Genomic DNA, 120970 nt, shown 5'->3' with positions numbered 1-120970 from the left:
CTGGATTCACACCTATGCATTTTTAGCGCTTTTTGCATTTTGTAGATTTGCTCTACAGAACGTGTTCCATAGGAAATCATGTTAAATGGGCTGTAGTGCAAATCTGCAAAATGCAAAAAGCACAAAAAATGCATAGGTGTGAATCAAGCCTTATAGAGGGGTGATAACAAGACCAATTGCCTTGCTCAAGGAGAGAGCAGTGGTGATTGGTCTTCATTAATCACTTCAATACAGGGCATTTTCACCCCCTTCCTGCCCAGGCCAATTTTCAGCTTTCAGCGCTGTAACATTTTGAATGACAATTGCACGGTCGTGCAACACTGTACCCATATGACATTTTGATCGATTTTCCCCCCACAAATAGAGCTTTCTTTTGGTGGTATTTGATCACCTCAAACAAAGAGCGACACCTTTAAAAAAAAAAAAACACAATATTTTTTTACTTTTTGTTATATCATCCCAATTTAAAAAAAAAAAAAATTTCTTCCTCAGTTTAGACCGATAAGTAGTATTCTACATAATTTTGGTAAAAAAAAATTGCAATTTGTGTATATTGATTGGCATCAGAAATTGTGGGGCCCCTTACACAGCTTTAGGGCCCCCCCCCCCGAACTTGACCACCAACATTCCCCAGGGTCCAGCCCACTGGCCGTCCCACTGAATCTGCCCACTAGCCATCCCACCAAGTCCTTCAGTGCCTCAGCCCCCCCTCACGCCTGTACGCTCTCAGCCCTCACACCTGTACACTCTCAGCCCCCCCACATCTGTACACTCCTAGCACCACTCATGTCATATACACACAAGCATGTACACACACACACACACACACACACACACACAGGCATGTACACACACACACAGGCATGTACACACACAGGCATGTAAACACACATGTACACACACAGGCATGTACACACACAGACATGTACACACAGGCATGTACACATACAAAGGCATGTACTACACACACACAGACATGTACACACAGAGAAATGTACACACACATGCATGTAAACAGTTACACAAACAGACCTCCGACCCCCGCACAACAGCCCTTACTTATAAGGTGGTCCTAGTCCCAGCTCTTGTTTCCATATGCAGAGGGGTGCACATGCAGGAAGTGGCCAGAGGTGGCAGAAAAGCACCCAATGTCAGCTCATGACAGAGCAGCAGCCTTTTGACTCACACAAATACAGGAACCTTCACAGAGCTCCTCTGCACCCAACCCTGCCTTCTCATATCCCTGCCAGTTGGCCAGGCCCATCCAGATGCTGGGGTCCTTTACAAGTGTATGGGCTGTACCCCCCTGATGGCGGCTCTGTTGATTGGTTTGCGCAAAAGTTATATCATCTAAAAAATAAGTTATTGAAGTGATTAATGAAGACCAATCACCACTGCTCTCTCCTTGTGCAAGGCAATCGGTCTTGTTATCACCCCTCTATAAGGCTTGATTCACACCTATGCATTTTTTGTGCTTTTTGAATTTTTTTTTTTTTTTTTTTTTACTAGTAATGGTGGCGATCTGCGATTTTTGTCAGGACTGTCATATTGCGGTGGACATATCAGATGCTTTTGACACTATTTTGGGACCACGGACCACAGCGATCAGTGCTATAAAAATGCACTGATTACTGTGTAAATGTCACTGGCAAGGAAGGGATTAACACTAGGGAACGATCAAGTGGTTAATTGTGTTACCTAGGGAAAGATTCTAACTGTGGACGGAGGGGACTGACTGAGGGAGGTGACCAATCGGTGTCCCTATATACAAGGAACACATGATCAGTCTCCTCTCCCCTGACAGAACGTGGATCTGTGTGTTTACACATACAGATCACCTTTCCTGTTCTGTGATCGGCAATCGTGGGTGCCCGGCAGCCATTGTGGCCACCAGGCATGCGCATCGACTCCTGAGTGATGCGGTGGGAGCACCGGGAAGCCGAGGATGTCATATGACGGCTGCCCAGGGCAGCAGAGCCACCTTGCGCCCGTTATGTCTATACGCGGGATGGGAAGTGGTTAATGGAAACCAATGTCCTATAGCACAATCCATTGCAAATTATAGGCTGCTGTTTATTTTAATTACTGCAAGCATAATGATAGCTTCAAGTAAGCAAAGTGTAAGTGAGCTCAACTTCAACTACTTCAAGAAGAACAAGGCCCATCAAAAACATGAATGGCAGTGGCATTGTAATTAGTACTATTGTTAAGAGATGGATCAGAGTCATTGTATCTTATCTTGAATCCTCAGAGACCAAAAGCGCACTCCCGGCCATGGGAGGCCGAAAATTGTCCTGCCATGGGAGGCCGAAAATTGTCCTCAGAGACCATTAAAGCACTCCCGGCCCTGGTAGACTAAAAATGGTCCTAGCAGAGCTAAAACGCACTCCCGGCCCTGGTAGACAGAAAATGGTCCTAGCAGAGCTAAAACGCACTCCCAGACCTGGGAGGCCAAAAACGCACTCCCGGCCAAAGGAGACCAAAAATGGTTTTCGCAGCTCGAAAACACACACCCGGCCCTGGGAGTGTAGTGACCACCATTCATCTTTACATTAGTGTGAATCTAGTGATAGTTCAGTCAGTCTTTGTGGGCACAGTACATTTTGTTAATAAGCACCCTCCCCATCATGTCTGGGAGGACAAGGAGAGGCAGATGTTCCCATGGCACTGTGAGGGGGCCAGGAGCGTATGTGTCCACAGGCAAAGGTGGACATGGTCATTCCTCAGGCAGGGCATAATTTCCATTTTGTGATGTTGCCCGTGCTATCCAGCCACAGCATGCAGAGGAGGGGGGTGGACTGGCTTACTAAACCATGCTCATCCTCTGTCACCCAAGCAGAGACTATTGCGCAGTCCACTGCAGCTGCCTAGAGTAGCTAAACCTGCCCCCTTGTCCAAAGCTATTCCTGCCATAGCCCCAGCATCAGGCAGAGGTGTCAGCTGAGTTATTTGAACACAGCATCAGCCACTTTCACCTTGACGATGCACAGCCATTACTTGATTCAGATCATGGTTGAGGAAGGCAGGAACATGAGCCTACAGAGAGGGGAGAAAACTGGTACACAAATTGGCAGTCATGTTCCCCCAGCCACAGCGTATTGCCAAGTTGTCTCCAGTGGTAATGAGGATGGAGGAGATGATGATGAGGTCACTGACATGACTTGGGTGCCGGGTAGAGCAGAGGAGGAAAGTGAGAGTGAGGCACAACCCCAATGAGGCCACCATCATGGAAGAGTAGAGAGCAGCCACTCAATTCCATCATATTGTGTGGCTGTTATCTCTTGCCCCACTTCCAACACCTCAGCTGTCTGGGCTGTTTTTAGGACATGTGCAGCCGATCGCACTGTTGTATTTGCAAACTTTGTCTCAAGCACATCCAGCGTGGCAAAAACACCAACCATTTGGGTACCACATGCTTGGCAAGGGCACCTGAAAGCCACACAATTCTATTCCTCCTCCTTACTCACCTCAGTCTGGCCCTGCTTTACTTTATGACCTCTCAGCAGCCTCCACTGACAGGGATGATGGTATAACGCATGGTGTCCAAGGTCCTTACAGCTCATCTGCCAATAGCACACCAACAGCTTTAGACTATAGCTGGCAAATTTCTCTGCCCCATCTGCTGCAGCAGAAAAAAAATACAGACCCTGCCACACACATGCCCAGAATCGAAATGCAAGTTTGTCAAAGCTGCTGGCTCTACAACTTCTGCCTTTCCTTCTGGTGGATTCTGCCCCCTTCCGTGAAATTGCAGAATGTGCTGTACCACAATGGCAGGTTCCCAGTCGCTATTTCTTTTCATGTAAGGCCATTCAAGCTCTGTGCCATCACATGGAAGGTAATGTGGCATCGTTGGGCAAGGCAGTGAGCCACAAAGTCCATGTTACTGCTGTCACATGGTCCAGCAAGCATGGTCAGGGACAATATATTTTGTTCACATCACAGTGGGTAACTCTGCTTGCAAGAAGGATGCAGAACAGGGCTCAGTGCTGCAGCTTGTTGTGCCCCCACGTCTCCATACAGCTAGTGGTGATGATGCAAGATTTGTCAGCTCTATCCCCTCATCTTCCTCCATGCCCTCCTTAGCTGAATTGTCCTATGAACCACAAGTACCCTCTAAGCGTTCAAAGGGCTATTCAATGAGTCATGCAAAAAGTGCCATGCAGTGCTTCAGCTGGTGTATCAAGGGGACAGGAACCCCACCAGAGCAGAGATTCTTGCAGCTCTGCCGGGGCAGGCACAGAGGTGGTTCATGCCATGCCAGCTGGAGCCAGGGATGGTGTTGTGCAATAATAGCACAAACCTCCTCTCTGCCCTTAGACAGGGAAATTTGGCACATGTCCTCAATTTGGTGGTGCAGCGTTTCCTAAATGGGTATCCAGGGTTGGAAGATCTGCTAAAGCAGGTCAGAAGAGTCTGTAGCCATTTCAGGTGGTCATACACAGCCAGTGCTCAGTTGGCTGAAATTCAGTGGGAATTCCACCTGCCCATAAACCGCCTGATTTGGGACATGCCCACCAAGTGGAACTCGACCTTGGCAACTCTGCAGCGGCTGCACGCATGCAGAAGAGGGCCATCAACGAGTACCTGGGTGAGTATGGCACAGCGACAGGCTCAGGCCAATGTTTGGTCAGATTAGGCGACCCGTCAGATTTTGTGACGTTCTGTCGTGGCCATCTTGCTACACCCGGCACTTGTCCACAGTAAAAATATAGTTAGAATGCGGCAAGCGGATATCTTGTTACACCCACTGAAGTCTTGCATTTCACACTTATTTTTAACAGTAAACTCTGCTTATATAGTGAAATTCAGTATTTAAAAAATCTGTCAGACTGTTTTTTTTTATTATTTAATCTTTATTTGGTTTTACCATCTACAAAAAAAAGAACAGAACAAAGAAAAAAGAGAGTTCAGAAAGATACAACCCATATCCATCGACGATCACACCCCAGATGATGTCCTAGCGGACGAAGCTCGTCGGGAAGATGCCACTACTGCTCAGTTTTTATTGATAAGCGCTTGAATGACTACTTAAATGTGAGTTCATTACTTTATTTTAAATACATTTTATTTTAAATGGTATTATGCTATTCTGGCCATATCCTTCTATTCCATGTTGATTTCGGTTGCTGTCGGATATTTCTTCTCAATGATCATGACCATATGTGTCCAAGAATTGGAGAAAGGCTATCCTCAAGGTGTGACTCATTGATCAGCGATTTGAAAGTCAGTGCCCCAAATTGGAGCAATGAGCACTTGTGACCCCTTGAATATATGTTCAATTGGGTCAACATTATCTGGTAAGCCTACATCTTAAGGTGGTGGTATCAGCATTTGGGTGAAGCCTCTGGAAGAAGCACTTTTGGATGGTTCTTCAGATTTTTTTTTACCTTATATTTGGGACTTTACTTTATACACTATTGACTTTCTACATTGATTTTCACTTAATTTACTCACTTTAAGTATCATGTAAATTGTGTGCACCTGTTCAGTTGCATATAATGTTGTAGGGGGGGAACATATAAAAAAAATTTCCCTTCTTCTTTCGTTTTGTCACGTATATTTGGATTCACATATTTATATAGTATTATTTAGCGCTGCACTTTATATATTGTATTTACCATATCCATCTAGCACCCACCATTTCCCTGCTTATTCTCTCTCTCTCTCCATTACCTCTTCTCCCCCCCCCCCATCTGCCCTCTACCGTGTCTCTTATTTCAGATACTGCTGACCTCCCCCTTCATCCCCTCCACGAATTTCCCAGACAACTTAAAAGCCAGCCATCTTCCCCAGATCCCGCTATATCTTTCGACGTGTCCCTTGTCCCTGCCACTTAGGTATTCCATCTTACAAGTATAATCTACTCTTTCTAACCACTCTCTTATACTTGGTTTCCATCTTTTTGGTATTAGCCCTTTGTGGCGTTCAATAGAAATGTAATTAACGTTTTCTTGTATTGTTTTTTGTGTCATTTGTACCATGAAACAGACAGGTCCAGGGGTTATTTAAAACAGTCTCCCCCGTTATCTCTTCTATATATTCTTGAATTTCATGCCAATATTCTTTACTTTTGGGGAAACCCACCAGTAGGGATGAGCTTCGTGTTCGAGTCGAACGCATGTTCGACTCGAACATTGGTCGTTCGTGCGTTCGCCGAATTCCGAACGTTTGGGCCGTTCGCGGCAAAATTCGTGTGGCCCACAATGCACTGCGATGGCGCAATGCATTGCTGTCTCACGATTGGCCAAGCATGCACTGTGACCCCGCATGCTTGGCCAATCGCAGCGCCAGTAGCGGGAAGAGCAATGGTTGGCCACAGGCATCCTGCCTGTGGCCAATCATAGCTCAGACTGTGTAGTGCACGCCCCACACTATATAAAGCTGCCTTTCAGGCGGCCTCGTGTAGTGTTTGTTAGCATCTGAAGCAGTGGGTGTTCTGTGTACCTTCAACACAGTTACACACCAATCGTTTTTGGCTGATTTACTATTTTGCTCTTGTGTAGTGGTTACTGTCTGTGCCCTGACCGCAGTATACACCACTATATTCACCTCACCTATATAGCTAGTGATCTAGCTTTAATAATAGAGCTTGCAGTCAGTAGTGTTAGTGCGTGCTGTCTGCGTGCTCTGTACCCAGTACATACCACTATATACACCTACATAGCTGTTCTCTATTTGAGCCCGATTGTCATTTGCTGGAGTTATTGGAAGTTGTGTGTGCCTCCAGCACAGCACAGTATACATCTGTATATACCCCTTTAACTCTGCTGTTTTCTTGTTATTGTCTGCGTGCCCTGACCGCAGTATACACCGTGATATTCACCTCACCTCTATAGCTAGTGGTCCATCTTTAACAATAGAGCTTGCAGTCAGCAGTGTCACTCAGGAGATAGTGCGTGCTGTGTGCCTGCTCTGTACCCAGTACATACCGCTATTATCCACCTACATAGCTGTTCTGTATTTGGGCCCGATTGGCATCTGCTGGAGTTATTGGAAGTTGTGTGTGCTTCCAGCACAGCACAGTATACATCTGTATATACCCCTTTAACTCTGCTGTTCTATAAAAAAGGCATCTGCAGGAGTTAGTGGGTGTTGTGTGCCTCCAGCACAATATAAACTACCCAACTACTGTTTTACCCAACTCCCTTCAGGCCATTACCATGTCTGGAAGGCCAGCAAGGAGAGGCAGACAGGCGCGAGCCGATAAAAGAGGGCAAGCAGGCTCTGTGTCTAGAGACAACAGTGCTGGTCGGGGACGCGGTGCATTGTCATCAGCACGTGGCCATGGGACATGCTTGTCCTTCTTTTCTGCAGCTGGACATGTTGAACCGCAACATGCCAACGACTTGGTAGAGTGGATGACCAAGCCCTCTTCATCCTCCTCATCCTCTCTCACCCAGTCTCAGGGTAGTAGAAAAGCAGCTGCCAACACATCGTCGTCCCTCCTCTCAATGTCATCATCAGTGACTCCTTCCCTAGACCCACCACGTCCTCCTGAGGAGTCTCCTGAACTCTTTGAGCACAGTGTTGGGTACATGCTCCAGGAGGATGCCCAGTGTTTGGTGGGCTCTGATGATGACACTCAGCTAGAGGAAGGCAGTAGCGTGAGCACAGAGAGAGGGGATGCTCAAGAAGGACAGCAATCTGGCAGTAATGTTCCACAAGCTGCAGCATACTGCCAGGTTTGCTACAGCGATGAAGAGGGAGGGGATGATGAGGGCACTGACTCCACGTGGGTGCCTGGAAGGAGGGAGGAGGAGGAGGAGGAGGAGGAGGAGGCACATGTCCAACGAGGCAGGATGCCCTCCGGGGGCCAGCTTAGGGGCAGCACACCGACTGAATCACACCGCAGAGCTCCGCCTGCGCAGAGCGCTTCCTCTGCGCAGAGCGCTTCCTCTGCGCGTTATTCTAAAAGTTCTTTGGTGTGGGCCTTTTTTGAGACGAGTGCATCAGATCGCACCGCTGCTATTTGCAACATATGTCTCAAGCGTATCTCACGTGGCCAAAACATCAGCCGCTTGGGCACCACATGCTTGACCAGACATATGTTGACCTGCCATGCAGCTCGTTGGCAAGCATACCTCAAAGACCCACACCAAAGAACAAAGCGGACCTCTCCTTGCTCCTCATCAGCTGGCATCTCCAACCCCACTAGACCTTCAGTCCTCTCTGAAACCTGCTCTGAGAGGAATGAAGGTGTAGAATTAGGTGTGTCACAGCCAAGTGCTTCCGGGAACTCTGCTAGTGGTACATCCACGTCCGATTATAGCAGACAAATGTCCCTGCCCCAGCTGCTGGACCGGCGGAAGAAATTTACTCCCAGCCATCCACATGCCCAGCGGTTGAATGCTAGCTTGGCTAAATTGCTAGCACTTCAACTGCTGCCTTTTCAGTTGGTAGATTCGGCCCCCTTCCGTGAGTTTGTACAATGTGCGGTTCCTCAGTGGCAGGTCCCCAAACGCCACTTTTTCTCACGGAAGGCAATTCCGGCTCTCTACCGGCATGTGGAAGGCAATGTCCTTGCCTCGCTGGACAGGGCGGTCAGCGGTAAGGTGCATATTACCGCTGACTCATGGTCCAGCAGGCATGGACAGGGACGTTGCCTGTCTTTCACGGCCCATTGGGTCACTCTTCTGGCTGCTGGGAAGGATGCAGGACAAGGTGCAGTAGTATTGGAGGTTGTTCCGCCACCACGCCTCCAAAATGCTACTATTGGTTGTGACACACCTCTCTCCTCCACCCCCTCCTCTTCTTCTTCCTCCACGGCCTCTTCCAGTGCTCTGTCCTCAGAACCAGCGGTGCTCCGTAGGCGTTGCAGGGGCTACGCAAGTATGCAGGCAAAACGATGCCATGCCGTGCTTGCGCTGGTTTGTTTGGGGGACAGGAGCCACACTGGGGCGGATGTTTTGTCAGCTCTGCAGGGGCAGGCCGAGAGGTGGTTGACGCCACGCCAGCTTAAGCCAGGAACGGTGGTTTGCGACAATGGCACCAACCTCCTCTCCGCCCTCCGACAGGGACAACTGACCCATGTGCCCTGTGTAGCTCACGTCCTTAACCTGGTGGTGCAGCGGTTCTTGGGCAGGTACCCCGGCTTACAGGATGTCCTGAAACAGGCCAGGAGAGTCTGTGTGCATTTCCGCCGATCATTTAATGCCTGTGCTCGGCTGGCTGAGCTCCAAAAGGAGTTGAACCTGCCCAAGAACCGCCTTATATGTGACATGCCCACCAGATGGAACTCAACATTGGCCATGCTGCAGCGGCTGCACACGCAGCAGAGGGCCATCAATGAGTACCTGTGCGACTACGGCACCAGGACAGGGTCAGGAGAGCTTGGTTTTTTCTCACCACGCCAGTGGGGCATGATCAGGGATGCATGCACTGTCCTGTCACCGTTTGAGGAGGCCACAAGGATGGTGAGCAGTGACAGTGCATGCATCAGTGACACTATACCTCTTGTCCACCTCTTGGAGCATACGCTGCGTGGAATAATGGACAGGGCACTTGAGGCAGAACAGAGGCAGGAAGAGGAGGACTTCCTTGCCTCTCAAGGCCCCCTTTATCCAGACAGTGTTCCTGCTGTGCCACCCATCACACAGGAAGAGGGTGAGGAGGAGGAAGAGGAGGAGGAGGATGATTGTGTCAGCATGGAGGTGGAGGCTGGCACTCAGCATCAGCATCAGCAGCAGCAGTCTTATAGGGATGATTTACAGTCCCAAGAAACACGTGGACTTGTACGTGGCTGGGAGGAGGTAGCTGCGGATCATGTTGTCCTTAGTGACCCAGAGGACTCCGGACCGAATGCCTCAGCTAACCTACGCTGCATGGCCTCCCTGATCCTGCAAAGCCTGCGGAAGGATCCTCGTATTCTTCGGATCAAGGAGAGGGACCATTACTGGCTGGCCACTCTCCTTGATCCACGGTACAAGGGTAAGGTTGCCGACCTTATCTTGCCATCGCAGAGGGAGCAGAGGATGAGACATCTCCGGGAGGCCTTGCAGAAAGCTCTGTGCAACGCGTTCCCAGAGACTGGGAGGTCACAAACTCCTGGTCCTGGACAACGTGTTGCTGAGGCATCAGTCAGAAGGAGCGGTGGAGAAGGTGGCCGTCTGACTGATGCGTTCAGACAATTTTTTAGTCCGCAGCCCCAAGGTATGATTGGTTCCAGCACCCATCGCCAGCGTCTAATTTACATGGTGCAGGAATACCTAGGGGCAAGGTCAGACTTGGACACCTTTCCCACTGAAAATCCTCTGGCTTACTGGGTCTTGAGGATGGATCACTGGCCAGAGCTTGCACAGTATGCAATTGAGCTACTGGCCTGTCCTGCATCCAGCGTTCTTTCGGAACGCACCTTCAGTGCTGCTGGTGGCTTCGTTACCGATCACAGGGTGCGCCTGTCCACCGAATCAGTTGATCGACTGACCTTCATCAAGATGAATCAGTCTTGGATCACCCACAGCTACCAAGCACCTGAAGCTGATGTAACCGAATAATTTTTTTGAAATACCACATCCCTTCAAGACTGCCTATGCTGATGCTGAGTGACTGTCCTGTTATGTTGATTGTCTATCCTCTTCCTCCTCCGCTGATATGTTGGAAGAACATTTTTGGTTCTGGGTGATGCCAGCAGCCCAATTTTTCTGCCCCTGTTTAACAGGGGCGTTTAAGTACAATTTTTGATGCAATGCTTTGCAGCAGGGCTAATTCCTGCAAAAAAACTAGAGTGTATGGCAGAGGTTGCAGTGTGATGGCACCAGTGCCTAAGGCCCAATTTTTCTGCCCCTGTTTAACAGGGACATGTAATTACAATTCTTGATATAATATTTCACAGGAGGGCCCCTTCCTGTGCCCACCCAGAGTAACGGTGAGGACTTATAGTGTTGTGGCACCAGCACCACAACCACCAAAGGTCAATTTTTCTACCACTGTTCAACAATGGCATGTAATTACAATTCTTGATATAATCGTTCACAGCAGGGCGCTCCAGCGGCCACCAAGAGTCACTTTGAAGGCTTACAATGTTGTTGCAAAACCAACACCTTGTTCCGCCATTTCTGCAGAGCATATAGGGCAGGCCCCTACTTTCAAACATCCAATTTACAAACATCTCCTACTTGCAAACGGAAGGAGACAACAGCAAGTGAGATGAAAAAAGATGGACGACAAAACAAATTATACAGGGGTGATAACCCTTCCCTATGTTTTCCAAAAAGCTTAAAGATATTTTTTTTGACTGGAGCTACACTTTAAAAATGTACCGGTTGAAAATGACAAACAGATTCAACTTAACACAACAAACCTACACAGTCCCTGTCTTGTTTGCACCGCCTGTATACTGCTGTTCTGAGTATATAGGGCCTGGGGGCCACACGCATTTCCTTTTTTTAATATGGGTACGGGGTTCCCCTTAATATGCGTACAAGACCCAAATAGGCTGATAATGGGCAGGGAGGGCTACCCATGCCATTTTTCTGAATGATTTTCAACCATATTGCAGGAACCAGATATAACATTAAAACCGCAAGCAGTTTTAAATGGTGTTATTTCCGTTTAATGTCATTTTGTGCAGGGACTGTTCTAAACACGGGAAACACGTGGCACTTCACAGGCATACTATAGACACCCCCCAGGCACCATATTTAAAGGAATATTTCACTTTTTTTTTCACTTCAATCGTCATTAAAATCAGTGCTCCCGCCAAAACGGTAGTTTTTAAAACTTTTTTTTGTAGTGACCCATGTCCCCTGAGGCAGGAGGCAGATCGCCAAACCCTTTTTAGCACACTATCTTGCATATTAGCCGTTAAAATTAGCACTTTCCAATTCGAACGTTCGAGTCCCATAGACTTCAATGGGGTTCTAACGTTCGTGCCGAACGCGGGGGTCGTTCGCAAGTTCTGGTGCGAACCGAACCGGGGGGTGTTCGGCTCATCCCTACCCACCAGATATGTATCATTGTGCTGATTTGTTTACATTCCCTCCATCATTGTGGGAATTTATCTTGTTGATATTTATGGATCTTCTCTGATGCTAGGTACCATCTCACCAAGCACTTATAATTCGCTTCTATTGTATTTATATCTGTTGCATAATTATGTGCTGCTCCTATCATTCCCTCTATTTGCGTTTCCTCCAATTTTATGCCTATTTCCTGTTCCCATTTTACTATAAAGGGTTGTGGTCCTCGTCCCTCTAGCTCTCTCAGAATTTCATACACTTGGGATATCCCACGTTTTAACTGTGTTTTTATATTACAAAGTTTTTCTAATGGGTTTAACTCTTTTCCGTCCCTAATTGGTTGGAGTAGTGTACTTACAAAGTGTTTTAACTGTAAATATTCCCACTTGCTGATCTTCTGCCACCCATTTATAACCTTTAGTTCCTGGCGTGTCCTTATTCTGCCCTGTGCGATAACATCTTTTATTTGTACGTTTCCCATTTGACTACCAAAAATTGTCCCTTTCCCAGGGGTAAAAAATGTTGTACCTGTGAGTGAGCTTAAGGGTGAATTATATTTCCATTTTCCCTGGCGATATATTGAGTCCCATATTTTAAATACATTCCTAGTCAGTTCATGTGATTCTGTGTCTGTTATGAACTTCCGTGGTATCCAAATATTTGTTTGCAATAGTGTTGTGCTTAAAGTATCTTCCATCCTCGCCCACCTCTTTCCACTCTATACATTTGCCCATTCCACCATACGTGCTATTATAACTGCTTTGTCATATCTTTTTACATCAGGTGCTGCTGCTAAACCCCCATATTTTTTATTTCTACTAAGTAGTGCAAAATTTACTCTGGATTTTTTGTTTTGCCATATATATTTTAACATCATTGTTTTTATTATTCTAAAAAAAACTTTGTGGTATTGCAATCGGCAACATTTGGAAATTTCCTTAATCTCTGTTTTAATTTCATTGAGTAATGGGATGAAATGTGCCTGATATAGATTCTCTAAATTGGGTGTCAGTTTAATTCATAGGTATGTTAGTTCTTTTTTTGCCCACGTAAATGAGGATTCCCTTTGTAGTGCTTGTTCTTTTTTATCTACTCCTGTTTTGGATCAGACCAATTGTCTGGTGAGTATTTGCCCCCGTTCTGATTAAAGAAGAAACCACACTGGAGCTGTGCTCAAGGTATGTGTTGCTCCTTTATTTACTTCCAGATGCATGGGGTTTTATAGGCGAGCTACTAAGGCGGTGAGCATATGTATCATTAGCATAATGATATCTAGGTATTAGTAGTTTCTGATTGGTTATGTCCATGTAAGGTAAACTTCCTCCGAGGTCTGTACATCATCAGGGTGTAGTCCTGGGATGAGGCACCATGTTTGTTTCACATCCTTCATTTGATGGGAGGGGTTGTGTTGGAGAGGCTATGACACTGAAATCACCTGTTGCTGAAAGCTGGCTGATATGCAAGCTGAGCCAGGGATGTAAAAAGTTAATGATAATAGTCTGCTGCTATACTGAAACGTGATACCTCATATGGGCAGTCAGAAAAGCTGCTATTGTTCAGTTCTTAGTAGAGAATAAGAAAACACACATATATATATATATATATATATATATATATATATATATATATATATATATATATACACAGTGGCGACGCATCCATGAAGGGCGCATTGCATGAATCTATCTATGGTCGCTGCTGACACCCCCTATTCAGGTGCCAGGCCTATTTTCTGGCGCCAGGCATCTCAATTACAATGGTGGGGGTGTTTTTTGGAAGCATCTAATTAGAGCTATAGGCTCTAATAGGCACCCAAAAAGGTGCCCGCACGCAATGCTGTGCGTTTCCCTGTATGTTAGCAAAGCAAAGGAATTTGCTTTGCTAACACTGAATCCACCTCTCAGCCAATCAGGTTGCTGGGTCTGTTACCGGTCACCTGATTGGCTGAAACGTCAGGCGCTGTGATTGGACGCCTGAGAGAGGACGGAAGAAGACATGGAGGACGTGCAGTAGACCGCAGCTGACCCGCTCCGAGACAGGTAAGTGCCAGGCAGCATCTGATGGGATACACTAGCGGCATCTGATGGGGCACAGTAGCAGCAATTGATGGGCACACTGGTGGCATCTGATGGGGCATGGCGGCAATTGATGGGCACTCTGGCAGCATCTGGTGGGGCACAGTAGCAGTAATTGATGGGCACACTGGCAGAAATTGATGGGCACAGTTTAAGCAATTGATGAGCACAGTGGCTGCATTTGATGGGCAAAGAGGGTGCGTTTGATTGGCACAGTGGCTGCGTTTAATGGGCAGAGTAGCTGCGTTTGATGGCACAGTGGCTGCAATTGATGTTTTTTTTTTTTCAGTTTGTTTGTGCTCCCCAAACATTTTGAGCACCAGCCACCACTGTATATATACAAAAATATAGGCTTTGTGGTATAAAAAGAATGCATAGAAAATGGGCATTTTACCTGATCCATCACACTCCTATGTTTAATATTTCTGTTTTTATTGGGTTAGTCTTGAAGTTTGCGAGTTTCCCATATATTTTTAATTCTCTCATTACATTGGGCAGTGTAAACCTTGGTTTGGTTACATATAATAAGATGTTATCTGCATATGCCGCCACCTTATGTTCTTCTTCGCCCACTCTCACCCCTCCTATATCCACACTATTCAGTAATATCGCCAAAAGTGGTTCGAGTAATAACACATATAAGAGTGGTGAGAGCGTGCATCCCTGTCTTGTTCCGTTGCATATTTCAAAAGGCGGCGACAAACTTCCATTTACCTTTACCATAGCCATAAGGTGGTTATATATGTTAGGGCCGATAGATGGAACAAATAGTTCTATCCTTTCCCTCCTTAGGTATTATTGTAATATGAGCCAGCAGAGATTCTCTTCTCATTTGTTCGTTCTCCCCTATTTTATTCAAGTAAGCACATATTTTTGGCACTAATAGTTCTTTAAATTTTTTATAGTAATTAATCTTAACCTTCCTTTAAAGTGATTGGAAACCCTTACAACACACTTTGACCTACAGGTAAGCCTAGATTAAGGCTTACCTGTAGGTCCAAGAAATATCTCCTAAACCTATACGGTTTGGGAGATATTTGCCCGAAGACAGGCACCGCTGTCTATGGCGCATACCGCCGTAGACAGCGGCGCGCAGGCGCACTGAGTGCGGCATCGTCAACGACGAAGATGCCGCGTGTGTCGGCTCCTGTGCGCATGCGCGGGAGTGACGTCATCGCGGCTTCGCCGAATGACAGCGGCGGGGCTGCGAGACCCCACCGAGAAGATGGATGCGCCGGACTACAGGGGACAGCGGTGACTTCGCTGGCTCCTGTGTCAGGTAAGTGACACATGATGGACTACTATGCGATGCATAGTAGTCCATTATGCTTTACCTTTGCAGGGAATGAAAGAGGAAGTAAACCCATCAGGGTTTACTTCCTCTTTAATGTCCTTCTAATTTCCTCCTATGTGATTGGTTTGTCTAGACTCTAGAGCCTCTGAACTTTCTGCTGTAATTTTCGGTAAATTGGCGTTTGCTAGATATTCCTGTATTTTTAGTTTTCTTATTTCATCCTCCTTTCGTGTCTAACCACATATAATGCACTGTAATATGTTTGAAATGCATTTCCAATATCTGTTGTTTTATGTATCATCTCTCCTTAGGGCCGGTTCACACTGCGGGCGATGCGAGGCGACACGACTCGCCTCGCCGCAGTGTGACAAGTCGCCCCCGTTCTGTACAATGGAACCGTTCTGAGAGGAGCGACTCGAGTCGCTCCGACTCAGAAAAAAGGTTCCTGTACTACTTCTGGGCGACCTCGGGGCGACTTGCATTGACTTCTATACAGAAGTCATCTGCAAGTTGCCGCTGAGGTCGCGGCGAGGCAAGTCGGTGTCGCCTCGCCTCGCCTGCAGTGTGAACCGGCCCTTACTAATTTTTTATCTTTCTATATAATTTAAAGTTTTTTTTTTTTAATGTTTTAAGGTTTGTGAAAGTTATTTCCCAGGCTTGTTTCCCCATTTATATCCTTCCTTTTACACTATTTTATTGTTTCCTGTTCCATTAAATCCCTTAGTTGATCTATTTTTATAATTAGTTCCTATTGGAATTTGGTGTCTAATTTCATTTTATGCCTTTGTTCTAATTGATATAATACGTTTATTATTTTTGTTCTTATGTCTTGCTTTCTCCTTCTTTTTTCCTGCCCCAATAGAGATCAATTTCCCCCTGATATATACCTTATGGGCTTCCCATATTGTTGCCTTTGTTAGTTCTGGCGTCTGGTCATAAAATATTGTTCAATTTTGTTTATTATTATTTTCCCTACTTCCGTGTCTTCTATGAGGTCTTTATTTAGCCTCCATGAACCCATCTTACATTCTGTCTCATTAAACCTTATCTTCATCATTACCGGTGCATGATCTGAAATCACTGTTATTCCAATTGAGATTTCAACTACATACTCCAATACTCCACGAGCATATAGTCCAACCTGGAGTACGTGTCATGCACTGCCGAATGATATGTATAATCTTTTGTGCTTGGATGTTGTATTCTCCAAATATCAACAAGCTTATGATTGTGAATTTTTTTCTTAACCGATTTTAATTGTTTATTTTCCCTGTTCAGTGCACCAGATGTACTATCCAGTTTGTGGTCCATTGAGAAATTTAAATCCCCAGCCAGAATTAGGTAACCTTGTTTGAAATCCATTAAGGCATTCAGGATCCTGTTTAGGTATTTTTTTGGGTGTTTGTTGGGGCACTATATATTTGTCAATGTATACTTCATCCATTGTAGAACCCCCCTCAAAAAAAGAAAACGGCCCTCTGGGTCTATCTTCCTCTCTTCCAGGATGAAACTTTTTTCCTATTCCAATGGCTACTTCTTTTGTCCTTTTATTTGGAGAATCTCCATAAAACCATGTTGGGATGGCCTTCGAATATAATTTATTATTTGTATCCTGTGCTATATGTCTCTCTTGTAGGAATATTATTTCGGCAGAGTATCTTTCCAGTTCTCTTAACACTATATGTATCTTTTCTGGGGAGTTTAAGCCTCTTACATTATATGATACAAAATTCATAGCAATAATAGTTTTTTTCTTCTCATCTCTCTCCTCCTGCCCCCCTCCCCCATGAATAGAAGGGGAAGGTCGGGGTAACCCCTCCCAAGCAGCACCAGAAAGATGGCCAACACATGAAAATCCACAGATCATATCCCCCCCCCCCATTTCCCTACCCCCACCCCTTATTTGTTGATATTTTAACCTCATAGTCTTTGTGCAGAATTCTATTTCTTTCTAATTCTTTCTTTAGGGACTCCCTTGTCCCTTTGCTCTTTCGGGCCTGAGGTGGAATGCTATCTGGAGCTGTTGAATCAACCTCCCCTACTGTCGGAGAGGTGATTCAAGGGCCCGCTGAGTGTCCGAGTCTCTATCCCCTCCATGTATATAATTTCCTCCTTTCTTCTAGCCTCCCTCCCCCAGTCCAGACTCCACCATAATTTATTGAGTTCAGTTCATTGTTCTTGCTTTAGTTTTGTTTTTCTCAGGGATCGACTGCCACTGCTCTTCTCCCTGTGTAGTTCTTTCTTGTCTGAGGCCGCGTACACACGCGCGGACTGTTCGCCCAACTTTGTCCGCTGAACAGTGTTTGGGCGGACAGTCCGCTCGTGTGTGGGCTTTCAGCGGACAGTTTCAGCGGACAGTTGGACGGACAAGGTTTTTCGGAAATTCCGTAAAACTGTCCGCTGAAACCTTGTTTCAGCGAACAGTCCGCTCGTGTGTAGGCTTGTTCGTCAAACAAAGTTGCGCGCATGCTCAGAAAGGATTTTCACGCCGAAAGCTATAATGCAGTGTATAGGACGTCGTATTTTTCGTCCCGTCGTACGTGCCGTTCACGTCATCGCGCACGGTTTCAGCAAACTGTTCGTCCGTCGTGTGTGGCCATGTCCGTCCATGCTAAGTTTGAGCGGACTGTTTGCCGAAACTGTTGGACGGACAAAGTTGGGCGAACAGTCCGCGCGTGTGTACGCGGCCTTAGAGTTGTCTCCCTTAGACTGTCCAGTATTGGAATCTCCAATTTTTTTTACAAAAGTCAGCAGTTTTGCAGAACAACCATTTTTCCTGCCAACCAAACATGAGGGGAAGCCCCAATTATATTGGATGTCATGTTCCTGTAGTACCACCAGTAGGGGTTTTAAAGTCCTCTTTCTTCTTATGCCGCGTACACACGAGCGGACTTTTCAACATCCAAAGTCCGACGAAATGATTCCGTCAGACTATTCGATCGTGTGTGGGCTGCAACGGACTTTTGATTTGCAAAAGTCTGACGGACTTTAGAAAATGGAACATGCTTCAAATTTTTCCGACGGAACTCCGCCGGACCCAGTTCCTACCGAAAAATTTGCTCGTGTGTATGCTATTCCGACGGACTAAAACCAACGCTAGGGCAGCTATTGGCTACTGGCTATGAACTTCCTTATTCGAGTCCAGTCGTACGTCATCACGTTCGAATCCGTCTGAGTTTGGTGTGATTGTGTGTGGCCAAGTCCGCTCAGTCGAAAAGTCCGTCAGAACTCTGTCAGAACTCTGTCGGAACTCCGGCAGAACTCCTTCGGAAGTCTGTCGGACATAAGTCCTCTCGTGTGTACGGGGCTTTAGAGTTTCTTGTGAAAGGTCTTGGAAGATTTGTATATTTTCCTCAAATTTAATTGGTGACTTGCCGCTCATGTTTCTCCAGAGTTGTTTTTTTCCCTCCCAATTATCAAATCTGACTATATCTCTTGGACTTTCCATCGGGATTCCTTTCATACTTCCTTGTCTGTGGGCTCTTTTTTTCAATTTTTATTGGGTTTGTTGCCTCTTTACCGAGTAATGGGTTAAATATCTTCTTTAATTTTTCTGTTAAGTCTTCTGTCTGGATGGATTCGGGAAGGCCATGTATTCTTAGATTCTTCCTTCTATCTCTGTTCTCTTGGTCTTCTAACCTATAAGCCTGTTCCTGTTTTTTTTTTTTTTTAAGATTTTATTTCTCCCTTTAGTTCTTTTATTGTGATTGTGTGACAGTCTGTTGTTTTCTCCACTTCCTCTACTCGTGAGCATTTGTCCCAGGTTTTTGTGAAGTATCGCCATTTCTAATGGGGAATTTTACATTTTTTAAGGCCAAAAACAGTTTCCATATCTGTTGGCAGTTGAGCTTTCCTCTGTCATTCCTCATCTTTCCCTGCCTCCAGCTCTAACTCAGAGTCTTGTTCTATTCTAGATTCTGAAAGTGTACTTGTTTCTGAGGGTATTTTATTCTGGCCTTTTTTCTCTTTTTTTTTTTCTTAAGTCTGTTTGGCGGCCTTTAGTGATTTGTTGTTTTTCTGTTCTTTGCTTATCTCCATTCCCTCCTTGGATTACAAATTTATTCATATGACCTGGGCTGGGGCTTAGGCTAGGACTGGGTGATTTTGGAACCGCTCCTTCTCTCGCTCATATATTCCCCCTCATATTTTTCCTTGATATTTGTCCAATGGTATGACAGCATGAGGACAGGCAAGCAACATGGTGGTGGGGTGGTGAGTATTGTGGTCTATTTTTTACCAAGAAATCACCATAGGCCTTTGATCTCTAGAGTCTTAATCCTATTCCTCCCAGGGGCCAGTTCACGATGTCTAATGGGCCCACAAAACACACGGAAATTTCAGGGCTCATCAGGCACACAGGAGAGTACTAATTTAATCAGAGCAGGGATATTTAAAGCAATACAATTTCTTCAAGACACACCATGTAAACCTTGGTATGCTGTGTGTATAGAACCAACAGTCTATTCAGGAAAGTGCCTCCATATGTATCTGTATGTCACACATGCTATATGTGTAAGATGTAGATGTACAGGTTGTACTCACCACTCCCACTTTCTTCTGTATAGTTTAATTTCCTTTTATGTTTGGTTATTGCTCCGCCACCTCTCTAATTCCTCCATGATTAACAGTGGGAAAAAAACAGGAAAAGAGGGGGCAGGGGGGCACGCCTTTGGCCTGCAGGGTCTCCGTGAGGTGTTCTCCTCGCTCTCTCCGGTCGGTGGTCTCTATTCCACTATCTCCAAGCAGCCGAGTGTCCGATAACCTCTGCTCACTCCCTCCGATCACCTCCAATTCCTATTGGCTATCCACTCTCCAGCACTGCTCGCAGTGCTTCAGCCTAAGAGTAGGAGAGGAGCACCTCCACTCTACCTAAACCCTCGTCTCTACACTCTCCCCGGGCGATCTCTCTATTCTCCTCCGTCAGCGCACTGTAGCTCACGTTTCCGCAAGAGGGGAGTAGACTGTGCAAATGGGGCCAATGGAAAGAGGTCACCTCCTCCGTCTGTAACCCGTGCTCCACACTGGGACATCCACTCGCCCCAGGTCTGCAAAAAGTGCAACGTAGGCACAGAGTTTTTGGGTCAGGTCGGGAATGGGATAAGACTGGATGGGGCAAGGCCTGGGGAATCCATTGTTATTCCATCTAGAGGGGATAAAAGACCGAACGCTCCTACGGTGTGCTCTGAGCCAGCACCAATACTAGATGCCCTCCTAGCCATCAAACAGTTTTGATGTTGATTTTTCAAAGCAGCGGTGTTCTGTTAGATTAGCAAACCTGTGAGATCAGCAGGGTTGCTGCTGCTTTTAAAATTCAACATCTAAACAGTCAGATGGATTAATAAATAATGTATTTCACTATATAAGCTCAGTTTACTGTTAAAAATATGTGAAATTCATGCTGGGTGTTACAAGATGTCCACTTGCCGCCGCCTTACTGAATCCTTACTGTGGACGAGTGCGGGGTGTAGCAAGAGGGCAGCGACCAAACGCCACTTCCGTTACAAAATCAGATGGGTTGCGTAATCTGACGAAACATTGACTCAGCTTTTTTTTCCCCTACACCAATGGCTGTTCATAAAGTTCTATATCTCTGCACACCAATATCACACTAAAAATGGGCGCTATTCAAAGAATACTTTTATAGTGTGGGGTGGAACGAAGAGTCATGATGACTCTATCCAATCATGGCTCTGACGGTGCTCTATGCCCTGACTCGCTTTCATTGCTTCAGCCAATTAGGGCTGTACAGTGCATAGTGGCTATTCAGCGGGCCAAACGCCCCGATAATTTGGGCGAATCAACACCTCCTCAATGTCAGAGAAAAAGGTGATGGCAAAGCACATTTGACAGCTCTTGTGTACCATCAAATGAAGGAAAACCTGTCAAGTTATGAGACCCAGTGTATCATCCTGCTTTTTGACTAAAATCTGCTGAAACCTCTGTTGCATTATTGTCTCTTCTTTGTAATATCGTTTTTTTTTCCCTGTAAATATTTTATTTGCACCATATTTTTGAAAAGTTTTAAAACTGTCTCTAACACACCAACGCAAACTCAAAGAATCCCTGTCTCTTTTAGGCCCCCTTCACATGATAAGACCGCTCGGATCTGCATCCCACCAGAGGATGTGAGCGACCTCTCGTGCTGCAGCCGAGCTCCTTGTTCCTGCTTGATGGTTGACACATGCCACTGCCATGGCGTTGTCTGACTGGATCCTGATCGGACACCCTCATAGCCTCACTGACCATGTGGAGAGACATAGACTGATCACTCAAAGTTCGAGCACATTGATCAGTAACTTGAATTCCTTCCCCGACCAGAGGCCCTGGGTCGACTGTACCCCCAGCACGCCACCCCAGCCGATCAGGCTGGCATCCATTGTGATCACCGTCCAATGAAGAGGTGGGAACAATTTCCCAGACCGAAGGGCTGGAGATCTCAGCCACCAGAGAAGAAAGTCCCTGACTAACTGGCTCACCTGAATCTGCCGATCCAGGGATAACGGAAATTTGTCCAATTTGGACAGTATCTCCCTCTGCAAGACTCTGGTGTAAAATTGGAGGATACCATGAGGCCCAGAACTCGCATGCAGAAACACAACGACCACCTACGGTTCATCAACAACTTCACCGTGGCTCTGAGAGTCTGCAGTTTGTCTGAAAGGAGAAACACTCTCGCTTCCAGAGTCCAGCAGTAAGCCTAGGTACTTCAGGTGCCGAGTTGGCACTAGCACCAACTTCTTGAGGTTCAACACCCACCCAAACTCCTGTAGAGTTTGCATGGTGATCACCACATCCTCCTTTAATTCTGAGGCGGAAGCTGCTCTCAGAAGGAGGTTGTCTAGGTAACCCATGATTGCAATTCCACGTTGTCGCAACAACGCCAAAATTGGAGCCAATACTTTGATAAAGACTCGGGGTGCTGATGCCAGGCCAATGGGGAGAGCCACAAACTGGTAATGCTCTTCCCCCACTACAAATAGCAGAAACCTCTGATGCCTGAGGCATATCAGTATACGCAAGTATGCGTCCTGGATGTCCAGAGACGCCAGGGAGTCCCCCTGATGGAGTGCAGCAACTACGGAGCGAACTGATTCCATGCTGAACCTTTGTATTTTCACAAAGCAATTGCTTGCTTTTAGGTCCAGAATTGGACGAACCCCTTCCTTTTTGGGGACTACAAACAGATTGGAGTAGAATCCCAAAGCTGGAAAGGTTTCAGGAACAGGCACTATCACCCCGCATCTGAGCAGGTCCCTTACTGCCCCAAACAGGGCCTCCTGGCGAGCCGGGAGTAAAGGTATGCTGGAGGGAAAAAATCAGTTTGGTGGCCAAGAGAGAAACTATCTTGTAGCCCGATGAATCCAGTTTGTAGACCCATTGGGCAGACAGTCGAGAGGCCCACCGAGCTGCAAACTCCCAGAGGCAAACCTTTATGCTGTAGCGCTTTTGCTCGCAGGCTTGTGAGCCCAGGGATGCTTTTGTCCCTCAGCAGTCACCCTGTCGGACTGGGAGTGCTTACCTGACCTCATGGGCGGACGAAAAAGCCTCTTTTGAGCAGAAAAGGAGGGCCCTTGCCTGCGGAGTGGCTCCTTACCCTTCTTGGACTGTGGGAGCAACGTGCTCTTCCCACCTGTGACATTCTTAATAACGTCATCCAGCAAAGCACCAAATAGCCACTCTCCAAGGAAGGGCAAATTCGTCAGAGCTTAGATGCCTGGTCCGCAAACCAGCATTTCAGCCAGATCAGGCGCCGTAGCACCACTGCCGATACTGATGCTCTGGAGAGCAGGGGAAGTGTATCCAGGGCCACATTACAGACATACTTAAGGCCGTGCACCAACTGGTCTGCTAGTTCTACACAGACTGGAGGTGACTGGTGCTTCTCCAATTCACGGTGCAAGTTTTCCCACTCAGTAAGGGTCTGTGACAACAAAGCTGTGCTGTAGCGCTGACCCCACTACCGTAAACATGGACTGGGCCACTGCCTCGGCTCTCCCGTCATCAGGGTCCTTAAATGCAGGAGCCCCTTTTACCGGAATCATGGTTACTTTATTTAACCTGGATACTGTGAGGTCAACGACCGGGGGAGCCATCCATTTTTAAGGAGGCTCTCTTCAAAGGGGTAATGCACCGCCAACCTTTTTGGAACTGAAAAGGTCCGTTGTGGGCTTCCCCATTCCTTGTATATGAACTTATATTGATAAGTCAGATACAGAAACACCTAAGGTGTGCAGGCCGGTTTAAGGGACTGACACCTCAGCAGAGGATCCTGCTGCAACCTGTATTAGGGTATCCCGCCCAGCAGTGATGAGTGCTCCAACTAGCGCTTTTTCCTGCGCGGACACAGAATCATCCTCACTGTCCTGGTCAGCATCCTCTGACACATCAGAACAGGGGCCGCTAGTCACCGCGGGGGCCCCGAGCTCTGGGGATGTTTTTACCCCCTTGTGCCCGCACGCCACCGCTACCCTGGCAACAAACGTTTCAAGGCCTGCCAACAAAGCGTCCTATTTGCAGGCGATTGCAATTGCAGGGAGATCTGGGGAAGAAACGCCAGCTTCTAACGCCAATCTGCCACCTTTGGGGGACTTAAGACAAGGTGCTCAATCCCACCCTCCTAGTTGCTAACAGACAGAGGGGCCCCACCATCCTGAACGAGTGCTGCACCGTGCTGTCGCTGTGTCAGCCACAAATATCCAGGAGTAAAAGTCGCGCTGTTCTGAGGCACAGGAACCAGCGCTGGGGAGAAAAACCACGCTGAGGCTGCAAGAAAATGGCCACCGGCCATTCTTGCATAGTATATAAAAAAAAAAGACACTAGGAAAATGGCTGATGGCCATGCTGCTCACAGAGACTAACAGAAAATGCCAGTAGCACATGCAGAGCCCAGACACCAGCAGAGATAGATGACAGCACATAGACACAGACAACCAACGCAGCCCCCAGCTAAGGGTCAGAGCCCCCCGGAGGACCCCCAGCCCAGGTACATAGACCGCACCACAGCCCAGCCATGCAGCGTCCCCGGGACAAGGAGAGAGGAAAGGGAGAAGAGGGACCCCCTAATTCACCTCCCAGAGAATGCCCAGCTGCTCTGTCCTGCCGAGACAGGGAGAGCTGTACTTACCGTCCGGACGAGCTAGAGGCATCCCATCACAGACCCACACCCGAGCAGTATGGGGTGGCTGCTGGCCACGGCACACTGTGACAAAGACATCCGGTCATATGTGTTCCCCGGAGCATATAGCTCACCGGCCGCCCCTGGAGCCTGAGGGGCATGTTGAGGCCGACCCAGCGCGTAGCTAGGGCCCTACACATACTTGATGCCATGCTTTGGGACTCCAAGTCCAAGTCTTGAAAATTGCTGTTCGCAGACACTCTCCATCCAATCCGACAGAGATTGAGCTATTTTGCAAAGACGGGCAAAAACGTCACTAGAAACTATATGTGCAAACCTGGTAGAGACAGAACCAAAAAGACTTGCAGCTGTAATTACAGAGAAAGGTGGCTCTACGAAGTATTGACGCAGGTGGCTAAATACAAATGCACGCCACACTTTTCACATATTATAAAAATAATTTTAAACCAATTTATAATTTTCCTTCCATTTCACAATTATGCACCACTTTGGGGTTTATTTACTAAAAAGCTGGAGAGTGCAAAAGCAGGCTCACTTCTGCATAGAAACCAATCTTGGGAAAAACAAAAACAAAAAAAAAAGACCTGGAAGCTAATTGGTTTCTGTGCAGCACTGCATCAGATTTTGCACTCTACCGTTTTAGTAAGTCAACCCCTTGGCACACGTAGCTGTATCCTACTGTGTGGGGGCCAGCGTTTGTTTCCCAGACCCTGATGAATCCTTTGGGGATATGTCCAACGTGATGGGTGATGCCTAAACCTCCTAATAGGGCCATCATCATGGACAAGATAAAACATGGTTTCTTTGGGTATTTACACCAGCTCCTGGCTTTTACAAACACAATATGCAGTGCACATTATGCGGTTAGGGGAGAGAGATTTATCGTCCAAAAAAGGCTACTCAGAAGGCCACCTAACAATGAAGAGGTACTTCCACTCTTAAGGGCGAGTGAACATCTGTGAGTGAATGCGCCAGCCTGGATTTGAGGCATCCCAAAAAAATAAAAATAAAAAAAGAGACTGTGGCACATGCCACTAAACTCAAAACCAGGCAAACCACTCCACACATATTACATGCAAAACTAGTATTCATAAAACAGATAACAGCAGAAGGGAAAGAAAGGAGCCTTTATTGTATATTTATACACATGTGCAAATTACACAAGAAACCTGAGACCCTTAGGGGAGTCTTTAAGATATCACTCCACATAAGAATCAGACCAAAAAATTTATTATTTACAATTCATAAAAAGTTATTACAAATATAACGAATGTGTAGATACTACACAACAATGTCTAGCTTAAGATGCGCAATAGAATGAGCCTGTCGAGAGAATGAGATTCACTATTACAAAAGCAGAATATAAACTGGGCAAAGTGTTTGCTGCAGAAGGACTAAAATACTTTGTTTTATTAAAAATATAATTGTTTCCTTAAAAAAAAAAAAAAAAAAAACTCACATCTATAGCGGTTGGATGTACTTGGAAAAGCTACAGTGTCTTGAGAACACTACAGTCTCAATCAAGAGAATTATAAAACCATACTACAGACTGCTAAAACCATGTACACACAAAAACCTTGCATACAATTATTGAGCTATAGCAATGCAGTATGCTACTTTACTCCTCTCATATTATGCAACATTGCATAACGTCATATTTTATGAATAATGTTAAGATGTAATTTCGGGGGGTATAGTATGGGTTTTTGCAATGTGCACATATTCTCTTTGTTTTGTTTCTTTAGAGAGGTTAAAAGTACTAAGCATAGCACTTAATCCTGCCAGAAAGCAAGTGAGCTTCTACCATCCAGTAATGAGCTGAAGTAGCAATGCCTCTGCTGCACTGAAATCCCATGTAGTGGTATCAGCCCTTCAACATTATCCCCGTAGACTGGAAAACTCTGCAACAGCTAACAACACTACTTTGGTAATGTAGCAATGTGAATCCTATCTACTGTAACATTACAGTTCACATTTGTCAGTGCAAACAGGATATTAGAAACTCATTTTGTGGCAGATTAACATTTTCCTGTACCTGCAGTGATTTTAAAGGAACACATGGATATGTGCTTGTAATGCATATCCCCCCCCCCCCCCCCTCCAGAAATACACTTAAAAGTTCACAAGACAGGCCTTACCCTAAGGCAAATAATACACATAAAAATGGTCAATTTACCCAGAATTTTATACTGGGTATAAAAAGATCTTGAAACTAAAAACAGGTAGACTAACCCTTAAAGTAAAAAAGCCAAGTTTTGTAGATTGTGCAAAGTATAATAAAAATCCCAGTAGTATTGGCTGGGCTTCTTAGGCAAGGTTTACCTGATAAAAATGCAAGGCACTAAGGCAGTACACATTTTGTCATAAGGGAGCCATTGCATTATAGCACCCAAATTCATATATTAATACTCAAGTTCTGTGAGCCGAAAACGCAGAGTCCCCTCTTTTGACTTTTTTTTTTTTACACGCAAGGAATTAATGCCATCGACAAAAAGATACTAAAATGATTAACACTGTGGAGCTCCTTTATAAAAAAAAACGTAGGACAACAGAAGTAAAAACGCTGGTCATGACCACCAAAAAACTACTGTTCCTAAAATAAGCTTAAACATTTGGCTGCGATGTGCAGCACTTTTTTTTAAATAAATAAGTCCCAGTGTAGAATTTTGAGCTGTAACAGTAGTGCAATGTTCAGGTAAAAGGACGCACAGACTCATAACCATTAGTGGTTAGCTCTTTCACTAACAACATCCTGAAGACGTTTTAGCAAGGCGTCATCGTTTTCCTGGCACAGGCGTTTAGCAGGGGAATCGGAATCGCTGTCAATTGTTATTGCTCGTTTACGGCTCCTCTGGTCCTGTTTGATCATGCAGTTTATATCCATCAGGCTCTAAATTGAAAGAGGGTAACTGTCAGTCAAGAGACAAAGGAAGGAGAAAAAAAAAACACACGCAACACACAGCATGGCTTTTTATAGTGTATTCTACTTACAACCATATACTGCTCCTAAATAAAAGACTAAAATGATAAATTAGGAAAGAAAAGATGTAGCTGCAAAAAGATGCTTACTGCTTGAGACCATCATACACATTATGCTTTTATCAACTCTTCTATGGGCGCTTTCACACAGGCGGGGTCCACCAGTGGATCTGCCTGCTCAACTGGGAGGTCTGTTCACTGATACTTGCTGAGCAGGCGGATGACACAGCCCACTCTCAATGGGGAGATGGATGTAAACAAAACGCTGGTCCGTTTACATCTGACTGTCATTGGATAGATGGATCAGAAACAGATCCTCCATCAGTCTAGTTTATAGTGGACAGGATGTCACATACACACACTATACATATATATATATATATATATATATATATAAACTTTTTATAAATTCATCTTCAATCCAAAGGTACCAAACAGCCAATACATGGGAGCTTTCAAAAAGATGGTAGAAAGTGATCTGAAGAAGCTTGAGAAGAAAAATTAGGGAAAATAGAAATATATGGAAACTCCTAAAGGACATTGGGATGAAAAAAGGTGGTTATACACCCAGCAGACAAGGAGGGCAGATTGGTTAGATTAAATAAAAAAAGATGGAGGAAGAAATGGAAAATGTGCTTAGGAAAAAGCTGAGATGCTCCCGGTATGGGAGGGGTTCTTTAGGGAGGCAACTTCCTGTTTAGGGTGTGCCAGTGTCCAGCACCTGAGGGTGGACTATAACCCGCAAAGTAACTACTATGGCTCTGTGTCCCATTATGTATGATTAAAGAAATGCCTACTTTTTAGAGTAAGCAGGAAACAACTGAGGAGAGAATAATCCTTTAGGTCTAGGACCAGCAATAAAGGAGACCAAATTAGTTTTAATTATGCAATAGCACACATGTTACGTATGTTATTGAGTGTCCTTGCTGCTTACAGTATGTAGGCAGAACCACCAGACCACTTTTTGTAAAGATTAGGGAACACATTAACACAGGGCTTGACAAATTTGCTTGCAATCTAGGAGCCAGGTCGGTAACAGCGATCCGGACCTGTCCCTGGCCTGACATGGAGACGAGTGAGGGGAAGATAGCGTGCGCACCCCCCTCCCCGTCTCCAAGTCATTGCCCATAGCTCTTAGAGGGACATTTTATTTATTTCTTTTTCAAATGACAATTTTTTTTTTTATTGTTAATATGAGATCTGAGGTCTCTCTGACCCCAGATCTCATATTTAAGAGGACCTGTCGTGCTTTTTTCTATTACAAGGGATTTTTACATTCCTTGTAATAAGAATAAAAGTGACATAATTTTTTTTTTAAAAGAACAGTGAAAAAAATAAAAATAAAAGTTAAAATAAGAAAAAATGTTTTTTTTTTTAAACGCGCCCTGTCCCTCCCGCATATGAAAGCGGTGTTCAAACCACACATAGGAGGTATCGCCGTGATCGGTAGAGCGAGAGCAATAATTCTAGCCCTAGACCTCCTCTGTAACTCAAAACGTGCAACCTGTAGGATTGCCTATGGAGATTTTAAAGGGTAAAAGTTTGTCACCATTCCATGAGCGGGTGCCATTTTGAAGTGTGACATGTTGGGTATCAATTTACTCGGCGTAACATTATCTTTCACAATATAAAAAAAAAATTGGGCTAACTTTACTTTCGTCTTATTTTTTTATTAAATTATTTTTGCCAAAAAAAGTGTGCTTGTAAGTCCGCTGCGCAAATACGGTGTGACAGACAGTATTGCAACAACCACCATTTTATTCTCTAGGGTGTTAGAAAAAAAAATATATATAATGTTTAGGGGTTCTAAATAAAGGGAAGGAGATAGACAGGCAATAAAAAAAACAGGCGGGGGAAGCTCCATTAGCATTGCTGGTTGTCATACCAACGGCCACCACAAGAGGGCGCCAGATTCCAGAAGGAATCATAGGACCGCAGAATGCCTCAATTACCGGCCACCGGCGGAACAGCCCGACGCGATCACGCCGGGGGGCGTCCACGGAGACAGGATACCCTCAGCTGTGCTGCGCCAGGTCGCTAGTTCTAGTCACTAATGCGACCTGACGCCCGGGTTTTGTCGAGCCCTGCATTAACATATGAAAGGGTTTCCCAAAGGGACCCCATGGGATTCATTTTCTATGGAATAGATTTAATTAAAGACCATTGGAGGGGGTGTCAAAGAACAATACCAAATGAATATATAGATTAGGGTCTTTTTTAAGATATAGAGATTATATATATTACACATATACACTCCTCCCCCCCATTTAACTTTCTAAAACTGTTCAGGATTCTCTGGAATGCGGGGATAATTATAGGTCCCAGCATTCCTAGAGAAGTTTATTGCCATATATTTTCATAGGTATATTGAGCCAAATTAGTTCATTAAATTTGATACGGAATTTTGAAAATTCTTTTGATTCTAGTCTCATATTTCTTGTCCATTTCCCTTGAATGCATTTAATATATTGAACTTTTTAAATTTTACATATCTGAAGTGCATTGATATACAATATTGATTTGGACCACTAGGGGGCACAGGTGGTTTCCCCATGATACTCATCATATTTGCCTTATTGAATGAATACCTACTTATTAGAATGGACCTTAAGTGGTGGATTAGATGAGGCATTATTTGAGACCCCTTTCACACCGGGGGGTTGAAAGAAGCCTCATCTGCAATCCCAATGTGAAAGCCTGAGTGCTTTTACACTGAGGCGCTGCTCTGGCAGGGCATTTGCACTGCAAAGAAGCTGCTTGCAGGACTTTGACGCCCTACCAGCGCTAAAGTGCCCCAAAAAACGCCCCAATGTGAAAGGGGTCTAAGATAAGAACTCTCCCCCTTTTTAATTTTAATGTTATGCGGCTAAATTGAAAATAGCTGCGTTAGCACCTCCGCTTGCTATAAAAGACGTGGGGTGTACAAAGATGGCACCGCCTCAGCTGACGTCCTATGAGGAAACGCCTAAGGTGGAGCATGGTACGCATCACACCACTACCGGAACTTACGGTTTTTGCTCTATGGTCTGTGGCACACACGCCGGCCAGAACTAAGGATATTTTTACCTCTATGCAAGCTTGGGCAATTAAAGCCCCGCTTTTTAAATTAAACTTGATTAACCGGATTTACACTATGAGTACCTGTTTTTTTTTAAACCCAATTGCATGTGGATACCCCTTTGTATAACCACTTGCAGACCGGACCAATTTGCTGGTCAAAGACCAGACCACTTTTTGCGATTCGGCACCATGTCGATTTAACCGACAATTGCGCGGTCGTGCGACATGGCTCCCAAACAAAATTGACGTCCTTTTTTTCCCACAAATAGAGCTTTCTTTTGGTGGTATTTGATCACCCCTGCGGTTTTTATTTTTTGCGCTATAAACAAAAATAGAGCGACAATTTTGAAAAAAAAAACGCATTATTTTTTACTTTTTGTTATAATAAATATCCTCCAAAAATATATATAAAAAAAATTTTTTTCCCTCAGTTTAGGCCGATACGTATTCTTCTACATATTTTTGGTAAAAAAAATCGCAATAAACGATTGATTGGTTTGCGCAAAAGTTATAGCGTTTACAAAATAGGGATAGTTTTATAGCATTTTTATTAATAATTTTTTATTATTTTTTTTTTTACTAGTAATGTCAGCGATCAGCAATTTTTATTGTGACTGCGACATTGTGGGGGACCCATGGGACATTTTTGGGACCATTGTCATTTATACAGTAATCACTGCTATATAAATGCAGTGATTCCTGTGTAAATGACACTGGCAGTGAAGGGGTTAACCAGGGGGTGGCAGTGTAGGGGTTAAGTGTTCCTAGGGGTGTGTTACTAACTGTGGGGGGGTTGGGCTTTCATTTAGTGAACACTGATCTCTGTTCCAATCACATGGAGCAGAGATCAGCGTCACTAGTTGCTAGGCAGAATGGAGAAATGCTGTTTACATGGCATTTCCTCCATTCGGCCGCTCCGTGAGACGATCGCGGGGATGCCCGCGCGATCGAGTCCGCGGGTCCCGCGACCGGACTCACGGGGGTCCCGACCAGCACGGGAGCGCGCCGCCGGCGGCGCGCTCCCAATGGCAGGGCGGCATTGAATATTGGACGTACCTGTACACCAATATGCCTGCCCGTGCCATTCTGTCGACGTACATCGTCGTGTGCTGGTCGGGAAGTGGTTAAACAATGCTACAGAGGACACAGTCATACTGATCACCGGGACATCAAGACCGGAGCCCAATTTGATTATATCCCTTTCCCCCCTGCAGGGGTACAGAGATCTGGTGAGTGCATAATCAAGAGGGGAGCACGAAAGTCGCCTTATTTGAAGCTGCGATAAAGTGTCACTTTGGTAACCTGCACAAGTCACGTTATTTTTATTTTCACACAATATCCCCAATCCACCATCACTTATAGGCTTGGCATAGGAGATTTGGGATATACACATATGCCATTGCTATTTACATTGGTCACTATACTGGCAGTTTGATAGGGATTATTTTTTTTCACCTTAACTGGAAGGCAACACCACTTTCCCTTTTTGTTTAAATTACATCACCAATCTTGTCTCCAAATATAACTACTTTGCACGTTTTGTTGTTTTATAAAGAAAAACATTTTTCTTTATGTCAGTTAAATATTTTTTCTCTAGTGGTCTGTCCAGGACAGCACTAGAGAGATAGGCTCCACCTCCAGAGGCAGGAAACACAAACCAGATCTTTAAAGGGCGGTCTCCGTCCCTTCCCCTTCAGTCTTTGTGTTTCCTCCACCGGAGGAGGAGGCTGGATCAGGAGCTCCCCTTCCCCTGACGGTGGGATAGCCCATAAGAGACGGGGAAGGTGTTCGGATTACCTGTTGGTAAACGGACGTTTTTGAAGTCCTCCGGTCGGGTTGACTGCAGCTTCGAACCGGCGTTCTCCTTCTGAAGCCCGGGGAGGGCGTTCGTTTCCCCACCTGACAATAGGTTCAAAATTGGGCGCGAAGTCAGGTGGGGGGCGGGCACAGGCTTCGAGTTCCGGCCTGTGCGTCACAGGAGGAGGATAGAGGACTTCCGGCAATCCACTACCGGTTCCGGGTCGCGCGGCGAGCGTGGACGTTCGGGACCTTGGCGGCTATTTTAAAAAGCCGCAGCCACGAGGCGTTCGCGCTGCATCGCTTTATCGCCATTACGAAGGGAAGCCTCCAGGCGGTTAGGCGTGTGCTTCAAGCGTTCGTGCTGCATCGCTTTATCGCCATTACGAAGGGAAGCCTCCAGGCGTGTTCCGATCGAAATGGATGCAGTGGAGCCGAACCAGCTCAGGTAGGCAAACACAGAGGTGTCTTGTACCTACAGGGCTGGGAGAGAGGGGGGGGGGGGGGAGTAATGGACTAATCAATGCATAGGCATTTTGAAATGGTCCAGGTGTATTTTTCCTCCCTCCCTCTCTCAAACAGGATCCGGACTAAAGAGTTTTGCGAATCCTGTTAGCGGTTGGTGGGGTGCACATAGGTGTTTGGTGAAGGCGTCCTAAAGGTTTCGCTGACGTTGGCTTGTCTGTTTTTTTCCCTTCCTTCTTCTCTTCTTCTCTTGCCTTAGGCTCTGCCCAAAAAACCAGAGAGGTCAGGGGGGAAGAAGAGATGTCCTTCATGTATGAATAAATTAAAAGAAGGATGGTCTAAGCCCCTTTGTAAACCATGCATAGACAAATTGGTCTATAAGGAAGCTACGGGAGCTTGTAAGGATTTGATTTCTGGAGTACAGAAAGAAATGGAGTCCATCAAAGCAATGTTAGCGAACCTTGAAACCCCAAAACCAGCCGCAGTTCCCTCTGCTTCCACCCCAGTAGTAGGTGACGAATCGGAGGAGGAGGAACTTGATTCTCTGGATGGCCTAAGTGAGGCGGCATCATCCAGAGATGTTCCTGTTCAAGGGTCAAGCTCTCCCAGATACAGGCTCTCACTCGAGGAGGTTGATGCCTTACTGGGGGTAATTTATGAGACGCTGGAAATCCGAGAGGAGCCAGTCTCCCTGTCCTTGCATGACCGGATGTATCAGACCCTAAAAACTGATTCAGTTAGGGTCTTTCCGGTTCATAGCACACTGATAGACTCAATCAAAAAAGAGTGGGAGGAGCCAGAGAAAAAGTTATTTTTCCCTAAAAGCATGAAGCGGAGATTCCCCTTCAGCGAGGACCCCTCTTGTGTTTGGAATAAAGTGCCCAAGGTAGACGCAGCTTTTTCCCAGTGTGCAAAGTCAACAGATCTCGCCTTTGAAGACATGGGTGTTCTAAAGGAACCCATGGATAAAAGGATGGAGGTACTATTAAAGAGGTCATGGGAAGTAACCATGAATAACTTAAAACCTGCAATGGCCACGACAATAGTGGCTCGCAACTTGGAGGTCTGGCTGGAACAATTACAAGGCCACTTGGAAGGGGGGACCTCCAGAAAGGAAATTCTGGATTCCCTTCCTATGCTACATAAAGCAGCAGGCTATATAGCAGATGCCTCTGCGGAGTCTGTTAAATTGTCAGCCAGGACCGCTGCCCTCGTAAATTCATCACGCAGGGCACTTTGGCTGAAGTCTTGGTCGGGAGACTCGGCCTCAAAAGTGAGGTTATGTGGCATCCCCTTTGAGGGAGACCTTCTGTTCGGGCAGGACCTTGAGAAAGTCCTGGACCGTACTGCGGACAAGAAGAAGGCTTTTCCTGTCAAATCTAAGAAGACTACAGGTAAACGCTTTTTTCGTCCTCAAAGGCAGGGACAGTCACAAGGACAGACCTCTAAGGAGTCAACCCCTAAGAAACAGTGGATGGGAGGAAAACAGAAAAGCAATCTCTTTTCCTCTTCTAAAAAAAACACTAAATCCCAGTGACGCGGTTCCTGTGGGGGGGAGACTGGGGCAGTTCCTCCCACAGTGGGAATACGCTACCCCAAATCCTTTTATCCTGAGGATCATCAGGGAGGGTTACAAAATACAGTTCAGACACGTCCCACCTGCAAGGATGTGTCTGACCAAACCTCCCAAAGACCCCCAGAAAGCGTCAGCTTTGCTGTCGCAAATTGGCGATTTAATAAATCAGAGGGTTCTAGTGCCAGTTCCGCCACAGGAAATAAATCACGGTTTCTATTCACACGTGTTTGTAGTAAGGAAACCGTCAGGCAAATTCCGGTTGATCTTGAATCTGAAGTTACTGAACAAGTGGGTAACTTACAGGAAATTCCGGATGGAAACAATTTTTACAGTGAGATCAGTACTCCCTCCAAATTGTTTCATGGCCTCTCTCGATCTAAGGGACGCGTATCTTCACATCCCGATTCGAGAAGACTCTCAAAAGTATTTGAGGATAGCGATTCTTTGGGGAAGTCAGATTCGATACCTCCAATTCAGGGCCCTGCCATTCGGTCTGTCTTCTTCCCCCAGGATTTTCACCAAGGTCCTGGCAGAAGCATTGGCTCCCCTAAGACTGAAAGGGATCGCTGTCATACCGTACTTGGACGACCTTTTATTCTTTGCCCCCTCAAAACTCCAACTGCAGGGAGATCTGAGGGTAGCTATCTCTTGCCTAAAAAGGCTGGGGTGGTTGATAAACCAAGAGAAGTCACACCTGATACCAACACAGGCCTTACAGTATCTAGGTTTTCTGGTGGATTCAGTGTCACAGAAAGTCTTCCTCACAGAGGAAAAAGTGATAAAGGTGAAAGAGATGGTAACCTTCTTGCAGTCCAATCAGACAATTTCCATCAGGTCAGCTATGGCAGGGTTGGGCCTATTGGTGGCAACAATCCCTGAAGTTCCTTGGGCAAGAGCTCATTTCAGGTGTCTCCAGGCCAATATTCTGAGCAGCTGGGACGGGACACAAGAGTCCCTGGACGGGATTATCCATCTATCCTCAAAGACCAAAAGGTCTCTTTGGTGGTGGAAGAGAGAAGAGAACCTAGTACGGGGTCTTTGGTGGTCTCCTCCAGTGTCTGTTCGCATCACCACGGATGCCAGTGCTTGGGGCTGGGGGGCCCACTTGGGGTCGAAGGTAGCCCAAGGATGCTGGGGGAAGACACAGTCCCAGAGGTCAGCCAATTGGAGGGAGTTGCAGGCAGTCTGGGAAGCCTTAAGAGTGTTCGCCAGGGATCTGAAGGACCACCATGTACAGGTCCTCTCGGACAGTATAGTGGCGGTTTCCTACCTAAACAAGCAGGGAGGAACAAGATGCCCGTCCTTGATCAAGCTAACAAGTACGATCATGCATTGGGCAGAAGAAAACCTAAAATCGGTTTCAGCGGTCCATCTAAAAGGGGTGGACAACCACCTGGCGGACTTTCTGAGTCGACACCGGGTGTAGGAATCAGAATGGTCACTAAACAGGGAGATTTTTCCAGATGTTAGTGCGCAAATGGGGTCTTCCGGAAGTGGACTTGTTCGCCAGGAAAGCGAACACCCAGGTCCCAGTATACTTCTCCCTAGAGAGGGAGGCAGGGGCAAAAGGGATAGACGCTTTGGCACAAAGCTGGGCTTTTCACATTTGCTACGCCTTCCCCCCATTCAAGCTAATTCCTCTAGTCCTGAGGAAATTTTTGCAGGAACAGACCACATTGATACTAGTGGTTCCGTATTGGCCGAAGAGACCATGGTTCTCGGTGCTGCTGGGCCTGACAGACGAACCTCCCCTCATACTGCCCGAGAGAGAGGATCTGCTGTCTCAGGGTCCAGTTCTGTTACAAGAATTACAGACCCTAAAATTATCGGCCTGGCGTCTGAAGAGAGTCTCTTGAAGTCTAAGGGACTCTCAGATAGGGTAATTAAAACACTTCTTTCTAGTAGGAAGAAGGTAACCCAAGCAATTTATGTTAAGTACTGGAAAGTTTTTTGTTCATGGTTGGACACTAAAAAGGTGTCTATAAGTATCCCGACAGTCTTGGAATTTTTACAAGACGGTGTGGATAAGGGACTGGCCATTAGTACCTTAAAGGTACAAATTGCGGCCCTGTCTGTTTTTTTGGATCAACCTCTGGCGATAGACCCGCTAGTTAGCAGGTTCTTTAAGGGGTTGACCAGGATTAAACCTGTTCCTTTCAAAATTTTACCCAAATTGGACCTGTCAATTGTGTTACAGGGATGGGTAAAAAAAAGTCTCTGGAAGAAGAACCTTCCCTGAGATGGATCACGCTTAAAACGGTGTTCCTAGTGGCTATTTCCACAGCCAGACGCATTAGCGAGCTTCAGGCACTTTCGATGAAAGAGCCGTTGTTACAAATTTTTGAGGATATGCTGGTGTTGCGCATGGACCCTGGGTTTTTACCCAAAGTAGTGACAAAATTCCACAGAACACAGGAAATTATTTTGCCTTCGTTCTGTGGGTCTCCCACTAATCCTAAGGAGGTAGAGTTCAGCCAACTGGATGTGAGAGCCTGTGTCTTACAATATCTGGAGATGTCAAAAAACATTAGAAAATCAGATGCATTATTTGTTTTACATGCGGGTAAAAAATTGGGGTCACAAGCTTCAAAAAATACAATTGCAAGGTGGATCAAACAAGCTATTGTAGAAGCCTACAAAGGAATGAAAATGGAATGTCCTTTTTCCCCCATGGCTCACTCCACACGGGCGCTATCGACCTCATGGGCAGAGCGAGCTGGAGCAACACCAGAACAAATTTGTCGAGCAGCAACTTGGTCAAGCTACTCGACGTTTATGAAGCATTACAGATTGGACCTTATCTCAGCGCAAGACCAGGCGTTTGGGAGAAAGGTCCTTCAAGCGGTAGTCCCCCCCTAATCTGGTAAGTTCTCGTTGATCCTCTCTAGTGCTGTCCTGGACAGACGACTAGAGACAACGAGTTAGACTTACCGGTAACTCTGTTTCTAGGAGTCGTCCAGGACAGCATGGATTCCCTCCCTATATGCTGTTATAATGCTGGACAAGTGTTTTTGTCGTTACAGAAGCCGTTTCCGGGGAAGTTCTCGTTTACAAGACTGAAGGGAAAGGGACGGAGACCGCCCTTTAAAGATCTGGTTTGTGTTTCCTGCCTCTGGAGGTGGAGCCTATCTCTCTAGTGCTGTCCTGGACGACTCCTAGAAACAGAGTTACCGGTAAGTCTAACTCTCGTTTTTACCCACCAAAATGTTTTTTCATCAAGTTGTGACATTTAATCACAATGAGTTTTTGATTTGATCTCGCACAGTTCAGACTGTGAAATATTCACTACATGGACTTCCATGATCGCTTGAGTGATGTGTCCTTTTAACTGCTTTTAATATAGAGTGATGTTTTGCAAACTATATTAAATTTGTATAGAATTTGGAATCTAGGACCATGATGCCTGAAGCTTACTAATAACTGTCTCCTGTATGACTAGTGTACATTGAAGTCATGGTATCTAAACGGTCTTTTAATTTAGTATTTTTAAACATTTGTAAAGTTACAAAAATTACCTCCCCTTTTAGATTCCTATTTTGTAGAACAACTTACTTTAGATGGACTTCCATTGAACTTGTAGAGCAGAGCAGTGCGGGGGGTCAGGCAACCAGTGATCTTGTGCGGGGACACATAAATGGAGTGCTGCTGGGAGACACGGCGAGGAGAGACAGGTCGCTGTTTGATGCTCGGGAATGGAGACAGAGGAGGAGCCACAACCTAAAAAAATAAATAAAAATACTACTTACAGTAGACATTGAAGGTGGCAAATAAGAGTAAGAGTTTATGAACAAAATGGGCTTAAGAATTTATAAGATTTATAAGATTAATTGTATATAAATTAACTGAGCTTTTTTTCTTGCTTCACATGTACACTTGGCATTTTGCAAAATTTTAATTCTGATGATTTACCGAAACTTACGATGTTTAAAGAACCTGCGACAAGAGGTTCCTGGAATTCGGTCTGTGGCTTTTTTTTTTTTTTTTTTTTTTTGAGGGGGCACATCAAACCACCAAAATAAACATGTTTATAACTATTTGATGAACTATCACAAGAATTAACTCTATGCTTACTGTAATTACTTATGATCAATTTTATACCTTGACACATATCAATCTGTATAATTAATCTGAGAAGATGGCGAAATAAACATAACAGGTTACTCATTGTTGAAAAATCCCATAACACATAGCAGGAATATTTCCACAATAAAGCCTATTGCGTGCTCTTCAAATTTAACCACTTACCACTCACCTACTGGGCACTTTTACCCCCTATCTGCCCAGGTCAATTTTCAGCTCTGTCGCACTTTGCATGACAAGTGCGTTGCACCCAAACAAAATCTTTTTTTTTTTGGGAGACCGAGCTTTCTTTTGGTGCCATTTAATCACCACTGGGTTTTTTGTTTTGTTTTTAGCAAAAAAAAAAAAGTTCTAGTTTGTGTTATATTTGGTAAAGTAATTTTTCTCCTTCACTGATGAGGTGGCACTGCATTGATAAATCAGAGCCTTGATTATCTGTGAGGAAATACCGTATATACTCGAGTATAGGCCGACCCGAGTATAAGCCGAGGCCCCCAATTTACCCCCAAAAAACTGGGAAACCTATTGACTCGTGTATAAGCCGAGGGTGAGATATGCCTGTCCATCCCTGTGTGTCCGTCCATCCCTGTGTGTCCGTCCATCCCTGTGTGTGTGTCCATCCATCCATCCCTGTGTGTGTGTGTGTGCGTCCATCCATCCCTGTGTGTGTGTGTGTGTCCATCCATCCATCCATCCCTGTGTGTGTGTGTGTCCATCCATCCATCCATCCCTGTGTGTGTGTGTGTGTGTCCATCCATCCATCCCTCCCTGTGTGTGTGTGTGTCCATGTGTGTGTCCGTGTGTGTGTGTGTGTGTGTGTGTGTGTGTGTGTGTGTGTGTGTGTGTGTCCGTGCAGCCTTGTGTGTCCCAAGCCTCCGTCCGGTCCCGTCCCGAGCCTCCGTGTCTTCCGTCCCGAGCCTCCGTGTCGTCCCGTCCCGAGCCTCCGTGTCGTCCCGTCCCGAGCCTCCGTGTCGTCCCGTCCCGAGCCTCCGTGTCGTCCCATGCCAGGATCGCCGCTCTTCGTCGGCGCCCTGGCGGCCATTCCCCTGTTCAAAAGCCGCGCCTCCCGCCTCCGCCTGTGATAGGCGGAACACTCAATTTCCCAGCAGTCTGTGTTCCGCCTATCACAGACATCGTCTCATCCTCGTCCGTAGTACGAGGATGAGCCGATGTCCGTGATAGGCGGAACACTGACTGCTGGGAAATTGAGTGTTCCGCCTATCACAGGCGGAGGCGGAGGCGCGGCTTTTGAAAGGTAGAATGGCCGCTGTCTGTCTGCTCGACACGCTGTTCGGGCAGTCAGACAGCGGTGACTCGAGTATAAGCCGAGGGGGGCACTTTCAGCCTCAAAAAAGAGGCTGAAAATCTCGGCTTATACTCGAGTATATACGGTACCACTAATCTGCTCTCCTAACGCGCTGTCAAAGTAGACTTTTGTTGGCCAGTGTCCAATGCTTCTGTAGGCGGCAGTATAATCTGACAAAGAACAGTGTCGTTCAATAGACAAGAAAGTGCTTTGGTTCAGGTAAAATTAGCCGTTGATCCATTTAAATGTTTACATGAGGGACAGCTTTATCTTTAATATTTAGCAAGCACCCAGGTTGCTTCCCCAGAAATGTACTAAAAGCCTGGTGAAGAGGTGACTTCTCAGACTAGCAACTGCAAAGCCTAATAACTGACTGTAGTAGGGACAATTTTTTATTTTATTCTTGTCTGATGAAAAAAAAAAAATCTTTCAGTTTTGTTTCCGCTGGAAAAAATTTCACCTCCCGTCTGAAGCCCCGGATAGCATTAACATCAAATTCTAATTCCTCCTTAGAGTGTGTGTGTGTGTGTTGTATTGGCTGGGTTTTTGCATGAAACAAATGCATACAAAGTCTTGGCTTATATATGCCAGAACCCAAAAGAGAACAAACCACAATCAAGTTACCACCTAGAAGGACAAAATGGTCAAAGCTTTAGATGGAAACAACTCTGGTCACCACTGCCTGGTCTCCAATTTCAGCAGCCAGTGCTGAAACTCATTCATTCAACCTGGTGTGAAATTTCACTTGGCGTTCACAGGATAAGTTAAAGCTGAACTTCAGGAATTCAGAAACGTTGATAAATATGCAGGCAGACTAGGCATTAGAGGTAGTAAACTGAAGTTGGGGGGGGGGGGGAATAAAACCCTGCAAAGGCCATAAAGTGCTAGTATGCATCTTATAATAGCACATTTTGAAAAACGTACCTTTAAAACAAAGCCCCACAGCGCTGTCACTGTCGAGAGGGGTGACACCCCCCCCCCCTCTTCCTTGCTGGTTCACGGCCTCCCAGCACATAAATGGTTGGGGGTGTGATGACCTCACGTTTACAGCACAAGCTCTGAAAGTCCAGCACTGTATGCTGGACCCTCATAGAGCATGTGCCAGTGATGTCACTGGCTTCATGCACTCTGAATATCTGCTAAACAGTGTAAGTTTAGGAGATATACACAGTACCTACAGGTAAGCCATGCTATAGGCTTACCTGTAGGTATAAGTGGTATAACACTGTTTACTACCACTTTAAGTGCAACACGGTGCATGTCACCTTATGGTTTTGACAGTTTTATGGAATTCCAGAAGGATATCCATCACTATAGTTCCCTGAGCTCTGACCCTGGACTTTGTATTCTCAGCTCCTGCGAAGTTGCATGCAGCTGCTGTGCTCGCCCCTTTGCATTTGATGAACTCATTCACTTGGTCTCTTTAAATAAGCAGAAGGGAGGAGCGGGTAGAGATGCCATGTGAGAACAGAATTAAAGACTTAACAAGGTGGCATGCACCTCATCGGACTTAACTCATAGTGTGCCTGCACATTTATCAAAGTGGTTGAACTCCAGGAGTTCAAAACAAAAGAATAATTTCATGTCACTTTATAAAATAACTTAATCAGTTACTGGAAACACGGATTTGGTGCACATTTTAAACATGTCTGCCACTGAAGTAATTTTTGTTTAAAGCAACATTAAAGCTCATACCAGATGTTCACCGTTGATGGCTGCATATTTGAGTGCAAACATTTTAACTCGTTCCACGTAGACGTTGTTATAAAACGTAATGAGATCTCCTCTCTCTGCTTGGTTGTCAGTACCATCACCAACATTGTTTAAGTTCTGAGAGTCATCAGAGTCTAAGAAAGGGGGACACACAGAATTTACAGCAAACAAATACATAAGCAATGATGTTGTACAAGGTCATATAAAATGGGAAAGTTATCAGTATCCGGTAATCGGAGTAGAAGGCTGACAAATCGTTAGAAATACTGTTACAAAAAAAAGGGGGGGGGGGGGGGGGGTTCTCCTAGTAGAAAAAGCCTAGCCAGTAAAATCCCCCAGAAAATTCACAAAAAAAAAAAAAAAATACTTAACTCCCTTACCTGTTACCATGACAAAGTTGAAAAGGAAACAATGTCTACTGAAGAGACGTATAGTCCACAAAAGGGGAGGAGCAATGCCCCTTTGCTTAGGGTCTGTCCTCCTGGGGAAGGGGCTTAAACTCTACTTTTGTGTGTCAATGAACTTTCAGGGAACCTATGATAGTTTTGCGTAAATTTTTCCTGCTACAAACTGACACAATATACATTTAATATATAAACTGTGTGAACCCATGACACCGGTTTTCCAAACAGAGCAGAGCCTGCTTGCTTGCTTTACGAGTCCCCGTAACTTGTATAGAACTTGTCTCTTTCATTTGTGCTTGTTTAAAATTGAGCTACTGAGTTCAGTAAAAAAATGAGCCAAGACGAGTCTTGAGAAGATCTAAAAAGGAGCCGAGAGCTCCAATGCATAGGAGAAGAATTAAATGCATCTATTTCTATACTTTCTTATCTACCGTATTTATCGGCGTATAACATGCACTTTTTTTCCCCTTAAAATCATGGGAAAATCATGGGTGCGTTATACGCCAATACCCCACCGATTGTGTGGGCGGCTTTGGGCCGAAAAGCCGCAGAGAATGGCCGAGAGTGGGTGAAAGCTGCCAAGAACGGCCGAAAGCCGCCAAGCTAAACAAGACATCCGGCTCTGTATCTTGGCGGCGCCAAAGACTGACAAGGGTGCATGATGGACAAGGCTGCATATGACACCGACAAGGGTGCAATGATGGACAAAGCTGCAGAGATGGTCATTTAAATGTAAGTTTTTTTTTCCCTTAAACTTCCCTCCTAAACTTGGGATAAAAACTGTATTTTATTCCGAATTGAATTTTTTTTATTTCATAGTTTAAAAAGGTATAGGCTACATACAAAAGTAAAAAATATACATACACAAAGCTGGCCATAGAAAGCCGAGCTGATTTCCCCAATCACACATTGGAAGGTGGATATGGAAATCCTCCATCCTGCCTCATTGCATTCAGACAGTGGTAATCAGAATACACCGGCTTATCAGCTGCATGCCCTGGTTGGGCAGAAATTTTCCAACAAGCCCATTTATAAAAAGTCAGTCGATCGAACCAGCCAAAAATTCTGATCCCTGTATGTCCAGCTTAATGCAATTTCAGATTCCTTACCACAATCAATCATTTCCACATCTTGGCTGGTTTCAACATCATCTATTTCCACTTGAGGAACCTTCTTCAATAATACGTTTCTATAAACCTAAAAGACAGATTTTCCATGTTAAAATTCACATACTGAACTTAAACACTGGATTCACAAACTGGTCAATCAACAGAGCACTGCTGTAAAGGAGGAGTTCATAAACTTACATGACTTTGAGCTTGAGGCTGATTTCTGTAACATTTCATAATATCTTGAAACAGTCGCTCTTCTTTTGTGATCTGTGAGGTCATAGATGATCAGCAATACAAGTTAATTATGGTAGAAATAAATGAAACCTTAAACAACAGACAAAACACCAAATAACACAGAAAACCGATAAAAAAAAAAAAATAATGAAATATAGTGCTGGAAAATGATGACTAGCCGCTTCAAAGTTATAGGACAAAAAAATAAAATATTAAGATTCCTAAAGCAATTCATTTTATCTCAGTTTACCAATTTGCTTAAAGTGGGATAGGTTGCAGAGCCTCAAAGCTGCCATTTATGTCTTCTTTGGCTGCATAATAGTTCCAGAATAGTAATGTCACTTAACCCTAGTGATATAGGTCTGAATAAAAACCACACAGCATTTATTTTTGAGGAACTTTTATAAGAGACAAAGCATAACATGAGGACAGCACTAATCTAAAACGGACAAGCATTATTGCCGTTACTGTGGACTGCCCAAGATCCTAGTTTAGAATTGTGTCCCAGGTCACAAGACATCTTGTAATTTATTCTCTTCACTAAGATTAGAGCATGCTAGAGAACCAGTAGAAAAGAAAAAAAATAATAGCAAACAAATACAAAGTAAAATATCCAACCTTTGCCATAATGTAAATGGCACATAGTAACATCTGATCAAGATGTCGGTCTTTCATTAGGTCTGTACAATGAACCAATGAGTATTCAAACACCGTCCAGATTTTACGTCTCAGATCATTGGACAAATCGAGCTTCAGGCACAGGTCTCTCAGGCGAACACTTGCCAAGTGATAAACCTAAGAGTAGGCAAGGCAGATGATCCATTACTGAAGATATCACAAACCTTCACTGCAACTAAAGTCACTCAGTCCAGTTAATACACACCTTCCTAAAGAATAGAGCAAGAGAACCGGTTCTCTTGGGCTTGCTGGCAGATGAGGGACACCCGTCTTGGGCACGGAAGACCTGACGTTTTGTGGATGGACTGATCAGAGCCTGGGCGGTAAGGGGGATTTGAATTCCTTGCTCATTTTCTGGAGAAGTGGGATGCCCGCCACCATTAAGAGTTACTTTAAAAGAACAAAAGAATGTATGTAACACCAAAGCTTTTCACAAGGAAACATGAAAATGGCATATAGCATAGTCTTCAAATATTTACCTGCTAAAGGTATGCTTAACCTCTGTCCAGATAAAATTTTGTCTGGTGACATACACAGCTGCTCAGGTGGCTGGCTAGGAATAATTCTGATTCTAGTGATTTCTGGAGTTGTATGAAGTCTCTCAACTGGTGACTCTTTAGGTCCATCATCTCCAAAAAGCCTCCTTTTGGCGCTACCAGCAGCAGGAGAGTTATACCGCTCGTGAACGGACAATGGGGACAATGGCTGTGAATCTAAGAATACATGAAGAACATAGTTTAATCTCTATGCATCTAAAATATTACATGCCCATGCATGCACAATGTAGAGAACATGCTCACAAGACCATTCAAGGCAAATACATTTCATTCAATACTAAGATTACCTCGCCTACAGGAGCCTCCAAAATCTGTGCGGACTTCTTTTAAACGTGGATGAATGATAGGGGAAGCTGGCATCATAGGAAGGTGTCCTAAACCAGCTTCATTACCAGTTTCAAAGTTGCTAGGTATGATAACCTAGAGAGAAAAAAAATATGTATATAGTAAAAACATCCAAGAGCCACTGCATAAATACAGGGTTACTATGGCTTGTCTTCTTCCAGCCAGATGCAGGCCTGCTTTGAAAACCAAGTTTCCAAGGACATGTCCCACCCAGCAGGTAAAAATGCAACTCTGAACTAGGTAGTTGCCTTGGAGCGGCTTGGTTAAAATCATTTAAACTGGCTGGTGACACATGGTACAAGGATTATCATCACTGTTAGGACAGAGGAAAGGAGGGAGGTGGATAATGTAATATTTAAATAATGAACTGGATTGTAGAAGCAACATCTTGGATTCAACAGATGAAAACTGCAGAAGTCCTGAAATTTCTTACGATGCAGAAACGAATATGAGGCTAGTACGAAGCTACTCTCACCTCTGGATTCACCAGCAAGTAGAAAAAATTAAATAAAATACATGTGCACCAACCTGACTATAAATGTATATTTGAAAAAATTTTTAGATTTCTCTACCTCTTCACAGGTTGGAACAGACCCAGCTGCATGAAGCAACTCCCACAAGTTGGAATCACTCGTCCAGGCTCGACTCTCTAGGATTTGCTCCTCTATAGTGTTAAGGTGCTTTACCATATCCCGAGACAATCCATCTTCTGAGCGGATAAACACCTCAATAACCTGGGCAAAGCAAAGATTTTAGACATTGAAAGCATGTTCTCTCCTCACTCCACAGTGACTCAAAAAGATTACACAAAAGAAACCGCAGAACCCCATTTACTCTACAGCTTGTTTTTACATATTTTAATCTTACCTTGTAGAAATAAAAAGGACTTATATTGAGAGCCTCAATGGTCCAAGGAAAAATACGGGGAGAGCTGTATGCAAAAAGCACAATTTCCAGACAGCAAGCTACCAACGACTGGTGGAATATATCCTGCTCCAGCAGAGCCTAAAAAGACAAATAAAAATTAAAAATGACTGGTAATGGAATATAAAGGTTCCTTCTGGCACACAGCAACTCCTCATTGATCAGGTTCTCTGGTACACTATCAGCAAATCAGTACTACTAGTTCATCTGTGATTTAGTATCGCTTCACCATATGTTATGTAGCAAAACAGAAAAAGGCAGGGCTAAAGTTGCGGGCAATTAAAAGAACATTGTGCAAGTTCTCTTATGTCTGCTTTGTCATTTACCTAAAATGAAAAAGTTATACCACAAAAGAAGTTCCCACTAGCAAGTTCTCCTCAGTTCCAGGTCTACCGCTGCTTTACCTTAGCTTCCAGGGGAGATTTTTTTTTTTTTTTTTTTTTTTTTTTTTAAACAGGAGTGCTTTATTGACAAATATACATATACAGTATGAAATGACCAAGAGTACAATGGGTCAAACTACCGGCACAGCCGGAGCACAGTAGAATGTAAAACACATTACATACATCAGTATACGTCACTCAGCAATGCGAGAATACAAACTAAAAGGACGGGGGGGGGCTCTACAAAGACCCAGAAACCACCTCAGCATCCCGATGTCCATGGGAGCCAGATTCTATCAAACTTCCACGGACAACCTCGATTAAGGTAGGTTATTTTATACAGAGGCAAAACACTATTCACACCGTTCTCCCACTTAGTCACACTAGGAGGAGTGGACGAAAACCACTTACAGATGATTTCTTTCTTGGCGTAAAAAAGTAAATAGGAAATCAGCAACTTAGAGTAGTAGGGTCTACTTTCATCCGCGTGAATGCCCAGTAGGGCCATCTCAGGAGTCCTAGGGACCTCCAGCCCCAACTGAGTGTTGAGGTGATCAAACACCTCAGACCAATACTTATGCAGCCTGCGGCAGTCCCAGAACATATGGAGGTAGGTACCAAGCTCCGCCCTACACCTAGGGCAATGTGGATCTCTGTTAGGGTATATTCTCGCCAGTCGCGTAGGAGTGCGATATACCCTATGCAAAAACTTTGTTTTTCCAGGGGAGATTTCACTCACAAATAGCACTGGTGGACGTCCTTCCAGCCACCGAAGACTGACAGATTTCAGTAGAGGCAGCTGAAGACTTTCTTCCCACGGGACAGGACATGAGGCCTCCAAGATGGCGGTCTCTACACCGCGGTCCAGCTCCAGAGGATTGCAGTGTCCCCGATACTATCCCTAAGGTCGGTGAGAAACTGTCCCCCCAGGTTCCCCTGGCTCCACGGCCTCACATGATGGGGGCTCCGACGTGGCTGACCTCTTGGAGAATGGGGACAGGGAATGGTCACTTTAGAAGCCCTTGGCATAGACCCAAAGAAGGCCAGAAATGGGACAGAGGGGGAATGTTTTCTTTCTCAGAGTGAATAAGGGGGTGAACAGATGCGAGAGAAAATGGGATGAATGGTTTTGGGAAGGAAGGTAGTATATCAATAGAGGCACTACAAGAAGGGGAAGAACCACGGGCCTTTGACAGCCTTGAATGGCATAATCTCTAGCGAAAACCTAGCAGTTTCAGTTTGCCCCAATTTTGTCAACTGGATCAAAATATATGGGGCACCTAGGGCCAAAGTAGGATTGAACGGAGAGTGCTTCGAGTGGTTCCAGTTGGTGAGGGGTACAAGGCAGGGGTATACCTTATTGCCCTTGCGATGGAGCCCCTAGGCATTGCTATAAAGGTCCTCCTTTATAGGATTAGAAGAGCAACAGGAGGGGGGGGGGGGACAAAAATACATAAATTGCACTATATGCAGGATGTGTTGCTTTTCCTGGGAGAGACACAGGCCTCCTCAAGATCAGCAATGAGCTGGGTGACTGGGTCAAAGTCATCTGGAGCGATGAGACCAAAATTTAGCTTTTTGGCCACAACTAGAAATGCTACATTTGGAGAGGTGTCAACAAGGCCTATGATGAAAGGTTCCTACTATGAAACACGGAGGTGGATCGCTGATGTTTTGGGGGATGTGTGAGCTACAAAAGGCACGTTATCAAAAATACTGGAGGAACATTTGCATTTATCAGCCAAGAAGCATTATTTTGGATCATGACAATCCTTTTTGGTCGAATGCTTGCAAGAGTTCTCTGAAAGAAATGTCCACAGACATACATAAGCATTACTCTTCTGGAGAGATCATGTTCCAGTCCCCTAAAATTGCCTCGGCCTTTTGTGATCATTATGCCGACCTTTAAAAGTTAGGTTCAAACTTGTCCATAGACACCCAGACAACAAAAACGATTGCCATTCATGACTACTTTGTCACTGCTAGCCTTCCCCCTTTGACTGATGAACAACGCTCTACTTTGGAGTCTCCCATTACTTCTACTGAGATTGAGTCAACAGTGAAGTGCTTGCCTAGTTGGAAAAGCCCCGGCCCTGATGGGTTAAAGAAAGCATGCTATAAGGTATTTTTTCCCCCCTCCTGTCGGAATCCATGTGTAGTTAATGCCATAGCAGGTGATAATACAATTCCCCGGGAGGCGCTGTTGGCCCATATCTCAGTGCTCTCAAAGGACCTTACACTGTACCCCAAAGCCATCGACCCATACATCTCTCCTTAATGTGGATATTAAAATTCTTGCGAAAATACTTGCAAACCGACTGAAGCACCTCATGCTCCATAGCATTCATCCCAACCAAAACAGGGTTCATTACAGGTAGAGAAGCTAGAGGTAACTCAATTAGAGCGATCCAACTCATTCACTGGACCCGTAATAGTCATGATCCTTTGCCAAATACAATTTTGTCCACCGACTCAGAAAAAACGGTCTACCTCGTTGACTGGGCTTACCTTCGAAGGTTTTAGAGACTCTGAGGCTAGGACCGAATATGCCAACATGGATTATGGCCCTATATTCTGACCCAAGTGCACAGGTTAAGGTTAATTGACTTTTCTACTCTAAGTTCTCGATCAGAAATAGCACGAGGCAGGGGTGCCCCCTCTCACCCCTTCTTTTCGCTCTGGTACTTGAACCTCTATTATACACTGTGCGAGCAAATACATATATTAAAGTGGAAGTAAACCCATTGATTTAAACAGTTAAAAAAAAAAAAAAGGCATGCCGGGAATGCCAACTGCACATTGGCTGTGCTCTCAGACAAACTATCAAACCATCCAATGGCTGATGTCATAACGAATCACATGTGCAGCACCATAGCAGTTGAAGATTAAACAGAGGCAAAGATGGCAGCTTCCTTGGCTGAAAACGATAGGGGAGTTTACTTCCACTTTAAGGGTTTGAGGGTTGATAATGCTGAGCATAAACTGTCAGTGTATGCCAATGATGTGCTATTCCACCTCAGGGACCCCCTGATCTCACAGGCGGCTTTCCAGTTTACCTGGGCCAAATACGCTAAGATACTTGGGTATTCAGCTTACAGACCGATTTCACACTCTGTATGCAGCCAACTATCCCTCATTACTTGCCACAGTTTAGTGGGACCTCTCACATTGGACTAAGACTGCTTTCACTTGGTTGGGATGTGTTAATATTATAACAATGCATATTCTCCCAAGAATACTGTATCTGCAGATGATACCCGTTACCTTGCCCAGAGGCTTCTTTACCAAATTGTCTAGCATGGATTTGTCTGGAATATGTGGAAATTTGTCTGGGAGTGCTGAGGCACCCAAAATATGCAGGGGGCCTAGGATTCCCAGACATAACGGTACTATAGGGCTAATGTCCTTCAGAGAGTATACCAAGTTGGTGCTTCCACACTCACTCCAAGCTCTGGGTCTCCCTGGAGAAATACATAGCAGGTAGGAATTTATCCTACACCCGTAGCTGTCTCGGGAACACAGGGGGTTGTCAGATATTACCTCCCCATTGACGACTCATGCTTTTGCAGTCTGGGATCGCATTAATCCGATACTCTACCTGGCACCCTGTGTCCCCCATTGGCTCTGCTGGGAGGGTTCTTATAATTTCCTCCTGGAGAACAGATGGCTTTTTTGGCCCTTGGGTGGAGGATGGTAATGCCAGTTGTGGTAAGCTCCAGAGTAATGGTAAGCTGCTGATTTTTGAGACCCAGAAAGCCCGACATGGAAGTTTACATATGGATTTCTGGAGGTATAGGCAACTCCACCACTTTATAGGTTAATGGTTGCTCCATAAAGGGATATTTCCTCCCTCATGCCCTTTAAATGCCTCTTTATAGGAGGAAGAACCGGTACCGCATATGGTCGCCGAACTATATAAACTGCTGGTTCGGACCATAAGGTTAGAGCAGGCACCCATCACGTTGGATAGTTGGAGTCAGACAGCTCGACCACTTTCTCGGTTCCTTACCCAAACACTCGCTCTTCCCTAGACAACTCCATCCTATCGAAGAACTTTGCCTGGACAATGGCCCTATTCGCGGTACCCTCTCTAGGTCCTACCAAATCCTGACGCACACCCAATACTCCACAGATCCTCTCTTTTTAGCCAAATGGGAAAGAGACCTACGAACTACATTTACCACTCTGCAGAAGGAACGTATACTCTTTTTCCCCACAAATCATCACTCTGCAGCAAATACCAGGAGATTTCATACAAGTTGATCACACGTTGGTATCGCACACCGTCTGTGCTGGCTAAAATATCCCCCGGTCAATCTGACCGTTGCTGGCGTTGTGAGCAACAAGCAGGCACTATTCTCCACATTTTCTGGGAATGCCCACAAATACAGACTTTCTGGCAGCCTGTCCTACGACTTATCCACAAGTTCACAGACATATCCCTGACCAATGATCCTGCAGCCGTACTCCTTAACCACCTTCAGACCGGACCATTTTGCTGGTAAATGACCAGAGGTCTTTTTACAATTTGGCACTGCGCTGCTTTAACTGGTAATTGCGCGGTCATGCAATGTTGTACCCAAACAAAATTTGTGTCCTTTTCTTCCCACAAATAGAGCTTTCTTTTGATGGTATTTGATTGCCTCTGCGATTTTTATTTTTTGCGATATAAACGTAAAAAGACAGCAAATTTTGAAAAAATATATTTTCTACTTTTTGTTATTAGAAAAATCCAATAAACTCAATTTTAGTCATACATTTAGGCCAAAATGTATTCAGCCACATGTCTTTGGTAAAAAAAAAAGTCAATAATTGTATATTTATTGGTTTGCGCAAAAGTTGTCACATCTACAAACTAAGGTACGTTTTCTGGAATTTACGCAGCTTTTAGTTTACGACTGCCTATCTCATTTCTTGAGGTGCTAAAATGGCAGGGCAGTACAAAACCCCCCCAAATGACCCCATTTTGGAAAGTAGACACCCTAAGGAAATTGATAAGTGGCATGTTGAGCCCATTGAATATTTTATTTTTTTGCCTCAAGCGATTGAATAATGACAAAAAATAATTTTTTTTTTTTTTTTTACACAAAGTTGTCACTAAATGATATATTGCTCACACATGCTATGGGCATATGTGAAATAATACCCCAAAATAAATTCTGCTGCTTCTCCTGAGTACGGGGATACCACATATGTGGGACTTTTTGGGAGCCTAGCCGCGTACGGGGCCCCGAAAACCAAGCACCGCCTTCAGGCTTTCTAAGGGCGTAAATTTTTGATTTCACTTCTCACTACCTATTACAGTTTTGAAGGCCATAAAATGCCAAGATGGCACAAAACCCCCACAAATGACCCCATTTTAGAAAGTAGACACCCCAAGCTATTTGCTGAGAGGCATGTTGAGTCCATGGAATATTTTATATTTTGCCACAAGTTGCGGGAAAATTACAAACTAAATTATATATTGCTCACGCATGCCATGGGCATATGTGAAATGACACCCCAAAATAAATTCTGCTGCTTCTCCTGAGTACGGGGATACCACATATGTGGGACTTTTTGGGAGCCTAGCCACGTACGGGGCCCCGAAAACCAAGCACTGCCTTCAGGATTTCTAAGTGCGTTACAGTTTTGAAGGCCATAAAATGCCAAGATGGCACAAACCCCCCCCCCCAAATGACCCCATTTTGGAAAGTAGACACCCCTAAATTTAGGGGTACACTAGTGAGACTAGGTAATAAATGGCGGGTGCCCTGAAACTACAAAAAAAATAACTAACCAACCAGCGTCACCTGTAACAGTTATATGGTGATCACTGGTGAAAGGGTTAACTAGGGGGCAATCAGGCGGCTTTATGCGGTAGTATATGGGGGTCCCTGGCGCTATAAAAAGCTGCGGCGAACCTAAATACCTACCTGCCTAACTAGCGTCACCTGTGACACTAATACAGCGATCAGAAAAACGATTGCTTATTAGGCTGGGTTCACACTGGAGCGATGTGGGAACGCCACGAATGCGCGGCTGGTTCCCGCATCACATGCCTCCCGGCGGCAGTTAACACTGCCCTATGCGAACTGCTGGGAGTGTCAGTGAAATGTTAATGACACCCCCAGATCAGTTCGCATATCGCAGTGCGATCTGCAAACTCGGATCGCATGGTGTGAACACCCATGCGATCCGATTCTGCTGCGGACCAAAAAAAGGGTCCCGTGCGAGTTTGCGGCGGGTGCGACACGAATTCAGCCATACTATCTGTATGGCTGAACTCGAAATCGCACAGAGATCGGATGTGATTTGCACTGCAGTGCGGTGCGAATCACATTCGTTCTCATAAACCGCTGCAATGTGAACCCAGCCTTAGTGACACTGGCGACGGGGGGTGATCGCGGGGTTAAACCTTTATTGGGGGGGTTAGGGGGGTACCTTAGAACTAAAGGGGGCTAACCCTAACTGCCCTAACAGTTATTACAGTCACAAATGACACCAATGCAAAAAAAAAAAAAAAAAGCAATTGGTGTCACTGTGACTGGGGGGGCAGGGGTAATTGGGGGGTGATCGGGGGGTAAAGGGGGGGTGTGAGTGTGCCTGGCATGTTCTACTGTGTAGTGTAGTGCTTGTGCAACTCACCGATGCTCTCTCCTCGGTGCCGGAACGAAAAATACCGACACGGAGGAGAGAATACATCACTTCCTCTCCTGTGTTTACATTACAGGAGAGGAAGTGATGTCACCGGACATTTTCATTCGTCGGGAGCGATCGCGAGGGGGTGGCCATGAATGAATGGCCGTCCCCTCGTCCGGGATCGCTCCCGAACGAATACCGACCGCCGCAGGCACCGGGCGGGGGCCCGATCGGGCCCCCGACCCGCGGGCAGGCAAGGACGTACATGTAAGCCCTTATGCCTGCCCGTGCCATTCTGTCGACGTACATTGTCGTGCGGCGGTCGGCAAGTGGTTAATCTCACTCCCATGTCAAAAAAGCGCTATTACAAATCCCTACTTAAACACCTCCTCAATGCTGCTAGAGCCTGCATTCCAAGTCAGTCGAAGCAGCAATCTGCTCCCACAGTGGCCCAGTGGTTCGCGAGGGTGAATGACATTGAGCGAATGGAAGACCTGACTGCCACGATTCAGGATAAAACGGAGGAACATGGGAACAGGTGGTTCTATTGGACCCAGTTTTGCTTTTCGGAAGAATACCTCCACGAGACATAGCACGCTCCTTATGATTGCCAGTGGCTATTGCTCCAAACCATGAACATCGAACGGACTTGCAGGCCAGGGATGTCCCTTGCTCCCTGGGTGGAAGTCCCACCCCCTCCACTCTATCCAAATTCCCCCCCTCTCCACAATTTCCATCCCAAAACTAATCTCTTTTCTCCTTTTCTCTTTTAGTCTCTCTATCTCCCATTTTAACCCCCCCCCAAAAAAAACCCCATCGGTATGTCCCGACCCTAACTGACCACTGCGCAATACTCTTCCCCTATATATAGATACTAAAATTCTCCAAGGGTATTGGGGCTAATACCTATAGTGCTTTGGGTGCTGGGGGAATCCGAGGTATTGAAACATCCTTTTTACACATCCTGGGTATTTGGGTTCTTGCCGTGTTCACAATGGTGCGCATGTATTATTTTCCTCTGAATCTTTACCGTTGGCCCAGATACCCATGCTATGTGATCACATGTTTGTAATTGCTTATATTTCATTTTTGTGAAGTTACCTATGCATTGTATGTCGCATACCACTAAATAAAATATTTAAACTGCTGGTTCGGCCACTTCTGAAGCCAAGCCCACATATATACGGATCTGGGGAAAAAAAAGACTTAGTGCTTGAATTTACTTCAGCTCAGCCGATCTACCTATACCAGCTTACTCAAGTTCTATTGTTTCCCAAACACAGGAAAGAAACCAAAATGTTGTCATGCTGGTACCAGGTGCCCTCTGATTTGGCACAAATTTACCCCTCTACCTCTGAGCAATGCTGGAGGGGCAGTGTTCACCGCAGTACACTTTTGCATCTGTGGTAGGAATGACAAAAAAAGACTTAGTGCTTAGTGCTTTGACAATGTCTAAGCAATCATATGGAATTTGGTTTTTGTACTAAATAATGTGCTAGCCTGACAGGCAGTTCTAGCAGCCTGCCACTGTGGGGAAGGCCACCTCTGAAGCTGGCACTGTTTCTCCCCTTTAGTCTGCATAATCTACTGCAGGGCAGCCACTTTATGCCCCCTTGCCGCTTCGGTCGGTCGGGCCACCCTTTAGTTATTTTAGCACTTAGCGAATATATGCTGCCCTAGTGCTAGCCACTGGGCTTTCTTGTCAAGATTATTCCCCCTGTTAAAATATACAAGTTGGTAAAGGTGACATAACCCCACTTCTTGTTGGGGGGGAGCTTTGGTATTACCCCATTATGTGACTGTTCCTTTATAATTTCCTTGTTTATTATGTCCTTTCAAACTTCTGGTTTTATGCTACTGGAAGTGTTCACAGAGATGTGTTACTTTGTCTTAAAGATTATACAAAAATGGAAAAAACAAAAAAAACAAACCACACACCATCATTTTCTCTGAGCATTCAAAGGGCAAAGAAAAAAAAAAAACTGCCATTCCTCCAGAGTGATGTGAGAATTCATGGTATTCTACCTGAAGGAGACTATACCTTTTTAGGCTACCCAACATGACACACACAAAATAGAAAAAAAAATTCAAATTTTATAGAAAACTTAGACCAAGGAAGAAAAGAAAAAACAAAAAACACCACACATCTTACAGTTAGGTCTTTTCCATGAAGGCGCCTTGTTTCTTGGAGAACAATCGACTCCAAAACTTTGTAATACAAAATTTCTGCCAATTTCCAACGGTTAACTGCAAAATCTAAAAAGAGACAAAAATTCTGGATAAGCCATCTGATTTTCTCAAAATTAACATAAACATACAGTAAATGCATATGAATCTGCAAAAAAAAAAGAAGAAGAAGAAGAAGAAGAAGAAGTAGGGTTCCCAAAATGAGAGGTCCGGAAGCCAGCAAGCTTTACCATACCAATGTCGATCTGCTTTTATTTTGTATGAAGACTTGTTATTTTTCACACCAAAGTTAAGTTTATAGTTAGCCAAGGACTAGGATCAAGAGCTTGGACCAATGCAACTATACACACACTATTCCTGTCCGACACCATAACTTCAGTCATCTCCACTTGCTTCAGTGTAATGGGCTGAGCAGCTGGGACCGATACATTGTGAATCCACGAGGGTTGGCCACTCAGCACAGTTGCTAAAATGCAATTCTCTTATTGGATGAGGTGCACAGGCAGTAATCTCGTGCTCCCCACCTTGCCCAATCCAAGAACACTGCATTTACTCAGAATATGCAAAGCATTCTCTGAATATTGCCCATTCGAAGCAGCCAACCTCCTGTGCTCACAATGCAGGAGAGCAGCCACTCTGCACAGGTCCCAGAAGCAAGTGGAAATCACTGAAGTAACAGCATAAGCTACTTTCAAAGTCTCTATTTCCCAACCATTTTCCACCACAAAAAAAAAAAAAAAAAAAAAAAGGGGGGGGGGGGGGGGGTGAATGCTGAGAAATACTGCCATCATGCACATGAAGTGCTGAGCACAGATGCTTATTTCCTGCCATACAGTGGTTTATTATTTATTAAAACAGGAGTGCAAAATCTGGTGCAGTTTTGCGTGGCAACCAATCGGCTTCTAACTTCAGCTTGTTTGGTTAAGCTTTGACAAAAAAAAAAAAAAAAAAAAAATCCACCCTGGAAGCAGATTGGTTTGTATGCACAGCTGCACCTTATTTTGCACTTTTTAGCGTTCGTTTTAAGGAATGATCATTATTGTTCCTGCTTGCATAAAGTCAAGGGAACTTTAATCTGTTACCCACCCACAAAGTCACTCTGAATCACATTTCAACAATGCCCAAAGCGAGAAAACGTACTCCCCACAGTACCTACAATCAGATTTTCTCTCAGTGAGGGTTCATGCCTTGGAAATTCTCTGTCCGATTAATTCTCTCCTTCCTGCAGCTGGGTCTGGACCAGAATTTAACTATGGCCCACCAAGGGCCAGGTTTCTGTCCTTTCTATCATGTTTCAGAAACTGCTGGTCTCAACTCTGACTTCCGTCCAGCAGTTTATCTGGACGTTGTTCTGGCTGCGAGTGTCTCTCTCAGCCATGTTCCTTTAGGTAGACCATAATCTAAGCTTCAGTTTTTGTAGGCCTTTAGGATTTGAGGTATTGCTCACCCCAACCCGAAGGTTAAAATACTTCCTGTGTTTGTCCCTTAACTGACAAAGAAAAAAGTATTTTTTATTTACTGTAAAATAATTTTCTTGGGGTCCATCAAGGGACACAGGTTCCACCCATCTGTTCATGATTATGTTCTTGGCAATGCTTTGGTACAAAATGAAGGCATGCTCATAGAAGAGGTTATTCTGGGCTGACCTATAATTTTTGGTTGGTTAGTGTTAAATGCTCCTGTAGGTGGCAGCCCAAAATGTTGAGACTTCCTTAAACCCTCAATGGATTTAAAGCAAAGAATTTTATAGTGAGTACAAAAATCCTATTTTAGCAAGGGTGCTCAGCGCAGTGAGAGTGACATTGTTGAAGATAAAGCAAAAGCTATGGCTAAAAACATGGCACAAAACATAGCACAATCTAGTCAAACATGAGGCCTTTGTGTTAACATGAAATGTATTTGAGGATTGAAAAGTATATTTAGAATATTAAATCAAGACAATATGAATTACAATGCTTGGGTTTTGTAAAAAAAACAAACAAAAAACAAACAAACAAACCTTACCCATATGAGAACCAGCCTGATCCCCTGATGGTTGTGTGTAATGGTGGCAAAACCTCTGACCAATGTCCTTCACAATAGTTTGAATATTCTCCATGGGGTTGCGAGCACATACCCTGTGGTGAGATCAGACAGTAAGGAGTCTTTTTAAAGCATTTATAAATTACCCAGCCAAAGAAGGGGTTGTGACAGAAACATTTAGAATATGCTTTATCTGACAGTTCATGCCCACATAGAGAAAGTACTCGACAGAAGACCACTGAAAGCTTTAAGAGCAGTTCTCAATTAACTATGTCCTGTAGAATTAAACCAGTTGCTGCGCAAAAAAAAAAAAAATATTGGGGGGATTTTATGCTATGGGAAAGCAGGACATTGTACTTACCATTAAATGCCTTATTTTGAGTCCCATTAAGGGAAACAGGATATCAGTCACCACTCTGAGTAACTCGAATTGGCCTGTCCGGGGACTTGGTAGGGTAGAAGCCCCACGTAAAGCATAGCTGAAGCATGTAAAAATGGGGACATGTAGGCAACAGCCTAATATCCAGAAGCAAAATAAAATTCCTGGTGAAAGAAGAGCATGACAGACTGGGTGGGTTCCATGCTGAATTTCTGAGTCTGAATGAGGACGTTCAGAGCTTTTAAAGCAAAGATATGTATTCTTGCATTTGGGTTTAGGAATGGTAAACAATTTGGAGAGAAATATTTGAAGATACAGTGGTGTGAAAAAGTGTTTGCCCCCTTCCTCATTTCCTGTTCCTTTGCATGTTTGTCACACTTAAGTGTTTCGGAACATCAAACCAATTTAAACAATAGTCAAGGACAACACAAGTAAACACAAAATGCAATTTGTAAATGAAGGTGTTTATTATTAAAGGTGAAAAAAAATCCAAACCATCATGGCCCTGTGTGAAAAAGTGATTGCCCCCTAAACCTAATAACTGGTTGGGCCACCCTTAGCAGCAACAACTGCAACCAAGCGTTTGCGATAACGTGCAATGAGGCTTTTACAGCGTCCTGGAGGAATTTTGGCCCACTCATCTTTGCAGAATTGTCCTAATTCAGTTACATTAGAGGGTTTTCGAGCATGAACGGCCTTTTTAAGGTCATACCACAACATCTCAATAGGATTCAGGTCAGGACTTTGGCTAGGCCACTCCAAAGTCTTCATTTTGTTTTTCTTCAGCCATTCGGTGGTGGACTTGCTGGTGTGTTTAGGATCATTGTCCTGCTGCAGAACCCAAGTTCGTTTCAGCTTGAGTACACAAACAGATGGTCGGACATTCTCCTTCAGGATCTCTTGGTAGACAGCAGAATTCATAGTTCCTTTTATCACGGCAAGTCTTCCAGGTCCTGAAGCAGCAAAACAACCCCAGACCATCACACTACCACCACCATATTTTACTGTTGGTATAATGTTCTTTTTATGAAATGCAGTGTTCCTTCTACGCCAGATATACTTGGACACACACCTTTCAAAGAGTTCCACTTTTGTCTCATCGGTCCACAGAATGTTGTCCCAAAAGTCTTGGGGATCATCAAGATGTGTTGTGGAGAAATTGAGACGAGCTTTGATGTTCTTTTTGCTCAGCAGTGGTTTTCTCCTTGGAACTCTGCCATGCAGGCCATTTTTGCCCAGTCTTTTCCTGATGGTGGAGGCATGAACGCTGACCTTAACTGAGGCAAGTGAGGCCTGCAGTTCCTTGGACGTTGTTGTGGGGTCTTTTGTGACCTCTTGGATGAGTCGTCGCTGCGCTCTTGGGGTAATTTTGGGCGGCCGGCCACTCCTGGGAAGGTTCACCACTGTTCCATGTCTTCGCCATTTGTGGATAATGGCTCTCACTGTGGTTCCCTGGATTCCCAAAGCTTTGGAAATGGTTTTATAACCCTTTCCAGACTGATAGATCTCAATTACTTTCTTTCTCAATTGTTCCTGAATTTCTTTGGGTCTCGGCATGATGTGTAGCTTTTAAGGATCTTCTGGTGGACCTTACTGTGTCAAGCAGCTCCTATTTAAGTGATGCCTTGATTGTGAACAGGTGTGGCAATAATCAGGCCTGGGTGTGGCTAGAGAAATTGAACTCAGGTGTGGACAACCACAGTTATAGTATGTTTTAACAAGGGGGGCAATCACTTTTTCACACAGGGCCATGATGGTTTGGATTTTTTTTCACCTTTAATAATAAACACCTTCATTTACAAATTGCATTTTGTGTTTACTTGTGTTGTCCTTGACTATTGTTTAAATTGGTTTGATGTTCCGAAACACTTAAGTGTGACAAACATGCAAAGGAACAGGAAATGAGGAAGGGGGCAAACACTTTTTCACACCACTGTACTTAGAGAGTGGGGGCACGCCTTCAAGTTAAGAAGGCCTGTCTGAAAATTTGACAAACTGAGCAACAGATCCTACTGAAAACCAAGCTTGGGGGTCTTCATGTTGAGGGAGCAGGTATAGAGAAAGAAAAAAGGATAGCCATCAGATGAAGGGAGAAGCCCGTTCCTTACATTTCTTCCACTGAGGAAGATGGGTGCTCCTTCCACAAGTAGAGTCCTTAAAGAAAAGCGTAGAGCCGAAGAGACATTTCCCCTCTCATCCATGAAAACAGATGTTTGACAGAGGCTCCACAGTTCAGAACTTTATCCAAAGTGTCCTGCGCATGAGTACTGACATGACACCCATGTGATGTGAGATATAAGCCAGGAAGCCTCCAGCAGACTATCACAACTAATGTTAAAAGCTACATCCATTCGCACCATGGGTACTAGAATCACAGCAGTGGAAGATCTTTTAGGGAGTTTTGACCAGTCAGCCATGGTTTGACACAGTAAAGTTAACCACCAAGATGGGGTGAGGACCAGGGCTCACTAGAAGAATTCTAGAAAGTTAGTCGGGTCTTTAATAAACAGGTGCCATTAAGGCAGGAAACAGCCAAATCCACAGTGGGGAAGACTACTTGGCTAATAAGCGCTGGGGGGGTTCTAATCTCCTACTACTATTCTGTTACCTTGTGTCGCAGTACATATAGGGGAAAAAAAAAAAAAAAAAAGAAGGGAATGAGGGGTTGTTGTGGTGGTAGGGGCTATAAAGGACCCAAGACTGGAAACTGCACTAGCAGAAGCAACAGGCTGACTCTCTCGTTTTTAGTTTAACCATTTCTTGAAATTGAAAGTATAAGCACTGCTGTGATTCCATATCATCATCCAAACACTGGGGAAGACACTGAATCACGCTGCCTTGAGAAAGGGATAGAAAATAATTAGAATATATATATTCTACACACACACACACACACACACACACACACACACACACACACACACACACACACACACACACACACAGCAAATAAAATGTGAGAGAATCTCAGTTCTGGTAGCAGGTGAGGGTCAAATGGTTGGTGAAGAGCAAAAGTCACCGTAGGTGGACAGCAGGAAATCATTGAAGTTCCATGTGACTCTTTGAAAGCAGAAGCAGCAGAGGAGATTCTTTTTTTTTTTTTTTTATTGTACGGTGGTAAAGCAGAGGATAGTGGCAGTGCTCGGGCCCACAGCATTAACCCCCTTCTGTGGCGGAAAACAGGATACGGCCAGAAAAACAAAACAAAACAAAAAAACCAACACCACCACACACAGATCGAGGGCAGCAATGCTGAACCGCTACAATACAAGCGCTCAACAGTAGTTTATATAAATTGGTCTTGAAGAAAAGAAAAGAAAAAAAAAAAAAAGGAGGAAGAAGGTGACGGGGGTTAGTCTTCCACACAAGCGCTGGATAACAAAAACTTGAAGCATTCTGGCAGGAAGCGTTATCCTGGGCTGGTCTACAGTTTGCCAGTGTCCAATTCTCCTGAAGGTGGCAGAATAACCTGAAGGTGAAAGACTTCCTACGCCCCTCAATAGACAAGAAAATTATACTTAAATTGGTCATTATGGGTAACATCTCATCTCTGCCTCACATTTTACCTTCTCAATTTCTTTATCTATGAACCCCCTCCAGTCTCAATAAACACATAGTGTCTCCCCATAGGTAAAATTATAGCATGGCAACATTTCTTCAAGCTAAACTTCAGGCAAACACCTGCCAAAGGATTTAGAATTTTTGTTCAGCCACAGACATCCCCCAACAGGCAAGATAGTCTGGTCCTCAACCAGTTGCTACTACAGCAGCACAACTTTAAGAAAACACATCTGGATGTTGGACCGGAAAAAGGCTAGAGCAGCAGAAAATTGAGGATAGCCTTCTGTTCACTTACATTTCAGCAAAGCCTGTTTGTCTTCTAGTGCAGCCAGTTCATCTCCCAGGCTGCTGCGTACTACTGTTTATCAGATTACTAGTGTCTAGATAAATTCATATACTTCCACTGGTTGAATTTTAAAAAGCCCTTATACGTTTTATGTAGCACTCTCCTATTTCGGCTGTTAAATTTAGCATGTTTGGCTTGCTCTGTAAATCAGAGGAGCAGTAGTCATTTGGCCTGATCTGGTTCAGGGCTTTACATGCTGAGAGTTTAATATCCACCCTACTTCTAGAGGAGGTTTTTTAGAGCTTAGGGAGGGAGAATTCAAGTGTCCAGCCTGAATATTATGTAGGCCTAGCCAATCCTTGGGGAAGTGTGCCCAGATGGAGGCTGTTCCATCCACCTTTACCTGCACGCTTACCTACTTCATTGTTCATAGTTCCCAGCTGTGACCTGTAGACTGTTCCAGTCTGCCTACACTGGTGCTACTGTTACTAAGCAGTGTCCTCTTTTAGCAATACCGCATGTTTTGGAGTATCCCATATCACCCCAAACTTGCCTACAAGCAAATAAACTTCAAAAAGACTATTGCTAGATTGTATGATTAGCTGATGACTGCACACCTGGCTGTATTTGCAATGTTTTGGGAAAGAACCAGTTAAACTACAGCAGCCCCTTTGGAGGGGAGTTAGCACTATATTTAAAAAAAAAAAAAAAACACACAACATACGCAACTGCTGTAGTTTTATTTGTCTGGAGTTCAACGTCAATATCTTCATCAGTGACAGTTTCTGCTTACATGAACTGTAGAAAGAGTAGCTCTGCACTGATTTATAGCTGGGACAGTGGGTTGTAGGCTTAACCTGTAAAAGTTTGTACTAGTCTATCAAATTTTCTTTTTTTGGATTTTAAGAAAGACCAGGCCAAATTACTGACCCTACCAACTTCTTTTGTCCACATTCTGAATCAAAAACATACTGGTTCCAAATGCCATCAATGGTGTCAAGTAGATCAATCATTTTCCTTCCTTGTTATACAAGATTCAATGTTCCATCATAGCATGAAGTGAATCTCAGATTTTCAAAACGCTACTAGGAGTGCAGGGAAGCTGCCAACTAGCAAATGGTCACATCACCTGGCTTCAACAAAAACAAACAACGGACTCGGGACTATCTTCTGTCTGGACTATGTCGGTGCAGTAGTTTTCTGCACTTTACAGTGGTCCCACTGATCCAAGTTCTCATTTGGGGTTATATCCATGTTCTATCACCACACAGTCCCCATCTCTTCAGACCGCATCCTGGCGGAATCTCTGTGGGCCTGTTCCAAGTGTTCACATCGGGCTGGGGGTCAGGGAATAACAATGCATAACCCATTGATGCATGATCTGAAGTTTCACGATATGATTTATCACTCAAAATTTGGAACGTTGTATGTACTGTATATTGAAAAACACCTCAGGAGTCCCGAAACACATTAGTTCTCTAAATCTTTCCAATATTCATGTATGGTTGTCACACCATTTTCATTTGAGGTTTTCTATATGTATATTTTGCAATACAATTTGGTAGATTTACAATTCTTACTACCTCTGACTTTAATCTACCAGTGCCGCTATAGTCCCACCCCTTGAGGGATTTCTGCATTTGAATTTGAACCCAGGCCCACGACTATCTGTAAGGAGTATGGTCAGTACCTTAGAACGCAAGCTCCTTTAAAATAGGATTTTTGTACTCGCAGTAAAATCCCTTTCTCTGAAGTTCATTGATGGACACAGCATCTTCATCTTGACCTTAGGGTTATATTGCCCCTTTAGGAGAGGACTAGGCAGAACATGTTAAAAACAGAAAAACTGCACAGTACCCCCAGGGGGCGGTCCTACTGGCTATAACCACTCGCACCGCATCCAGCAGCTCAGTTCGTCAAAAGCAGTACAAACATAAAATAGGAGGGGTGGGTGTTGCGTCCGTCAATAAACTTCGGAGAAAACGGCGAGTACAAAAATTAGAGTTACGCTTACCGGTAACGTCTTTTCCAGTAGTCTTTCAGGACAGCCACTATGAGAGATAGACTCCTCCTCTTCCTCTGGAAACACTGCGCCAGCCCATAAATTCTTACTTCCCCTGCCGGACCTCAGTTTATATTGAGAATACCTCCGGCCAGCTGGGGAGACACAAGAACACATTAATAACATATTTATCAAATACCATTATCTTGCTGCGCTCTGGTCTTTTGTAAGACTCCCCCCAATTTTCGGGTGGGAACTAGGGCTGTCCTGAAAGACTACTGGAAAAGACGTTACCGGTAAGCGTAACTCTAATTTTCCCTAATCGTCTTTCAGGACAGCCACTATGAGAGGATAAGCGAGCACTTACCAGTTAGGGTGGGACTACAGCTTGCAAGACCTTTCGCCCAAAGGTCTGCTCACCTGCCGACACCAGATCCACTCTGTAGTGTTTTACAAAAGTGGAATAGCTGGACCATGTTGCTGCTCTGCAAATCTGCTCTGGCGTTGCTCCCGCTCTTTCTGCCTGGGAGGCTGCCATAGCTCTAGTGGAGTGTGCTTTAATACCCACTGGGATTTCTTTCCCTGCAACTAAATAAGCCTGCTCGATGGCCACTCTGAGCCACCTAGCAATAGTGCGCCGGGACGCCTTACAACCTTTCCTGGCCCCGGAAAACAAAACAAATAAGGAATCTGACCTTCTAAATGACTTGGTCAGTTCCAGATAGTGTAGGATACATCTCCTAACATCCAAATAATGGAATTTTAGTTCCTTCTCACCGGAGGGATTGGGACAAAAAGAGGGCAAAACAATTTCCTGGCTTCTATGAAAGCTGGATGCCACTTTCGGCAAAAAGGCTGGATCGGTCTTCAAAACTATCCGATCCGGAAAAATAACGCAAAAGGGAGCCCTGACTGATAAGGCCTCCATCTCACTGACCCTCCTAGCAGTTGTCACTGCTACCAGAAACACTGTCTTCAGAGTAAGCTCTCTCAGAAGACACTCCTTTAAAGGCTCAAAGGGGGGGTCCAGTTAAGCTCTGCAAAACTAAAGATAAATCCCATCTGGGAAAGGACAGACCCTGGACCGGTCTCTGTCTGGACAGGGCTCTAAAGAACCTGACTACCCATGGGTTGGCAGCCAAATGATCCTCTAAATAAACACTGAGGGCTGATACTTGACCCCTAAGGGTACTAATGGATAAGCCCTTATCTGCCCCACATTGTAAAAATTCCAACACTGCGGAGGAGCTCCGTACTGGGAAAGAGTTCTCTGCGCACCACTTGTTGAAACGCAACCAGACCTTTTCATAGATCTGGCGAGTTTCCTTTTTCCTACTGTCCAGGAGGGTAGAAACTAGTCTCTGTGAAAATCCCTTAGATTTTAATAAACCCTCCTCAGTAGCCAGGCCGCTAACCTCCACTGGCGTACCTGTGGGCATAGGACTGGCCCCTGAGAGAGGAGATCCTCCCGAGGGGGCAAGAGCAGGGGAGGTTCTACCGCCAATTGCTTTAGCACTGAGAACCATGCTCTCTTTGGCCAATGTGGAGCCACCAGAATCAGAGATGTGCTTTCCATCTGAAACTTTCTCAGAACTGCTGGCAACAACACTGGAGGTGGGAAGGCATAGCAAGTTCTGAAATGCCAATTCTGGCTCAAAGCGTCCACCCCTAGAGTTCCCTCTCCCCTTTTTAGGGAGAAAAAACAGTGGGTTTTTGCATTGTTTTTGGACGCGAACAGGTCCACCTCTGGAGACCCCCATCTCTTTACTATGAGATTGAAGACCTCCTGGTTGAGAACCCAATCGCCCTCCCTCAGCCTCTTTCTGCTACTACGTTTTCCTCTCCCCTCAGGAAAACGGCTGAGAGCGAAAGGGTGTAGGTTTCGGCCCAGGACAGAATCTCTGTCGCTAAAGACAACAGGGCTCCGCTTCTGGTGCCACCCTGTTTGTTCACATAGGCCACTACAGAAGAGTTGTCCGACCGCACCTGAATGTGGTGACCCCGGAGCTCTTCTTTGAAGAATCTGAGGGCTAGTCCCACTGCCCTTAGCTCTTTCCAATTGGACGATCGAGTCAACTCGCCGTCCTCCCAAGTGCCCTGGGCTAGAAGGGAACCCAAATGTGCCCCCCAACCTTTTCCACTTGCATCTGTGGTTACTACCCGAGAAACCGGGATGAGCCACAGACGACCTTGCGACAGGTTTGTCACTTTCCTCCACCACCAGAGGGATCTCTTTACCTGGTGGGGAATATGTACTAGGGTGTCTAGGGCCTCCTGACTGTGGTCGCACACCCCTAGGATGAAGGTCTGTAGGGGACGAAAGTGTAACCCTGCCCACTGCACTGCTGGAAGGGTGGATGTAAGAAGACCCAGTACTGACATCAGAACCCTTATGGAAACCAGCTGGTTGCTCTGAAGAGAGGCCACCGCACTGTCCAGTTTTCGTACCTTTTCTCTTGGCAGAAAAACTCTCAACAGTGTTGAGTCCAACAGGAAACCTAGATAGGAGATCTGTTGTGAGGGGATCAGGCTGGACTTTTCCAAGTTCAGAAGCCACCCCAGGTCTGTAAGGACCCTTTTGGTTAGATCCAGATCCTTGACCAACTGTGTTGGGGATGCTGCAAACAGAAGCAGGTCGTCCAGGTAGGCAATTATACATACCCCCTGGAGCCGAAGAAAGGCCATGGCTTCTGCCAGGACTTTGGTAAAAATGCGGGGTGCAGAGGATAGCCCGAATGGCAGGGCCTGAAACTGAAAGTGTACTGTTTCTCCGCCCAGATCTATGGCAAGGCGTAGAAACCTCTGCGAGGCCTCCGCTATAGGGATGTGTAAATACGCGTCCCTTAAGTCCAGAGATACCATGAAGCAGTTGTGGGGGAGAAGCGCTTTTACTGAAAAGATTGATTCCATGCGGAATCTTTTGTATGTCACAGAAGCGTTCAGGGGCTTTAAGTTCAGGATCAACCTCAACTTCCCTGAGGGTTTTTTCACTATGAAGATGTGAGAATAAAACCCCCTTCCCTCTTCTGCTTTTGGGACCCTGAGAATAACATCCTGATTCTCCAATTCCCTCAGAGCTTCTAGCAAGGCCTCGGCCTTTACCATGCACCTGGGAAAATGCGTGACAAGGAGCCTTTGAGGGGGTGGTCTTAGGAATTCCAAGAGGTACCCCCTTCTTATTACCCCTAAAATAAATTGATTGGGGGATATTGTCTCCCACTGTGGAAGAAAGGCCCCCAGTCTTCCTCCCACTGTAGCTGGAAAGTCACTGGGTTTTACGGGGCTGGATAGGAGGGCGAAAAATCGCCCCTCCTCTGCCCCTGCCTTTTTGGGGCCAGGTTTTCTTTTTCCCCTCTGGTTTAGAGGTTTCCCTACGCCCCTGCGGGCGAAACCCCTTTTTTGTGGATACGGGGGTTTTCCGTTTGAGAGGAAAGGACTTTTTCCTGTCCGCTGTCCGGTCTAGAACCGTCTCTAGCCCTGGGCCAAACAGGAGGTCCCCCGTCAGGGGTATCCCACATAGCTTTATCTTGGAGGCATTATCCCCTGGCCATGTTTTTAACCAGAGGGCCCTTCTGGCCGAATTGGCTAGAGCCGCCGTTCTGCCCGACATGCGGACGGACTCAGCAGAGGCATCAGCTATGTAAGTGATCCCTCGCAGCATAGTAGGGAAGGATGACAGAATGGTTTCCTTATCTGTGCCTGCCTCAATATGTTGTTGGATCTGTGAGAGCCAGTGCTCTAAATTGCGAGCCACAACTGTAACTGCCATTTCAGGCTTTAAATTGCCGATAGCCGAGTCCCACGTCTTTTTAAGCAGGGAGTCAATCCTTTTGTCCATGACATCTGCCAAGGCCCCCATGTCTTCAAACGCCAAATCTGTGTGTCTGGAGACCTGGGAGAACGCGGCATCCAATTTGGGACTTTTATTCCAAAGGCATGCCGGGTCCTCTGAAAATGGGAACCTTCTTTTGAGGGATCTAGATAAAAAGGGTTTTCTCTCCGGATCCTGCCACTCTTTTTTAACTGTTTCCATTAAAACTTCGTGTACTGGAAACACCCTTCTTTTTGGCTCCCCTAAACCTGAATACATTTGGTCATGCAGGGTTAGGGGCTTTTTATCCGTCTGGATACCGAGGGTTGCATAAATTGCCTTTAAGAGGTCCTCTACCTCATCAAGGGATAACTTATATCTGGAGGCTTTCCTGGACCCGTCCTGGTCCTCCCCCTCGGAACCCTCCTGGGAATCGGAAGAGGAACTGTCTGGAAGTTCCCTACCTGTCCCTGAAGGGCCTGCAACCTCTGTCCCCCCTGTACTAGCAGGTTGGACTGGAGCAGAACTCTGTGCTAGAGGTGGGGTTGTATCCTGGGGAGATGGACCCGTGGGAAGCTGAAATTTTTCAAAAAGGGACCTAAAAGAAGAGAAGGTGGACGAGAGCTCCTTGACTGAAGCTGCTAGTCCTGACTCCTGTTCAGATTCCCTTTCCCTAACGAGGGAGTCAATACAGCCCTTGCACAACACTTTGGTCCAAGATTCCCCTAAAATGTCCCTACAGGAGGCACACTTCTTTTTAGAGCTATGCGTAGACCTAGTTTTTTCCGTAGCTTTCTAAAAAAAAAGGAAAAAAGAAAAAAACAGAAAAAGACAAAGTCAATCAAAAGCTCGGGATACAACCCTGGGAGTGCACTAGACCCTTTTTTTAAAACGAAGGGATCTGAGCCTCCCCTCCCCCCTGGCCACCCAGGGGGTCTGCCCCCCCCCACCCATGATAGAACCATACATTGGGGTGGGGGGATCCTAGATAGAGAGAACCCCTCCCCAGGGCGCTCTTACCTTAGGAATGCTGGAGATAGAGTCTGTCGTTTGAGCCTCAGCTTCCGACATGACTGCAGGTGGCTGCTTACTACAGAGTTCCACGTTGCCTGTGCACGTTCTGAACTCATCTCCAGCTTGTGCCCGGCCCTCCTATCAGCTCCACGACCCGGAACCGGAAGTCGATCGTATTTCGAGGTCAAGCCTTCGTTTCCGCCGGATACGACGTCGCCCGTCGTTCGGCCCGCTCGGTTCAAAGAAAAAAAGGGGCGGACTGTACCCATGTACAGGGAAATCTTCCGAACGGCTTGCCAGCTGCGTCCCTGTAGACGCGATAGGAGTCCCCCACGACCTGAAGCCGCGCTCGACTCGGAAGGGGTGGCAGTACCTGGTGAGGTAAGTAAACCGTTCGACCCGTCCGACACGCGGACGTTGGTTTCGAACGGTTTGAACCCAGCCTTCTCCAAACGAAGCCCCTGCTTCTTTCAACCGGGTTCTTTTAACGAAAAAACGGCCACAGCCTCCCCAGCTGATCGGCCTGGTTCCTTGCACAGTGTCTCCCCGCCGGAGGAAACACTAATAACTGAGGTCCGGCAGGGGAAGTAAGAATTTATGGGCTGGCGCAGTGTTTCCAGAGGAAGAGGAGGAGTCTATCTCTCATAGTGGCTGTCCTGAAAGACGATTAGGGAAAATCCCATTTTCTCTTTCGGGCATTGACGGACACAGCATCCTCATCTTGACCTTAGACACGTGCCCAAGCAGTGTAAAAAAAACGAGGGGTGGGAACAGCAAGAAAATAACTCCATTCACAACAACCAGAGCTCCTCAACAGAGGAGTTGCAACCTTAACAGTTGCAACCTGCAAAACCTTGCGGCTGAAGCAAGCATTCGAAGATGCTCTCACATCAACCTTGTAAAATTTTGTGACAGTGTGAAAGGACAACCAGGTCGCCGCCTTACACACTTGAGAAAACAGACCCTTGATGATGTCGGAAAGCCTAAGAGGCACCAATTGCCCTGGTAGAATGTGTCGTGACAGGAAAGGGAGGCGCCCGCCCCCTTATGGCATAAGCCTGAACCACAATCTGTCCGATCAACCAAGAAATGGTGGCCAACAAGGCCGCCAGGCCCTTCTTTGGACCAGCCACCGATACAAACAGCAAGTCCAACCTCCAAAAAGGAGCCATAGCAGACAGATACACCCGCAGAGCCTGGACCCCGTCCAAGAAATGCAAAGCAACCTCTTTGGGGTGTGCCGGCCAAGGACATAAAGGACGGAAGCACAATGTCCTCATTTAGCTGAAAAGCCAAAACAACCTTGGAAGAAACGAAGGCTGTGGGCACAGCATTGCCTAATCCTTGTGGAGGACCAAGTAGGGAGACTTGTATGACAAGGCCGCCAACTTAGAAACCCTCCTGGCAGATGTAAGCCACTAGAAAGACTACTTTCTGAGAGAGTGTCAATAAGGGGCTCTCCCTAATGTTTTCAAACGGCAGTCTCTGAAGCACCGAGAGCACCAGATTCAAATCCCACAGAGGCTGCAGTGGTCAAACCAGAGGGGCCACATGTCGAACCCCCTGAACAAAATGTACTTACTAATGAATGAGTCGCAAAGGGTCTCTGAAAAAATAAAAAAAAAACCCAAAGCTGATAACTGTCCCTTAATGGTGCTTAAGCCAAATTTCTGATCCACTCCTCGCTGCAAAAACAGCAGGATCCTGGAAACTGAGTATGTGCGCAGACGCCATCCCATCTCCTCACACATGGAGATGTAGGCCTTTCACGTACAATGATACATCTTTCAAGAAGAGGACTTCCGTGCACCTCAGCATAGTGGATATTACCAAATCCGACGGACCTCGGTCCCTTAGCACCTGGCTTTCAACAGCCATGCCGTTAAAGCCATCAATGGTAAAGCAGGATGAAGTATTGGACCTTGCGACAGAAGGTCCTCTCGCATCGGCAGCCGCTAAGGAACATTCGCCACCATGCGTACTATGTCGGCAAACCACCACGACGAGGCCATTCTGGGGCACTCAATCACCGGAATCCACTCTGAGAAGTAAACATGGTTGGAGTTTGAGAGGGGGGGGGTGGAGGAAGGCATAAATCGGCCGATAATGCCCCCATGGAGCCACCAATGCGTCTGCAGCGTCCGCCCAGTGATCTTTTGACCTGGCCACAAACCTCTGTACCTTCCGATGGAGTCGAAAAGCCAAGAGATCCACATCTGGCGTGCCCCACCTTAGACAAAGGAGCCAAAATACATCCGGATGTAGCGACCATTCCCCTTGGTCCAGCATCTGACATAGGTAGCTTGCTTGCCAGTTCACGCCGCTCTACCCACCGCAGGATGCGAGCAACCTCCAGTGCTGCAGCCAAGCTCCTTGTTCCTCCTTGATGGTTGACATACGCCATCGCTGTGGCATTGTCTGACTGGATCCTGACCGTACGCCCCTGCAGCCTCTGTGACCATGTGGACAGGCACCACCCGATCGCCCGAAGTTCCAGCACACTGATCGACAGCCGGGATTCTTCCTGCGTCCAGTGACCCTGGGCCAACTGTATGCCCCAAACTCCCACCCCCCAACTGGTCAGGCTGGTGTCTGTTGTGATCACCATCCAATGAAGAGGAACAGCTTCCCGGAGACCGAAGGGCCAGCGACTTCAGCCACCAGAGCAGGGAATCCCAGACTAGCAGGCTCACCTAAATTTGACAATCCAGGGACAACTTTGACTAAACTTCCACTGTAACGGTAGGAACTGAGGGTAAATGTACAATATGTAAAGCGCTGCATAAAATTTACACCGCTATATAAATGGCTGTAACAAAAACGAAAGCATATATAGGGAACAATATGTTTTTAGCCTGATCCCACTACAATACAAACCGTACTGGATGGTCTCTGCACAGCTCACTTTTGCCCAGACTGTAATACCTACCAACTGGCATCATCTACTAAAAGCAAGCCTTGACTAATGCCGTTAACCCTTAGCAATTCAGAGATCTTACCTTTGCCTGCACGACCCCTTTAAAAACAAGTTAGCCAAGAGTTTGAGTGCCACTGTTAAATGGAATAGTACAGTGAACTTACCTAAAGACATTAAGAAGCTGCTCACTGGGGGAATTCCTAAGTCCGGTCACCATGCTCTGCAGTTTGCTCACACATTGTGTTGCTGATGATACAGGTGTAATTACAACAGTTTCCTCTATCAGGTATCTTCTACCAGTCAGTGGAGTGGAAGGAGCAAATGATCGCCTCTGTTGAGTCAATCAGACAAAATATTGCTAACGTATTAACTGAATTATCAGTGAAATCAAATGTTCTAAATCCAAGACTACTCTCTGCTCTTTCATGAATATGGCAGACAGTGTGTTAGAGCAGTGGTCAAAAACCCTGTCCTCAGGGCCCACTAACAGGCCAGGTTTGCAAGAGAACTGAAATACATCACAGGTGATCTAATTTGCTGCTCAGTGATTGCAGTATTTTAGTGTGCATCTCCCCAAGGTAATACATAAAACCTGGCCTGTTAGTGGGCCCTGAGGACAGGGTTAATGACCACTGTGCTAGAGAATATTGTCTATCACCTAGTCAAAACAGGAAATGCTGCATTTAAAAAGTCAGGATGATGCAGTTAATAGAATCCTGAAACACATTATCAGCACATTTTTGTTTTAGAGTTCTGTCTTAAGTTGGGACTAAGCTTTGCCAATTACTGTCCAACGTCAAAGGCTCTACTAGTCCTGGAGTTTCTTTCACTGGACTTTTAAATTGAGGTTGGGGCTTGTGCCAATCTGTACAGAAGTCAACACTACTCTCTAGGGACAAAGTATGTAAAAAAAAAAAAAAAAACAGACCAGTACAGTGCACTACAAGGTCCAGCCCAACAGACAGCCGGCAGTCTATGGTATCAGCATGGTGGGGACAAGGGTTCATTCTAACACACAAGAATCTGCAGCTTGCCTGGTAAAGATCTGGGAAAATCCAGGGTGCTCAAACAAAAATTGAAGCGCGAGATCCACATTAGAAAGACAAAGTATTTTTTTCCATAAAAATAAAAAAGTACACGTACATGTTAAATTCTTGGTAAGTGGCATCGGCGGAAGGTGAAAACTACCACAGGGTTATTCGCAGTGTAATGAAGAAACTGCAAAATTGTCAATGCGAGAGCTTGTCCTATCCCTCTAGACTGCATCAGGGAGAGAAGATCATGATCAGCTGTCAGAAAGCCCACCAATCCTTGACGTTATGCACAAAGGGGAATCTCTAAAATGTGTCACTTCCCCCACTTCTCACAGACATAAGGGGTTGCCACAAGGTAGTCTGCTCTTGCGCAGAACAGATTGGCAGGCTGACAGCTGTCATGATCTTATCTCCCCAATGCCAGCTAGAGGGATAGGACAGGCTGACAGAATGCAGTTTCTTCATCACACTGCGGACACCCCTTAGGTGCTGTTAACTTCCATCTATGCCAACTGCCAAAAATTTAACACGCAAGTGTAATTTTTTTTTTTTTTGGAAGAAATTACTTCATCATTCTAATGAGGCTCTTGCGCTGCAATTTCTTTGTTGTTTGAGCTCTCCGGAGACAAAAGGAACATACTGTATTTATCAGCATATAACACGCACTTTTTTTCACCCTAAAATCAGGGGGAAATCGGGAGTGTGTTATATGCCGATTCCCCTCCTTTTCTAACCTTCTGTGCCGCTCTCGGCGGCTTTCAGGTATTTTCGGCCATTCTCGGGTATATTCGGCCGTTCTCGGGGGCTTTCGGAAAGCCGAAAGCCACCGAGAATGGCCGAAAATAGTCGAGAACGGCCGAAAATACCCGATAAATAAATAATAAATAAAAAATAAATAAAGCCACTGAGAATGAGCGCTGCCGAGATACATAGGATATCAGCTCTGTATCTCGGTGGCGCCATTTTTAAAATTACACTGACAAGCCTGCAAACGACTTGCAAGGCTGGAATGCAAGGCTGCAAATGACACTGATAAGGCTGCATTGATGGGCATTTAAATGCAAGTTTTTTCCTTAAACTTCCCTCCTAAAAAAGTTTTTTCTTTTAAATTCCCTCCTAAACTTGGGGTGAGTGTTCTACGCCGATAAATGCAGTAAGTACTTGTACTGTTAAAATGTAACTGGAGTTATGCATTCTTTGTAAAAAAAATAAAAATACCCTCTCAAAATGCTGTTGCAGGTTCGACTCCACTTGTTTCCTTGGTGTGCAGTTGCCAATATGGAGATCTGCAATAAACTTCCTTGGTGTTCCAATCTCTTCTTCTGCATCATCTCCCAAAAACACACGTTCATCAAAGTCCCCCACAGTTAGCACATATTCCTCATATTCTCTGTTCAAAGCTTTGCTATAAATTAAGGTACACATAAGGAATTAAAAAACAATTTCTACATGTAAAACACCTGGAAGTTTGAATTCACAAGTCAGATTTTTGGATATAGATTAAACATAGGTTTTGTGCCTGGAGCTTTAAAAAGCTCAACAGCTGCCCCAAATCTAACCCTTTAAAACCAACAAAATTATCCTCTAATTGCTCATTAACCTTTTGCTCATCAGAAGTATTAGGTGTGTCCAGCAGCAATCCCTGCAGGCAATCACTAGCTCTGCAGACAACCACGTATAGCCAACTTGTCACTAAAATGTACAGGGCTTGTGGCCATAGCTAGCTGCTCACAGGTGGCTGAAACAGCTGCAGGAATCAGCAAGTTTGTGCTGCTTTCATTTGCAACGGCACTAATCATCTGTGGAAACGTAGACCAATTGGTGGCATTGAAAACACCAGTTCACACATAAATCAGTATGGAGGCCACTGTGCTCTTTGGGACCTTTAATGATGCAGACATTTTTCTGTACCCTTCCCCAGATCTGTGCCTTGATCCAATCCTATGCCTTGATCCAATCCTGTCTTGGAGGTCTACAGACAGACAATTACTTGGACTTCATGGCTTGGTTTGTGCTCTGACATGCACTGTTAACTGTGGGACTTTATATAGACAGAGGTGAGCCTTTCCAAATCAACCGAATTTACCACAGGTGGGCTACAATCAAGTTGTAGCAACATCTCAAGGATGATTAGTGGAAACAAAATGCACCCCAGCTAAATTTTGAGTATCATGGCAAAGGCTGTGAATATTTATGGACATTAGATTTTTATGTTTTTAATAAATTTGCATAGATTTCAAACTTTTCACATTGTCATTAAGAATTTGAGGAAAATAAATTTAATCCATTTTGGAATAAGGCTGTAACATAAAGGCCCCTTTCACACTAAGGTGCTTGTAAACTGCCAGTAAAACACTGAGCACTTTTGAAGAGCTTTTCAGGAGCTTTTGAAGCGGTTTCCATTCATTTCAATAGAGAGGGGCGTTTTTCCACCACCCTGTCAGCACACTGCCCCAGCGTGAAAGCATTCATTGTCTTAGAGCCCTTTCACATTGAAAGCGTCCAGGCGTGGGCGGTAAAGCAGCAATATTTTTAGCCCTGCTTTACACCGTTGTTTTAGCGGCACTAGTGGGGCAGTTTTAACCCCTGCTAGTGGCCGAAAAAGGGTTAAGACCACCTGCAAAATGCCGCTGCAATGGCAGTACGACAGCACTGCCAATTTCAATGGGCGGGGCGCTATAGGAGCGGTGTATTCACCGCTCCTATAGCGCCGCAAAGAAGCTGCTTGCAGGACTTTGCGATGCCCTGCCAGCGCAGCATCCCAGTGTGAAAGCACTCGGCCTTTCACACAGGGTTTGCAGCTGAGGCTTTTTTAAAGGTGCTATTTTAGCGATAAAGCACCTGAAAAAAACATCTCATACGTGGAAAAAGTGAATACTTTACTGATGCACCACACACACACACACACACACACACACACACACACACACACACACACACACACACACACACACACACACACACACACACACACACACACACACACACATTATTTCTTACATATTACTCACTACTCCTGAAATATTTAAACTGGCTGACAAGTTCACTTTAAGAGGCATGGACCAATATAAATGGTTTAATATTTTCTGTTCTACACAGCAGGCTCATGTTCTATGTAAAATAAATAAAATATCAAGTTACTTTCTACATATACACACACACTGTACATTTGTGGTTTTGAAACAGATAGGTTGAGATATAGAAACTCATAGTACATGTCTATTTTCATTCCTGTCAAGTAAACTACTTACACACAGCAATAACAGCTGCCTCTTTTGGAACCTGCACCAATTGCTTCTAATGGACAAGTTATACTCCCTTTTAAAAACACCAAAATTTTATGTGCTTACTTATTATCCGGGAAGCTAGAGAGGTCCAGCAAGCAGTCTCTTTTAAGAATCTAAAATGGAATAGGAAAACAGAATAAGAACCATGGAAACCAAAACATTAATTTCATAAACATTAGAATGGAAAATCCCTATGGCCAGTTGCAAGATTTTAACCACTTAAGGACTTGCCTCGTTTTGAGCTTTTGGTGTTTACAAGTTTAAACCCGTTTTTTTTTTTTTGCTATAAAAGTACTTAGAAGAAAAACAATATAATGTTTGGGTGTTCTAACACCCTAGAGAATAAAAAGGCGGTCACTGCAATACTATTTTTTCACACGGTATTTGCTTAGCGGTCTTACAAGTGCACTTTTTTTGCGGGGGGGTGTGTGTGTGTGTGTGTGTGTGTGTATATACACACACATCTCTATATCAGCAGTAAGGTTAACCATTTTTATTTATATTGTGAAAGATAATGTTATGCTAAGTAAATTGATACCAAACACGTCACGTTTCAAATTGCACCTGCTCGTGGAATGGCGTCAAACTTTTACCCTTAAAAAATCTCCATAGGTGACATTTAAAAAAAATTCTACAGGTTGCATGTTTTGAGTTACAGAGGAGGTCTAGGGCTAGAATAATTGCTCTCGCTCTAACACACTCATACTATGGTAATTACAAGCAAACAAATCACAGGCGAGGATGGTTATCTTTAAAAGCCATTCAAACCCCCTTTGTGTCAACTTGTGTGCCTGTTAGGGTCATTTGGGTAGTTTCTGTTGTGATTATGATTTTATTTTATTTTTTATTCCAAAAGGAGGAAGAGAAGAGTAAACTGTTGATTGATAAATGGCTTTAGCCAAACACTAACCACGAGTGAAAGAGATGTGTGTGTTATTCATATTCTCAGAAAAAAAGCCAAGAAATCATAAATTCTGTTAGAGTATGTAAACTTATGAGCACAACTGTACAAGAGCAGCCCAACCAATATACTTAGAGCTGAAATTAAATCTCCTGTGATATAAGGAATGCATGTCTATGCGTTACCTGTGAACTTATATTCAACAGTGCAGATCTTAACAGACATGTACACTAGCAAATGAAAGATATCCAGGGATACAAGGGGAACCTTTATCAATCCTATTGCAAGAAAAAAGCAATACTAAACAGCAGCGGTAAGAAGCACTGTTGGGCAGATTTATTAGAAGGCTACATCCAGTCATAAATTCCTCCTTTGGCTGCTCTAAAGTCCTGCACTTGTGACTGCATCAAACTTGACACTGACCACTTGCTTATTTTGTTTATTTGAGTAGAAATTGGTCTTGTCTCCAGAAATAAATAGCAATCTTTTAAATTCGCAAACTGTCACACTTAATCTTCCAAGAAATGCAAACAGGCCTGTAAACCTGTCAAGGATTTCGCTCCTGTGTCGCTCAATAGCTTTAGTTTTTATTCTTGAGTTGTGCATTTGTACAATATTTAAGTTGTAAGGCTGGCCGCAGGCCAGCCTGTATTTGTAGGAGGAGCCTGAGAGGGCTATTTAAACCTCCTCCTCTGTCAGGGCCAGTGTCGGTAGGTTTTCTGGGTTTTCATCTATGCCTCAGCGTTTCAGTCTTGGTTGTTGCTGTCATTGCGTTTTGCCTCTGTTTCTGTCACTTTGTTTCTCCTTCAGCATGGAGTTTCAGTGTTTTCTGTCATGGTGTTTTTTCATCATGGCATGTTGCGTTTTCTGTCTCAGCGTTTTCTGTCTCAGCGTTTTCTGTCTCAGCGTTTTCTGTCTCAGCGTTTTCTGTCTCAGCGTTTTCTGTCTCAGCGTTTTTCTGTCTCAGCGTTTTTCTGTTTTGTGTTGCTGCCAGCATGCCTGTCTTGGTATTTCAGACTTGGTGTTCAGTCTCAGAGTTTCTCAAAGGGGCATTGTCCACTCATGGCATACTCTGGTAGTCGTTCGTCCTTGTTGATTGTCATGTCTCATCGTGTCTGTGTCATGTTTGTACCTGGGTCAGGTAGCTAGGGCTAACACGTTCGGATCTGTCACGTCTACAGATCCATACGGGCTGAGGTTTTCGTTTGTTAATTGATTGTTGTCCTCAATCTTCTCGCCCGTATACCATACGTCATACGTTGCATGTTCATTCACCACATCTATACGACTACCCACCACGGTCCGTGGGTACACTAGCCCTGAGTTTTTCAGTTAATTACTTGCCTCTGCTCTGCAGGTTACTCGGGCTCACTTACCACTTTACATGTTGGGTGGGGGGGGGGGGGGGTCCGTGCGGCAGGTTCTTTTCACGCACAGTGGTCTTGACTTTCTGCTCATGTTTCATTCTTAGTAAGGCAGGGGGTATTGTTGTTCTCATTGTCTGGTTGTCTGTCATTTCTCTAGTATTGTGTTTCAGGTTGGGCCGTCTTGGCATTCATACCGATATCATCCATGCTTGCTATCACTTCCTTCAGCCCGGCCGTTGTTAGGGGCTAGTGGATTGGTGCTGATGTCATTGCACCACGGGGCTCACCCTTGGGTCAGAAGCAGTCGAGAAAAAAAAAAAAAAAAAAAGTGTTTTCCTTCAGTTGATGTCCTGTTGTGTTGAAGCCCTGGTTACTGCCCAGGGATGTATAGTCTCTCTCAGGGTGTTTGTTAAGCCACGTCCACGTGACGGTCCTTGGGGGGTAGGTTGGGCAGATGTCACAATCGTTTGGATGCCACTCTTGGCTCTGATCTTGTTTGAACTTATTGCCTGGAGTCCCACTTAGGGACATCAGTCCAGTCGTTTTTTCCGATCCCCAGCTTGTTCCAAATAGGGGGTGCTTGGGTATGTCAGTTGCATGCCATGGGGACTGTTTTCCTGAGAGGGGGTTTGGCCCTCCTTGGTTCAGGATTCTGTCCCAGCTGTGGGGTTCAGGCTGTAGCATGACCCGATCATATCCGGTGGGACCTGGGTCCTGCGCCCGGTATGGTTTTTCCAGGTTGACGGTATTTATTGCCATGGGCATGGGCCTTGTCCGCTTACTCCGTCACATCCATCAGGTTTCTAGCTTTTAGCACTCCTGTTAGTGGTCTTTTTGCCACTCACCCTCTTGGGGGGGGTATGTCTTTGGGCTATTTCACTGGTTTCTTTGGGGTATTTTGCGATCTTTTGCAGGGGGTTCCTCGGGCCAGACCTTGTTCCTTTCCCCTCTCGTATCCTCTCATTTCACAAGCAGTTCATTCTCGGGTCTGGGTGTCGCGGGCATCCGGCTCTATTCAATCTTTCAGGGGATGTTCAGTTGGGTTTAGGGTTGTGTCACAGGTTCGATAGGGGGTTCCGTCTCATCGCCAAGTCAGGAGTCGTTGTGATCTTTTGCCATGGCATACACTTTCCAGTTACTTGCTGGATACGTACTGCTGCCGTCCGGGAGCACACCTTTATCCTTGATGGTTCATTACCTTCCCTTCTTCACCTAAATTTTGTGTCTTTTTGCCCTCTTCTCAGGCATACTGACCAGCTAGGCCAAGGCACACCTCAGGCCTTGGTTCTTAGGAGTATCGCATTTCCCGCTTGAAGACTCTGACTACAAGTTGTAAGGCTGGCCGCAGGCCAGCCTGTATTTGTAGGAGGAGCCTGAGAGGGCTATTTAAACCTCCTCCTCTGTCAGGGCCAGTGTCGGTAGGTTTTCTGGGTTCCCACCCACCCGTTCCCCACTTTCATACATTCTCATAGTATTTGTTCTTATTCTTACATTCAGGGTATGCCCTCTTCTCAGGCATACTGACCAGCTAGGCCAAGGCACACCTCAGGCCTTGGTTCTTAGGAGTATCGCATTTCCCGCTTGAAGACTCTGACTACAAATGTAATTTATACACCTACCTTTTCTCTCATCTATATCAGCATCTCCAAACGGCGGCCCTTTGCTTGCTTTTATCCAGCCCCTGGGGCACAATTTCTCCCAGTCAGCAACAGTGGCATAGTAACTGATACTGGGACACTGATACTGGGACACCATTCCTCCCGCTGACGCCAACTATGGGGCATAGTTTACTCCCACTAGCCACAGTCCAGCCCTCCTAAAGTATGAAGGACAGTAAACTGGCCCTTTGATCTCAGATTTATATGAATATCTTTGGTGAAAATCACCACACCTGGCATAAGGTGTCATTCTATAAAGGTAAAACAATCATAGGATTTCATCCTTCTAGGTGCAAAGCCTAAAACAGAGGTTTACTATCCCCAATGAACATTTAGAGAAGAAATACAAAATGCAAGTCAAGCAAAATTTTTCACAAAACGCCATACAATTAAGACAAATATACCTTTCTGTCATAGAGTTTTGAGATGTAAGGCTTGAAGTAATGCTCTTTTATCCCTTTGGCTTCCACTGCAAGCCCATCGTAGTATTCACACAGTGCATTGATAATACAGGGGGGATCATCATCATCAATGCTATCCATATCAGGAACTGGCAACTTTGCTGTTTACACAAGAAGAAAGATTGTTTATTATAAAAAGGAACACGTATTCCTAATTGGGTGGTGGTAGCACTGTAAAGTTGCTGCACTCTCACTATCTGGGAAGATGATTTTTGCCTCCAAGAAAAACTAATGAAGGCAGGCAGAGGAAAAAAAATAAAATATAAATGTACCTCAACATATATTTCTCATCATCTCCCATTTATCTCAAGAGAAACAAAATCACCCCAGCAGGTAATAAATGGCTCTGGCATATCCAATAAAACATCATTGCCTGTGCTAATCTGTCACAGACCTGTGCAAATGTATCTCTATTGGCCGATTCCAGGTGCCAAGATAAAAAAAAAAAAAATGATAATATATATATTTATATATATTTTTTTATATATATATATTTTTTTTCCCCCCACAAAAATGTCCATTGGTATTGCCAATTTGCTTTAAAAATTTACTTAAAAAATAGGATTTTTTTGTACTCGCTGTAAAATTCTTTTCTCTGTAATTCACCGACCGACACAGCTCCTCTCTGTAACTAAATGGGTTGTATGGCCTGCCATTAGGAGAAACTAGGCAAAATTGTTACATAATACACAGAACTTTAATCCCGGGGGGGGGGCCCCATGCCATCAACCCTTCCCACTGCTCCTAGCAGCTTCAGTACGTCAACAAGCAGTATAACGTAGAAAAAGGGAGGGGTGGGTGTTGTGTCAGTCGACACAGCTCCTCTCTAACTAAATGGGACATCCCCAAGCAGTGTCAAACACGGGGTGGGAAAAAACAGCATAAAAACTTCATCCACAATGGCAAGTGGGAACTAGTGAAACTAAACCCACAAAAAAACAGCAGTGTGGAAAAACAGCACTATATAACCGGGTAGCCTCAACAGGAGTGATCCCCAAGACCGCAACATTGCGGAAATAATGCAACAGTGCATTAACCAAAACAGTACTGCGTTTTTATCGAAAAACCAGGAAAATAATTAATTGCAACTACACGGCCACCTGCAGAACTTTGCGGCCAAAACAGGCATTAGCTGATGCACTGACGTCTACCTTGTAGAATTTGGTAAACGTATGGACAGACGACCAGGTTGCTGCCTTACACACCTGAACGACAGACACTTGGTGTCGGAAGGCCCAAGACTTTCCGATTGCTCTTGTAGAGTGGGCTGTCACTGGAAAGGGAGGCACCTGCCCCTTCAAGGTGTAGGCTTGGACTACAATCTGTCTGATCCACCTGGAAATGGTGGCCGACGAGACCGCCATGCCCTTCTTAGGACCAGCCACCGAAACAAACAGTGAGTCTGACTTCTGAAAGGAAGCTGTGGCAGACAAGTACACCTTCAGAGCCCTAACCACATCCAGAGGGTGAAGGGCCACCTCCTTGGGGTGCTGCAGCTTAGGATACAATGATGGCAATACAATGTCCTCGTTGATATGAAAGGCCAAGACCACCTTAGGTAGAAAGGACGGTTGCGGAACGCAACACCACCTTATCCCTGTGGATGACCAGATAAGGAGAATTGCAGGACAAGGCCGCCAGTTCCGAAACCTTCCTGGCCGATGTGATGGCCACTAGAAAGACCACTTTCTGTGAAAGGGTCAGCAGAGGAAGCTCCCTGATATTCTAAAACGGTGGCTGAAATCTGCCCCTTGATGGTGCTCAACGCCAACCTCTGGTCTACACCTTGCTAAAGAAACAGCAGGATCCTGGATATAGAGAAGGAGCGCGGATACCACCCTTTCTCCTCACACATGGAGATGTAGGCCTTCCAAGTACGATGGTATATCTTCATGGAAGAAGATTTCCACGTCCTCAGCATAGTTGGAATCACCGAGTCCGACAGACCCCAGTTCCTCAATACCTGGCTTTCAATAGCCAGGCCGTTAAAGCCAGTGATGGTAAAGCAGGATGAAGGATTGGACCCTGAGATAGGAGGTCCTCTCACAACGGCAGTCGCCAGGGAGCTTCTGACACCAGGCGCACCAGGTCTGCGTACCAGGCCCGCGTACCAGGCCCGATGAGCCCAATCTGGGGCAATCAGGATTACTGGAATCCACTCCGCTTCCAATCTGCGAAGCAAACGTGGTAAAAGTTTTAGCGGAGGAAAGGCGTAGATCAGCTGGTACTGACCCCACAGAGCCACCAGCGCGTCTGCCCATGGATCTCTTGTCCTGGACACGAATCTCGGCACCTTCCGATTGAGCCGGGAGGCCAATAGATCCACATCTGGTGTGCCCCATTTCAGGCACAGCAGCCTGAATATCTCCGGTTGCAATGCCCATTCTCCTGGGTCCAGCATTTGTCGACTCAGATAGTCCGCCTGGCAATTTTCCACCCCCGGGATGTAAATGGCCGACAGGGCCGGAACGCGTCGCTCTGCCCACTGAAGTATGTGAGCGACCTCCTGAGCAGCGGCTGAGCTTCTTGTTCCCCTTGGCGATTTATGTACGCCGCGGCAGTGGCGTTGTCTGACTGTATCCTGGTCAAACGCCCTTGAAGACATGTCGACCACGTGTGGAGGCACAGCCTGATCGCTCTCAATTCGAGCAGATTGATCAGCAACTTGGATTCTTCCGTGGACCAGAGGCCCTGAGCCTACTGAATTCCCATCACTCCACCCCAGGTGGACAGACTGGCGTCCGTAGTGACCACCGTCAATGTCAGAAGAAGGAACGATTTTCCGGACTGAATCACCGGGGACCCCAACCACCAGATCAGGGAGTCCCTGACTGGCTGACTCACCTGGATCTGCCGATGCAGGGACAATGGAGATTTGTCCCATTTTGTCAAGATCTCCTTCTGCAGGACTCTGGTGTGGAACTGGGTATAAGGTACTGCCTCGAAAGGAGGCTACCATGAGTCCCAGCACCCGCATGCAAAAGCGGAGTGACGACCATTTGCGGTTCATCAGTTTGACCGCAGATCTGAGAGTCAATAATTTGTCTGAGGGGAGAAAAACCCTCGCTTCCCAGTCCAACAGCAACCCCAGGTACTCCAGACGCTGAGTCCGTACCACCACCGACTTCTTTAGGTTCAACAGCCACCCAAATGCTTGCAGGGACTGCAAGGTGATCGCCACATCCTCTCTCTCTCGAGAGGAGATCGTCTAGGTAACCCACGATCGCGATCCCGCGTTGTCTCAAAAACGGCAACACTGGAGCCAGTACTTTGGTAAAGACTCGGGGGGGCTGATGCCAGGCCAAAAGGAAGAGCCACAAACTGGTAGTGGGTTTCCCTGACTGCCAAACGCAGAAAATTTTGATGCCGAAGGCATATGGGTATGTGCGGGTAGGCATCCTGAATGTCCAAGGACGCCAGGAAGTCCCCTAATGGAGTGCAGCGACTAACGAGCGAACGGATTCCATTCTGAACCTCTGCACTTTTACAAAGTGATTGAGGGCTTTTAGGTCCAATATTGGACGTACCCCTTCCTTCTTGGGAACCACAAACAGATTTGAGTAGAACCCCTGGAAGCTTTCCGATTCCAGAACCGGTACGATCACCCCCTGATTCAGCAAGTCCCTCACTGCCCCTAACAGGGCCTCCCGGCGAACCGGGGACATGGGTATGCTGGAAGGAATGAATCTGTTTGGCGGCCAAGAGAGAACCTCTATCTTGTAACCTGTGGAAATCAGATCGCAGACCCATTGGTCTGATAACCAGGAGGTCCAACAGGCTGCAAACTCCCGAAGACGACCCCCCCACCCGAGATATGGGTGGGGGCAAACCTTCATGCGGTAGCACTTTTGTTCACAGGCTTGCGGTTCCAGGGACACTTCTGACCGTCCGTTGGCGTCCTGTCGGGCTGAGGTCATTTTGCCGTAGCACCGGGTAGACGGAAAAGCCGCTTGTGAGCGGAAAAAGAGGGCCCTTGCCTGCGGCGTGGCTCCTTAGCCTTCCTGGCCTGTGGGAGTAGTGTACGCTTACCACCCGTGGCATTTTTAATAATGTCATCCAACGAGGCTCCAAAGAGCCGTTCGCCAAGGAAGGGAAGATCCGTCAGTGCTTTCTTGGATGCCTGGTCAGCAGACCAGCATTTCAGCCAAATGAGGCGCCTCACTAGTTGGTCTGCTAGTTCCACGGAGTCAGGGGAGGCATCCTGCTCTCCCAATTCGCGGTGCAAATGTTTTGCGCACTCAGTCAGTGTCTGCGACACCAGTGCGGATGCCAGTACAGGTCACACGGCTGACCCCACAACCGTAAACAAGGAACGAGCCACTGCTTTGGCCTTCCTGTCCGTGGGATCCTTGAATGCAGGAGTCCCCTCAACCGGGATCGTGGTTACTTTATTTAACCTAGATATTGGGGGGTCCACAACCGGAGGAGCTGACTACTTTTTGAGAAGGCTTTCCTCAAAGGGGTAACGCACCGCCAAATTTTTGGGGACCGAAAAGGTCCGTTGCAGGTGACCCCATTCCCCGTAGATGAATTTGTCAAAATAAGTCAAATAAGGGAACACCTTAGGTGAACATGCTGGCTTGCGGGACCCAAAATGGGCCAGTACATCAGCAGAGGAATCCGCTGGCTTCTGAATCCTCAGGGGATCACGCATAGCTGTGATAAGTGCTCCAACAAGCGCCTTGTCGCGCCCGGACCCGGAATCATCCTCACTATCCGAACGGTCCTGGTCAGTCACGTCTGATAAGTCAGAGCAGGGGTCTCCACCCGCAGCAGGGCCAGAGTCTGCATCAGAGCTCTCCCCAAAGGACGGAGGGGCAGGGGCCTCTTATGTGCACCTTTCCTGCCATGTGCTGCCTCTATCTTAGCACATAGGAGTCAAGGACCGCCATCAGGGTGTCCATGCGCACCGCGCTAACGGCAGGTGACCCGGTTGCTATAGCCTGGATTTCGGGGGAAGAAACACCAGTTTCTGAAGCCATGCTGACCCTAGCCTGTCTGCCACCTGCAAGGGGACTTAGGACAGTGAAGGTCCCACCCTCCTGTTGCCGCTGCGTTGGGGGTGGGGGGTACTTAGCGCTAGACTCACCATCCTGGGGCGTTCTGTGATAGCCACAACAGTGCCTGTAGTCCTTAGGAGGTTCCCAGTTGCAGAGGAAAAAACTGTCAGCAGCAGCAGCTCCCACCAGCAGTGCAACGATCTGCAGAGCAGCTTCAGCGTTCAGCAAAGAGCCATCCAGCGCCCTGCACACACACAGTGGATACAGGAAGCAGCAAGAGAAAGCACATGTAATTCTGCCACAAGAGGCCAGCGGTGAAAAAAGCGCTCAGGCTTTAAAAAAAAGGCCGCCAATGTAATCAATAGGAATCCCAAAGAAAATGGCTGCTGAAGCTCACCAGGGGAATTTTTAGCTTTCCCAAATCCAAGATGGCCGCCAGAACGGCGCCATGCGGTGACAGTGCAAAAAAATAAAAACGTGCTGCCTGCTAACAGTCAGAACAACCTCCATAAACATGTTTTGGGACCCCCAGACCTTGACCAGGACCAACGCCAGCCGCACAGACCCCCACAGGTGAGAAACAGCGACCCACACACACACACCGCCTGCAGCCACCCCCCTCAGAGGGGGGGAAAGGAGGAGTGATAGGGACTTGGGAGAGAAGATAGGGAGGTGAGGTGGCCCCCGAATCAACCCCCCAGGGAATGCCCAGCTGCTCACCCGACCGAAGCAGGGAGAGATGCACTTACCAGTCCTGAAGAGCTGGGAGACATTCCATCACAGACCCACTCCTGCGCAGTTACAGGGTGGCTGCTGGCCTAGGTATACTGTGATCCAGACATATGTAGCCCGGTCATATGTATATCCCGGAGCATTGAAGCTCACCTACCACCTCTGGAGCTGAGGCATGTTGTGGCCTGCCGAGCCTTAGCTGCGGCCTGCTCACGCTCGATGGCCGGACTGGGGATACTACAAGGATATCATTAACCAGCCTGTCACCCAGTTGGCAGTTGATAGAAGATCACAGGATCTTTCATCTTGCGCAAACAGCAAACCTGCAGCAAAAATATGGACCAAGAGGCCGGCAAGGTTTCCTAGGTCATTATCCTTGCTAGGCAAAATAAAAACTGAAGCTGCTAGGAGCAGTGGGAAGGGTTGATAGCACGGGGCCTGCCCCCCTGGGGCGGGATTAAAGTTCTGTGTATTGTGTAACAATTTGCCTAGTTTCTCCTAACGGCAGGCTATACAAACCAATTAGTTACAGAGAGGAGCTGTGTCGGTCAGTGAATATAAGAGAAATGTAATTTCCTAAACAGAGGCTGCCCTTACGGTCTTATTAATCCCAACATTATTCACATCAAAAGGTGCCATTAAGATATTACCTAAAACACTTTCCCACACAAAATGTACAAGACAGACTTGGTCCACAATCAAAAAGTTGGTCCTACTAGATGATAAACGGTCTACAAGACCTACCTGTGAATGATGGATTCAGAAGGTCATCCTTATGGGGACACTGCAAAGTATGAACATAAACCAAATCCAGGCAGCACAAAAGCAAGTGATAAGAGTTAACCAAATCATCGCCAATCAGACTAAAATTTCCTAAGAAAGAAAAAGGACACAAAGTCATGTACAATCTATAAGGACCTCTTCGTAAACGCCCCTCAACGGTTCCATAAAAAATTAAAAAAAGAAATGTAAAAAAGAAAAAAGGAATTACATACACACACATTTGCTGTTTTTTTTTAAACAACCACTGAGCTACATAACAAAATCTTTGCTTTTTAGTAAATTGATCCAAGTTATCTGGTAGCAAAACTGAACAAGTTGTATCAAAATTCATTAAATACAGTAAACAAATTTAGTAAATACAACAACTCGCACTTACCCTTTGCATATACAAATAGAGTCCAGCAGAAGTTGAAGAGATCTTTAACATTACACTGTAACTTCCTTAAAAACAGAACGTAAAAAGTTTCAACGATTAAGCATTATGTAAAATTGTATTCCTCTCACAATAATTTAGCAGGACACACAAACAAGCAATCCATGTTAGATGGTGGTGACAGATCACCACCATTGCGCAGCCCAGAGATTGGCGTGTTCTGGAAGGACGTCATACGACATAATTCCAGATCAGTGCTCCTAGCCGGCCATCATTTTACTAAAATGCCGTAAAGCATTTAAAAAAAAATAAAAAAATATAGAAAAGGGCCCAGCAAATAATTTCATGCATTATTACACCACACATACACAGCTTACAAGAGAAAAGCTAAATGTCTAGACACATGATCTCTGCATAAACAGCAAATCTTAACGCAAACTCTCCTTTCAGCATACGCTAAGCATATGGCTAGGCACCCTATTACTATTTTTTTAAAGCAGAATGTTCCTTTATTGAGCATACAATCAAAGACATGGTACACTTTTACAGATTGGACTAAAGCAAAAGACAGTACAGGAAATCCCTCCTAGGCCATCCATGGCTGCCATACCTTTTTTTTTTTTTTTTTTTTTATTTAGAAAGGTTTTTATTGCTCACAAAACAGATAATACATTCCAAAATGAAACACAGTACATGTATAATCTTAGGTTTTTTCCATGTTCCATCAATGGTTACAATCAAACTAGGTTTATAAACCATGGTGCCTTCAAATCTGCCACAATCTGTTCCTTATGGTCGATCCATGTCTTCAACCCCAAGCCGCCTATACCCTATTACAAATTTCTGAAGCTCTGTTACTTTCTGTCTGGAACTATGGCTTCCACTACTCCTACATCATCCCAATCAGCCTCGCCTGTACAGATTCCATAAGACTCAGCCCATGGCTGCCATACCTTACTGAACTTCTTGGGGCAGTTCCTGTTAATATAAGTCAGCAGTAAAACAGAATTTATTGATTTCCCCCCTCCCCCCCAGCATCCACAGAGGGAGGGGAAGGGGCATTCCACCTCAAAACAATTTCCCTCTTGGCATAAAAGAAAAAAATATAATCAACAGTTTAGTACAGCAAGGCATCTGGTCGTCATCTTGGATACCCCAGAAGAGCTAGTTCTGGGGAGCCAGGGAGAGTCAGCCGGAGGCGGTCATTAATAAGCTCCACTAGCTCTTCCCAGTACTGGACAATCATCGGGCAACTTCAAAATATGTGGATAGAGAGAATATATATAAAAAGAAAAAAAAGAAAGATATAGATATATTCTGACCTCAGTTCAGCATCTAGGGCAGTCCTGTGATCTCTGGGGGTAAACTGGTCTGGGAGGTGAGATTTCCATTGATCCCAAAGCCTATCCATTTTGGGTTATTCAGCTCTCAGTAAGTCAAGGTATAGGGCAGACAGTGATTTCAACAGCTTTTCTTGAGCCAACAACTGCTCAATGGGATCAATTCCGAGCCTTAGAGGGACCAAGAACTTGGGCGCGGGCTGCATGGCGTAGTTGTAGGTACCTAAAATACATCCACCCAGGTAAATGATAATGGGCTCGACAAACCCCAGGTGCCAGGTCGCCAATGCGACCAGAAATCGCAACCTGGCGCCTAAGCTGCCACCAGCCCACTCACTATTAATGCCCCAGACATGCAGCGCATAACACTGACTGCCGTCCTCCTCCCTCCTTCACACTCAAAGGCGCCGCGCTAAGTGTGTAAAACTGACATGCAACGGAGAGGAGGATCTGGCAGATTTCAGCTTGATGTCGGGGTGGGCGGGACCAGGCCGGGGAGGGGGCGGGACCCAGCAGCTATCAAACACCAGCCAATGGGATGTGGACGGGCCGCTACGTGTATGTGGCCCGCCCCTTTTCTTAAGCAGCCCAATCGTTGGCTGGCGTTTGATAGCTGCTGAGTACAGCCCACCCCAGCATGGTCCAGCCCATTCCGACATTAAGCTCAATTCTGACAGCTCCTCTGTTACATTTCAGTAACAGAGTGCTCTGTGTGAAACCTGCCAGTGCCACCTGCCAGCGCTAACCAGTGCCATCTGCCAGTGCCACCTGCCACCGCCAGTCAGTGCCACCTGCCAGTGTCAGTGCCACCACCAATCAGTGCCACCTGCTAGTGCCAACCAGTGCCACCGCCAATCAATACCACCTGCAACCACCAACCAGTGCCACTGCCAATCAGTGCCACCTACCAGTGACAATCAGTGCCACCTGCAACTACCAACCAGTGCCACCTGCTAGTGCCAACCAGTGCCACCTGCCAGTGCCACCATCAATCTGTGTCACCTGCCAGTGCCACCATCAATCTGTGTCACCTGCCAGTGCCACCTGCCACCGCCAATCAGTGCCACCGCCAACCAGTGCCACCACCAATCAGTGCCAACTAGTGCCACCACCAACCAGTGCCATCTGCCACTGCCAATCAGTGCCATCTGCCAGTGACAACTAGTGCCACCACCAACCAGGGCCACCTGCCACTTCCAAACCAGTGCCATCGGCCAATCAGTGCCACGTGCCACCGCCACCTGCCAGTGCCAAACCAGTGCCACCTGCCAGGTCCAAACCAGTGTCACCTGCCAATGCCAACCAGTGTCACCTGCCAATGCCAACCAGTGTCACCTGCCAATTCCATCTGGCAGTTCCACGTGCCTGCCAGTGCCACCGCTAATCAGTGCCACCTGCCAGTGCCACTGTCAATCAGTGCCACCTGCCACTACCAATCAGTGCAACGTGCCACCTGCCAACACCAACCAGTGCCACTGCCAATCAGTGCCATCTGCCAGTGACAACTAGTGCCACTGCCAACCAGGGCCACTTCCAAACCAGTGCCACCTGCCACTTCCAAACCAGTGCCACCTGCCAATCAGTGCCACCGCCAGTGCCACCTGCCAGTGCCAATAGTGCCACCTGCCAGTTCCAAACCAGTGTCACCTGCCAGTGCCATCTGGCAGTTCCACGTTCCTGCCAGTGGCAACCAGTGCCACCTGCCAGTGCCAGCCAGTTCCATCTGTTGCCAGCCTTACTCTGAAACAGCATTTCATTGGAGTTATTGACTGGGTGCTCCATTGTGAGTTAGAGATAGGGGGTGAAAATGAGTGGCCTTACCCTGGGAGCTGACAATCCATACCACTCTAAAAAAAAACAAAAAAAAACTGGCTCCTAACTCTTTTAACCGGCTCCTAAATTCAAAGAAAATTTGTCAACCCCTGCTTTAAGGGTATGAAAGGGAGCAGAACACCCGCCAAAACAATATCTCCGAGAACTTTAAACGCCATATCTAGCCCAAAACTGGGGAACATGGAGAGACAGGAACTGTGAGAGGGCAAAAAAGTGACCACCTATACGGATCCAGAAACCTCTGCCTGGCCACAGCCCAGACCTCGAGTGTCATTCTAGTGGGGTGCGGGAGATCCATGTACGCCCTTTGACCTCTGTGAACTAAGTTCCCGAAGTGTCCTAAGAAGGCCGCCTCAAGACACACAGCAACACCTGACTGTCACACCAGGACGGCTGCCCAGTAGAAGGTCCGGAAGTCTGGTAAAGCTAGTCCTCTGCAACGGACAGCGAGAGCCAGAGTCGATCTAGCCAGTCTAGGAGTAGCTCCTCTCCAAATAAAAGGCACCTATATGTCCACAAAAAAAGGAGTTGGATATCCAGGTTGGGCAGCAGCAAAAAATTTAAAGGAATTTAGGGAGGAATACCATTTTTAGAAGGTTTATACGTCCCATGAGATTTAGCGGCAGTGAGGCCCAAGAGGCACACAAGCCCAGAGCCGGGAGCAGATTGAGTTCAATGACAGACCCATTAGTTTTAAGAATTAAGCTACCATTTGAATTTACTTGCTGACCACCCCATAGCAGATTTACTACTATATAACGTCATATAGTGATCCTGCACTTCTGGGTATCGGGTGCAAGTACATGCTGCCAGCAGCGGCTCACGCTCACTGTGAATCTACCCAGTGGGTCCCACAGACCTAATGTCTGCCGGGACTCATCAATCATTCTGTACACACGCAGAACAGCAGTCTGCCTATGAAAACAAAGCAAACTGACGTTATGTCACTAGAGAAGACATGGATCCTGTGATAAAGCAGGAACATAACTTCCACCAGTAAAAAGCACCTCCCCCACTACACTGACTCACATTTAACCCTTTGATCACCCATGATGTTAACCCCTTCCCAGCCAGTGTCATTTGTAAAGTTGCATATTTTTTGCACCGATTACTGTATTAGGGTTTTTTTGTTTTGTTTTTTTAACAAAAATATGTATCAGAATACATATTTACCTAAATGGATGAAGAAATTCGATTTTTAATTTTCAAAAATTTTAGTTTTTTTTTTTGTTTATAGCGCAAAAAAAAAAACACCACGCAGAGGTGATCAAATACCACCAGAAGAAAGCTCTATTTGTGGGGGGGAATGACTGCACAACACAACACGTTCCACTTTTTTTCTGGAACTGACCACACTGGTGTGAACTATGCCATTGAAAACCATATAACCTACCATAAATTCGATTTTTTTTACCCCTGCATCAAAAACACGCACTAGACTGCATGTGGTGTGAACTGGTCATAAATCTTCAGGAGGACAAGTGGTTAAAGTACCCAGGCATTAAAAGTGTCCCCTTATGAGCAGAATTGGAAGTGTACCTTCGATGAAAAGGCACCAACTAAGATGTACATGCAAAGGACAAGAAAGAAAATCAGGGTTTTATTTATATTTAAATGCATAAAAGCAGGCACCATAGCCTGCCATCAAACTTTACCATCAGCACATCTGTTTATCAGTGAAAGAAAAGCAATTTACCTTTGTTTCCTACTTCTAGGCAGCCTAGGAGGCTCTTCGTGGCGATTTTGAAACATGTCCATGAATATTGGTTCAAATTTTTTGAAGATTACTGTAGATACCTCAAAGTTCCTTTCCAGCCGTTCCACTCGCTCTCTGAATTCCTGGGGAAGGTTTGACATGTCCATCCACTTCTTCATTTTATTGAAGAACTGAATCAGGCTATTGGGGAGCAAAAAAAAAAAAAAAAAACACACACACACCACTTGCTTTTAATGGTAAGTCAGTATTCAATTTGGAGTACATGCATGATTTAAACAAAAAAAAAAAAAAAATGCTCTTGTATATTACATGTGACAATATAAATTAACCAGCTCCTGACCAGCGCACGCCGATGTACGTCGGCAGAATGGCACGGGCAGGCATATTGGCGTACAGGTACGTCCAATCTTTAATGCCACCCTGCCATCGCGAGTGCGCCGGCACGCTGGTCGGGGCCCCCGTGAGTCCGGTCGCGGGTCCTGTGGACTCTATCGCCGCGGGCATACCCGCGATCGTCTCACGTGGCGGCTGAACGGAGAGATGCCGTTGTAAACAGCATCTCCCCGTTCTGCCTAGCAACTAGTGACGCTGACTCTGCTCCATGTGATTGGAGCAGAGATCAGTGTTCACTAAATGAAACCCCAGCCCCCAACAGTTAGTAACACACCCCTAGGAACACTTAACCCCTACACTGCCACCCTCTGGTTAACCCCTTCACTGCCAGTGTCATTTACACAGGAATCACTGCATTTATATAGCAGTGATTGCTGTATAAATGACAATGGTCCCAAAAATGTCAAAAATGTCCGATGTGTCCGCCATAATGTTGCAGTCACAATAAAAAAATCGCTGATTTTTTATTAATAAAAATGCCATAAAAACTATCCCCTATTTTGTAAACGCTATAACTTTTGCACAAACCAATCAATAATCGCTGATTGCGATTTTTTTTACCAAAAATATGTAGAAGAATACGTATCATATATTTATGGGGGATATTTATTATAACAAAAAGTAAAAAATAATGTGTTTTTTTTCAAAATTGTCGCTCTATTTTTGTTTATAGCGCAAAAAAATAAAAACCGCAGGGGTGATCAAATACCACAAAAAGAAAGCTCTATTTGTGGTAAAAAAAGGACGTCAATTTTGTTTGGGAGCCACGTCGCACGACTGCGCAATTGTCAGTTAAAGCGATGCAGTGCCGAATCGCAAAAAGTGGTCTGGTCTTTGGCCAGCAAAATGGTCCGGGGCTGAAGTGGTTAAGCTGCACATACTAGGGGGTCTAGTTATAAGTTCACACATGTTTACCAACCGAATCCAATTAGAAAAATAGTTGAATCTTGGGTGAAAATTGTGTGATGACATTTACAAATAGACCCCTATGTATTTTTTTAGGTTTTGAACTTTTTATTTTTTATTTATTTTTTTTATATAAAAAAATTCATACCTAAGTTTGGCTGAACGGAGTATACGAGTGAGGGACACTCCATTTCCCTCCATGATTCCTCTTCCAACAGTTGGAATGACGACTTTCCGGCACTCTGCGTATAATGCGCATGCTAGCCAGTGTTTTACGTCACCCTATGAAAAATAAATAAAAAATAAATAAGATTTAAAGCTCCAGCAAGGAAAAAGGAACATAGGTGAAAAAAAGCATGTAGAAAGCACATTCATAACCATTGAAATAAGAAGGTAAAAGTCAAAGCTGACAATGTTTCATGTGCATTTAATATAACCCCTGAAGCACTAGATAACCATATTATATGCCACTAAACACTCAGTCATTTCCAAACCCTTTTACAGAAGTTTCCATCAGGAAAAAGACAATGTTGTTATACAGTATTGTGGAAAAAAAAAAACACAACACCGCACAAGACTGTTTCGTCACATCCTAATCAATTTGATTTCAATGCATCAAAAGTAATGGGCTAAATCCCATATGCACCCTTGTATGCACCCTTTGTCAGCAAGATCAGATCGATAGGTTTGCTGCGTGGTTATAACTAAAGACAAGGTGTAAAGTCAACAAAATATTTCTGACCTAAAATGCAATACAAAAGGACAAAAAAAACAAAAAAAAAAAAAACAAAAAAAGGTATACAAGTTATAAAATGGATCTTTAGCATGCTACCAAGAAGCTCAAACAGTCCCAACCCTGCAGCCCTAATTTTGATGAGTGGAGTGATCAGTATAATGAAAAAACACAAAAGGAAAAAAATAAAATAATAATCAACACATTTACTGCAATAATTGAAGTATTGTTGTCTCCCGTACCCTCTGTTTGCGGCCACTGGAATGCAAATCAAGCAAGGTTCTAACTTTAAGGACACGTCAACTTGAGGTTAAGACCTTCAAGGACACATCCTCCCTTTATAATGCATGTTAGGGATGTACCTACTGTTTGGACACAGTAAGGGGAAAGTGCTGACCTAGATCATGGAGGGGGAGGGGGGGGGGGGTAGCCGGGACACAGGACACGCTGTGGGGTTGATTTACTAAAGGCAAATCCACTTTGCACTACAAGTGCAGTTGCTGTAGATCTGAGGGGAAGATCGAAATGAGGAGAAGCTCTGCCGATTTAACCTAGGTGCATGCAAAAAATGATCTGATGCTGCATCTTTCGCCCACAACATCTAAGACTGAATGATCAAAGACCACTGATCGCACAGATCTCAGTCTTTAATGAGCACGATCGGTCACCGGCTCTCTGCTCCTCTAGCACTCACTGGAAAGCGCCAGACTGGAGATGGGGTGGGAGCGGCTGGCTGTTCACTGGGCCATTTGAATGGACATATAGCTTTCTAGGACCTGTGATATAGGTCCCAGAAGGCTGCAGGGAAAGGAGGAGGGAGCCTAAATCAGGTACCTGCTCCACAGCAAAAAAAAAAAAATTGTGCCAAATGTGAAGGCAGAGGAGGAGAAAAGCAGAACTTCACCCAAAACTTATATTTCTCAGTAGCCACAAAGATACATATCTAGTTTGCAAACCCAATTATTACCTTGTAAAAGTAGCAGTGACATCACTGGGCTGCTCTCTGCCTAAATATAACCCCCTCCTCCCCCAAGAGCCTACGTCTGATTATGTATTTTACCTATCACAATAATGCTTTGCATGTTTTAGGACATTAGCAGTTCCCAATATTAAAGGAATAGTAAAGGCTCATTTTTTTAACAAACATCCTATACCTACCTGCTCTGTGCAATAGTTTAGCACAGAGCAACCCTGATCCTTCTCTCAGGTCCCCCATTAGCGGTTCAGGCCCCTCTGCCTTGGTGAGTGCCCCCCCTCGCTCCCAAGCCACCTCTGTGCGTCCATAAGATACACAAGAGCCGGTGCAGCCCTGCCATCTCCTCACTGGCTGTGATTAACAGCAGTGGGAGCCAATAACTCCCCCTGCTGTGTGCGAGTGAGGGGGCAGAGGCCAGCTGCTCTCGGGCACATTGCTGGATCGAAATGGGGCTCAGGTAAGTATTGGCTTAATCATTTAATTTAGTACCGCTTTAGGATTTACTGCTATACAGGGGCTCCAGCAAAATAGCACCCTTCAGTGAGAAGATACAGGAGCAATGCTGGAGGTAATTTACAGCACCTCCTATTTTTGTAGCATAAATTATTAAAGTGGAATGTATGTTCCTTTCTAAAGTAGTATCAAGTTGTTATGGCTAAAGTTCTGCAGATGGGACCCGTTTTTTTAGATAAATTACTTAGAACCCCAAACATTTTAAAAAAAATTTTTTCTTAAACATCCTAGAGAATAAAATGGCGGTCGTAATACTTTCTCACACTGTATTTGCACAGTGGTCTTACAAGCGCACTTTTTTTTTATATGCACTTAAACTCAAAATTGTGTCTGCTCGTGGAATGGCAACAAACTTTTACCCTTAAAAATCTCCATAGGTGACATTTAAAAAAATTCTACCGGTTGCATGTTTTGCGTTACAGAGGAGGTCTAGAATTATTACTCTCACTACCGATCGTGGCAATACCTCACGTGTGGTTTGAACACCGTTTTTATATGCAGGCGCTACTCACATATGTGTTCGCTTCTGCACGCGAGCTCGGCGTGACGGGGCGTATTTAACAAAAAAAATGATTATTTAGCCTTTTATTTTTACACCGTTTAAAAAAATAAATAAAAAAAGTGTCACTTTTATTCCTTTTACAAGGAATGTAAATCTCCCTTGTGATAGAAAAAAAAGCATGACAGGACCTCTTAAATATGAGATCTAGGGGTCAAAAAGACCTCAAATTTCACGGTTGGACTTAAATGCGCAAAAAAAAACCCCCAAAAGAATAAAAACATGTTTTAATTGCATTCCAATTGATCAGCAGCCGCAAAGCCAACCCTGTCAGATATGGAGCAAACAATTTCTAAGCCCCGGGCTCCCGACGGGCTTAGAACTGGCGACTGCGACGGTACAGGTCAGCAGGACCAGGGGAGGGGGACCTGTGTAAGTTTACCTTACAGATTTTTCCATAAAAGGTGAACTTACACTTTTTTTTTTACTTGGGTTGTTTTAAAAATGTGTTTCTTAAAAAGATATTGGGTGTAAAAAAAAATAAAAAATAAAAAACACACACACACAACACACACACATTCGTAGTCCCCTAGGCGGATTCAGCATTGGCCCAATGGTACATCTGTCCACAGCCGCCTCAAGGACCGAGAACTGAGCGAACAAAAACTGCTGATCGCTCACTTCTCGGTCTTCAGTGAGGCATTCACCAGCTCTCTACTCTGTCCCTCCCATGCTTACTGAGACACCAGGCTGAGGGGAGGGCAGGAGTGGCTCGCTGAGAGGCTGACCAAGCTGCCGGTCCATGCTTCTGGGTGCATCCCAACTATATGGTCAGGATCTTTTCAGAGATCGCTGTATTAACATTAAATCATTAGTACAGCAGCTCCGACTGGACCTGACAGTTTTTTTTTTCATTCAACCTGCTGGGTTTAGATGGATAAATATAGTGCGTACCAGGCTTTAATTTATCCTAATCAGCTCCTCCCCCTAATTTTTAGTGGTTTTCTATTTTTTTAGCTATCGATAGACCCCTTTCAGACTGGAGGCACTTTTTCCAGGCGCTACAACGCTAAAAATAGCACCTGAAAAAAAGTAGCTCCATTCACTTCAGTGTGAAAGCCCAAGGGCTTTCACACTGGAGTGGTGTGCTGGCAGGGCGTCACAAAGTCCTGCAAGCAGTTTGTTTGGATCGGTGCTGCTCCACATTTAAATCAATGGAGCAAGCGCTGAGATACTGCCAGCAAAACAGTGCTCCGATGGCATTTTGCAGGTGGATTTAACCCCTTTAACCACCCCACTAGCGGCCAAATAGCTCCGCTAAAAATAGCGCCCCTTTACCGCCGGCACCCGGGGCAGCTTAGTGTGAGAGCCGTCTTAAACTTTGTTAGTTGCAGAGACAACACTGCTAGAAAGGAGACTGATTTGAATTTGACACCGCTAGTCTTTGGTAGCAAGAGCCACTCTGGTCACAAAAAGATTACACAGTAGTATTGCAGCGTGACTTTCAATGATGGCTTTTACACATCCACAGGCGTCCAATGGATGACAGTGCTGAAGTGCTACTATATGTGAGCTTTCACTTTTATGAATGAGCATTCAACAAGAAGATACCAGCCAGACATAATTGATCATTCACAAATGGTGAAAAGCTCACACACAGTGCTGCAGGGCCCTGTGATCCATCAGCCAGGCTGTGCATGTCTACAAGCAGCCCTCATAAAAAAACACACACACACACACACACACACACACACACACACACACACACACACACACACACACACACACGCCCTGTTGAATAAGCGATCAGTGCTTACAAAAACAAACAAACAATTAGACAGAAAATCTAAGACAACTGTGGACTTTCAAGGTACGGTAAGGACTCACATACTTTAGTATAAAAAAAGTATAAATTTATTTAGAATCAACAAACACAATTTCTATTTAAAAAAAAAAAAATGTCCTTGGAAGGAAATACAAATACATACAAAATATATCTCTATATGGAAACTCAACAGTGAAAACGTGCATTCGCTCGAAAAAAGAATGACAATCAAGCCGATTCATACTCGACATGTTTTGCGGGGTGACCGCTTCTTCAGGAGTGTATATTTCCTAAGAGATTGTATGTAGTAGTCTCTATAAAAGAATAAACATATAAACAATTTTACAAAAATAGAGAAAACACACATGAAAATGTACTGGGGAGAGTGAATACAAGTGTGTGCACACCTCATTTCTGCCATGGAGGTGGACACACTAAACAATCCCAACAGCAGACAAACCCCAGGCGCCAGGTCGCCAATGCGACCAGAAATCGTAACATGGTGCATAAGCTGCCACCAGCCCACTCACTATCGATGCCCCACACATGCAGCAGCATAACACTGACTGCCGTCCTCCTCCCTCCTCCACACTCAGCGGCGCCGTGCTAAGTCTGTGAAACTGACAAGCTACGGAGAGAGGAGGAGCTGTCAGATTTCAGCTTGATGTCGGGGTGGGCGGGACCCGGCCGGGGTGGGGGCGGGACCCAGCAGCTATCAAACACCAGCCAATGGGATCTGGGTGGGCCGCTACGTGTATGTGGCCCCACCCCCTTTTCTTAAGCAGCCCAATCGTTGGCTGGTGTTTGATAGCTGCTGAGTCCCGCCCACCCGGCCGGGCCCCGCCCATTCCGACATTAAGCTCAATTCTGACAGCTCCTCTGTTACATTTCAGTAACAGAGTGCTCCGTGTGAAACCTGCCAGCGCCAACCAGTGCCACCGCCAATCAGTGCCACCTGCCAGTGTCAGTGCCACCGCCAATCAGTGCCACCTGCCACCACCAGTGCCACCTGCCACCACCAGTGCCACCTGCTACTGCCAACCAGTGCCACCGCCAAATACCACCTGCAACCAACCAGTGCCACCTGCCAGTGCCGAGTGTCACCGTCAATCCGTGCCACCTGCCAGTGCCATCTGCCACCGCCAATCAGTGCCACCTACCACCGCCAACCAGGGCCACCTGCCATCACCAACCAGGGCCACCTGCCACTTCCAAACCAGTGTCATCTGCCAGTTCCAACCAGTGTCACCTGCCAGTGCCATCTGGCAGTTCCACGTTCCTACCAGTACCACCTGCCAGTGCCAGTCAGTTCCATCTGTTGCAAGCCTTACTCTGAAACAGCGTTTCATTGAAGTTATTGACTGGGTGCTCCATTGTGAGTTAGGGATAGGGGGTAAAAATGAGTGGCCTTACCCAGGGAGCTGACAATCCATACCACTCTAAAAAAAAAACAAAAAAAAAAACTGGCTCCTAACTTTTTTAACCGGCTCCTAAATTCAAAGAAAATTTGTCAACCCCTGCCCTACAGTACCAATTATTAAATGATATGTCATTGTATAACAATAGATAGGACCCCATGAATGATGGTAAAGTAGAGCTTACCAAAGCCGAATAATGGGCAAAACATAAAGACGTCTGAGCCCATACGGGGCAGAATTCCCGGGCGAGTGTGGGAACCAGGACAAGATACAAAAAGTACTAAGTACACAGGCTGTCAAGGAGAGGAAAAGATTTAAATATAAAAACACAAGAGGTATACAAAAAATATATACACAGAACAAAAGACCCTCAAATTGGCCATTGTGTAAGTATAGACCTATATAATGTAATACATCTCATCCTAAATACACACCTGTGAATATTAAACAAACAAGTGAAAAAATATATTATGATCAATGCTGAAGGTGATCTGACTACGAACCTTTATCACAAGCCGAGTTTCGGCAATACAATCCTGCATGCATCTAGCGCCCACCTTACATCCCCGATTCGTAGCATTCCATATGCACAATACCTTCGTTTACGCATTAATTGTTCAACCAATGATGATTTCTTTCAACAGGCTAGCCTCTTGCAAAATAGATTGGCAAGGAGCTACCCTCTTTTAAGGAAGGCCTTCAACAAGGCTAATAATAGGTCGAGAGCCAACCTTTTGTACAAGACACCGTCTGACACCACTGTTAATACAGTGAAATTTATTACACCATTCTTCGCTCACTAGTCTGACTGGCGTGCTTTGATGTTGCGTCATTGGCACCCTTTGACAGAAGATCAGACCCTGTCCAAATTTGTTCGCTCTACTCCCGAGTTAGTATTTAGAAGAGCTACTTCTCTCAAAGATAACCTCACTTCTAGTCACTATTCGATGACCCAGAACAGTCCTTCCAGACTAGCCTGGGGAACATATCGTTGTGGGAACTGTAGTCACTGTCCTTGGGTTACTGAGGGCAGAGGTATTCGCTTACCTATTGGACAATAGAACCAATCTCGTAGCCACGCGGACTGCTCTACTTGTGGTGTCATCTATTTGAAGACCTGTAGATGCCCCGCTTTCTACGTTGGAAAGACAACCTGTGAATTTGGTCAGAGAATTTGAGACCATGTCCATTGCTCTGGCTTTGGAAAGATCATTTCCTCTGTTAAACAGGCATATTGGCCTTTACCATAGGTTTGATAACGGGGTGGTTGCTTTCTTTGTGCTTAAGATAGTACCTCCCAATCTCCGTGGAGATTGGGACAATAAGATTTTAAGAGCCGAAACCTTATGGATAAAAAAAAATGTATCAGCTACCAACTATCCTGGTATTAATGGAGACCAACTCATAAACCTTTTCTTTAGATATCAATTTAGCTGATACTTTGGACTATGGTTGCTACTTATAGCTTAGGGGGTGAAGCCTGTACTGGGTTGTGGCGTTTATCGTCCTTCTTGCTGTTAGTCGGGTCCTGTTCTAGTCTTTAGCTACGAGGTGTCAATACCACTTTCCATTTCCATTATTATCTGGGGCACTAGATTATTTTAGGTGTATATACACTTTTATGATGAATTTAGGCTTGTTTGCACATTTACTTAATTTTCCCTTTTTTTGTCATTTTCTTTTTCCCCCCTTTTTTACCATTGATATGGCTCCTTGATTTAAGCTTGCCAGTGCCTTTTTGCTATGGACAATCGTTGCATCTTTGGACGGTCTTTATTGTATTTCCGGGCGAATGTGTGATCCTTCTGTCCATGTGCATGCCTATAATGTCCACTAGATGGTGCTGGTGGGCATTGGCTGCATTGGAGGATTTTTCCCACCGAACATATTTGCCGTTTTCGCAGTACTGCGCATACGCAGTCCAGGATCTTATTCAGCGATGTAATTTTGTCAGCGCCTTCTGCGCTGACTTATGACATCATCCGGATAGGCGCCAGGACATTATTTAAAGGTTTGTGTCCTCATTGTGGCTGAGTGGTGGTCAGGTGTGCGGCTGTGCTTTATCTTATCTCTGGGAGATGGCTCAAGTTGAACCTGCTTGGACATTTACCAATATGTGTGTTTTATCTTAGGTGATCATCTGACTGTGTTGGAAATCAAGCAATTTGCTTGGACTTCAGCGCTGACCATCACTTCTTTGTTTGTTTTGACAGGTTCAGAGATATGCTTTGGCTTTTTGCTTTAAGTAGGCTTGCTAATATTTATAATTCTTTAGTAATATATATTTTTTATGGTCTTTGGGCTTATATGTTAAAACTGCTGTGTATCTACACACAGATTTATATACTTAGCATGTCCTTATTGACTGTTTGAACTTAGTTTCTTATTGCGCTGGCCGGATTACATCTCGGTACTATTAAGACCTGTATCGGGCTGAATAGCCCCTCTGCTTGCGTCTGTTAATCATGCTATGCAATCTATTAACCCTGTTGGGCAAGTTTGTCCTTATGAACCCTTATAATATAAATGTGTAGAACCTTGCAGGGTTTAGTTTATAGACAGCTTGAGCCATATATATTTTCCTCCCGGAGTTTCTATATTTACATATGCATATGTCAAACGTGTGCCTCATGGCTATATGTGGACACAGTGTTTTATATGTGTTTTTGACAGGGCTTATGTTCAGTATTTTTTCTATATTTCTGTCTTGCAGCCTATGCTCTTCCTGTTTGAAGCTCCCTTTATCATCTTTGGGAGACCTACCGCTCCTGACCACATCACTACAGATATATTTTTTCACTTGTTTAATAATCACAAGTGTGCATTTAGGATGAGATGTATTACATTATATATGTCTATACTTACATGATGGCCAATTTGAGGGCCTTTTGTTTTGTGTATATATTTTTTGTATACCTGTTGTGTATTTATATTTAAGTCTTTTCTTCTCCTTGACAGCCTGTGTACTTAGTACTTTTTGTATCTTGTCCTGCTTCCCACACTCGCCCGGGAATTCTGCCCCGAAAGGGCTCAGACGTCTTTCGAATTGCCTGTTATTCGGCTTTGGAAAGCTCTACTTTACCATAGTTCACTGGGTCCTATTGTTATACAACATCATATAATAATTATGGTACTGTAGGGATTGTTTAGTGTGTCCCCCCCCTCCATGGCAGAAATGAGGTGTGCACACAATCGTATTTACTCTCCCCAGTACATTTTCATTCGCGTTTTCTCTATTTTGTAAAATTGTTGGTGTTTATTCTTTATAGAGACTACTACATACAATCTCTTGGGAAATATACACTCCTGAAGCAGCAGTCACCACGCGAAACATGTCGAGTATGAATCAGCTTTATTGTCATTCTTTTTTCTCATTGTGGAGGAGTGAATGCACATTTTCACTGTTCAGTTTCCCTATAGCTATTTGTATGTTTTTTTTTTTTTGTTTAAACGCTTTATTGATTTAAAAAAGTTAGTACATACAAAAGTAGGTAAGGAATGTTATTTGTTAAGATGGTCACAATAGAACCAGATGCAGTGATAGTTACAGCATACAGTAACGATGATAAACATTTACAAGTAAATTGTAAGCGACGGTGTTCAGGCTCTGCAGTGGTGCGTTCGCCTCTCCTGGACACTCCATTTGGGAACTGTGTTCCAGGAGAGGAGGACTTGGCAAATCGAGCTGTTGCGCGTTGAAGATTCAGGTGTTAATAAAGTTAAGTGGGAGAAAGAGGAAGGATCTACAAGCACTTACAATCCAGTGAGCCTTAAGCCGTAAGGAATTTTTTTTTTTTGTTACATCAGAAATAATGCATTTGAGTGTATGTACACCTAGAATCCCGTAGGATTTAAATGAGTCAGGAAGGGTTAAATTGGAGCCGGAGTTTCCAGGTTTTACTGCATTTTGCGACTGTGTCAGTATATAAGCCGGAGCTATATTCAAATTCCTTGATCAAATTGAGTTGGGATCCAAGTTCTATGATAGTTGGAGTTAGGAGCTTTTCCATTTGCGCATAAGCAATCTAGCTGTGAATAATATATGCATCACAATGGGTCTGCGTTCCTTAGGGTAGGAGTCCATTACTATACTGAGGATACCTAGCGATGGAGAGGGATCAGATTTGCACCCGGTTATACCAGAGATAAAGGGCGAAAATTGCAGTCCAGAACAGGCGAATGTGCGGGCATTCCCAGAGGACGTGTAACAGAACCTCTAGTGGAGCAGTTCCTCCAGCAGAGGTCATCATCAACATTTGCAAACATATGTAACTGGACTGGTGTGAGGTACCATCTGTGGTGGATTTTTTGGGAGAGTTCCCAGTAGGTGGTGCATTTGGAGGATTTTAGATTATAGTGAATGGCTTTGCACCATTGGTGGTCAGTTATAGTGGTTCCTGTGGTCTCTTTCCCATCTTTTGTAGGTTGATTGCGTAAACTGGTCTTTGTTGTAAAGTGTTGTACATGAGGGCAATTCCTTTGGCTTAGAGGGAGGTATTAGTCCAAAAAGGACCATATTTTGTGCCGTATTTTAATATATAGGACATGGATATGCAATTAGCAGACCTCCAGCTGTTGCAGAACTACAAGTCCCATGAGGCATAGCAAGACTCCGACAGCCACAAGCATGACACCCAGAGGCATGATGGAAATTGTAGTTTTGCAACAGCTGGAGGTCCACTAATTGCATATCCCTGGTATAGGACATTATGTTTTTTTTAATGTAGGACGATAACGGTTTGTATGTGTACAGCCCAATTTTAGGTATATTGTGTACTTTGTAGATCTGAGAAGTCTAGGATTTTTTTGGCCGTGAAGTAGCGATGTGATAGGTTGGTATTTGACGTGAGACCACTATTTTAGGGAAAGATCCGGTATGAGAAATGTAAAGGTTTCTATCGGTATAGGTACAATTTGACCGTCTGTTAAAGATAGGGTGCTGTGGGTTAGAGTTTTCCATGCTGCGATCGCAGCCGAGATCGTGGGGCGTTTCATAGCTTTGGATTTTGGTGGGAAAAGAATGGGCTAGAAGGAAAGAACTTAAAATTGCCCTCGGGGAGGAAGGATTGTTCAATGTGTTGCCATTGTTTGTTACAGGAAGATGTGAACCAATGTCTTACCTGGTCCAGGGTCGCCGCTATAAGATAGCCATAGATATCAGGGAAACCCATACCTCCAACCGATTTATGTTTAATGATGGAGACACAAGGACAGCGTTTTTTTTTTACCCTGCCAAACAAAATCTGAGTGTTTTTCTAAGAGTGTTGAAGAAGGACATTGGTATATTTCTAGGTAAGGACCTGTACAAATAAAAGTTTAGGTAAAGTAAGCATTTTGAAGGCTGCAGTTCTGCCTGCCCAGGAGAGATGTTTGATCATCATTTGAAGTTCATGCTTACAAGTCTGGAGAAAGGGGGTGTAGTTATATGCGTGCATGTTGGAGGTCGGGGGTAGATAAATTAATTCCCAAATAGGGCATGGATGTGGTTACCCACTTATATGGGGCTATAGTTTTAAGACATGTCTTAGCAACTTCAGGTATCATTAAACTCAATACATTAGATTTTGATTCATTTACTTTATAAGGCGAGCAAGAGTTAAATTCATTCAAGATTTTTTGTACGTGAACCAGGGAGGAAGCCGTGTTTGTTAACGTCAAGATTATGTCGTTCGCAAATAAGGTCATTTTATAGTCTCGATCTCTGACACGGAGTCCATCAATATGAGGGGAAGTCGAATTTTCTGGGCCAAAGGTTCCATCAATAGTGTGAAAATAATTGGGGATAGGGGGTAGCCTTGTCTGGTGCCATTAGTTATAGGGATTGGATCAGAAAAGGTTCTATCTGAAAGGACTTGGACTGAGGGGGTGGGGGTGTGTGTGTGTGTGTGTGTGTGTGTGGCTAAAATGGCTGACAGGATATTACCAGTGAAATCAAATTCGCTTAGGGTGTGTTTCATATAGCCCCAGTGTATCCTATCAAATGCTTTTTCTGCGTCTAGGGTTATAAACAAAGAGGGGGTGTTAGTTGTCTCGGCGTAATAAAGGAGATTTGGCATTTTACAGGTTGCGTCAGATGCTTGTCTGCCCATAGTAAAGCCAACTTGATCTAGATGGATGAGATGGGGCATGATGGGGGCTAGTCTTTGGGCTATTAATTTTGCCTACAATTTAAGGTCGGTGTAAAGTAATGAAATGGGATGAAAGTTAGATGGGGTAACCGGCTCCCTTCCTGGGGAGGAGGACACAGCAGCGTTGAACACATGACAAAGATGTGGAGGTAAAGTGGTAGCAAACAATTTGCAATATTTGACCGAAAAAGCCATCGGGGCCAGTGGCTTTACCGGAGGGAAGTGTCAATATAGTTCTAATCATTTCAGAAGGGGGTAAAGGGGCAATTTAAGGACTCCATATGTTCAGGAGACAGTTTAGGTAGTTTTAGTTGGTCCAGAAACGTTTTGATGTCAGAGTCTTGGGTTGCGTTGTATAGTTTGTCTCCATTAGAAGGGTATCATGTGTTTAATTTGGTTCGCTAGGAGCTTGCCAACCTTATTCCCAGCTGTGTAGAAGATAGTGCGTAATTTAAACAGATGTTTTGCATTGAGAAAGGAACTAAGGTCATACCTAGCTTGGAAAAGTTTGTCGCTAATGGATGGTGAAGGGTTAGCTTTGATTGTTCCAAGTTGGAGATGTTGTCTAGCAATTCGTTCAGCTGCTGTGTCCTTTGGCGTTTAGCATGAGTGCTCATTTTAATGAGGGTGCTACGGAGGTTTGCCTTATGGGTGTGGGACTGATGTCTCGTTCAATTCAAAGTAGTCCTGTAAGCAGGTTTGAATAAATGTTTTGTTACTGGGGATTGCCATTAGATGTGGGTCGTTCCTCCAGTTCAGAAAAGTGGAGTGGGTAGACTTGTCCCCCAAAGTCAGCGAGATGGGTGCATGGTTAAACCATGTTATGGGTTGGCTATCAGTGGCATCTTGTAGCAATCGTTTATTTCCCACAAATAGATCTATTCTGGAGTAAGTGCAGTGAGGTTTCGAAAAGAAAGTAAAGCCCCTTTCCGAGGCACGCTGACACCTCCAGATATCAAATAGGTAGTTAGCGTGAAGAAATTGAGCGAGTCGCTGGACGTGGTTTCCTGGTTGATGGTCCTTTGACGTCTATGGAGTCGTCAGGTGCAAGGTTAAAGTCTCCGCCTAAAATTGTTTGGCCTTGTTGGAGGCCTTGAATTTTTTTCCCCCGGACCTTGCGTAGATGTTTACTAGCATATAGGTGATGTTGTTTAGTTCTCCTATCAGTATGATATATCTCCCTTAAGGGTCAGGTGTAATTGAGATTAGTTTGAACGTAATGGTGTCTTTAATGGCGAAGAGAACTCCTTTCGATTTGGTTGGGGCGTTAGCAAAGAAGATATGGGGGAAGTTTTTATGAGACATGGTGGGAGGTTTTTCCTGGCAGAAGTGTGTCTCATGTAAGCAGATCGCTATGGAGTTCACACGCTTCAGTCCATAGTGAGCATCTTTTCCCTGGGTGGTTTCCCTTATCGTTTGAGGTAATTTTGATTGGCATTGTGGATTCGATATTGCGCGTAGTGTTACAAAGTAGGCATCAGTACCTTGAGGTGATCCTGCGTCAGCAGTGTATCATGTCCGGTGGGGCCCTAGGGGACAATATTAAGGTAGTCACTAGATGTGGTGGTCAACTTACTTGAGAGAATTAGCTTATCGGCTTCTGCTGGAATTCAGTTGTTTCAATGTTTTTCGGTGTCGGTCTTTGCTGAAAAGAAGTGCAAGTGGTTGTAGACTGTAAAGAAGTCAGAAAGAGCAATAAAGAAGTCAGTATTTCAACAAATGTGCTGTACGCATAAACAGGCATTAGGGTAACTTGGGAATGAGCGGTAACTACCGCGACTGAAGTTGGGGTTGTTAGAGCTGTCCAGAGGAAGAAGAGGGCTCCGACAGGCAATCCAGGGCTTGCATGTTACCTGTAATTGTGGAGATATTTCAGGTGGTCATTTCATCAGAAGGGTCAAAATCATCCCAATCGCCAGTATTGCTGCTGCTTGTGGCACGGTGTGGGTGACGTTGCTCCAACGGTTCTAAGATGTGCCACTGGCGCAGCAGGGAGAAGCCTTCACCGAGGTTGCAGACAGAGAAAAATTTGTTATCTTTGGTGATAAGTTTGACCGGGTGATCCCACTTGTATGGAATTTGGTGGTTGCCAAATTTCTGCGTTGCACCATGTATTTGTATGTATTTGGATAAATCCGCAAAAAAGGGCAGGGCTGCATATGGCTGAGGGAAGTCAGCAGGATTCCTCGTAGCGTGCGGGAGTTTTTCCTTAATATGGAAAAAATGAATGCAGGACAATGGTGTCTCTGGGTATGGTGTCCGCTAGATGTGGCGGCTTGGGTAAATGATGTATGCGGTCGATTACCACTTCCCCTGGAGGGGTGTCAGGGAGAAATGTGGATAATAGCTGCATAAAGTAAAGTAATCTTTTAGTGCATATTGTAGGACAGATTCTGGCATTCCTCTTATTTTTAAGTTGCTCCTTCTGGAATGGTCTTGCAAATCTGCTATTTTGGCTTTCATCCATTCAATATCTTCTGCCTCTTCCCCTTGTGCATCCACTAAACTGTTAAAAGAAGATGTCACTTCTCCCAGCTTTGATTCTATGGTAGTAACCCCGCCACCAAGATAGGACACTTCAGAAGCAAACTCGTGCATCATTTTTCTTATATCAGAATGAATGGCATTTTGTAGCACGAGAAGCACTTCTTTTAGAGTAGTGTCAAGGACAGGTTGGTTTAGCGTTGGATATCCAGCAATGGAGCTGGAGTCAGTCTGATTAATAGGAGGCATTACATTAAAATGGCTTACCTCAGCTGCATGTGTGTCCTGCGTCAGCTTTGTCTTAGCTGGGCTGGTGGAAGGGGAAGAAGCTGCAGAGATGCTGCCCGTGGTGTGTGGCACCATAGGGGCTCCTGTTAATGAATCACCACAGGTGGTGTGTGTGAGGCCACCATGGCATGCGCCTGTATGGCCGCTGGCGCTATCTTGGGATCCTGATATGTGAGGCGGCGGAGTGAATTCTGTTAATTTCCATGGCGTTGGGCATACTTTATTTCATTTATACATCTCGGCCGTGGTCCTGGGGGTTCCTTGTCCCTTCCAGAGATGCTGCGTATACTGTATGGAGAGCTGTGTTCGTCGTTTGTGCCCTGAATAGCCGCCGTTCCCTCAGAGCTCTCTCTAAGCAGCCATCGTGGTTGGTTCCCGGCCAAGCCCCCCCCATATTTGTATGTATTTTGCATAGATTTCCTTCCAAGGACTTTTTTTATTTAAAATAGAAATTGTTTGTTGATTCTAAATTCATACTTTTTTTTTATACTAAAATGTATGCGAGTCCTTACTAGACCATGAAAGTCCACAGTTGCCTTAGATTTTCTGCCTAACTGTTTTTGTAAATTTATAGGACAACGGTACTTTAATGAATTTTCTAATATATATAGCAGCTAATTCTCAAGCAATCGGGGGGGGGGGTGTGGGGAAATCAAGAAATATAGATCCCTCTCCGATCCAAGAACACAACAGATGAGATATCTCAGAATTCTGTTAAAGCCGACCTTCAGTCATTTTTTTCATCTTTCCATCTATTAAAATCTTCTGCCCTTGTTTTAAAGCGGGGGTTCACACAAAAATTGAACCTCCCCTTTTCGGAACCCTCCCCCTGTTCGTCACAGCACCTTCCGGGGGGGGGGGGGGGGGGGGCATACACTCCCACTTGGGTCTATGCCTCTTCCTTTCCCACCACACTGTCTGCTGGGACACACACGGGTCCCAGAGACAGCGTGGACCATTCTCATTGTGCTGCGCGACTCATGCATTCGCAGTAGGGAGTAAGCTGCAAGGCTTCATTTCCTGAGTCCCATACTGAAAATGGCGGCGGCAGCATCCCAGGACCGAAGGACGGTTCGGGCTCCAACATCGCTGGACCCTGGGACAGTGTCCTTATTTTAAAAGGCAGCAGCTGCAGTATTTGTAGCTGCTGACTTTTAAAGGAAAAAATTATCATTTTTGCAGGACTCCCTCTAACTTTGGATAACACTTTTGTTTTTCTGCCAGTAAATACCTTATACAGCCCACTTCCTGTTTCTTGTCTGGCCATTAGTCTAGGCTTATGACATACACAGCTCTCACTCTGCTGAAATTTTGCCACAAGGGGGTCATAAGAGGGCCAATGAAAGCTGGAGGTGTGCCTCTGTAAATCCAGGAAGTGAACAGGCAGCAGCTTCAGCTGCCCACAGTTAAAATGGATGTGGCTAGACTTAGTGGAGGGAGATTTCTGCAGCATATTTGGCAAGTACAGTATATATAAAATATGCAAAGTGGTTGAAGGGAAGCTTCAGAATGGCAAAGATGTTTTTATTACAAATTGTGAGCAGAGTGCAGTTTCTCTTTATTTAATCCAAGGATCCCATGTTTTTTCAAATAGTTTGGTTTGTTCATGCTTACTAGAAAAGATCACTCAGAGTTGGGGATGTACTGATTATTCATAACAGTGGCAGAAAACTCAGATTAGGAGACTGGCTCTTCCAGATCCACTGGGCCCCCAAAACACAGACCGTACGAGTTAAGGGACTGACCCCCCACATGGATGTCAAATTGCAGCTGTGTCCTAAATGACATGGCATGGGACTTCCTGCATGGAACACCCGCACAGGCAAAATACAGCCCTCGCTCTCCCACTTTGAATGACAATTGCGCAGTCATGCTACACTGTACCCAAATGTTTTAATCATTCCTCACACATACGATGCTTGATGTGACAAATAAAGCTTTCTTTTGGTAGTATTTAAACACTGCTGTTTTTTTGTAAAAAATAAAGACCAAAAATGTTGAAAAAAAATCTAAAAATCGGGCCCTTTTCACACTGGAGTGGTTTTCAGGCGCTACAGCACTAAAAATAGCACCTGTGTAGCGCCTGAGAAAAAAAAAAAAAAAAAAAAAAAACGCCCCTTTCACTCCAGTGTGAAAGCCGGAGGGCTTTCGCACTGGAGCGGTGCGATAGCAGAACAGTAAAAAAAGTCCTGCTAGCCGCAATCTTTGGAGAGGTGAAAAGAGCGGTGTATTCACTGATCCTACCCATTGAAATCAATGGGACAGCGTGGCTATACCGCTGGCAAAGCAGACCGCTGCTATAAATAGCGGCACTTTACCGCAGACGCCCGCACCGCCCCATTGTGAAAGGGGCCTAAATGTTTTTTAATTTTTTTTCTGTCAGTGAATTTTGTAACCAAGTCATTTTTCACCTTCACTGATGTGCGCTGATGAGGCGGCACCGATAGGCTGACCTGGTGGGCACTGATGCCACACTGATGGAGAGCAGTGATGGGCAGCACTGATTGCCAGCACTGACTGGCATGGCTAATGGGCACTGAATGGTGGCACTTGTGTGCAGTGGTGGGCACTGATTGCTGGCACCGTTTTACACTTTATTGTAATCAGGGCTCTGATGAGTGCCCCGATTACATTCCTACACGTCCCCCTGTGAGGAGATCCCGCTGATCGGCTCTCCTCGCCACACATTATGTCAGTGAGAGGCAAGGAGAGCCGATTACTGGCACTTCCTTGTTTACATGTGACCGGCTTTGACTGGACACAGCCGATCACATGTTTAAAGAGCTGCGGACATGGCTCTTTACACAGATCAGGGTCGCGCAGTGTCCTAGCAACACAGCGCAGACACGCAAGAGTGGCTGTTCTGGGACGCCATCATAGAACAAGAGCTGCACCGTCCTGCTGTCATTTGACAGTGGGCGGGCAGCAACCAGTCAAAGAGCAACTCCACTTCTGTTGGAGGATGGAAAAAAAAAAAAAAAAAAAAAACACAACACACACAGACACACACACTTCCCCCTTTGGGTAATCTAAGTACATTGCAAGGATTTTACCAAACTTTGTTGCAGATGCCTAACCTTTTGTTATTCTGAAGAAATCTGTATGGGTATGCTGCACTTACAGGGCTCAAATAAGGAAAGCGGCAAGGTCTGCATTCCTTTAGATGTGATTTTCCATTGGGAGTATCTGACCAAAAATGTAATTTTTGTTGCAGGGGATGCTCAAATTCAAATTTTCATCTTAGAGCAGACTTCTGGGATCATCAGCGAACCAATCACACAAGCAGGAAAACCGGAGTTAGACTTACTGGTAACTCTTTCTAGGAGTCTTCCAGGACAGCCTCTGAGATATAGGGCTCCTCCCTCTGGGACAGGAAACACATCAACCCAATAAGATAAAAAGGGTGGTCCTCCAGGCCCTCCTCAGTTTTACTCAAAGAACCGCCGGAAGGCTCTGAAAGACATAACACACTAACAACCACGTTAGTACACATCCTCACCACTAGTCAATCTAAACAACTTTGGGTGGGAAACCAGGCTGTCCTGGAAGACTCCTAGAAATAGGGTTACCGGTAAGTCTAACTCCGGTTTTCTCATATAGTCTTCCAGGACAGCCTCTGAGATAAGCAAGGAACTCACCTTGTCAGGGCGGGACTACTGCCTGGAGGACCTTGCGTCCAAAAGGCTGTTCCTTATCAGACAATAAATTCAGACGGTAATGTCTTGTAAAAGTAGAGTAGCTGGACCAAGTTGCTGCATTGCAGATTTCCTCCGGAGAGGATCCAGCCCTTGAAACCGAAACAGCCCTGGTAGTGGGCCTTAACTAAGGGAGCCCGCTTCCCCTCTATCTCGCAGGCCTTAACTATCGCCATTCTTTATCCACCTGGCGATAGACGATTTGGACGCCTTGCGGGCGCCCGAATAATTAACAAAAAGTGAATCTGACTTCCTGAAGTCCCTAGTGGCTTCCAGAAAAACTAAAAGGCTTCTTCTGACATCAAAGATCCCACCTCATCCCTGTCTGAGGTTGAAAAAAAAATGTTGGCAAAATAATGTCCTGTGTCCTATGAAAAGTAGACACAACCTTAGGGAGAAAACTAGGGTCAGTCCTAAGCACTACCCTATCCTCTAAAATTAACAAAAACTGCTCCCTGATCAAGAGAGCTTGCAGATCACTCACCCTTCTGGCTGAGGTGATCGCTATCAAAAAAAAAACAAAACACTGTCTTCAGTACTATACATTAAAGTGATGCCTTCTCTAAGGGATCTTGGGTCAAGGACCCAAGGACAAATCCCAGGTAGGGCAGGGCTTAATTTTCACAGGCCTGGACCCAGCCAGAGCTTTGAAAAAGTTCTTGACAAAAGGATTCTGCTGGAGAGAGGACTGAAGGAAAACATTTAAGGACGCCACCTGTACCTTTAGGGTGCTGATAGAAAAGACCCAGCTCTACCCCCGCTTGAAGAAAATCTAAAACTGCCAGGACGACTAACTCCCTGTTCTCGCAACCAGGAGTTAAACCTTTTCCCTATCTTGGCGTAAATCGCCCTTGTTACCGGCTTACGGCATTCCAACAAGGTTTTGACCACTCTGAGAAACCCTGCGATCTGAAGAGCTGTTCCTCAGATACGAGGCCGCCCGCTTGAGTCTCTCTATCTGAGGGTGTAGAACGGGCCCCTGGGAAACCAAATAAAAAAAAAAAAAAAAAAAATGGGCCAGCGAATTCTGAGCGCCCTTCAGATGAATCGCTGATAGAGGACAAGTTCCTCTCGGGCCAACAAAAAATTCTGTCTGCAATAGCCTGCAGCGCGGGGCTTCTGGTTCCCCCCTGCTTGTTCAGATAAGCTACTGCTGCCACATTGTCTGACTGAACCTGCAGATCCCAGCCCTGTATCTGGGACTGGAAAGCTTCTATCGCTCTCAAAAATCGCCAGAAGCTCCTTCTGGTTTAAGGAACAACCTCCCTCTACTTTCGACCAGGTCCCCTGGGCTAAGACGCCCTCTAGGTGGGCACCCCAACCAAACGCACTGGTATCGGTCGTGACCACCACCGCGGCCTGTCGGGAACCAGGGAAGACCCTTGTCCAGGTTGACCTGGGCCCGCCGCCACCACCGAGACCTCCTGACGGCGGAGGATAAGGGCATAAACTTGATCCAGGCTCTGCTCCTTGCCATCCCAATAACGGAGCATAAGGCTCTGCAACAGGTGCCGATGATGCCTTGCCCAAGCCACCGCTGGAAAACATGATGTCATCAGCCCCAAGACTCTCATAACCTCTAATATCTGTGCTTTCCGACCTGATTGAAGCTGGGCTTCCGCCTTCTCTAACTTCCTGATCTTCTCTGCCGGAAGAAACACCCTCATCTCCACCAAAGAGATCCTGTACCCTAGATACAGGACCTCCTGTGAGGGGGGTCAACTGGGATTTTTCCTGGTTGATCAGCCACCCCAGCGAACACTTTCTCCAGCTGTTCGGCCGACTGGGCTATAAACAGTAGATCGTCCAAATATGGAATTGCTGTTATAGCCCTGAGCCTTAACGGGCCAGAGCCTCTGCCAGTACCTTCGTAAAGATCCTTTGTGAGCCCGAAAGGAAGAGCTCAAAACTGGAGGTGTACCACTCCTGTGCTTGTCTAGACTGCTAACCTGAGAAACCGCTGGGACTCCGGATGAATTGGGATGTGTAAATATGCATCCCTGAGGTCCGCCGTGGCCATGTGACAACCCCGAAACAGAAACTTTGTTACCGAAAAGATTGACTCCATCCGGAACAGTTTGTATTTTATGAACCTGTTCAAGGGGCGGAGATTCAGGATCAACCTGAATTTCCCCGAAGGCTTCTTTACCTTGAAGACGTGGGAGTAAACACCCAAGCTTCGTTCCCCCTGGGGAACCTGTACCAATACCTCTTGGTCTAGCAGGTCTCCTAACAGAAGACCCAGAGCCTGAGCCTTCTCTTGGTCCCTTGGTAACCTGGTTACCTGAAAATTCGGGAAGGGAACAGAACCAAACTCCAACCTGTAGCCGTTCCTTATTATGGCTCGTATGAACGGACTTTCGGTTGAAGCGACCCCTTGTGGGAGGAACTTCCCCAGCCTTTCCCCCCACCGGGACACAGGAGTCACCGGGTTTTAGAGGAGGGTTGAGGAGGAATGAATAAGATTGCTCCCCTGCCCCTCCCCTTGCGACCCGACCAAAGTTTTTTGGGGCGAACCTCCCTTTCCTGCAGGTTCTGCTGCCTAGAGCCTCGAAAAAAAAACCTTTCCTTCAGACTTCCTTTTCTTCTCTGGGAAAGCTTTCTTCTTATCCTGCGTGTGCTCCAACGCCTCTTGCAGGCCAGGCCCGAACAAGTGGTCCCCTGAAAAAGGTAATCCGCACAGCCTTAATTTCGAAGCTGCGTCCCCCGTCCAGGTCTTAAGCCATACAGCCCTTCTGGCTGCATTCACTAACGCAGCAGACCTAGCGGCTAATTTGACTGACTCCGCGGAGGCTTCGGCCAAAAACCCCACTGCCTTGAACAGTAACGGGAAGGACTTCAACAGTTGTTGCCTGGAAGTGCCCGCTGAAATATGCGACTGCAACTGCGTAAGCCAACACTCTAAATTCCTGGCCACATAGGCGGCTGCTAGGGGTGGTTTAAGCCCAATCGAAGAGGCATCCCAAGCCCTCTTAACCATGGGGTCCTTGAGTGAACCCATATCATCAAAAGCCAAATCCGTCTTTTTAGAGACTTTAGCCAAGGGGGCATCAAGCTTGGGGACCTTGTTCCAGGGATGCGCCGCTGCCTGAAAAAAAAGGCCTCTTTTTTCCGGCTGCTCCCACTCCAGCAGAATAGCCTCAATCAGCGATTTATGAACAGGGAATACCCTGTCTTTCAGTGCACTTGACCCCTGATACATCAAGTCGTGTTTTGAAAGATGGACCTGTTCTTCCCTGATTTCCAGCGTGTCATATCCCTTTAAGGTCACCCACGTCGTCCAAAGATAACTTGTATCTGGACAACCTAGAGGACTCTTCCTCCCCCTCTGACTCAGAAGTAGACTCTGTCCGAGAGGAGGCTAGCGACCTTGGTATCCTCTCCTTATCCACCTCTTCCTCCTGACTTGGCTCAAACAAGGAAGGCATGCTCACGGTCCTGGGTAAGGAGACAGAAGGACCATGCATCCTATCCATCATACTCTTAAAACGACTGGAAAGTGGATGCAATCTCATCCTTTAGGGATGTCAAGACTTTGTGACAAGCTGCCACCAAGTCCTCCTTAACAAGGCTACTGACAGTCCGGGCAAAGCGGCTTCTCCCAACCGGTGCCTAACTTAGCCCCACACACGGCACATTTCCTTCTGGGCAAAGGTATCTGGGCTCTGTCCTGTTTGACCTAAAAGAGAAGAAAAACAGGGTCCCATTAGAATACCACCCCTGACTCACACCACTGTGCTTCTAGGGCCTGTCTAGGAAGTGCCCCCCTCACCAGCAGGTTCCCCACCCCAGGAGGGTACTACAGTCAAAGTGACCCCTAAACCCCCGAGTGTAAGTCCTGGTCTGCCCTCACCAAGCTTACCTGGGAGGTGCTGGAGCCTGATGAACCAGAGTCCACCTGCACCACTGTGCCCTCCATGGTTCCCGTGTTCACTCAGTCTCCCTGAGCCTTTACACCGCTCCAGATGGCCCTGTAGCCACACCGCCGCGCCCAGAGGACTGGACAGGTCCCGCGGCGCCCCGAGGAAGCAATTCCAGCGGAAGTGTGTTTCTCGCACTTCCGAACGCTGGAAGGCAAAAACTCCGCCCACTCACGCTGTTCGTTCCTTGCGACCACACCACTTCATGCAGTACCCGAACGTCTCTCGCCCGCCATCCGACCAGCCAGGTACGAGCAGTTAGCGAGATAGTGGGGGGATTGCCGCACATCGGGGTCCCGTTCTCTCCAAACGTTTCATGGCAGCAGGGACTAATAGCTACCCTCTCCTCCCTCCGATCGGATCGAGGGGTGCTATGGGCAAGGTCCACCAGGTGCTCCCCCAGGACACTCCCTGAGAAAAGGAGCTGCCCTACTAGTTCCAACCTGCTCCTTCCGAACCGGCAAGAAACACAAAAAAACTGAGGAGGGCCTGGAGGACCACCCTTTTTATCTGATTGGGTTGACGCGTTTCCTGTCTCGGAGGGGGAGGAGCCCTATATCTCAGAGGCTGTCCTAGAAAACGTTATGAGAAAGTCATTTTTAATAACATTCAGTTACAAATATATATATCATTTTTTTATTAGTAGCCAATTTATTTAAATTAAATTATTTTATTTATATAAAAGTGGAGTTACCCTTTAACCACTTGCCGACCGCCGCACGACGATGTACTTCCTATTTTTGAAGAGGGATATCTCGGTAACAGCAGCAGCTGCTGCCACAACCGAGATATCCATCTCTTCAGGCGGCGGTCGGCTGTACGATAACGGTGGTCTCCGCGAGATCACCGCTATCGGCGGGGGGAGAGGTGCCACCCCCCCTCCCGCCGCTTACCGGAGCCGTCGGTAGCGGCGGAGGCGATCGGGTCCTTTCATCTGCTGGGTATGGAGACAAGTGAGGCTAAGATGGCCCCCACTCGTCTCTATACCATAGGAGGGCGGAAGCGACGTCAAAACGTCACTTCCACCCATACCTTTTAAAAGGTATATTTTTTTTAAATGTCAGATTTTTTTTTTTTGATTTTTTTTTGCATTTTAGCCCAAATATGAGATCTGAGGACTTTTTGACCCCAGATCTCATATTTAAGAGGACCTGTCACGCTTTTTTCTATTACAAGGGATGTTTACATTCCTTGAAATAGGAATAAAAGTGATCCATTTTTTTTTTTTTTTTAAAACAGTAAAAATAAATAAAATCAATTAAAATAAATAAGAAAAAAATAAATAAAAAATTTAAAAACACCCCGTCACGACGAGCTTGCGCACAGAAGCGAGCGCATACGTGAGTAGCGCCCGCATATGAAAACGGTGGTCAAACCACACATGTGAGGTATCGCCGCGATCGGTAGAGCGAGAGCAATAATTCTAGCCCTAGACCTCCTCTGTAACGCAAAAAATGCAACCTGTAGAATTTTTTAAATGTCGCTTATGGAGATTTTTGAGGCTAAAAGTTTGACGCCATTCCACGAGCGGGCGCAATTTTGAAGCGTGACATGTTGGGTATCAATTTACTCGGCGTACCATTATCTTTCACAATATAAAAAAAAATTGGGCTAATTTTACTGTTGTCTTATTTTTTTATTAAAAAAAGTGAATTTTTTCCCCAAAAAGTGCGCTTGTAAGACCGCTGCGCAAATACGGTGCGAAAAAAAGTATTTAAATGACCGCCATTTTATTCTCTAGGGTGTTAGAAAAAAAACAATATAAAATGTTTGGGGGTTCTAAGTAATTTTCTAGCAAAAAAAAATGTTTTAAACATGTAAACACCAAGTCTGAAAAAGTACTCCCCTGTACTCAGGATCTTGGCTGGCTCTGCAATGCCTGTACATTGAGCGCCTCTACACTTCATCTCAATGCACTCTGCACTGCTTGTCCGCCCCCCACTTTATCTTCTTCCACTCCACCACCTCCTGTACAGATCCCTCTCCAGAACATGAGCTTTCCCCACCATGTAAACAGTAACGTGTCATATTTGCATTGCTTTAGCTGCCAATCAGATCTGATGGACCCATACCAATGACAACCAACACACATCACTACATTTGTGCTTTTCCCTACCCCCCCACTCCACCTAAAACAAGTCAATTTCTAACCAATCAAGGAGCCTCATACACCACTGGTGAAATCGTACAATCAGAATCAGTCCGAGGACCCCCTCCTCCCCCCCGTAAAGCATGTACCCCCATAGTACGAGGGTCCCCCGCCAAACATCTCATACCCCCATAGTACGAGGACCCCCCGCCATACATCGCGTACCCCCATAGTATGAGGACCCCCTGTACAGTGTATACCACCATGGGATGACAGCCCCCCATACAGTGTACCCCCATAGTATGACCACCTAATACAATGAACCCCCACCGTACAGCATGTACCCCCATAGTATGACCACCTAATACAATGAACCCCCACCGTACAGCATGTACCCCCATAGTACGAGGGGTCCCCCTTGTACAAGGGATCCCCGTCGTACAGTGTGTACCCCATAGTATGAGGGGGCCCCTCCCCCCGTACAGTGCGTACCCCTGTGGGATGAGGGGCCACTCCCCCCGTACAGTGCGCACCCCAGTGGGATGAGGACCCCATACAGTGTGTACCCCCGTGGGATGAGGACCCCATACAGTGTGTACCCCCGTGGGATGAGGAGCCTCTCCCCCCCCCCGTACAGTGTGTACCCCCGTAGTACGAGGAGCCTCTCCCCCCCCCGTACAGTGTGTACCCCCGTAGTACGAGGAGCCTCTCGCCCCCCGTACGTGTGTACCCCCGTAGTACGAGGAGCCTCTCCCCCCCCCGTACAGTGTGTACCCCCGTAGTACGAGGAGCCTCTCCCCCCCCGTACAGTGTGTACCCCCGTAGTACGAGGAGCCTCTCCCCCCCCCGTACAGTGTGTACCCCCGTAGTACGAGGAGCCTCTCCCCCCCCCGTACAGTGTGTACCCCGTAGTACGAGGAGCCTCTCCCCCCCCCCCGTACAGTGTGTACCCCGTAGTACGAGGAGCCTCTCCCCCCCCCGTACAGTGTGTACCCCCGTAGTACGAGGAGCCTCTCCCCCCCCCCGTACAGTGTGTACCCCCGTAGTACGAGGAGCCTCTCCCCCCCCCGTACAGTGTGTACCCCCGTAGTACGAGGAGCCTCTCCCCCCCCCGTACAGTGTGTACCCCCGTAGTACGAGGAGCCTCTCCCCCCCCCGTACAGTGTGTACCCCCGTAGTACGAGGAGCCTCTCCCCCCCCCGTACAGTGTGTACCCCCGTAGTACGAGGAGCCTCTCCCCCCCCCGTACAGTGTGTACCCCCATAGTACGAGGAGCCTCTCCCCCCCCCGTACAGTGTGTACCCCCATAGTACGAGGAGCCTCTCCCCCCCCCGTACAGTGTGTACCCCCATAGTACGAGGAGCCTCTCCCCCCCCCGTACAGTGTGTACCCCCATAGTACGAGGAGCCTCTCCCCCCCCCGTACAGTGTGTACCCCCATAGTACGAGGAGCCTCTCCCCCCCCGTACAGTGTGTACCCCCATAGTACGAGGAGCCTCTCCCCCCCCCGTACAGTGTGTACCCCCATAGTACGAGGAGCCTCTCCCCCCCCCGTACAGTGTGTACCCCCATAGTACGAGGAGCCTCTCCCCCCCCCGTACAGTGTGTACCCCCATAGTACGAGGAGCCTCTCCCCCCCCCGTACAGTGTGTACCCCCATAGTACGAGGAGCCTCTCCCCCCCCCGTACAGTGTGTACCCCCATAGTACGAGGAGCCTCTCCCCCCCCGTACAGTGTGTACCCCCATAGTACGAGGAGCCTCTCCCCCCCCCGTACAGTGTGTACCCCCATAGTACGAGGAGCCTCTCCCCCCCCCGTACAGTGTGTACCCCCATAGTACGAGGAGCCTCTCCCCCCCCGTACAGTGTGTACCCCCATAGTACGAGGAGCCTCTCCCCCCCGTACAGTGTGTACCCCCATAGTACGAGGAGCCTCTCCCCCCCGTACAGTGTGTACCCCCATAGTACGAGGAGCCTCTCCCCCCCGTACAGTGTGTACCCCCATAGTACGAGGAGCCTCTCCCCCCCGTACAGTGTGTACCCCCATAGTACGAGGAGCCTCTCCCCCCCGTACAGTGTGTACCCCCATAGTACGAGGAGCCTCTCCCCCCCGTACAGTGTGTACCCCCATAGTACGAGGAGCCTCTCCCCCCCGTACAGTGTGTACCCCCATAGTACGAGGAGCCTCTCCCCCCCGTACAGTGTGTACCCCCATAGTACGAGGAGCCTCTCCCCCCCGTACAGTGTGTACCCCCATAGTACGAGGAGCCTCTCCCCCCGTACAGTGTGTACCCCCATAGTACGAGGAGCCTCTCCCCCCCGTACAGTGTGTACCCCCATAGTACGAGGAGCCTCTCCCCCCCGTACAGTGTGTACCCCCATAGTACGAGGAGCCTCTCCCCCCCGTACAGTGTGTACCCCCATAGTACGAGGAGCCTCTCCCCCCGTACAGTGTGTACCCCCATAGTACGAGGAGCCTCTCCCCCCGTACAGTGTGTACCCCCATAGTACGAGGAGCCTCTCCCCCCGTACAGTGTGTACCCCCATAGTACGAGGAGCCTCTCCCCCCGTACAGTGTGTACCCCCATAGTACGAGGAGCCTCTCCCCCCGTACAGTGTGTACCCCCATAGTACGAGGAGCCTCTCCCCCCGTACAGTGTGTACCCCCATAGTACGAGGAGCCTCTCCCCCCGTACAGTGTGTACCCCCATAGTACGAGGAGCCTCTCCCCCCGTACAGTGTGTACCCCCATAGTACGAGGAGCCTCTCCCCCCGTACAGTGTGTACCCCCATAGTACGAGGAGCCTCTCCCCCCGTACAGTGTGTACCCCCATAGTACGAGGAGCCTCTCCCCCGTACAGTGTGTACCCCCATAGTACGAGGAGCCCCTCCCCCGTACAGTGTGTACCCCCATAGTACGAGGAGCCCCTCCCCCCGTACAGTGTGTACCCCCATAGTACGAGGAGCCCCTCCCCCCGTACAGTGTGTACCCCCATAGTACGAGGAGCCCCTCCCCCCGTACAGTGTGTACCCCCATAGTACGAGGAGCCCCTCCCCCCGTACAGTGTGTACCCCCATAGTAAGAGGGGCCCCCTCTCCTCCTCTGACCTCCAGGCTGTAGGTGCTCCATGTCCGGGTGAAGTTGCTCAGCGTCCGGACCGCCGTCTCCTCCTCCAGGTTGAGTTCCCCGCACAGACTCTCCAGCTCCTCCCGGGCTCTCTCCCCGGCTCCCCCGTCCGAGGAGTTGGAGGACTCGTCCCTCTCCATCGTTATTATGAATAATTATATTCCCTTCGCCAGCTCTCCCCGCACTTCTCCTTCCCACAATCCTCCACGACACCGAAAAGGCGCGAAAACTGGACAGGCTCACACCCCGCCGTATCCCTCCGCCGGCCGTAATTATCCCCGTCAACCCCTCAGACCGGGGCTACCCTCCCCAACCGAACCCCACATTTTACACCGGGGTCGCCGGAGAAGCTGGGAAGGGGGAAGAGAGACTTTTCTAGCCCATAGTCCCGGAGCGGCGGAGGGATACCAGCGAGAGGCCGCACTGCATTGTGGGAGTTGTAGTCTGTGAGGAGAGTTAAAGCCCCAGAGTGTGTTCAATGTTCCTCCTCAGACACTGATCAGCACTAATCACCACAGAGCTCCGTGTATTCACCGCCTCTGTGCTGCTCGCTGAACATGCTTTTTTTTAAATTTTTATAGTTGAGTATGGAAGGAGTTCATTTCTTGCTGTCT

The 120970-nt window shown here is 45.9% G+C and overlaps 1 protein-coding gene across 2 annotated transcripts; it reads right to left on the bottom strand.

Annotated features, from left to right (window-relative positions):
• Nucleotides 1-25573: 25573 nt before the first annotated feature.
• Nucleotides 25574-120710, bottom strand: RBL1 (RB transcriptional corepressor like 1). Of its 2 annotated transcripts, none has more exons than XM_077459184.1 (22): nt 120338-120710; nt 92812-92945; nt 91344-91544; nt 86478-86542; nt 86063-86191; nt 79530-79687; nt 75263-75312; nt 73131-73317; nt 71043-71209; nt 56891-57003; nt 54852-54955; nt 45639-45776; nt 45344-45505; nt 44714-44846; nt 44349-44582; nt 44075-44259; nt 43810-43986; nt 43153-43224; nt 42955-43042; nt 41424-41575; nt 37895-38059; nt 25574-27355 (listed from the first exon to the last, which is right to left on the bottom strand). In XM_077459184.1, the coding sequence occupies exons 1-22, from the start codon at nt 120494-120496 to the stop codon at nt 27188-27190; spliced, it is 3141 nt and encodes a 1046-aa protein (XP_077315310.1). In that variant the 5' UTR covers nt 120497-120710; the 3' UTR covers nt 25574-27187. The 2 variants fall into 2 exon arrangements, with proteins under 2 accessions (XP_077315310.1, XP_077315311.1); XM_077459185.1 differs by lacking the exon at nt 120338-120710 and adding an exon at nt 110835-110855.
• Nucleotides 120711-120970: the final 260 nt, after the last annotated feature.

This window comes from Lithobates pipiens, unplaced genomic scaffold, assembly GCF_037356315.1.
Source record: "Lithobates pipiens isolate NorthernLeopardFrog02 unplaced genomic scaffold, aLitPip1_a1.2 Scaffold_28, whole genome shotgun sequence".
Taxonomy (NCBI): domain Eukaryota; kingdom Metazoa; phylum Chordata; class Amphibia; order Anura; family Ranidae; genus Lithobates; species Lithobates pipiens.
Note: the sequence above shows the minus strand (reverse complement) of the source record. Positions and strands in the feature narration are given on the sequence as shown.

Excerpts from the sequence above, each read along its gene's own strand:
- RBL1 (XM_077459184.1), bottom strand. The coding sequence starts at position 120,496 with ATGGAGAGGGACGAGTCCTCCAACTCCTCGGACGGGGGAGCCGGGGAG. Across the intron at positions 91,545-92,811 it reads CTCCGTTCAGCCAAACTTAG|CCTGATTCAGTTCTTCAATA; the intron begins GTATGAATTTTT and ends GCTCCCCAATAG. Across the intron at positions 27,356-37,894 it reads TCAATGGAAGTCCATCTAAA|AGCCTGATGGATATAAACTG; the intron begins GTAAGTTGTTCT and ends CTTTCAATTTAG.